Source organism: Schistocerca gregaria, chromosome X (genome assembly GCF_023897955.1).
Source record: "Schistocerca gregaria isolate iqSchGreg1 chromosome X, iqSchGreg1.2, whole genome shotgun sequence".
Taxonomy (NCBI): Eukaryota; Metazoa; Arthropoda; class Insecta; order Orthoptera; family Acrididae; genus Schistocerca; species Schistocerca gregaria.
Window position 1 is genome coordinate 204893422 of NC_064931.1, and position 144179 is coordinate 205037600.

Consider the following 144179-nt stretch of genomic DNA (forward strand, 5'->3'; position numbering starts at 1 on the left):
GCGATGGACGATTCAAATTACCGCATGGGCCATGAATCATGTTTACTGTGACAATATCAAGCAGCAATGGATCAGTGGACGGATCTGAAATTTCCGCAGAAATTATAAATGTTGAAATGTGTGTGAAATCTTATGGGGCTTAACTACTATGGTCATCAGTCCCTAAGATTACACACTACTTAACCTAAATTACCCTAAGTACAAACACACACACCCATGCCCGAGGGAGGACTCGAACCTTCGCCGTGATCAGCCGCACAGTCCATGCAGAAATTATGCTATCGATTTATTCTGGACGGATTTTGTCGATTAATCAAACAAAAATGTGTGCATGTGGTAATCCCCGCTTTTGCCATTCAGTCGTTCATCCAACAACGTGTGGGACCCAATACATGTAATTTTGTAATAAAACTTATTAAAGACTTTAATTGTTGTCTGAACACACGTGCTATAATGTCATGACGATGTATTGCATTTTGGCCAGGGAATAGCAAAGATGTAATCTCCGGCCATTTTGGATTGCACGTGAACGTGATAAATAAACACGGTCGTCCATAATTCGCGCACGAAAGTCAGAGCATCCTGTACATATTCTTGCATATGGCGTGGACTGCCTATGTACGACGACGGTAGAATGACAGAGTTACGGATTTCGACGGCGTCGGCGTTGTTGACGATAGCGTTTCGCAAGTGAATGTATTCTTCCGCACGCAGCTTTTGTTGATTAAATCGCAAGTATCGTAGTCGTTCGCTCTCTATCTTCACATACATGTCGACCATGAATTGCTGACAAAGCTCACGACATCGTAGAATGACGTTGTCCTGAACGCGTTTAAGCATCAACCGATACGCATAATAACCCTTCGAACTAACATTCTTGTCTGTTTCGACTGCTGCAATATATATTAATGGATATTAATTAACATTAATGGTTCAAATGGCTCTGAGCACTATGGGACTTAAAATCTATGGTCATCAGTCCCCTAGAACTTAGAACTACTTAAACCTAACTAACCTAAGGACATCACACACAGCCATACCCGAGGCAGGATTCAAACCTGCGACCGTAGTGTCAGCAACAGGTGCATTGAATCTACGAATGTGCTCTCCAGCATGTGTTTATCAGGATTGATAACAACAGCGTGATTATCGCTCTGTAATTTGTGCATTTTTGATTTGAATATTTTCAACAGTTCATTGTGCTCATTCAATAGAGCGTCCAACTAGCCGACGATGATTCTGGCAAAAAGTGAATTGAAGTTATTTTAGCCACAACGTGCATCCACGTGTCGATCCTCACCGCCCGTAAAGTAGATTTGTAAAAATTTACGTGGTACGTTTGGCATTGGCAGCAATGGGCCCACTTTGTGATAAATTTGGCCTTTGATTTTGGATGTTGAATTGAATTATTGACCATTTACTGCATTATTCTTAACTATTTTTGTTGCTCCGAACGATGTCATTTGGATACATGAATTGAATGTTCGAATTAACTTCAGGAACACGTTAGAATGTGGCTCCGTACCGATAAGTAAACCGTTCAATGGTTCAGATGGTGTATCAATTGCAGGTAGTTGCACCTTTCCTGACGCGCAACACATCCCGGATGGCTCACTTTTAAATTCAAGAGCATTACAATGCGGCCATTTCTTGTCCATAGCATCAATGACCACCTTTTTATGAGCATAATATTGAATATCGGGCTCATTCTCGAATTCTAGACGCAGTAATGAATCGGATGTAACTGTTGGCGTTGTTGTTCATTTGCTCTGCGTCGGTTTACTATGAAACGACGTGCTTGTCTTTGTTCTAATCTTCTTTGTTCATTCCGTTCAACTCGTGCATCTTCTGATTCTTCTTGAAGCAATTGAGCCATGCTCACACGGGCATTAGTATTACCTTGCTGGATTTGTTCTTCTGTCCTTGAAATTCACTGGCCTGCAGCTTTATGTGTTTGACGACCAAAGAAGCTCCTTTGCGTCTTCTTGGCATTGTTCACTGTACAAAACACACATGAGAAGAACAAATTGAATAACTAAATGACGAAAAACAGTATAGTAATAATGTATTTATTCTTTGAGTGTACATCGGTCACTATTAGTTCTAGCGTTTCTACGGTAGATCGCTCGGATTTAACAATATCAGGCGGCTCGTCCATGAGCATACAAACATACCGCCAATTTCATGTCGAAACGTGTTCGCCAGCGTTATGAATAAGGCCAAACGCACACGCATCGATTTTTATCGCATGTAAAAATATTGTAGGATTAAATTCTTTTAGAGGAACAAAGGAGATCATAGAAACTTCTTTATTCCACTAGAAGAATTTGATCGTACGATATATTTCCGTACCACAAAAACTGATGAGTGTGCGCTAGGCCTAAATGTCGGTTTGGCGAATGACGCGTGCTACCTAGTTAAACTTCTAGGTCTAGTTACGTCGATTCAAAAAGGGATATTCGAGTCGTTGCTTTTGATACGTTTTCTTCAATTATCTGTCTATCGAATAGTGAAAAACTATCACCGGTAGACACCTGGCGGGAATAACTGATCAAGTGATAACTGTTCAGTTATCGACCGGGGTTGAAAATCATTAAATTACTAAAATTTCTATTAACAAATAGGGGTTGGTGGTAGAAGGTTGAAAATTTAGGGTTGTGTGTATTTTTTAATGCCACATCATAAGAAAATAAAAAGTTCTGCCCAAAAAATAAGAAAATATGTTTTGGGGTGGACCACCCTCATCACTTAGGAGTATGAAAAATAGATTACGACCGATCCTAAGACCTACCGAATATACATGTAAAATTTCATCAGAATCGATTGAGCCGTTTCGGAGGAGTATGGAAACTATCACTGTGACACGAGAATTTTATGTATTAAAAAAAGACTAATTAACGTGTGTAGTTGGTACCAATTCACGGTTTCCACAAATCTGTTATTGTTAGTATAAGGTGTAAAACAGGATTTTTGTATATATTCTGTATATAACATAACACTGGAGACCTTATAATTGTGATTAATTAGTGCATGAAATATAAATAACGACTTCCTTTGAATAAAATATGGAGCAGAAAAAATTTACGATGATTTAGTGACAATATAACATTTTCTCCCCTATAGTGTTTTAGGGTTAAGACTAAATAGACCAAGAAAACAGAGTTTTAATTTATGCTGTGGTTTGATATCCCATTTGTTCATTTACCATTCTTCGTTTTGCTATAAAAACTCCGACAAAAATTCATTGTGTAATTTCTACTAAGTCTTGCTTCCGCTCCGCTCAAACACTTCACCTACTAATATACCACCCCGATTAACAACTGCACATTTCTTAGTTTATGAACTCTTATGCACATCCTGCTTATAAAATATCTTAGAGAAAGTTATTTATCCATCATTTTCGAAGCCTTGTACGGCTTCAACCTCATGCGCTTAGGCACAGTCATCTAAATGGCATACTCCCTCGAGTGTAGCATTTTGCTGTGCAACGTAGTTGTCAAAAAAAAAATGGTTGAAATGGCTCTGAGCACTATTGGACTTAACATCTGAGGTCATCAGTCCCCTAGAACTTAGAACTACTTAAACCTAACTAACCTAACGACATCACACACATCCATGCCCGAGGCAGGATTAGAACCTGCGACCGTAGCGTTTGCGCGGTTCCAGATTGAAGCGCCTAGAACCGCTCGGCCACACAGGCCGGCTGTAGTTGTCAGCATAAATATTTCTCGGTTTTCTCGTTACGTCATATTTGTGTGCACGCTCAAGCTGTCAACTTCTCTGTCGTCAGGAAGTCATTAAAACACTGAGTGTCGAAATAATCTGATGCACTGAGAAAAGTGGAAACATATATGTAAAACTGACTGGGTGTTGTGTGACGTCCTTAGGTTAGTTAGGTTTAAGTAGTTCTAAGTTCTAGGGGACTGATGACCATAGATGTTAAGTCCCATAGTGCTCAGCGCCATTTTTTTTTTAAATCTGTATAAACGCCACATTAGAGGGTTTACAGTACATCAACAAGATATACTAGCGGGTTTATTCCATTTCGACAGTTGTGTCTAAGTGCTCACGATGAAGCCGTAAATGGCTTCGAAGTCGACCGCAGATAAAGTAAACAACGAGTAGTGCCCAGAGTAAAATTAGTGTGACAGTTGCCTTTACGATCCGTAGCAAAATAATTCACAGCCTAAGTCTCCAATATCCAAGGTCACAGAAGCAGCATACGTAGTACAACAGAAAGTACCCTCTACCACTCACTTCACTGTCGTTTCGGGTTATAGGCATAAACTAAAATATTTGTGAGTCAGTGTGCAGCAGAACAGTGGTTGTTATTCGACGTTAGGAGGTACTCGCGTCAGCTGGGGATGCGGCGTAGCCGTGGCCGAGAGCGGGCCATGGTCTCTGGCGGTCAACTGAGGGCAGGCCGTGCCTCGGCCTTGATGGACCGTTGCACGAAGCGGAAAAGCTACCGGGGCAGGGTGAATGCCCGCTGATGCTATAAGCTGGCGAGCGCCGCGGCGCCGCCACACTCCACGATGGGACTGCCCGCAGGTAAGTCGTTCTGCCGCCAAGGAGCTCATACGCAAACATTACACTATATTCAGAGCATCGCAGAGTAAAATGTCGTATCATCATCATATTCAGTGTTTCTATTCGTAGCACAACTTATAGTGGAAAGTGGTGACATTTTTAACGTACATCCCGAAATATTAAGTGAACTCTGAAGTATTATTACGGTTTATGGACTGTGCAACTATTAACGAGTTATTTTGTTCAATATTTTTCTTCGGACACAGGGTCTACGTTACTGCAAGGAATATTTTTATTGAATTGCAGCACCAACTGCACAAAAACTTTTCACTGACGGCTTAGGCACGTAGGTCGTTTTATATGTTTACAGCCGAACAACGGAAGCCCCTCCGTCAGTTGGCGTGCAGTCAAAGTGATAGAAAACTTTTTGTTGTTAATTTGTCACCACTGTAAACAGCCGAACAGTCGAAACCGGTCGAGGTGAAATTTTGAGCAACTGGGGGTGAGATTCGGGAAAAATATTCACAAATAATAAGGCTCAAGTTACGTAGAGGTAGTTAATGGCCTATTTAAAGATTTTTTTCCTAACCAATAGCACAGGTACAAAGTTTACTTTTATCTGATGATTTCAGGTTTTACTATATTAATACTCGATCAGTTCATTGCAAATATGGTGTAGATCGTAGGTAGTGGAAGTTAATGACTCGTGTGGTCTGACGTATTTAAGCGGCATTTCCTGCCTGCCAGTGAGTCTCTCAGACTTCATTGTATATTAAAAGGAAGGATGGTAAAGCAGTTCAGACACTTGAAACAGTTTTTGTAATGTGGTACTATGAAATGATAAACGATAAATATTGAAGCATATTTATCACAACATTCAGATTAACCAAAGGGCTAGAGAGTCATACGGAACCCTTCTGAAATTTTGATTATGGTAACACTGATTTGTTGTGTAGGTCTTGGTTAGGCTGGAAGATAATTTAGCTGAGTCGGCAAAGTGAACGGATTTGAATGGCAAATAAAGATTGTGGTAACAGACTGAACTGTAGAGTAACCTAATGTTTACGTCTGCGCCTTATACATACTTTACGGTGTTTAATGAAATTTTCATCATAAAAACTAATATTGCAAGGTAAAGTCAGAATACCGATATTTTGAAAACAGACAAATGAGTATTTCGGTACATACTGTGTACTTAAATTGACTCACAAACTATGAAAAGTGCAAGGGAATCCAGTACGTAATTTTTACTAAACAAAATGAATATGTACGTCTGTGCATAATAATACTTCAGAAAGGCGAGAGTTGTCTAAACAGTACCTGCAATGAACGAAGCAATGTGACCCACTTTAAATGAAAGATTCAAATAATTATTTTTCTTTCATATCGTTCAGCACACAGAGACACTGTTGAAAATTTGAAAACTTAGCTCTTGTCAGATTGCTGTAGTGCAGAAGCATACGGCTTTTTTACTACTAGTTATTTCAGAAGAGTCCAAAATCTACAGTCCTTTGTTTCTGTAGGGTCGTTGCATCCCCAACCGGGGAACGCAGTGCCGCCTCAAGCACAGGTGAGAGTTTAAATGTGCCTTACCTGTGATACTGTTTCGAACGTCCTCAGTAGATGTTGGAACCTAATCAGTGTTCTTTCTGTTTATATTACTGGTGCATCTGTGGGGAGCGGGAATGGAGGGGAATGTTACCGTCCATATAGTTGTGAAGCCGAAGCCAGTTAAAATAGCTCTACTGTCTAAAGGCATGTGAGGCAGTGGTCATACACTTTAGAGTACGGGGGTTGGTGACTTAAATCCCAGTACGGTCATCCATATTTCGGTTTCCCTGATTTCCCTAAATCGCATACAGCGAATGCCGAAACGGTTCCTTCCCCACTCAGAGCTTGTACACGGTGTCAAATCACCTCATAGTCGGCGGGACGTAAGACATTCCTTTTCTTCCTTCTGAAATTGAAAAAAAAGCGCAGAACTCCTACTAGAAAGTAAACTTATACTGTTGACACTGTAATATTGCTTAGCGAAAATTTTGCACTGATGGTGTTTGTAGACTGATTACAGCCCCTGGATATTTAAAATTCACTGCTATCTGCCACAGGCTGTTCCGAAACATACGGCCATCAACATTCGTCTTAGGCCCCACTGGTTTTGAAGTTACAATTCAATGAAATGTATGTCACTACGTAGCACGCTCACAGCTGCACGTGCCTATTTAAAAAATGTCCTACGTCAATAGCTACGAAATAAGTATATATATGAGCTAAGGCCATCTGTGAGCTTAATACTGCACCAGACATGTTGTAGCCCTAAATACAGCGCCATCAGCGTATAGACAATTTCCGAATAAAAAAAAGTCGAAATGTGCGGTTGTGAAACGATGTTTTGCGTTACCTTACATAGTTACACATACGCTCGCAGTATGGGAAAAGGGAATCCCTTTACAATACTTCTCACCGGGCGAGGTGGCGCAGTGGTTAGCACACTGGACTCGCATTCGGGAGGACGACGGTTCAATCCCGTCTCCGGCCATCCTGATTTAGGTTTTTCCGTGATTTCCCTAAATCGATTCAGGCAAATGCCGGGATGGTTCCTTTGAAAGGGCACAGCCGATTTCCTTCCCAATCCTTCTCTAACCCGAACTTGCGCTCCGTCTCTAATGACCTCGTTGTCGACGGGACGTTAAACACTAACCACCACCACCTTTACAATACTTCTCATGAAGGAAGCCACTCACCAGAAGCAAAAGCTAGTGCGGTGTCCAGTCGAAGTCAAACTTTTGACAGCATTATGTTGCGCAAGCGAGTGTTGTCACTAGATGGCGGCAAGCTCGCATATCCACCTTGATATTTGGATATAAAATGGTAAAACCAACCGACTGTTGTCGCTTCTTGAATTTGAATTTCGGAAACCTCTCCAAGTCTCTTCCGGTGAATCGTTTTCAGTTACTTTGGGTTCAGAACTGAATTCTCCCGATCACCAGTCTTAAGAAGTAGCTTCTGCAGCAGACGATACCGCTTATACAAGCTTCGTAAAGCGCTCCCAACGTAGAGAAATAACTTCCGTTGATCAGAAGGCATCGCCGACATTGAGAAGAGGAAATCCGTTTACGTACCACTGACAACCGTCGCTAGTACTCTTCTTGAAAGCTATAGAAAAATTTCTAATCTGTAGACAGAAATCATGCTCTACTCTCAATATACCACATCCACGATCAACATTTGTTAACTCTCCATAAGCTATAGTACAGTTTCTCACTAGATCACTTCAGAATTTTCGTCTTAGTTTATTACTTATTCTCGACTACTTGCAAGAAAACTGTAATATTAACGAGAATATAGATTGGAATTTAAATAACAAAATGAAACCTTTACCAATCAAAAGGTAGCAGGTCTACGTGCATTATTGTTGTTAATGAAACATGTGAACAGCCATTAAGTTCAGAGATAAAGTACACGTAGTTAATATTGAATATCCCATAGTAAAGTTGGTTGCCGTTATGTCAGCTGGTGTAAAACTGTCTACTGCAACAACCACACTAGTCTGCATCCACCACAACCAGTAGCATTAAGTTGTAAAACTGAAGCACAGGAGGAGCTATGCCTTCGCCGAAGCTACGTTGAGGTCCGATGTTTTCACAGTAGTTGTTACTACAACGCCAACATGTGTGTAGGTATCTAATCCACAGCGCGTATTTTATCTTGCTACTAATGGCTTCTGGACGGCAGACGTAGAATCGTAGCGAGTCCTATTCCCGCTGTATGGAGTTTTTGACAACCTCTCTACGTAAGCAACACTTTGTCTCATGGGTGACAAGGATTTATAGTGACTGATTCGTGCAGCACACCAAGTTTTCATGTCACAACAACGTATCTAGTGATGGAATTGAACACATCTAACTCCTGTAAAATCTCTTACGAAAAGCCTGAGAATGGGGCCGCGTATTCCATATTCTCTGTTGTTATGGTAGACAACACAAATTTCTACATATCATAGTACAATCGATCGTTCTCTCGGTTACAGCAAAATAACATATTTTTGATGATGCATCAAAATCTTGAGCTCTTTTTGCTAGCTTGGCTAACTCCAGACAGAAGGTAATTTAAAGATTTCAGTAACTACTATGGATACTGCGTGGCAGTTTCAAATTTCCAATAAAATCATTAGTCAGATGCATGATATTTTAACAACTCCATGTCACAAAAGCAATGGTCGTTGGGCAGGACGCGGGCAGCAATCTTTATCGCGTAGCAGCCACTCTGAGGAAAGTATGACTCACGTTTCGCTGTTACATAGCAGGCGTTTACGTTTTTCTCTTCTATAAGGAGACGTTTTCGTTTTGTTTTCCCTCAATTTTGTAATTATTCCATAGCGACTAGGTAATCAACGCTCATTAAAAATACCTTCCAATCGAACAAATTCAGTGTAGTTACAAAGTTGTTGTGCAGGACATCACTGTAATTATTTCTCTGCCTTAGACCATTCATTAATGGTTCTCATTCAGTTGCTACGGAAGTCCTTGGACATTAGTGTTAGTTTTAGTATTACCATTAGTATTATACATTAATTACAAAGATGGGATTGGTCGTCGGCACACTCCTTTTGGGTGATAGTTTACAATCAGATGTCTTGTAATGTGTTACGTGGGTGAAGTATATGTTAGTACATTTAAGAATGTTAGTAAACGTGTTACAACATGAGCATTTATTTTTATAGTGACCGAAAAGCTCAGTGTACTTTCGTGGAGTGGAGATAACAATGTAGAGATTCAAAAAGTTGTTACCAGTGCCTTATTCAGAGACGGTGTATAAATTCGTAACAATAATTGAGGTGTTTCATAAGATCAGATGTACTTTTCGTCACTTATCTCCATAGGGAAGAGATGGTGGAGGATGTCAAAATAAGAGCATACAATATGTTTTTCCGAAGAAAGAAGAAATAAGCTAACATACCATCCACAATTTCGATGTGAAATGGTCGTCACGGAAGACTTTTTCTATTTCTTTTTTTTTTTTCTCTTTCAAAGGTAATAAGACTTGTCACAACATGGAAATGCACAACACACTGAGGTGTATATACACTTATTAGGTTATTGCAGACACGCATCATTATAGAGAAAAACAGTTTACAGTACTCATTGTCATTGATCACATTATTATCCTGAAGTAGTATAGAAGCCTCTTTTTAATTAACATTGATGCTATTAAAGATATAAGGGTGTTTCACAATTGCTACTACAGGCTTCCTGAGGTTGTAGAAATTACTTAGCAGGTAGTTTTGCTAAGTTCTGTTTTAGACTTTGATTCACTTGACAAAGTTGATTAGTCAAATATATTTGACGTACTGTAACAGGGAACCTTTATTAAATGTTGCCTTACCAGTACTTCTCTTGATCCCTAGATTCTATTCCAAAATAATGTTCGTAGGCTTTCTTCACAATGGGAGACATCGTCTTATGCCTAGTAACTGTGAACTCTCCGCAGATGCAGCAGGAACTGTCGGGCGTATTGCTACAGGTACTGAAAGGAAGCATTTTCTAGAAGAGAAATACATATTTCAAACAAAAATTTTACCAGTGTGCTACAATGTAGTGGTCTATAGCCTTTTGACTTAGTGTTAGTGATTGTTACTAAATTTAACATATTCATTTTACTTATAAAAATTCAACTGTTCAAACATACTTAAATCTTATTACTAATCGTCTAACACTGCGAGGAATCAAATAAAACTGAAAAAAAAAGAACCAGCTGGAATGGAACCAAAGTTGTCGAACTTAAGGTCCATGGTCTTACCCACCTTTTTAATATTTTATTTTACTTTTTAGGGCCTCAAAGCTTCCCTTAAATCCTTCCTTACTGTCACCAAAGGTGTCTTCATAGGCCAGATTCGAATGCCTTTGTTGAGTACATGCATGATCTCATAATGAAATAATGTTGATATCACGAAACATAATTTTGTCATTCTTCCGATTTCAGACTGCATTAAATTCCTGTTCCAAAGCAAAACAATTAACTAAATTCAGGCACATATTACTCAGTCTAGGCTGAATAAAACGTATTTCTTCTCACTTGAGAAGAAAAGGAACGTTTCTGCGGGCATAATGGAGGAAGGTTACTATATCTGCCGTAGAAAAAATCTTCTAATAAAGCAATCTTCTGTTATTAGTTATCATGACATAATATAATGTTCATCTTTCTTGTGGGTAAAAGTCAATCGTCCTTTTCTTCTTTTGAGAAATTTATATTTATCCATGAACTCGTTTCTTCTTTGTAACCAACTTCTGTTACTGCTCACACACATGTATAGCTTACATGTCATAGCCATAGCAATGCACGTCTCTTCTGTAGTTTGTTTGATCATTTCGTCGGTTATCTATTAACTGGAGTATTTCCTTGATCGTCATATACAAGAAGTTGCCAAATGTTTTCCGATGATTGTCATCCCATGCAATCCGAAAATATTCCCCGTAAATATAGGACAAATATTGTGAGAATGTGGAGTCTTGGTTTCCAGTGTAGCTGGCTGTATGTGCGATCAGCCATAGTGCTACATTTTGTATAGTAATAGGGTACCTCGTGCGGTCAGACTGCATCGGTTCTCTACGTTCAAATAGCGTGCGTTCGTCTCATCAATGATGGCTAGTCGGTGGCTCAGAAAATCCCACATGACCTGCGCTGCTCCGCAAACAAATCTGTGTGCAAGCGAGTCAAAGTTTCGGCCTTTGTGGCAGACGGCTGTTACATTGAGGGGGATTCTGTGTAGTAGGGATTTTGTCATTGATAGGTACCATCGTAAGCGAATGCTTAAAGGCCGAAACGGCTGGTAAATATTTAGCCACAGTACTGTCCAGTTCACCTGCAGTTCCCATTCTTCAATAGTGTTTCCACGTGCGGCCATTTCCGTGATTGTATATATCGTCTTGTTAAGAATATCAGCGTTTCTGGGATGCTCGAGTGCTCATAACTAAATTAAAGAAAATATCTGGATGTGTTGGTATTCTGGAGGAATCGTAGCGAGGTAGATCAGTGGCACTATGATCGTTGGTCTCATGCTGGTTTAGAGACTGTGCAGAAGGGATGCGCCCTAACGCTTAATTTTTTTTAAATATTAGGTTGATAAGAAGCGACACGCGTTTGTTTCTAACTCTGATGAGAAAAGACCACTCCGTGAGCGAGGCAGGATGAGTGCCACAAACTGTACTTGAAAGATGTAGGCACGGAGAAGAAAGCAGCTGAATGTAAGCTGAGTATTCGCCGCGAAAGCTTCAGAGAGCGGAAGTACTTGGGCAGTATGGTAAATTTTGTTTGCCATGGATACGTGAAGTTTTGTAGGAATTTCAGGTGTCTGTCGGTATGCAAATTCAGCGTGGTCCCGAAGCGGTTCAGAAGGTTCACCCAAGTCTCCGTTCACGTGCGGCGAGGTGTGGTCTCCCAATAGACGGTCAGAGAACGGTTAGTGCCGGCCGTAGTGGCCGAGCGGTTCCAGGCGCTTCAGTCTGGAGCCGCGCGACGCTAAGGTGCGATACGTACAATGTGCTATAGTATATTACCATGTGATAACCGGCCGCCATTGGAAACTTTATATCGATTGTACCAACAAAGAACTAATACTAAATGTAAACTGATATAAGCTACTCATATAATTTAACAAAGTCAGCATAACCACAAAATTCCACACACTCTTTTCGTTAGAATCTGTTTAATCTGAATCTTTGGTTGAAGATATTTCTTTGGAAGAGAAATATGAACAATGGTACCTTTTTTTTATATACTGCAGTTACATACGTAATATAGTCAAAATATCAACATTTACGCACAGAAGAAAGGCTTCCTCCAATTAAATAATAGTTAAGACTCAGTGTAACAATGACCTGCATATTGAGAAAATTATATTAAAAACCTAGATGGAAACATCCAAAAAATGAAACCGAAACACATTCACTGCCGACTGCTAAAAAGCAAATTTCAGCAACTTCAGTACCTAAAAAGTATCAGATTACACATACATATCCTTGAATAGCTATAAAACTATCTGATAGCGAATTTCTTGTTTCATATTTGAATTTCTCACATAAGACCTCTTTGCAAACGCATTTCCACAGGAGAAAAATGACCCTTATAGTTCTGAGTAGTAAAAAGGCAACGTGAAACATTCCCTACCCAGAAGAGAAACAGTCTTTTGCTCATAAATGCCCCCAGTCTTCGATGAACTCTCATTGCAGATCAATGTGCCGCTCCATAGCTTTATCGAATAAGTAGATCTCTTCCCTGAAGTGCAGTTTTGGGAGGTGGGCAAAATATCCATCACGGGACTACATACCCCTTCATGGACTCAAGTTTTCACGTCCACATTTTCCTTTCATACTGGAATGAAAGGAGGTTATATGATACAGCACGTGCTCGATATGGTTGATGTTACGATAATTCATTTCCCAAACCCATTCAGTTATCCTAATAGCGAGGTGCCTTTGTGGGGGAAGGTTCATTTTTTTCCTTTGCAGTATAGGCTTCTCCTTGCGTATTTTGTTATCTAATGGGTCCAGAAGAATCTGGTGATATTCATACATATTTTGCTCCTTTGAAAGATAAAAAGCAGCAGTTATCTCCTTCGTATCCTGGAAAGCCGTGTGGCCGAGCGCTTCTAGGCCCTTCAGTCCGGAATCGCGCTGCTGCTACGGTCGCAGGTTCGAATCCTGCCTCGGGCGTGGATGTGTGTGACGTCCTTAGGTTAGTTAGGTTTAAGTAGAAGTTTAGAAGTTAGGTTTAAGTTCTAAGACTCAGATGTGAAGTCCAATAGTGCTTAGAGCCGTTTGTACTATTTTGGAAAGCTGAATAGAACGTTCGTCACATGAAACTCTCTACACCTTTCCTGTTGAAGTGCCGTTGGCTCCGTCAAGTGACACAAACAGAATATTGTGATAACATTTAAACTTACACATGTACGAACAGAACGCAAACAAATGTCATCGAAATCAGAGGATCTAGGAAGAAAACTTTCCTTAATTAGTAGTTGCCTATAAATTCCTTCTTTGCACAGATATTTAGAAAAAATGTGTATTTCGTGTAAAAATTAGTGCTGCGTGATAGCTACAACTACGTTTATTTTTGCACGTTAGAATTACATTTTCATTTGTTACCTATTAGAGATTACTGAGGAGCTGTGTGAAGTGAAGCCTTCCATGTGATCGATTGGTGTCTCTCAGCACCAAACCATCCATTATTTGGAAACTATGGGCGGAAAACAGCTTACCAGCACCTAGACTAATCAACAAGTTTTATAGCTTCGCACAAAACGTAGATTCGGCTGCATTTCGTCGTGCACCACACCACAGACTTTAGCAGCGGGGAGCAGAGTCCTGCGCCAGCCGCCGCCCCTCTAGCTAATGAGCTCTTACCGTTCCATTAAGCGTAACGGCTCCCTTCCACAGCCACTTTTTAACAGTCACCTCGTTACTCACCAGGGTTACCGTCTTCGTTATGTCATTGCTAAGTCATAATTCCCGTGTCCTTACAAAATCCTTCCAATTAATCTACATTTTTCTCGCCATTTTTTATCAATTTCGGAAGAGGCGCCTGCTCTGTTAAAAAATGGTAGCGGTAACAGTCTTAAAATGGGTCCATTTAATGGACAGCTACTGAATTAAAGATGTTATCTGGACCCTTGCTTCTTTATAACCAAATCTACGTGCACTTTGCCTGCCTTAAGAGGTGCTTGATACAGTTGGCAGCTGAAGTTTCACTTTATTAGTCGGATAACCTTTAAAGTCATTATCTGTCTTATATTTCACGAAAAACTACATGACGAGCTGTGTACATGGCATGAAGTTATCGTTTCAACCATCGATGGCGCAAGCGTCCGTTTTTCTTTTTCTTTTCTTTTTCCTTGTTGAAACAGCAAGGAATGTTACCTGCGCACGTGACACCTTGCTACAAAGTTCATTTTTTTGTTTTTTGTTTTTTCGTCGGGGGATAGAAAATGAGGCCAAACGATGCCTCGCGAATATCTCTATTGGAGGGCAGAAATGGAGTTTGCGCTCAAAATATTCAGATCTACATCTACATGGATAGTCTGCAAATCACATATAAGTGCCTGGCAGAGCGTGCATCGAATCACCTTCACAATTCTCTATTACTCCAATCTCGCATAGCGCGCGGAAGGAACGAACACCTGTATCTTTCCGTACGAGCTCTTATTTTCCTTATTTTATCGTGGTGGTCGTTTCTCCCTGTGTAGGTCGGTGTCAACAAAATATTTTCGCATTCAGAGGAGAAAGTTGGTGATTGGAATTTCGTGAGAAGATTCCGTCACAACGAAAACACTTTTCTATTAATGATTTCCAGCCCCCCTATATCATTTCTATAACACTCTCCCATATTTAGTGATAATACGAAACGTACTGCCCTTCCTTGAACTTCTTCAATGTACTCTGTCAGTGCTGTCTGATAAGCTTCCCCACACAGCACTGCAGTATTCTAAAAGAGGACGCACAAGCGTGGTGTAGGTAGCCTCCTTCGTAGGTCTGCTAAATTTTCTAAATGTCCTGCCAATAAAACGCAGTCTTTGGTTAGTCTTCTCCACAACATTTTCTATGTTTTCCTTCCAATTTAAGTTGTTCGTGATTGTAATACCCAGGTATTTAGTTGAATTTAGGGCTTTTAGGTTAAACTGATTTATCGTGTAACCGAAGTTTAACGAATTCCCTTTAGCACTCATGTGGATGGCCTCACACTTTAAGTTATTTAGGGTCAACTGCCAATTTTCACCTCATTCAGATATCTTTTCTAAATCTTTTTGCAATTAGTTTTGATCTTCTGGTGACTCTATTAGTCGATATAAGACAGCGTCATCTGCAAAAAACCTAAGACGGCTGCTCAGATTGTCTCCCAAATCGTTTATATGAATAAGGAATAGCAAAGGGTCTGTAACACTACCTTGGAGAATGTCAGAAATCACTTCTGTTGTACTTTCTGAATCGGTGAGAACCGAGGAGCCGCCAGCACCAGCCATAGGGTTCCAAAAAATCAGAGGATCGCTTTAACATAAGTCGAAACCGATCATGACAAACAAATGTTATGGCGATCTCAATTGTTGTTTTAACCAAAAATACTGTAATTTTTTGTGCTCCGACAAAACAGAATTTTTTCCGATAGTCAACATCTTTTCACTGCTAAAGCAGAACACGTAACTCTTAAAAATGTATCCGTCAGTAAAATGTACATAGTTCTCTCATGTGAAATTGAAATAACGCGAAATTAAATTTACATCCCAGACCTGACTGTACGTCAAAAAATTTTGCATGTGCTTCAGTACTGAAACATGATAACGGTGAGACTTCACAGCGTATTTCTCCGTGCCTCGTTAGTTCATAAACTACGTTTTTACCTCGCACTGGATTTCACATAGCAATTTTACGTGTAAAAGTAGGGTAACTTTGAACCTCTTTACCTCTGAAACGGGTAAATATATGAAGAAAATTTTCAAGATTGTTAGAGAAAAGGATATCAGGAATACATCGTAAACATTTCAGCCATTTTCTGTGTATAGCCGTCTCGGATATTTTGGTACCCAAAAAAACTAATTCTTGAGGTGTTTCTCTATAATTTATAATGATTTTTGAAAACTGGGAGACAACTCCTCTAGATAAATTCCAGCCAATATACAGTTAAAATATGAGCAATTTGCCGCGATTATTTATTATTTAGATTTCTTCTCGTACAAGGTTTTACTTGTAGAAGTAGAATAAATTGAAACCTCTATTTTGGAAGCGTTTAAAATTTAAAAATTTTGTAGGCTATTTTAGATCAGGACCATGTGAATACAGGGTTGAAATTTGAGTCATTTCTGTGCATAACTGCTTGGAATCCTCAACCGATTTGCTCCATTTGCCTAAGCAGGACAAAGTGTGTAATAGTCACACTAAAAAGATCCTTCTGCTGGGTATGAATATGGTCCCTAGCCCAAGGGGTATCAAATTCACTTCACCTATCTTTTTATCGCCAATAGAAACTGAGGTATGAGAACCGTAAAATCCAGTTTTTATGCGCTGCGTTTTGGAACATGTTAGGTACGCATTACCGACGATGTATGTGTGCACTGACAAGAAGCCAGACATATCGTTCGCAGCCAAACTGTCGTGTTCCATCGTTTTTATCTTCAATGGGTTGCTTAACTGTAAAATGGGTTCCATGATACCATAAATCTCTATCGACGCTGATCTACGAATTAAAAATACCTGCCAAATTATCGTACTGTAGAAATGAGAGTTACAGTTCACCTTTGAATCCGAATCAACGGTAGTTACCGGCGCATTTTCAAATGGTTGAGAGGTGAAAACTAGCTTAAATCCAGACTAAAAAACTTCGTGCTACGATTGGGATTAGATTCCTCGACCTTTAGGTTTCTTATTTCGATCTGTTTATTCGTAATTTTTCGCCAGGGGTTCTTTGCCGATGTCGCTCGACATTTTTCAAATTCCATCGATAAGAAATTCATGCTTTTTTTATTTATTGTAGAATGTGATCAGTCCTCTCACCGAACCATCTTAACCACCGTGCTGGCTACTGACTACCAGGCCTGACATTGAGCTACTAAAAATCTTTGTATTCTCCAACTTACACAAATGCGTCAGATATACAGATATAATTTTGAAAAAAATGCCTATTAAGCTGTGGTATAATTATTTCTAAAGCGTCTTCCAGAACTAATAGTCACGTCGGTAATGAAATAAATATTTTAACCAAATTTATGTGACCAATAATGATCAGACTTGCTGCCTGCGTACGCCAGGCGCTCCCAGTTCAATGACAGTTCCTTGAAGTGACGTTTGTTTTTTGAAATTTCTAAAATTACTTCCTAATAGCGTACCGATTCCTCTCGTAATTGGTAATTTTCTTCTGCAGTATTTACTGTTACATTTTCGTGGACAAATAACTGCTGCACTTAAACGATCAAATACCTAAAACAGGAGGTAGTACAGTCTGGGTACCGTTAGAGGTACAGATACTGTATGAAATCTTACGGACAAAAAATAAATGTAATAAACCTCGCTACAAGAATGGGTTGAGAGTGAACTTTGTCATAGCCTTTCCGAGGTGTTAGAAATTGGCACCTGCATTCTATACCAAAGGGAAAAATAACAGTTGATGGTTCAAATGGCTCTAAGCACTATGAGACTTAATATCTGAAGTCATCAGTCCCCAAGACTTAGAACTACTTTAACCTAACTAACCTAAGGACATCACACACATCCATGCCCGAGGCAGGATTCGAACCTGCGACCGGAGCAGCAGCGCGATTCCAGACTGAAGCGCCTAGAACCGCTCGGCCACGACGGCCGGCTCGGGCTGCCGAAAATAAAGTTTTGGGCAATTGCGTGTTGCAATTCTAGGCATGCCAGTTTCTTTCACTGTCATCGACCGGATACTGTTCATTGCTTACTAAGACAGTTGCTATTGAATACCCAGTTACGTTGGGTTCAGAGACAATACGCGTTAATGTCCGAGTAAAAAGTAGCAGCTTTTAAACTCTAGGCAGTGAGATTTCAAACGGCAGAGTATAGGTTCCAGAAAGTCACTTTGCTCAGATTTTGTCCTGTAACACGGCACAAACCCTAAGGTGTGTGAAGAACATGAAATTGAAATGACGCAAATGACAGGGAATAATGGGACAGCTGAGAGGAACGCCGGTCACATGGTAGTATACAGCAGTTAACTGTTTTGGAGCTTCTTTGACATTGATACGTTGCTCTTCCACAAATATTTTTACTTTGTTCCAGGTTTGATTCTTCTGCTGCTACCCGCGTTTGGCCACTGCCTGCCGAGGCAGAGAACAGGTGCAGTTTCGGACAACTTCGTCGGCGATGGCACACAAGACATTGCTGTCTCCATCCTACAGGTAAATTTTAATGACCTTCTATCGAGATAGGGCTTCTAAAAGTAACGATTAAAACTGCAGGCCTATATTTATATAGTAAAGGAAATTCATTTCAGGTGGGCTAGTAATTCGCTTTGGGAACCAATGAGTTTTGCGCCCGATCGGTCTACCTTTCTACGACTGTATCAGGCGTTGATTCAGCCCCGTCTCGATTATGGGGGCCTGGCTTACGGTTCGGCATCGCCTTCCGCGTTGCGGCTGCTTGACCCCCATACTTCACTGCGGGATCCGACTCGCAACTGGAGCTCTCCGCACAAGCCCTGTAAACAGCCTACTTTTGGAGGCTAGTGACCCTCCATTGGGGATCCGGCGCCAACGACTACTGGCCGCTTATGCTGCACATGTTCGTAGCTTGCTCGGGCATCCAAACTACCGTATCCTGTTCCCCGACTCGGTCGCCCATCTTCCAGAATGGCGGCCCCGGTCAGGATGTACGATCGCGGTTCGCGTCCGGGCTTTTCTCTCTGGGTTTGAGTATTTCTACCTCTTTCTCCGGCCCATATACGTATACCACCGTGGTGTGTGCCCCACCGAAGCCTTCGGCTGGATTTGGCACAGGGCCCGGAGGACTCAGGGCCTCCGCCGCCGCTTTCTTTCCATCCTTTCCGCGTTTCACAGCTCTGATGTGGTCGATACTGACGGTTCGATGGTTGCTGGTCGAGTTGGTTATGCTATTACTCTCGGGTATCATTCTGAACAACGTTCATTGCTGTCTGGCTTCAGTGTTTTCACTGCTGAGCTGGTCGCCATCCCTTGCGCCCTAGAGTATATCTACTCCTGCTCAGCTAAGTCCTTCATTATCTGTAGTGACTCCCTGAGCGGTTTACGAGCTATCGACCAGTGTTTTCCTCGCTCTCGTCTGGTGATGGCTAACTAGGAGTCCATCCATACTCTTGCCCATTGCGACCGATCCGTGGTTTTTATGTGGACCCCGGGTCATGTCGGCATCCTGGGTAATGAATGTGTTGACACGCTGGCCAAACAGGCAGTCGGTGCACCGGCTTTGGAGATTGGCCTTTCGGAGTGTGATCTCCGTTCACTTTTGCGCAGAAGGTCCTTGGTACCTGCGATGATGAATGGCGCACCCTGCCTTCACCCAACAAACTTCGGATCGTAAAGGGGACTGCCGGTGTGTGGCGCTCCTCCTTGCGGGCCTCTCGCAAGGACTCTGTTGTATTCTGCCGGTTGCGCATTAGTTACACCTGGATGACGCAGGGTTATTATTGCACCGCGAGCACCCACCTCTCTGTCGCTGTGGTTCAGCATTGACAGTTGTCCACATTTTGTTGGACTGTCCACTTTTAACTGCGCTCAGGCACACGTTTGTGTTACATGATACGCTCCCTGCAATATAACGGATGACGCTGCCATTGCAGGCTTAGTTTTGAGTTTTATTCATGCAGTGGGTTTTTATCGCTCGATTTGAGTGTTTGCCTCTTTCTTTTGTGTTGAATCTGGCCTTTGGCCTACGGTTTTACATTGGGCTTTTTAGTGTAAATCTTGGTGGTTGGCTTTTCCGTTTTTTGTTTCCATGGTCGGCCAACCACTGTAACACTCTGTGTTATTAATTCCTCTTTTCTGGTCTTTGTCTATGTCTTTCTTGTTCTGTGCCATCCCTTGTCATCTCCGTTGCTTGTTTTTGTTCCTTGTGGGTGTTTCATGTTCGTGGAAAAAGGGACCGATGGCCTTTTTAGTCTGGTCCCTTCAACCCCCCACAAACAAACTAACCATTTTTGCGTCCATTGGTTGGAATTTTTCTACTCAAACCCATACGTTCAGGTATCTTACGGAAGAAAGACGGGAAATCAAGGTGCAGTCGAAGACGTAGTCATTAGACGTAGCACAAGCTCAGCGTTGAGAAAGATGGGGAAAGAATTCAGCCGCGCCCAATTGCACAGGAATCATACTGGTACTTGAGTTAAAGGATTCACAGAAACGATGAAAACCTAAATTTAGATCGTCGAATGGCATTTTAAAACGTCCAGCGGCTTAACAAATGGTTATTACACACGTTAAAAATCACAAAAATGCGGTACTGAAATTATTTAAATAAGAAATCAGTAAAAAAGATGCTGAGCACTAAAAATGCTTTCGCTCTTAAATGTCTGCTTGTAAAGTGTATTTTCCTCTTCCCTGTCTAGACTATCTTTATTCAGTCTTCCAATGTATTGTCTTACGCGAAGTTGGTCAAAATCACTTCCAGCATGTTTCCACTTTTGTTACCAAAACTTTTGGTTTCCTGGTAGACCATTTCTGTAGGTAATGAAGTAGGGAAAGTTAACATACCGTCTGATATTATTTTCATAATTGATACAATGTCCCAGTAACCAAATTACGGTGTTACTTTTTGTGGTGGGATACAGTTTGGATGCAGGCCGTTGTAGGTTGGTTTCGAAGCTCCATTTCAGCAGGACAAGTCTATCCCTGATAAGCCTCCGATTGTTCAAATGACCACATGAAGTGAAACTGTGAAAAAAAGGAATCAACTACTCTACATGAGGAGCATTTATTTATGGCACTAAGTACTATTCTGCTGAACTTTTAGTTTGTTGTTATGGTACTGTAAACAACACTGTACCATGTTGATATAACGTCACATGTATGCATTTTGAGGATGGTTTCCTCAGTCTTTCAGTCGCTGGGCAGTTACCTGTATGTTGTTGAACTTTCCCCCTGTTTCCGTTCACGCTGAAAATATCTCGTCTGTTGGTTCCTCTTTGGGGCACTAGAGTCTATGTCACGGGCTTGAAGGTAAAATTCACTAATATGTTGTAGCAGCTGTTAGCTTTGCTTATCTCGATCAGGATATACATACTTGGTCGTCAGTCTCCATCGATTTGGCTAGCGTATCATACGACAGCTTGAATATGTTTCCCTTTAATATGTATCTACTCGTTAGTCACATTATCCTTTGCCTTGCATTTTAGGAATTGGAAAAAAGCTGCGTGACATATGCGTAGTATTCGTTGCAGAATACATAAGTTTTTAAAATTCTAACTTTTTAAAGTTATGTTCACGACTCGCCATTTATTCTCCATAACTGCCCCTTTTATCTGCGACTTTTTGCCGCGCGGGATTAGCCGAGCGATCTAAAGGCCCTGCAGTCATGGACTGTGCGGCTGGTCCCGGCGTAGGTTCCAGTTCTCCCTCGGGTGTGTGTGTGTGTGTGTGTGTGTGTGTGTGTGTGTGTGTGTGTGTGTGTGTGTGTTTTTGTCCTTAGGATAATTTACGTTAAGTAGTGTGTAAGCTTAGGGACTGATGACCTTAGCAGTTAAGTCCCATAAGATTTCACAGATATTTCAACATTTTTTGAGACTTTTTGATGATACCTTCAGCGGACACCTATGTAAAATGACTCCTAGCGTTCTGCGGTTGTCTAGAACTCGTGCCCACGGTATATCTAGGTTGTCGAAATGCCTTACATTTACGATTTTACACTTACTCAGTTACGCCTGCTACGTGACGCTATATTCTTCAGTGGCTCGTTTCATTCCTTACGACAGCGAAGTCATCAGCATATTCCCTTAGGATTAACGTTTGATCAGTCATTGAAATACCTGATATATTTTCGTTGACATTGTAGCAACGGCTCAAACGACAGCACGAAAAGAAGCATAGAGGGCGGACGCCGATGTGGCATACCGCGTTGGATGTTAAAACATTTTGACCGTCGATAAATTTGTACTCTAGTGGATATGCCAGTGATCATATTTAGAATTTTATTACATACTCTTCTAGACCAACTTTCTCCATTATTCTCGTTACATATTGATGAAAGGCTTTATGGAAGTAGACGAAAAAAAGTCAAACAGCAGCAGCCAGCCGAGAGACACGCAGCAACAGGGAAGTAACCGATTTTGTGACTCTTATGAGTTCCTAACTAGGAGCGAATTTTATATCAACTGAGTGCTTTAATAGTTTCGTAAGTTTAATATCTAATGTCCACAGTTTTCGCGTTTTCGTTTGCGTCGGAAAGTAAACCGATTTTGTGACATATTAAGTTTCTAATCGGGCGAATTATTTAGTTTCGCCTTAGTGCTTCGGTGGTTAGGTTTTTGAATCTCTGTATTAATCTAATTTATTACACACATTTCCTCCGTTTTCGGCAGAGTCTACAGTAGTATTCCGCAGCACATGCCGATAGGCCGTTAATGTGAGTATTTTAGTTTTCCACGGTCTTCAGTATTGACAAGGACTGTGATTGTTGTGTGTGGATGTGAGCCTTGTTGGTGACACTTCGCTCTCAGCTCCAGGCTGTGATATCTTCAGTTTCACAGCTTGAGGATGCAGTGGATGGGCAACACTGTTGTGTGCCAGCCATGGGGATCCAACGAACGTCCAGCACGTCAGAGTCGTCCGATCAGTCCTCATCGGTAACCAGCCCAGTTACTGCTCACACTGAGGTTGACCTCTCACCTGTGGTCCAGTCGGAGGTTGCCCTGGAGCGTAGCAGACAGCGAAATACTTCCCAGGCGGCCGCATGTAAGGCCTCTCCATTTAGTCGGACAAACAGGTTCCAGGTGCTCTCTATGGCTGATACTGTCGCTGAGCCAGATGCCATCGCCTGTCCTGTATCAGAGGAAACCTCTCAGCCTGCAAGATGCAGACAATCACAGAGGGTGGGATTATTGAGAGCTGGGAGCTCCAACACTAGGGCCATTATGGGGCCCCTTTGGGACATGGCTTCATAGAAGGGGAAGAAAAGCAGTGTGCACTCCGTGTACATACCTGGTGGAGTCATTCCAGACGTGGAACGGGTCAACCCGGGTGCCATGAGAAGCACACAGTGCAGCCAACTGCAGGTGGTGGCTCACGTTGGTACCAATGATATATGTCACTTCGGATCAGATGAGGTTCTCTCTGGTTTCGAGTGCCTAACAGAACTGATAAGGCTGTCAGTCATGCTTGCGATATGAAAGCAGAGCTGACCATTTCTAGCATAATTGACAGGACCTATTGCGAGCCTCTGGTACAGAGCCGAGTGGAACGTCTGAATCAGAAGCTGATGGTTCTGCGACGGTGTAGGCTGCAGATTACTCAACTTGCGACAAAGGGTGGTTGGGTTTCGGGTTCCATTGAATAGGTCAGGAGTCCACTACCCGCAGGAGGTGGCTACTTGGGTAGCAGGGGCTGTGTGGCATGGAATGGACGGTTTTTGGGTTAGAGGCTCTCCGTAAAACACACAAATGGCTTCAGTCACAATGGGTGCAGGCTGAACACAGTAAGAACGTAAATACAGGAACCATTGGTATAACAGTTCTAAATCGTCACAGCTGTGTTCGAGAAGTACCAGAGCTCCAAGCGGTAATAGAAAGCACTGATGATCAAATCGTTATAAGCACTGAAAGCAAGCTAAAACCGGAGATAAGGTCAGCCGAAATTTTTGCGAAGAACCTAACGGTGTTCCGAAAGGATAGGCTAAACACGGTGCACCGAAGACCTAGGCAGTTTGGTCCCATAAGCTGCTAAACACGGTGGGCGGTAGCGTATTTGTTGCAGTTAGAAGTAGTTTATCTTGTCACGAAATTGAAGTAGATAATTCCTGTGACTTACGATGGGCGCAGGACATTGTTGGTAACCAGAATAAAATAATAATTGGATCCTTTTACCGACCTCCCGATACAGATGATACAGTTGCTGAAAGGTTCAAAGAAAACCTGAGTTCGATTATAAACACATATGCGACTCTCACGACTATAGTTGGTGACTTTAATTTACCCTCGATATGTTAGCGAAAATACATGTTTAATTTTAGAGGTACGCATAAAACATCATGCGAAATTATTCTAAACGCATTCTCTGAAAATTATTTCGAGCTGTTAGTTCATGAACCTACGTGAGAAGTAAATGGTTTTGAAAACACACTTGATCTCTTAGCAGCAAATAATCCCGAGTAAATAACGAGCATCAAAACGGATACAGGGATTAGTGAACACAGGGTAGTCGTAGCGAGATTGAATATTGTATCCCCCAAATCCTCTTGGCGTTCCCCAAGGTAGTGTTATAGTCCCATTGCTGTACCTTATCTATATAAACGATTTGGGGGACAACCTGAGCAGCCGTCTTAGGATGTTTGCACAGGACACTGTCATTTACATACCTATTCAAAAAAGCGGATAAAAATTCACTTGACGCCTTCCTGAGAGACAATCTTCACTCGATCCAAATTAATAATATAAGTGTAGACCAACTGTGGCTTGAATTGAAAGAAATGTTATCGGCAGCAATTTAGAGATTTATACCAAATAAATTAACAAACGATAGAGCTGATCCTCCTTTGTAAACAAACCGGGCCAGAACACTGTTGCAGAAACAACGAAACAAACATGCCAAATTTAAACAGACGCAAAATCCCCAACTTTGGTGATCCTTTACATATGCTCGAAATTTAGGGCAGACTTCAATGCGAGAAGCTTACAATAGTTTCCACAACGAAATATTGTCTCGAAACCTGGCAGAAAATCCTAAGAGTCTCCGGTCGTATGTGAAGTATGGCAGCGGCAAGACACAATCAATACCTTCTCTGCGCGGTAGCAGTGGAGGATACTATCGAAGACATTTCTGCCAACGCGGAGCTACTAAACACAGCCGTGAATTTTTATCTGCACAAAAGAAGACGAAGTAAATATCCCAGAATTCCAATCAAGAACAGCTGCCAACATGAGTAACGTAGAAGTAGATATCCTCGGAGTAGTGAAGCACCTTAAATCATTTAATAAAACTAAGTCTTCTGGCTCAGACTGTATACCAATTAGCTTCCTTTCAGAGTATGCTGATGCAATAGCTCCGTACTTACCATATACAGCTGTTTGCTCGACGGAAGTTCCACGCCCAAAGACTGGAAAGTTGCACAGGTCACACCAATATTCAAGAAAGGTACTAAGAGTAATGTACTACATTTCAGGCCCATAGTATTAACGTTAATATGCTGCAGGATTTTGGAACATATATTGTGTTCCTATATTCTGAATTACCTCGAACAAAACGGTCTATTGACACACAGTCAACATGGGGTTTAGAAAACATTGTTCTTGAGAAACACTACTAGCTCTTTATTCGCATGAAGTGTTCAATGCTATTGACAAGATATTTCAGATGGATTACGTATTTCTGGATTTCCGGAAGGCTTTTGACAGTGTACAAAAGAAGCGGCTTGTAGTGAAATTGCGTGTTTCTGGAATACCGTCTCAGTTACGTGACTGGATTCGTGACTTCCTGTCAGAGGGGTCACAGTTCGTAGTAATTGACGGAAAGTCATCGAGTAAAACAGAAGTGGTTTCTGGCGTTACCCAAGGTAAAGTTATAGGCCCATTTCTGTACCTTATCTATATAAACGATTTGGGGGACAATCTGAGCAGCCGTCTTAGGATTTTTGCAGATGACACTGTCATTCATCTACTAATAAAGTAATCAGAAGATCAAAACAAATTGCAAAACGATTTAGAAAAGATAACTGTATGGTGCAAAAATTAACAGTTGACCCTAAATAACGAAAATTGTGAAGTCATCCACATAAGTACCATAAGGAATACGTTAAACTTCGGTTACAAGATAAATCAGTCAAATCTAAAGGCCGTAAATTAAACTAAATAATTAGGAATTACAGTTACGAACCACTTATACTGGAAGGAACACAGAAAATGTTGTGGGGGGGAAGGCTAACCAAAGACTGCGTTTTATTGGCAGAATACTTAGAAAATGTAACAGATTTACTAAGGAGAACGCCTACACTACGCTTGTCCGTCCTCTTTTAGAATACTGCTGCGCGATGTGGGATCCTTACCAGATAGGACTGACGGAGTACATCGAAAAAGTTCAAAGAAGGGCAGCAAGTTTTGTGTTATCGCGGGGCAGAGAGTGTCACTGAAATGATACAGGATTTTGGGGGACGGAATCTTCTCACGAAATTACAATCACCAACGTTCTCCTCCGGATGCGAAAATATTTTCGTTGACACCGACGTACATAAGGAGAAACGATCATCATGATAAAATAAGGGAAATCAGAGTTCGTACGGAAAGATATGTGTTCGTTCTTTCAGCGCGCTACACGAGGTTGGAATAGTAGAGAATTGTGCAGGTGGTCCGATGAACCCTTTGCCAGGCATTTAAATGTGATTTGCAGAGTATCGGTGTAGACGTAAGGCCCATTTGATGCTGGACACGTCAGTTATTCAACTATCGTCTCTAAATTTCAGAAACAGCTGACATTATAGGCCTTCAGGGATGCAAACCTGATGGCTTTCAAGCAATTTTTAAGCAATGTCATTCCGTTGTTAATAGGCCTTGTGAAAGTTTTGTGGCCAAAACTGAGCTGTGTAATAGGACACAGATTTTCGAAGTTTTTCAGTACGTTTTTAGTTGGTACGAGAATAGTTTTGCAGTCTTTAATCTCGTCAGGTACAAATCCGCCAAGAATTATGTCCTTTAAAATGGCAATGAAAGTAATCCCGACGATATTCCAGAATTTCAGATGGTCCTGCAGCTTTATGAGCTGTTAATTTAATAAGAAATTCAAATACTTCATCCACGCTAAAATCAGCTAAACATTTTGCTGCCTTTAGTGGTTCCTTTTTGCCACTTGTATGGTTTCAGTTATTAAATGTTTATCCATGTGACACACGGAGTAGAGCTCTGGTTCAAAAATGGTTGAAATGGCTCTGAGCACTATGGGACTTAACATCTGTGGTCATCAGTCCCCTAGAACTTAGAACTACTTAAACCTAACTAACCTAAAGACATCACACACATCCATGTCCGAGGCAGGATTCGAACCTGCGACCGTAGCAGTCGCGCGGTTCCGGACTGCGCGCCTAGAACCGCTAGACCACCGCGGCCGGCTAGAGCTCTGGTAATGCCATTCTCTTTCATTCGCCATCTAGATTTGGTGGTATATTTCTATCCTTTGCATGCAGCTCGTGTAGAAAAGTGTCTGCTGTTGGTTTGAATTTTGATGGGGTGATACAGGGACGCTGTCTCGGTTCCTATTGTGAAGCTTGCTTCAAAATTAATCACAAAGCCATCTCTTCCGTTTTGTTTGAAATGAGTTTAATTTCCTTATGTGTGGTTTGTGTTCGTTTGTAAAGTTTGAGTTTTCGTACAGCTATCTATGGATGCTGAGGTAAAATTCCATACTCTACTTTGGTTTAATGTCTTCCATGAGGTACATGCTCGTAAACGTCTTTTATCTGTTGTGGTCCACTTCATCTTTTGACGTGAAACTATGAAGTGAACGTATGAAGTTAGTCCATGTTCTGACAACTCAAGTCAGTCTGTTATCTATATGGGAGACGTTTGACATCTATCGGCCTTGATGCCTTTTTGTGGGTTGTTTGTCTAAGTTTAACGTTAAGGACAACGCAGAGCGATCTGGAAATGGGAGTGGGGTGACACCTTTATTGAGTACTCGTTGACGAACGCTCTTTTTTTATCACTTTGGGTGGCCTATGTCGACCGTAGGAAAGTGTACTGCACAAATGTGGGGGATTTTAACTCGTGTGTATCTCTGAGACGCAAATTCTTCGCAAAGTCGCGCAGTTCTTTACAGCATTTTAAATTCTGTCGCTGGTCTTTCCGATGATTTACACAGTCGCCTGCACTAAGTAGATTAGGCGTCTTTTGTCTGACAAGGTAACTTTTCTTATTTAAACAAAGCTGTCGTTCCATCTTTGTTTCTGCCTGACGGGACGTAACCTTTCAGGGGGTGTCGTAGTAAATTTTGGTCGCGATTCCTCTCCTAGATTCTAGTTTCCAAACATCTCCGACTGGGATATCTTCATCCAGGATGATGACCGTGCCTGTGTTTGCTTAGAGTGCTCTCTTTAAGAGCATATTGTCGGCGTCAGTGTCGTATATTAATTGCTGCAGTGCAGCTATTTTTGAATCGGACGTGATTCTGTTAATGTTCAGAGTATGAACTGTGTGTGCCTGCAAAGTCATCTTTCTCGTTTTATATTCATTCGGATTCCTTCGTCTTCGGATCGCTCCATCAGAGTGACTTTTGCAGTGTCGGATACGTGACATTCACTACCTTTAGTTTTGTTTTAATAGTCATTCTTTTATAACGTTAGCGCTGGCTTGTACTTCCGTGCAAATCAGTGAACTAATGCGATCTCTATCTACAGGTAAAGGTGACGGAGCCGGCCGCGGTGGTCTAGCGGTTCTAGGCGCTCAGTCCGGAACCGCGCGACTGCTACGGTCGCAGGTTCGAATCCTGCCTCGGGCATGGATGTGTGTGATGTCCTTAGGTTAGTTAGGTTTAAGTAGTTCTAAGTCTAGGGGACTGATGACCACAGATGTTAAGTCCCATAGTGCTCAGAGCCATTTGAACCATTTGAAAGGTGACGGGACGGCCATACTGACAGCCTGTTGTTCCACGACTGAGACTTCGTGTGCATGGGAATCGGGTGTATTTTTTCAGCTCGTCTGGATTTACGTCATGACTACCACTTCCCTAGTTCTTGTGTACTCCAGCTGCCCTGATGGTAATGATGGCTATGGTAGGCTGGCACGAAGATGTTCACAGTAACTAGGTACCATAAGATGTTTGTTTTCCTTGCTCTTATTGCCTGCTTCTATTCGCTGGGGTACCTGGAAGGCGTGGCCATGACTTTATGATGTCGTTCGGGTAACTGATTGAATTCCTGTCTCATGGAATCAGTGGCGAACGTATTCTCTCATGTTGTCAGACGAGGGTTTTTGAATTTCTGTAGATAGGTCACGTTTCGGTAATGCTGTCAACGGAAACAACCTTTCTACGTTCCTCGTCTATTGTTGTAACTAGGTTAATAGGTATAGATTTTTCAGTAACTGGGTTGCTTTACAACGATATGAAATCTTCTTCACGTCATGTTCATTTTTTCTGAATGAGCTTGGTAGGATATAGGCAGGTGACGGACTTCCAGTTAAGAGATCTGCTAACGTTAATTTCGTTGCAGTAAAATTTTACAAAACGAAAACTCATTAACGACAGTTCTGATGAAGGTGACAGCTTTCCTTACCTATAAAACACTGACTTGAGTATGAAACCTGCACCCTATTTTCTACAGACATGATATCTGACGGAATATTAACTTTTATTTCCATTTCTACAGATCCCACGCCACTGGTAACTTCGCAACCTATATAGACTGTACTAGCGCTCTTTTCTGTTCTTAACTGTGGCAGACTTGAATAGTATTAATCGAGCACAATATGGTTGCACCTGGGTCCGTGGTCGCTTCGGTCGGCTTATCGTGAGTTTTTATCGTGATATTTCACGAGGGCAGGCTGAACCACATGATAGTATACGCACAGTGTACTTTCACAGAACTTCATTAAACAGAACCTCTAGACTTGTCGAATTCAAACTGCAGAGTATTTTTCCTTGGAAATTTGAAATTTTGCCAACTAACATGAAGAGTTACTAGCAAGTTAACATTAAATAACGCAGTTGACAGGGCAAGAACATCACACACAGATGAAGTGTTAACGTAGATAACTAGTTTTGTGTCAACTACGTTAGAAACTAGAGTACACAGAATGTCCACACGCTACTCGGTGTCAGAAGGAACTGACTGCATCCATAGATATGTAAAGCATTTCAGATTTCACTGTACATTATAGAAGTACTTCACATAGTTTTAAATTTCTCAGTATATTTTCAACCCAATAGGCCAAATTTAATGATCCGAATGGTTACATGATTCGCTGAGTAAGAGCGTTGTTAGTAGCCTGCGATAGAGACCCAGTTTGGGAGCAAATATCAGTATATGTCTCGATGTGCTACACAGTGGGAAACTGATTTTGGAAAACATGTTTGCAAATTTTCTCAGAAATAAAATTTCAGATTGCGTCTACCAGTTTGAATTCACCTTTCATTGAGGCTGGAAAACGTTCACCAGCTGGTAACACAGACTAAACGTCAGACATGTTAAATACGCAGCATTCTAGGTGAATGGACTGAGTGTAATAGTCTTGAATATGCGTTTCAGCGCATAAACGAGCGTGGCTCTGGGGCGACCCGGATGGAGCAGTTATGGGCTCTGCGACATGGCTGCTATAGCTAACGTTGAATGGTTCAAATGGCTCTGAGCACTATGGGACTTACCATCTGAGGTCATCAGTCCTCTAGAACTTAGAACTACTTAAACCTAACTAACCTAAGTACATCATACACATCCATGCCCAAGGCAGGATTCGAGCCTGCGACCGTAGCGGTCGCGCGGTTCCAGACTGAAGCGCCTAGAACCGCTCGGCCATAACGGCCGGCTAACGTTGAATGTGTGACACACAAAACAGCAGAACTAGCCAATTCTTATCAATAGCGCAATTGAATATAGCGTCAGTTTCGATAGATATGTCGGTGGACAGTGAATGCATTCTGAGATATGTTGAACTCAGAAATTCACTGTCGTGTTCACAGAACCAGTCCTAAACGATGCGAGCCGTGTGAATAGGGACCTTGTTGACGTTGAACATAGCACCACCAATTGGGCTACATATATTGTATCATGACACGGATCTCATCAGCCGTAACTGTCACTATCCTGTGCAGTAATGTGACCTTGCAGAGTAGTAATGGAGCCCATGGAATACAATAATGTGGCTGCCCAAATCACCGAACCCCCTCGACATTTCATTTCTGGTACGTAACTTCGGCAGGAAGTAGGAAACCACGCAAAAGAACTCATTCGACCAAAACACTTTCTTCCATTTCTCCATCGTCGAGATGTTTCTTTGTTACGGGGATATGCATCGTTAATGGGTAGTTCGGGAATTTCAGCTCGCCCTACAGTGACCTACTTATCGAGGTCTCTTCAATGACTTTCCGTCACGATCACTCGACACACTCTTTCGTTCGCGCTGTGACTGAGCGAATGACCTTTTTGCGTGTTCGCAGTGTGTATAAATCTTAGACGTGCTGCCTCTTGAAACACTTAACATTTCGGCTATCTCGTTTACGGAAGCCCCTACCATACGACCACCAATAATTTGCGGAAGTTCAAATTCACTTAGCTCCGACACAACGCACTTACAACCACATAGAACATTGTAGTGACCCTGAATGACATTCACAAGCTACGGAGGGCATTAGGCAGGTGCCGTTCGTGGCCAAACACTAAAACGCAAACAACCGGCTTAGCTAGCATCTGCTTTTACAGGGTGAGAGTTATTGGACTATATGAAATAAAAGCGTCATAACTTCTGAGCGGTTTACGTTAGGACGTTCAAACTGCACGGTTGGCCACCGGCATAATTGGAATTACTATGTGCATGCACACGCGCCTTGTTGTTGTCTGCTATTTGCACGTGAAAATGTCACGGTACAGCGCCCCTGAGCGTATAACGCTTGCGGAGGCCTACTATGCGAGCAACAGCAGCCCGACTGCGGCTCGAAGGAAGTTTGCGACAGAGTTAAAGCTGAAGGCAACTGTTCAAAGTGTGCTAACAACCAAGAATTTTTATTCGCAAGTTTGAGAGCATGGGTACTGTTCGTTATGACAGTGTTGGCAATGTCGGTCGTTCAAAAATGGTGAAAACGCCTGAAAACGTGGAGAACACAGTCGCCGTGGTGTAAACCAACCCCAAAAAAATCGATCAGACGGGCGGCACAGCAGATGGGAAACAACTGGGACACACTGCAACGAATTTTTGTTGAAGACCTGCACCTCTTCTCAAAAAAAATTCAGACCCATCAGCCATTAAGCCCCAGGGCCATGGAACAGCAGTTGTTTTTCCAACGCTATTGTCCACAGAATTGACTAACAGGCCTTTGATGTGTGCTTTAGCAAAGAGGGCCACTTTCATTTGGATGGGTTCGTCAATAAGCAAAATTATTGCATTTGGGGGACTGAGAATCAGCATTTCGCGATCGAGAAGCCTCTTCACCCTCAACGGGTGACTATGTTGCGTGCAGTGCTCTGCCACAGAATAGTCGGTGCGATATTCCTTGACGGCACGGTGACTACCGAAAGCTAAGTGAAGGTTTTGGAAGATAATTCCATCCTAATTATCCAAAATGACCCTGAATTCGATTAGCTGTGGTTCAAGGAAGGTCAACGGCCTTGCCGCAGTGGATACACCGGTTTCCGTGAGATCACCGAAGTTAAGCGCTGTCGGGGGTGGTCGGCACTTGGATGGGTGACCATCCAGGACGCCATGCGCTGTTGCCGTTTTTCGCCTGGTGATGCCAATTGCAGAGCTACTCGACCGAATAGTAGCGGCTTCGGTCAAGAATACCATCATAACGACCAGGAGAGCGGTGTGCTGACCCCACGCCCCTCCTATCCGCATCCTCCACTGAGGATGACACGGCGGTCGGTTGGTCCCGGTAGGCCACTCGTGGCCTGAAGACGGAGTGAGTGTGGTTCATGGAAGGCGGAGCTCGAACCCATCGAAACAGGTGTGTGTTTGATGTCCTGGAGCAGCACTTTGGGGACTGCATTCTGGCTCTGGGGTCACTGGCATGGACCTCGATTGGCTGCCATATTTTCCGTGTCGGAACACAATCGACTCCTTTTTATGGAGCTCTATTAAAGACAAGGTGTACAGCAAAAATCCCCAAAACCATAACTCAGCTGAAAGCAGCCATTCAGGAGGTCGCCGACAGCATCGATTTTCCGGCACTACAGCGGGTCATGCAGAACTTCATATACGTCTACGCAGTATCATTACCAATGAGGGCAGGCATATCGGACTCGTCATAACGTAAATCCGAATATCTGCAGTGACGTTTACATGTTGAATAAAATACGTGCAATCCGTAGTTTGGTTTGTAACTAATTTACGTTTGTTTCAATTAGTTCAATAGTTGTCACCCTACGTTCCAGCGTGCATATTCGAAGTGTTCAGATATTCATGTCAAAACTCTGTACTTACCATGTTAATTGTCACACTTGAGGCAACATCTCAACCACTTCCTCTAACAGGTTACTTGGCCGTGACAATGCCGTTGCCTGGTCACCAAAAATTGTTAAGCACTTTTTAATGAGATGGGATGAAGCTAGAAATGTCTACGAGAAATGTGGATATACGAGGTGAGCAAGTTAGTATCATGGGAACTGCTACCGTGGCCAAGGAACCGAAGAATATATTAAGACAAACACGACTAGCTCTTTATTCACATGAAGTGCTGAGTGCTATTGACAAAGGGCTTTCAGATAGATTCCGTATTCCTGGATTTCCGGGAGACTTTTGACACTGTACCACACAAGCGGCACGTGGTAAAATTGCGTGCTTATGGAGTAACGACTGTTATGTGACTGGATTCGTGACTTCCTGTCAGAGGGGTCACAGTTCGTAGTAATTGACGGAAAGTCATCGAGTAAAACAGAAGTGATTTCTGGCGTTCCCCAAGGTTTGTTACAGGTTCCTTATCTATATAAACGATTTGGGAGACAATCTGAGGAGCCGTCTTCCGTTGTTTGCATTTGACGCTGTCGTTCATCGACTAATAATGTCATCAGAAGATCAAAACAAACTGTTAAACGATTTAGAAAAAATATCCGAATTTTGCGAAAAGTGGAGTTGACCCTAAATAACGAAAAGTGTGAGGTCATTCACATGAGTACTAAAAGGAACTCGTTAAACTTCGGTTACATGATAAATCAGTCTAATCTAAAAGCTATACATTCAATTAATTACCTAGATATTACAATTACGAACAACTTAAATTGGAAGGAACACACAGAAAATGTTGTGGGGAAGGCTAACCAAAGGCTGCGTTTTATTGGCACGACACTTAGAAAATGTAACAGACCTAGCAAGGAGACTGCCTACGCTACGCTTGTCCGTCCTCTCTTAGGATACTCCTGCGCGGTGTGGCACCCTTAAAAGATAGGACTGACGGAGTACATCGAAAAAGTTCAAAGAAATGCAGCACGTTTTGTATTACCACGAAATGTGGGAGAGAGTGTCACAGAAATGGTACAGGATTTGTGAGGGAAATCATTAAAAGAAAGGCGTTTTTCGTAGCGACGGAATCTTCTCACGAAATTTCTCCTCCAAATGTGAAAATATTTTGTTGACACCGACCTACATAGGGCGAAACTATCACCACAATAAAATAAGGGAAATCAGAGATCGTACTGAAAGATATAGGTGTTCATTCTTTCCGCGCGCTATACGAGATTGGAATAATAGAAAATTGTGAAGGTGGTTCGATGAACGCTCTGCCAGGCACTTAAATGTAGGATATATGAAATTGTAACGCCAACAGTAGACTACAACAATACAGTGAAAAACAATTTAAAAAAATTTTCAGTGATAATAAGTCTAGACTAACGTCGGTGAACCCACATAAACCATTCTGCTTTCAATGACTTATCACCAATGCATCACCACGCGGGATTAGCCGAGCGGTCTACGGCGCTGCAGTCATGGACTGTGCGGCGGGTCCCGGCGGAGGTTCGAGTCCTCCCTCGTGTGTGTGTGTGTGTGTGTGTGTGTGTGTGTGTGTGTGTGTGTGTTTGTCCTTAGGATAATTTAGGTTAAGTAGTGTGTAAGCTTAGAGACTGATGACCTTAGTAGTTAAGTCCCATAAGATATCGCACACTTTTGAGCGTTCACCAACGCTTCCAAAACACTTAATTCCTTGTTGGTAAAAATGCCGTGTGATTAGGGCCTCCCGTTGGGAAGACCGTTCGCCGGGTGCAAGTCTTCCGATCTGACGCCACTTTGGGGACTTGAGTGTCGATGGGGATGAAATGGTGATGATTAAGACAACACAACACCCAGTCCCTGAGCGGAGAAAATCTCCGACCCCGCCGGGAATCGAACTCGGGCCCTTAGGATTGACATTCCGTCGCGCTGACCATTTTTTTTTATTAATCTCATTTTGTTAGTTTTCGTTCGTTGTATCAGCTCGGCGCGGACGTCGAAAGACATCCGTTTCAGTTCGTTGTTGATTCATTAACTCAGTTTTTTTATTACATCTACATTTACACTCCGCAAGCCACCCAACGGTGTGTGTCGGAGGGCACTTTACGTGCCACTGTCATTACCTCCCTTTCGTGTTCCAGTCGCGTATGGTTCGCGGGAAGAACGACTGTCTGAAAGCCTCCGTGCGCGCTCGAATCTCTCTAATTGTACATTCGTAATCTCCTTGGGAGGTGTAAGTAGGGGGAAGCAATATATTCGATACCTCATCCAGAAACGCATCCTTTCGAAACCTGGACAGCAAGCTACACTGCGATTCAGAGCGCCTCTCTTGCAGAGTTTGCCACTTGAGTTAGCTAAACATCTCCGTAACGCTATCACGGTTACCAAATAACCCTGTGACGAAACGCGCAGCTCTTCTTTGGATCTTCTCTATCTCCTTCGTCAACCCGATCTGGTACGAATCCCACACTGATGAGCAATACTCAAGTATAGGTCGAACGAGTGTTTTGTAAGCCACCTCCTTTGTTGATGGACTACATCTTCTAAGGACTCTCCCATTGAACCTCTACCTGGTACCAGTCTTACCAACAATTAATTTTATATGATCATTCCACTTAAAATCGTTCCGCACGCATACTACCAGATATTTTACAGAAGTAACTGCTACCAGTATTTGTTCTGCTATCATATAATCATTCAGTAAAGGATCCTTCTTTCTTTGTATTCGCAATACATTACATTTGTCTATGTTAAGGGTCAGTTGCCACTCCCTGGACCAAGTGCCTATCCGCTGCAGATCTTCCTGCATTTTGCTGCAATTTTCTAATGCTGCAACTTCTCTGTATACTACAGCATCATCCGCGAAAAGCCGCATGGAACTACAGACAGTATCTACTAGGTCATTTATATATATTGTGAAAAGCAATGGTCCCATAACACTCCCCTGTGGCAGAGGGTATCTAAAACTCTGACCGAACACGCTGAGCTACCGCGCCGGTGACCACTCAGCTATCGGGGGCTGACTCCTTGTTGCTACCCGCTCGGTCAGGCGCCTTGTCACGGCCCGCGCGGCTCTCCCCATCGGAGGTTCGAGTCCTCCCTCGGGCATGACTGTGTGTGTTGTCCTTAGTGTACGTTAAAGTTAGTGCGTAAGCTTAGGGCCCGATGACCTCAGCAGTTTGGTCCCATAAGACCTTTCCACAAATTTCCCTGTTGGTAGTTCTCTTCTGACATGCCTGAAATATCCCCTCATTAGCATAACACCCTCGTTCTGTACTGCTGTTGGGGGTTTCGGTGACGGTAGCGTGGTCTACGATGTTGACTGCGACATAATCTTTCACGCTGCTGTGCCGTAGGAGTACGCAGAGAGCGATCAGAACGTGGCTTTCTCGCCTCTGGGCTACGTGACTCTGCTGGCCGCTGCGGCGGAGGGTGCTTCCGGCATGACGCGTCGCCAACTGGAGTGGGCCCTGCGCCTACCTGACGACAGACAGCTGACGAGGAGCTCCTACCAGACCGCCCTGCGCGCCGTCGTAAGTATCGTAGTAGCGGTTATTCTTTAACTACTACTGTTTTATTTCGTAATCCCGAAGGCAAACTAGTATAACTTTGTCAAGACACTGAACACACACACAAACACCATGCCTCCAAATGGCTCAGTTGTTCGAGCACTACGCATTGGCATCTGATCTCCTTCATCCAAACATTAAAAATTTAACATTTTCTTAAAAAGAGAATGTGATTTATTTGGCCAGACAACCAAAAAGTAGGAATAGACTATAAAGATAAAAAAATGATATGGAACAGCAGTTATCCGTGGACGGACAAAACAAGAAGAGGTGCAGATACGGAAAGGTGTCCGACAAGGTTGCGCACTATTCCCTGTTATCTTTAACCTATACATTGAAGAGGCGCTGAAAAAAGTAAGGGAAAATTCACAGGCAGGTGTAGTAATTCATGGCCAACGAATAGATATGATATGCCGATGATATAGCTGTCCTGGCTGAAAGTGAAGATCATCTTGCAGTCCTTCTGAATAGAATGGATAAAGTTACGGGGGAAGAATATAATATGAGAATCAATAAAGCAAAAACAAAAGTAATGGCACGCGACAAAAAAGATCAGGTGAAAGTCAACGTTCATGTAGGCAATGAACTGCTTGAACAAGTTGATAAATTTACTTATCTGGGCAGTAATATTACCAGGGATGAAAGGAGCAAGGCAGAAGTGAGAAGTAGAATTGCTCAAGAAAAGGCTGCTTTTAACAAGAAGAAAAACATCTTAAGATCTAAGAACATCAGCCTTGAAATCAGGAAAAGATTTTTGAAATCATATATGTGGAGTGTGGCATGCTATGGGTGTGAAACATGGACTCTCGGGACAGAGGAAGACCAGAAGCTAAATTCTTTTGAAATGTGGTGCTATAGACGCATGCTCAAAATGAAATGTATCGACAAGGTCACAAACGAAGTGGTTCTAGAAAGAGCAGGCGAGAAGAGAAGCTTCTAGAGTTTCACTGTTAAAAGAAGAGTGCAATTTACAGGCCATCTATTGAGACATAAAGGACTCCTGAACACAATCATAGAGGGATATGTCGAGGGAAAAAGACTCAGAGGAAGACCACGACTGAGGTACGTGGATCAAATCGTGAAAGATGTGGGATGTAACACCTATAAAGAAATGAAGAGAAAAGCTGAAAGACGCACAGAATGGAGAAAAGCTGCCATTGTAGCTGTTGCAAACCAATCCTTCGATTGACCACTACAGAAGAAGAAGAAGAAGAAGAAGAAGAACCAAAATATATCGCCACATGCCACTGGTGAAGTAGACATTCAGATTAGTGAAGAAAAACTTTCTGTAATTTTCGTTAATACTTACCTTGGGTGCAGGATTGGGAAAACCCAACGCACTTCTCTTGCAGCTTCTGTTAGTCAGGTGCAAGAGTTAAAAATACCGTCACTGCGATAGTTAGAGGCAATCATTACACACTATACTGAACATGACAACAAATAATACTAATCGGTACCCGCCATCTACTTATTTATAAAAATTTAGTCAGTTAGTTTATTATGACATACTGTGATTTAGAGCAGGGCATCCCAACCTTTTCAGCTGGTGGACCCCTTCTTCAGTCGAAAATCCCCGCAAAGGATCAATAGTCTTTGATTTACAAATGAATGAAAACAATTTGAAGGCCAAAAATCGACTTACGAAATAGGAAGTGCACTGACAAAGCAAGTTTAACATTTAATGATATCTGGGGCCGCATACGTGCCAGTGAGCGTCGTGATTGATAGACAATGCTCGCTCCGCGCATGCGTAAAAGGTTTCAGCGCATCTACCGCCGTGAGCCGGCGCACAAACGACCCCCGTATTGTTGCTAAACAGTCGATCAGAGAAGCCGCATTTCCGGCACTAAACTGTGTATGCGTTCTCACTTAGGAACAGCCAAGGCTGCTTAGGAATACGACCTGAAGTAAAAGTACACATGTTTTTCACACCAAAAAATGGTGATGAATTTGATTTTCACATTTTTATTCAATAATTTTACTCATTATTTTACACGATTTGGTGAAGGGTGGCCGCGGACGCCCTAGAAAGAGCCGGCGGACCCCTAAGGGATCCGCGGACCACACGTTGGGAAGCCCTGATTTAGAGTAATTAAATTGATTCTTCTGTTTTAAAGCAGTTTTACGTTACTAGGGCATTCTGAAAAGTAATACCTCCGTTTTCTTTGTGAAAACTGTTGATGCTTTTAAAATAAGACATTAACATTCTACATCTTTATTCTTCACGTGTACATATTTATTCCTAAACAGTCACCCTGGCAACGAGCAAAATTACAGCCAACGAGAGATAAATTTGTTAATACCGTCACTGTAAAATGTTTGGCCGTGTTGACAGAGCAAAAGCCTCGCCTCCGCTTTCACCGCTGCAACACTATCCAAGTGACGTCATCGAAACTGATCTTTAAGTTCGGGAAACAGATGGAAAAATAGATGAGGCCAATTCGGAATTGCATGGAGGATTATCGATGAGAATGAGCGCGAGGTTTCGGACTGTTGGCAGCGCACGTGTGTTTTCTGTCTCTGTCATGCCGAGGAAGAGGGTGCCCGCATGTGGACCAACTTTTCGAAACTGTATTACAGTACGCTGTTTCTCGCGCACCGACGTAGTTAAATTGCAAACCGCCATGTTAGAGGCTACAATTCGGGGCCCTCTAGCGGCAAAGGATTGGAAACATGCTGACGTGAATAACGAGGATGCAGAAGTTATTAGCACTTGTTTGATTCAAAAAGCTTTTTCACGCAAGAAAAGTAGATGGCATCACTTTTCAGCACACCCTCATACTAGTTGCATCGTAGGACATTCAGCTGTAGAATTTTGAAATTCACTCAACGTCGACCATCCCCATACATCGATATTACGATAAGACATTATTTTAGCCAATTACTACTCTCAAATTTTAAATCGAGAAACATTCCCTGAAATATAATCCAAAATAAGAAATTTCTGTGTAAAATAAAGACATTGAAGAGGCTGAGGAAATGAATTAAAAACATGAAATATAGTGTATATCAGGATGTACATTAGTTTTGAATACTGAGTTACTTGACATTACTCTGGACAAGAATATGTGGTGGTCTTCAAAAGATGAAAATATTTGCATTTCGAGCAAATGATTGGGACTGACATAGGCACCTTACTTTCGTAATGTATATTGCATTTAATACCAATAAAACCTTCCATCTTGTCAGACATACAGTGAAATATCGTGTAGACGTCCGGTGCTAGACTACAGACACTTTGCTTCATACTCTGCCGAGAGAATCAACGTAGTCTGTGTCGCTTGAGGCGTATAAATCACTAAATGCGGTATTTTAACTGACTGCATTTCATATCGTGTAACATTGTGTAACTTGCCTTCTGTTTCAGACAAGTGTAGCAACGCTTTCAGGTTATGTGAAATCAAGCTTAAGACCCCATCGTTTGGAGGTCTTAATGTGTTGACGGAATGGCTGACTCACCCCTTTGCGTCCACTGATCAGCTAGCTACACGTATTACTTTTAGCTTCCCTTATCATAAGCAAAACTTTTAAAACTGGATTTTCTGTGAGAAAACTTTCATTATTGTCTGATTATGAAGTAAGACTAATGTGTTATGCAGACTAAATTATACCAAATGAAGTTAGTTATTACACATTATAATTAGACCGTTAACATATACTGTGAGATTTCTTTCAAACTGATCTTTAATGTAAGTGGTACAGCGTCAGCTAATTGTAGTAGACAGTAACAATCTTTGTCTTCTCCCATTTGCAGGTCACTTACCATCATTGATAATTATTACCTCTGAAACTAATTGAACGCAGTAACTTTTCAAAAATTGGTGGGATAGTTCTCATTTTCAATAGCGTTAAGAGCAGACACAGTAAAAATCTGCTTTCATACATATTACATTAATTCTTCTTTGGAGAGAAAGGTGCAGCTGATACCTCTATTCCTCGTGAACTATAACTTACAAACATTATCTAAGTGTAAAATGGAAGTCCCATTTTACGTTTATAACAAAACTTCAGTTGGTAACATTTTGTTACCACACTTAACTAAAACGCGCTCTTACATGACAAAAATGTCATATTATATACATTATACGTATACTTACTACGTCTCTGTATGTTTTTAATGTTATTTTTATTTCCTTTTTAGATGGACGATGGTGCAAAGAACCAAGGTCTCAGATCGTGGTTATATGTATACAGGAACTTCACAATAAACGAGGCGTACAGCCAGGTTTTAAAGAAATACTACTTGACCGAAGTAAAAAACGTAGAGAGAATTGCAGACCAACCAACCACAATGCCAAATGAAGACGTGATGGAAGTGGACAAGGGAAAAGGAGATGAAATGAAGAATCCCATGGAATCCGAAGAGAATATAGAAGGAAACAAGAAAAAAGAGAATACAGAGGCAAGCGCGGAAGACGCTAATCCACCCAAATCGCACGAAAAACCTATGATGGCGGTGGGAAATGCAGATTCAGTTAAAGAGGAAACTAAAAAAGATTCAATGATGTCACAAATGGATGTGACGGGGCCAGTTAAAAATGTGAACGAAAAGGACGAGGAAATGGAAACGCCGACAAAAGAAAAAATGCCCATGGCCAGTAATATGCCATCGAATCAGGATACTTCGTCGAAGGACAACATGTTAGCGCCAGAGCAGAGTGCTATGTCTGAAACAGCTATGTCGGACAAAATTGATACGATGATAAAGCGAGGGAGAGCAGCTGCAGATATGAAGCTAGGCTCCATGCTCGAAGACTCACTACGGCTCGATGCCATGGACGAGAAAAACCGCATTGAGCAAGCCATCGCGCAGGATGAGGCACGCTCTCCTTTAAAGGTCATCATGTCAGGACTGTCGGCTAACAACTTCGTCCGAAGGACTGCTCAAAGTAAGTGTCTTCGTTCAGAGCTCTATATCCTAATTACATTTGTGACGTATCGATCACTTATATACACTCCTGGAAATTGAAATAAGAACACCGTGAATTCATTGTCCCAGGAAGGGGAAACTTTATTGACACATTCCTGGGGTCAGATACATCACACTGACAGAAACACATACACATAGACACAGGCAACAGAGCATGCACAATATCGACACTAGTACAGTGTATATCCACCTTTCGCAGCAATGCAGGCTGCTATTCTCCCATGGAGACGATGGTAGAGATGCTGGATGTAGTCCTGTGGAACGGCTTGCCATGCCATTTCCACCTGGCGCCTCAGTTGGACCAGCGTTCGTGCTGGACGTGCAGACCGCTCGAGACGACGCTTCATCCACTCCGAAACATGCTCAATGGGGGACAGATCCGGAGATCTTGCTGGCCAGGGTAGTTGACTTACACCTTCTAGAGCACGTTGGGTGGCACGGGATACATGCGGACGTGCATTGTCCTGTTGGAACAGCAAGTTCCCTTGCCGGTCTAGGAATGGTAGAACGATGGGTTCGATGACGGTTTGGATGTACCGTGCACTATTCAGTGTCCCCTCGACGATCACCAGAGGTGTACGGCCAGTGTAGGAGATCGCTCCCCACACCATGATGCCGGGTGTTGGCCCTGTGTGCCTCGGTCGTATGCAGTCCTGATTGTGGCGCTCACCTGGACGGCGCCAAACACGCATACGACCATCATTGGCACCAAGGCAGAAGCGACTCTCATCGCTGAAGACGACACGTCTCCATTCGTCCCTCCATTCACGCCTGTCGCGACACCACTGGAGGCGGGCTGCACGATGTTGTGGCGTGAGCGGAAGACGGCCTAACGGTGTGCGGGACCGTAGCCCAGCTTCATGGAGACGGTTTCGAATGGTCCTCGACGATACCCCAGGAGCAACAGTGTCCCTAATTTGCTGGGAAGTGGCGGTGCGGTCCCCTACGGCACTGCGTAGGATCCTACGGTCTTGGCGTGCATCCGTGCGTCGCTGCGTTCCGGTCCCAGATCGACGGGCACGTGCACCTTCCGCCGACCACTGGCGACAACATCGATGTACTGTGGAGACCTCACGCCCCACGTGTTGAGCAATTCGGCGGTACGTCCACCCGGCCTCCCGCATGCCCACTATACGCCCTCGCTCAAAGTCCGTCAACTGCACATACGGTTCACGTCCACGCTGTCGCGGCATGCTACCAGTGTTAAAGACTGCGATGGAGCTCCGTATGCCACGGCAAACTGTCTGACACTGATGGCGGCGGTGCACAAATGCTGCGCAGCTAGCTCCATTCGACGGCCAACACCGCGGTTCCTGGTGTGTCCGCTGTGCCGTGCGTGTGATCATTGCTTGTACAGCCCTCTCGCAGTGTCCGGAGCAAGTATGGTGGGACTGACACACCGGTGTCAATGTGTTCTTTTTTCCATTTCCAGGAGTGTATATAGCCCGCCCCCTTACTTAAATAATTCCGTAAGCTTTGGGTCCATGTATCATCCTTTCCCCAGTAAGAGGAAGTTTTTTTTGTTTTGTTTTCTTGCTTTCCTTAGTCTGACCATTTCCCTGAGCAATATTTTATTAGTATATACATTGACGAGCCAAAACATTATGACCGCCTGCTTAATAGCTTGTTTGTCCGACTTTGGAACGAAATACATAATTGATTCTGCGTATCAGTAATCACCGTTTGTTACTAGGTTCCTGGAGGTATGTGGCATTAGATGTCTACGCACATGATACGTAATTCGTGTAAATAATGGGCCGCTGTCTTGCATACACGGTGATGGTGCCCAGTAGCGACCTAGATGCCTGCTATAGGATTTACATAAGAAGATTTCGGCGACAAAACATCAACATGAGTTCACTATAATGCTCGTCAAACCACTGCAACATGGTTCTGACCCAGAGACACGGACAGTTACGCTGCTGAAAGATGACATTGCCGTCGGAGTAAGACATCAAGCATGAAGGGATCCAGGTGGTTCGCACTAGCGCTGGAGAATGTGTCCCATTAGTATCATAGCATAATACTTCCACTACCCGCCTGTGCTCATGGCCTGCTGCACGTTTCTTGCCGCCACTCACGTCGACTATGACGTTTGTGGAGACGACCACCGACCTAGCGCATCAAAAATGTGATTCGCCTGAAGAGTCGAAACATTGCCATTGACCGCCTATCGAATTCCGATGGTCCCGTGCCCATTGCAATCGTAATAGGCGATGTCGTTGGGTCAACACGTGGACACCTAGGAATGGTCTGCTGCGGAGCTCCATGTTCTACAATGTACTATGAACGATGAGCTCCGAAAGACTTGAGTGTACCAACATCGTGTTCATTCGTCAGAGATACCACAGATTGCCGTCTATTCTACACAAGTGCTCATAAATTAAGGATAATTACAGAATGTGGTGCCACACAACTTGTCACTATACAAAACATATACATGTAGGGAATACACAAGACACAGATCTGCGTCTACGGTATTGGTGATAAGTTGAGAAAACCGTCCCGAAGCACATGTGCTACAAAATGCACTGTTTCCTGCCCATGTACCCCGACATCAGTATGGGACATGATCACCATGCACACCTACACAGGCTGCACAATGAGTTGGCATACTCTGGATTAGGTGGTCGAGCAGCTGCTGGGGTATAGCCTCCCATTCTTGCACCAGTGCCTGTTAGAGCTCCTGAAGTGTCCTAGGGGTTTGAAGACGTGCAGCGATAAGTTGACCCAGAGCAGACCAGACGTGCTCGATGGGGTTTAGATCTAAAGAACAGGCAAGCCACTCCATTCGCCTGATATCTACTGTTTCAAGGTACTCCTCCACGGTAGCAAGTCGGTGGAGCCGCGCGTCATCATCCATCAGGAGAAAGGTCCGACCCACTGCGTCCCTGAAAAGGCGGACATACTGGTGAAAATGACGTCCTGATACATCTGACCTGTTGCAGTTACTTTCTCAAAGGCATGCAGCGGTGTACGTGCACTAATCATAATCCCACCCCACACCATCAAACTACGACCTCCATACAGGTCCCTTTCAAGGCCATTAAGGGGTTGGTATATGGTTCCTGGTTCACGCCAGATGAAAACCCGGAAACAATCAACTGTTCTGACTATACCTGGACTCCTCCGTGAACATAACCAGGGACCACTGTTCCAATGACCATGTACAGTGTTCCTGACACGAGGCTTTACGAGCTCTCCTGTGACCAGGGCTCAGTGGAATGCACCTTGCAGATCGCTGCTCGAATAAACCATGTCTGTTCAGTCGTCTGTAGACACTGTGGATACAACTGTTCCAGTGGCTGCGGTAAGGTCCTGAGCAAGGCTACGTGCGGTACTCCGGGACTGTCTGCAGGCACTGACTGTGTGATATCGGTCTTCTTGTGGTGTTGTACACTGTAGACGTCCCGTACTGTAGCGCCTAGATACGTTTCCTGTCTGCTGGAATCGTTGCCCTAATCTTGATCACACTTTGTGGATCACGGAGGGCCCGTGCTACGACCTGCTGTGTTTGACCAGCCTCCAGTCGCCCTAGTATTCTACCCATCATAACATCATCAATATGTGTTCTTTGGGCCATTTTCAACACAGTCACCTTTAGCATGTCTGAAAACGTCTGCACACTTAATCTGCACTGTACTCTGACGTGGCCGGCCGCGGTGGTCTCGTGGTTCTAGGGGCGCAGTCCGGAACCGTGCGACTGCTACGGTCACAGGTTCGAGTCCTGCCTCGGGCATGGGTGTGTGTGATGTCCTTAGGTTAGTTAGGTTTAAGTAGTTCTAAGTTCTAGGGGTCTGATGACCACAGCTGTTATGTCCCATAGTGCTCAGAGCCATTTGAAACATTTTTACTCTGACATGCACCAACACACCTCTGCATATGTGAACTGCTGCCAGCGCCACCGTGCGACGACCTCAGGCCCAATGCACCGCATGGTCATACCCCGAGGTATATTTAAACCCACAAACCGCCCACGAGAGAGTATCCTTAATTTATGAGCACGAGTGTACTTTACAGAGGAACAAACCTCCCAACACCACATTCGGTGAAGAATCTTTGATGTCCAACCATTTAGCCCTTACTGGCAGTTCAACTGTCTTTCTACCTTTTTCTGTAGACGCTCACGACCGTATTACGTGAACATTCGACCAGCTTTGTCGTGTTAAAGATAATAGTTCACTGACTCTGCGTAGTAATTTGCCCTTTGTCAGATTCGATTATCTCAATCGATTTCCCCATTTGCAGCTCGTATATTAGCTAGGGTGAAGCTTCCATGCTGCTCTCCCATCTCCCCAATCTCCCACGCCTTGTTTGCTCCGCTTACGTAAATTTGTTAACGCATCACATGCCGCAACGCCACCAGACGGCATAAAAAGTTACGGTGGTCAGTGGTGGTAATATTTTGACCGATCAGCTGATTGGACATCAGTGTATATGAGGGTTCCCAAACTGAGTCTGCAGGAAGTGAATAAGTGCTCCACGAAAAATTGACAACATGGTTTCTTTCAGACATTTTGATAATACTAATTGCTGCTTAGTTTTATTATGGTTTCTGTGCTATCACTTAAGATTTAAAATTGAAGTAGGCCTAATCACTGAATAGAAAATGTTTGGTCATTTTTTACAAATTTTACTTACATTCAAAGTAAACAAGGTGTTCCATCAAAGTACCAGAATTATCATATAGATCCGTCAGAGGAAAAGTTTGTCTATACAACCCACAAAGTTTTTATTAGTACATTCTAATGAAATTATACAAAAAATAAACACTATCAGGCCAAACGTACTCAGGTAGCTCTATGTTACGCATATATGTCCACTAGAAGTCACGAGTGAGCGGACCCTCCAATATAAAAGGTGGGGGATGTTGTATTGTCAGTGTGGAAGCAGTCACTGCAGAATGGGGCTGTCAGGAGAGTTAATTGACTACGAACGTGGACTAGACATTGTCACCTGGGTAACAAACCTATCGGGACTTGCCAACACATCTAAAGCTGCCCAAGTCGACTGTTGCTAATGTCGATGTGAAGTGGAAACGAGCACTTAAATTGTTCTGTGCGAGTCCTGACCTCTCTTATTTTATAGTGATGATAATTTCCCTTTATGTAGGTGGATGCCAACAGAATGTTTCCGTAATCGGAGGAGAATACTGCTGATTGAAATTTCATGAGAAAATGCCGTCGCAACGAAAAAGTTTTAATGATTGGCAATCCAATTCACGTATCTTGCCTGTGATACTAACTCCGCTACATTGAACATTTTCGATGTCATCCGTTAGTCCCACGTGAATCGGATCCCACACCGCACAGAAATACTCCAGAATAGGGCCGACAAATGAGGTGTAAGCAGTCTCTTTAGTAGATCTGTTGCACCTTCTAAGTGTTCTGCCATTGAATTGCAGTCTTTGGTTTTCTCTACCCACAACATTATCTATGTGATAGTTCCAATTTAGGTTATTTGTAATTGTAATCCCAAGTATTTAGCCTTCGGATCTGTGTGACTTAATCGAGATTCAGCGTATTTCTTTTAGTACTCATATGAATAACTTCACACTATTCTTTATTCAGGGTCCATTGCCACTTTTCGCACAATACCGATATCTAAATCATTTTGCAATTAGTTTTGTTCATCTGATGATGACTTTACAAGACGGTAAATGACAGCATCATCTACAAATTATCTATGAGGTTTACTCAGATTGTCTCCTTTGTCGTTAATATAGATGAGGAACAATAGAGAGACTATAACACCTCCTTTGGGAACGCCGGATATTACTTCTGTTTTACTCGATGACTTTCCGTCTATTACTACGAACTGTGGCCATTTTGACAGGAAATCGCGAATCCAGTCGTAGAACTCAGGCGATATTCCATATTCCACGCTTGTGAGGAACGGTGTCAAAAGCTTTCTGGAAACCTAAAAATATGGAATCAATTTGACATCCCCTGTCGATAGCACTCATTACTTCATGAGTATAAAGAGCTAGTTGCTTTCTTAGAGGTAATTGATAATGTTCGAACAAAGTATATGTTCCAAAACCCTACTGCAAATCGACGTTAGTGATATGGGCCTGTAATTCAGCGGATTACTCCTATTTCCCTTTTTGGGTATTGGTGTAACTTGAGTCTTTAGGTACGGAACTTTCTGTGAGCGAGCAGCTGTATACAATTGGTAAATATGAAGCTATTGCGTCAACATAATGTGAGAGGAACCTGACTGGTATACAATCTGGACCGGAGGCCTTGCCTTAATTAAAGATTTAAGCTGCTTTGCTACACCGAGGATGTCTACTTCTATATTTCTCATCTTGGCAGTTGGTCTCCATTAGAATTTAGGAATATTTACTTATTCTTCTTTGGTGAAGAAGTTTCATAAAACCATGTTTAATAACTCTGCTTTAGTGACACTTCATAAGTGACTTCACCGTTGTCATAGCGCAGTGAAGGTATGGACTGCGTCTTGTCACTGATGTGATTTACGTATGACCAGAATCTCTTTGGGTTTTCAGCCAGAGTCCGAGACACAGTTTCGTCATGGAATTTATTAAAAGCATCTCGCATTGAAAAACTCGCTTTATTTCGAACTTCTGCAAAACTTTGCCAATCTTGGGGATTTTGCGTTCTTTTAAATTTGGCATGGTTCTTTTGTTGCTTCTGCAACAGCGATCTGACCCGTTTTGTGTACCATGGGGATCAGTACCATCACTTATTAATTCATGTGGTAAATATCTCTCAATTGCCATCGATACTACCTCTTTGAAATTATTCCACATCTTTTTTACGCTTACGTGACCAGATCGGAAGGAATGGAGACTCTTAGAAAGGCGTTAAAAGCATTTTTAATCAGCTTTTTGAAGTAGATGTACTTCACTTTTTTTATGGTTGTGAGTGTTACGATATTCAGCCTAGCAGCAACTCCCTTGAGGTCGCTAATCCTATTAAGATTTCATCTTTTAAGGGAGATAGAGCTGCCACTCCTCCGGACTTCCACACCTCATTGAAAGTGTCCCCAGTAGTGTTAAAGACAGTATAAAGGAAACGGTCGTTACACTCCATTTTACTGTCCTGATGCTTATGATCAGATAGTGTACTTGAATTGTTCATTAACTGTCTCAGTACATTGGCTATTCTGTCACTAGTAGCCTTAACGCAGATGACCCTCGATCATGGTAATGTCAAACATGAGCAACTGTATGCTATGGCTCTCGTTACAATGACTTCTTAATTTACTGACCACTCCTGTAAACATCTCTTTACCAGATGGAAACACCAGGGTCCAGTTCCTGAAGACACTGCGGATTAGACAATGTAATTAAGAATGAATCTGCAGGGAAAACCAAATCAAAGACAAGATTCTTGTTTTTTTAAAAAAATACTTTGTATTCAGATTCGCTAAAACCGTTCGCGTCGCTAATGTTAAAGACAATATGGTACACTGTGCAATAGCATCCGTTGAATACGGGTACTGCAGTAAGTTTATGGATTATTCCTAATTATTCTCGGCCATAGTGGCAATGTTTGTGAGCCGTGACTGTGTGGGATAATTATTTGTAATTTCTGTTTCCAGTCACTTTTTTATTTTTATTTTTGTTTTATGTGTAATCCAACAAAATACAACGAATTTCGAAAATGTTCTTTTCATCTTCAGGCGTTTATACATACATACACAGAAATATTACTTAAAAATAATCGGTCGTAAACTAGTTTAATGTAGAACTCTTTTTCCATTGTGCGTTACTGTAGCGGCTGGTGTGGCATTTGGGGGAGAGGAGGGGACAGTGGATGGCCAGAAATCGAAGTCATTGATGTCGTGTGCTAGTTTTCTTCCTTGTAGTTGAATATGTATTTATAGGTTGCAGATAGTTTTGCATCAGTTGTGAGTTACGAAACTAGCGTGAAAGGTTTTGTGTTACAGTTGATCACTTACGATTTCATCAAAATTCAAATGGTTCAAATGGCTCTGAGCACTAAGGGACTCAACTGCTGTGGTCATCAGTCCCCTAGAACTTAGAACTACTTAAACCTAACTAACCTAAGGACATCACACACATCCATGCCAGAGACAGGATTCGAACCTGCGACCGTAGCAGTCGCACGGTTCCAGACTGCGCGCCTAGAACCGCGAGACCACCGCGGCCGGCTACGATTTCATCACCTTGTACCTTCATTTGCATCACTGGTGTAATGGTGGACCTGTTGGTTAACATTACACTATTGCGCATTGTATTTTCTCAGATTTCCAAAGTAATTCACTGCAGAAATTGCTTCGACATACATGTAAACATTATGCACGTAACACAAGATGGCGGCCTTGTAGCATGAGAGTCAGTGTCGATTATCGAGGTTTTGTATCGAATTCTTGGTACTGACAGATTTGTAGTAATTTATTTACACATCTTGAATCTGTTGTTGGAAATGGCTTAAGACTGTTGAAGAACTTGAGTCTTTGAATTCGGTTATCTCATTAAGAATGTTACATCCATGCTTTGTATTATTTATGAAAATTTCCATTTCTTATATGATATCCTTTCTTTTACATTTCCTATTTTGTGTAAAATTTCGAGGTCGTCTTCGATTTTCAAAGGGTGGCCTATGTCTTTAATATGAGTGGCTATTGCTAATTTATTTATCAAGCCTGTAGCAGTCTAAATATCCATTGAATCGCGTTCTGAAATTTGTCTGTTTGGCAGATATAATATTTATTACTTCAGCTGCAGGTAATTTTCTAAATGACAGATGCATCAAGGATTGTATCTGGTGGTTTTATATTGTCAATAAGCTTCCTACTTAGGTTGTTGTTGGCGCTGAAGCTGATTTTTACTTCTGTGTTTTTGAATAGGCTTGCTCATTTGTCAAATACTACTCCAAGATATGGCATTTTTACGTATTTGACTGCTGGGGTACTGTCAGTTGTGAGTAGTTTGATGAAGTTTGTTCAGTTTATTTTTTATCTGTTGTGACATGGTATTAAGAGAAGGATCATACCCATTGTTTGTTGCGGTATATGTTATGGTTTCTATTTCTTGTTGGAGTTCTGTACTACTAAATTTATGTGCTCTGTATAGCATTGATCTACAAGCAGCTTTTTTGTGGGAAGAGGGATATGTAGAAGAGTTCGTTATAATGGTGTCGGTGCCAGTAGGTTTTGTATAAACATTGAAAGCTTCCTTTTGGTTCTGTTTCGATATGTGCATGGGTGAATTGAATATTTTTATTTAGGCTATTAAATTTGTTAAAAAGGTTTGTCACTTCAACCTCTATGCCATCAAATAGAATGAGGGTGTCATCTACATATCTCTTATAGAATTTAACTTTACTTGTGATGTTATCGTTTAGTGTCAATATTTTATTTTCTATGTGGTTGATAAATATTTCAGCTATTATGCCACTGAGAGGGCTTCCCATTGCTAGTCCTTGGTCCTGCTTGTAAATTTTATTGTTAAAAGAGAAGTAATTATGTGAGAGTACTAAATTAAGTACATCTATAAGTTCTATGATTTCTGGTTTGCTCATTGTCTTGTTTCTCAATAGGTTAATACGTATTATCTCAACTGTTCCAGCTAAAGGTATACTGCAGTAAAGGTTTAAAATATCTAGGGGCAGAAGCTTAGCTTAAGATGGTACTGTCAAATCTTTCAAACTGATAATAAATTCATAGCTGTTCTTTACGGAATATAATTTTTCAAATGTGTGTTTTTCTACAAGTATGTCATTAAGTTCTTAGGCTGAGCTAGTTCCTTCTTGCTTCCTTATCTGACGTTCAGTAGAAGACACCTCGCTTCTGCAGCTTCGACAATGTTTGGTGATTAATATGAAGTCTTGCTGTACAACCTGTAGCGTCGAGAAATTTCTTTTCGAGCCTTATTCACCGAATTTACTTACACGGAAACTTTCACTGTCGATTGTGTTGTCGTCAGCAATAGTCCTTGTAGTGTTGATTAGTGTTTCACCTTTAGTTACAGCCAAACCCACACAGACTGTACTCCATCGTCCCATCTGCCTGAAAATATCAGTTTCTCAGCGGATTTCTTAAAGCATTGCCACCCAACTAACTGTGTTACTTTTCGTCCTCTTATTTCGGATTATGATAGAGCGTGAAGTCTATTAATCATAAAACTAAATTTTGTGGACTTTTATTGCTGAGATTTCGCATCAAGCGATAAACTCGAAAGAAATTAATTAGTATCCCTCTGTTCCTATTCTTCTTCTTTCACCCTTTAGTTTCATCCTGGTAATATTCCGTACTTCCTTCCAAAATCTGAAGATGTATTATCGCTACCACAAACCTCTGGAATACATAGTTCAAAAATCTCTCAAATAATGTGTAGTAAAGACTTGCAAGGAAAACTCGTTTCTCAGAAATCATGTGTTCCACAATCAAAATTTAATCTGTTAATTACTTGCTACTACTACTACTACTACTACTACTACACAGTGTTCATCACAGACATTCTGAGATCATTTATGTTACAACAGGTGGCACATCTACATAACTACCCTGAAATTCAGAGTTTCGTGCTTGGCAAAGTGTTCATCGAACTACCTTCAGTGTGTTTATCTATCGTGCCAATCTCGCATAGCACGCGGGAGAAACGAACACTTAGTTTTTCGTGCGAGGTCTAATTTCTCTTACTTTATTGCCACAATCATTTTACCCTTTTTAGGTGGACCAACAAATAAATTTTAACATACGGAAGAGAAAGTTGGTGATAGACATTTCGAGGAAACATCTCTCAGCAATTAAAGACCCTTGTTTTAGTGACTGCCACCACAACAGGCGTACCGTATCCGTGACCCTATCCCCTATTTCGCGATGATGAAATGCGAGCGCCCTTCTTTGAACATTTTCGATGTTAACCGTCAGCACTGTCTGGTATGGATCGCATATCGTACGGCAGTACTCCAGAACAGGACGGACGGGCGTAGTGTACGCAGTCCGTTTGGTAGATCTGTTAAATCTTCCAAGTCTTCTGTCACTAAAACGCAGTCTGATTTGCCTTCCCAACATCATTTTCTGTCTGATTGTTTCAGTTTAAGTTGCGGGTTATCGTAATCCCTAGGCATTTACTTGACAGACAATAATTTTTTTGTGATCTATCGTGTAGCCTGATTTCACTGTCTTCTTTTAGTACTCATGTGGATGACGTCACACTTTTTGTAGTGTGTCCCACTGACCCTAAACCACAGCCATTTGCGACTTCAATGCTGTCAAGTTAGATGTCACTGGAGAGCACGGTCGAGGGCTGCTGTATTTTCTGATGACAGCTATTTCTTCTTTGATGTCGGTTGTGGCCGTATCTTAGTTAAGAGTAGGCCAGTTATTTTTCAATCTACTGGCTTTCGGGTCATACCCATGCAGCAATCTCAACAGTTAAGTCAATTACGACGATTGGAATGCAGGGGCAACAAAATATCCAGTTCGCGAGTGGAGAAAATCTCCGGCTAGATCAGGAATCAAACCAGGGCCTCTTCGCTCACCAATCTGAAGCGCTGACCATGCGTCTACGGAGACGGACAAGTAAGTCACCAGCGCGCTAGACACACTGGACGTACACTCTAAGTTATGGTTTGGAATGCGATTTCGTATGACAGCGGAAGCACTCTGGTTATATCCCACGTCATCGGAATGAAAATTTGTACACCACTCTGATGATTCGAGCTGCTGTGCTTCCGTTCATAAACAACCTTCCAGGACGTGTTTACCAACAGGATAACACTCCTTCACATACCGCTCTTGTAACCCAACATGCTCTACAGTTTGTCGGCATGTTGCCTGGGCTTCCTCGATCACCAGATACGTCTCCAGTCGAGCATATATGGGACTTCATCGGACGTCTTTAGCGTTATCCATAAACTGCATTAAAGGGCCCTGTATTGAACAAGTGCAATAGGCATTTAAATCAGTCGCACAAATTGACATTTATACGCTGTTGTTATAAAGCCCATGTATGAGTGTTATTAAAAGTTCCAACGGAACACTGACTCCTTTTGCCGTTCATAGAATGTTTTGTTCACCAAATTCTCCACCATGATATGATTAACTTATACTCTTCTCCCCCCCCCCCTTCCCCACCCCTTAACCTCCTTTAGAAATAAAAGTCGTGTCATAGATTGCAGATTGGTGTGGACAGTTTCATTCACGTAAATGTTGTCGTAGGCGAAGCAAACTATTCGTTCGCCGAGGACGATGGAGGAAGTGAAATGTTGCCTGTTAAACCATACGAATCTTTCTTTCCCACACACATGCCTCAGACGTGGAAAGTCAGATGCACATTTTAATTACTAACAAAAAATGGCTCTGAGCACTGAGACTTAACATCGTAGGCTATCAGTCCCCTAGACTTCGAAATACTTAAACCTAACTAACCTAAGGACATCACACACATCCGTGCCCGAGGCAGGATTCGAACCTGCGACCGTAACGGTCGCGCGGCTCCAGATTGAAGCGCCTAGAACTGCTCGGCCACACGGGCCGGCTAATTGCAAACATGAGTTACAATAAAATCCAAAACATCTTAAAGAATCCATGACCTACTCCTGTATGGAATTTTTTTCCTACATATTTCTTGAACTGCTAAACTTCACTGTACTACCAAGAAGACATTTAATATCCAGTAAAGTTGTTGAACACGTGTGCATATGCATCTGAATCCTTTGCGATACTGCAAAGCCAGTGCATTTTAAGAGTCTTTACTTTTTGCATTTATCATAGTGTTTCTGAAAAGTGTGTATATTGCATTAAAAATGTCAACACTCTGTGAAACGGCTACAGCTGACTTCCTTCTTTTTGTTGTCACTACCCAAATTGGTGCTCAGTCCAAAAACACTTTGTCCAAAGGATGTTAAAACCCTAAATCTGGTTCCGGTGTCGGACGTAAGATATTAACTTCCCGTTGGAGATAGCTATATGTATTAGTATGTGAAACGCAAAAGCTGACAGCTAAATTAGGTATTTCATTGTTCCCGCTAGGCGGCCGAATGAATTTAGGAAAATTACAGGGACCCTGAATCAGGATATTTGAATGTTCTGCAAAGCAGGACATTAGGTGTGTAAATATTTACATTAAGTTAGTGCCTATATAGCGTGGTTTCCTGGAATAGCTATTAATTTTAAAGAATAACTTCAAAGCTGGCCGAAGTGGCCGAACAGTTCTGGCGCTTCAGTCTGGAACCACGCGACCGCTACCGTCGCAGGTTAGAATCATGCCTCGGGCATGGATGTGTGTGATGTCCTTAGGTTGGTTAGGTTTAAGTAGTTCTAAGTCTAGGGGACTGATGACCTCAGATGTTAAGTCCCATAGTACTTACAGCCATTGAACATACACTGATCAGTCAGAACATTATGACCACCGACCTATTATCGATATAAACCCGTCCTGGCGATAGCAGCGTCACCTGGCGACGAATGACTGCTAGTCAGACACAGGCATGGCACATGTACACTACTGGCGATTAAAATTGCTACACCAAGAAGAAATGCAGATGATAAACGGGTATTCATTGGACAAATATATTATACTAGAACTGACATTTGATTAAATTTTCACGCAATTTGGCTGCATAGATCCAGAGAAATCAGTACCCAGAACAACGACCTCTTACCGTAATAACGGCCTTGATCACGCCTAGGCATTGCGTCACACAGAGCTTGGATGGCGTGTACAAATACAGCTGCCCATGCAGCTTCAACACGATACCACAGTTCATCAAGAGCAGTGACTGGCGTATTGTGACGAGCCAGTTGCTCGGCCACCATTGACCAGAAGTTTTCAGTTGGTGAGAGATCTAGAGAATGTGCTGCCCAGGGCAGCAGTCGAACATTTTCTGTATCGAGAAAGGCCCGTACAGGATCTGCAACATGCGGTCGTGCATTTCCTGCTGAAATGCCCCGGGTTGTAACACATCTGAAATGTAACGTCCCCTGTTCAAAGTGCCGTCAGTACGAACAAGAGGTAACGATCCGTTACAGCCATGCGGATAAGATGCCTGTCATCTCGACTGCTAGTGATACGTGGCCATTGGGATCCAGCACAGCGTTCCGTAAAACCCTCCTGAACCCACCGATTCCATATTCTGCTAACAGTCTGTGGCTCTCGACCACCGTGAGCAGCAATGTCGCGATACGATAAACCGCTCTCGCGATAGGCTACAATCCGGCCTTTATCAAAGTCGGAAACGTGATGGTGCGCATTTCTCCTCCTTAAACGAGATCACAACGACGATTCACCAGGCAACGCTGGTCAACTGCTGTTTGTGTATGAAAAATCGATTGGAAACTTTCCCCATGTCAGCACGTTGTAGGTGTCGGCACCGGCGCCAACCTTGTGTGAATACTCTGAAAAGCTAATCATTTGCATATTTTAGAATATTTTCTCCTGTCCGTTATATTTCGCGTCTGTATCACGTCATCTTCGTGGTGTAGCAATTTTAATGGCCAGTATTGTGTAAGTGAGCGTGCTATCCGTGTGTAGGATGGGGAAGGCGCGAGATCTGAGTTCGACCGGGGGCAATTTGTGACGGCTCGGAGACTCGGCACGAGCCTTTCGGAGACTGCATGACTTCTCGGGTGTTACAGAAGCGTTGTGGTAGGCGTCTTCAACACGTGGCGAAACAAAGGTGATACCACGTCCCAGCATCGTGGGGTTGGTCGGCCGCCGTTCATTACAGATTTCGGACGTCGTAGTTTGGGCAGACTGGTAAAGCAGGACAGGCGGTGAATTGTGGTGGAACTAACATCAGACTTCAGTGCTGGGCAGAGTACGTGTGTGTCTGAACATACAATGCACCAACACTCCTAACGACGAGCCTCCACAGCCGACGACCCATGCATACACCAATGTTAACACTACGACATCGGCAACGATGACTGAAATGGAAAAGTAACCATCGGCAATGGAGACCGCAGCTCTGGTCTAGTGGCTAGCGGTGCTGCCTCTGGATCACGGGGTCCCAGGTTCGATGCCTGGTTGGGTTGGAAATTTTTCTCTGCCCGGGGACTGGGTGTTCTTGTTGTCCTCATCATTTCATCATCATTATTCTTCACAGTGGCTAGATTGGACTGTGAAAAAAAATTAGACTGTGTAAAAACTGGGGCATTGTACGGGCGCTTATGACCGCGCAGTTGAGCGCCCCACAAACCACATATAATCATCACTGGTAGTGGACGTTGCTGCAGTGGCAGAGCGTTGCATGGTCTAATGAATCCCAATATCTTCATCATCCCGATGGGACGGAAAGAATCCGTCATCAGGGGGAAAAAGCTCCTTGATACCTCTACTGCAGGAAGCAGACAAGCAGGCGGCGGCTCCGTTATGCTGTGGGGAACATTCACGTGTTCTCCATGGAGCCAGTGGAGCTTGCACAAGGCACAGTTACGGCCATGGAGTATCATACACTGTTGGCAGACCACGTACCCCATTTCACGATGATCATTTTTCCCGGCGTCAGTGGCATTGTTCAACAAGGTAATGCGCCATGTCAGGGGGACAGTGTGATAGTGTTTCGAGGAACACAGTGGCGAGTTCCTATTGACGTTCTGGCTCCCAACTCGCCAGATCTGAACCCGATCACACATATGTTGGATGCGATTGTAAGTGGTGTCAGAGCTTATCGCCCCCGTCCCCGCAATTTATGGGAATTAGGTGATTTGCGGGGGCAGATGTGGTGCAATCTCCCTCCAGCGACCTGCCAATGTCTCATTGTTTCCATGTCACAATGCGTCGCCGCTGTTATCTGTGCCAAAGGTGGACGTACAGGTTATTAGGTAGACGGTCACAATCTTCTGGCTGATTAGTGTATTAGTCCGGTATTATGGATAATCTATCCATGAATGTAGAGCGGTCGATTTGACAGTGGAATGGAAAAGAAAATTAGCAATGGTGCAAGTGTCTCCCGTCATGCACCAATTGGTAACTTGCGAAGTATGTATGTAGATGTATATTAGACCACTTAACTGCAACTGTAGTAATACTTTTTTGAATGCCTTAATATTTCTTCGGCCTCAGGCGACAAGGATCCGAAACACTTACCGAAGGAGTTGGTAGCACGGATGTTTTAGATCTGATCCCCGTTGTAGAGGCGCTACACGTACTACAAAATTCCGTCATCAGCTCAGTCTTAAATTTCTTTCCCATCTCAAACATTTGCTTTGTTGTTGCTAATAAGTATGGCTTCAAACCGTTGCCAGTAGGCGCAGGAGGCAAAGTTTACTCGTCATTAATTCTGAAAATAAATTTACGCGAATTTTTCACAATTTACAAGAGTTAAATTGTTTTTAACTATACCAATTTTGTAAAATTCATACCAGGTTTCCTTGTTAAGTGATGTTTTTCTGTAGAAGGCAACCTCGCAGCGAACGATCTAAATGTGGTGAACATTCTTTCCTGTTTAGAGTTGAAACTTATTGAGAAAAAGATCACTGTGGCTTGGTTCAAATGGCTCTGAGCACTATGGGACTTAACATGTGAGGTCATCAGTCCCCTAGAACTTAGAACTAATTAAACCTAACTAACCAAAGGACATCACACACATCCATGCCCGACGCAGGATTCGAACCTGCGACCGTAGTCATTGTGGCTTGCCAGCCACCTAATGTTACTAATGCAGTCGACATCTAGGCTTACGGGCTGCGTTAGGTCTCTCACGCTAGTCACATGTCTCAAGACAAGTAGTAGCTTGGTCAGCTGTACCATTTGGTGTCCAACATGTTTAGTATCTCTTAGAAGACTAAACCTACCATTTTGCTTCATTCTTATTTGTAAGTAATCGCGCAACTTGAACTTTTTACGCATGGATTTTTTATTTTAATTTCCATTCGTAATTCTAAAGCAATAGCATTCAGAAGTTCCGTTATTTGTTGAAAATTATGGTTACAATAGCTGTCGTTTAGCGAGGCGGGTGATTTCTTAAGTCTTCCGTGACATTTTACAGAGCTGATAGAGACCTGCCGTCTACCTCCAACTACACGAACACGTGGAACACTATTTTTCTTTCTTATTTATTCCGATTTTCATGCGAATAAAGCTCTTTTGCGACAGCCACACGTAGGGATTCTTGGACCGTAGTTCTTGTAAGATTCCGTCGGCACGTGCGCGGTGGCATTGATTGGACGAAATTGAATACAGGCGCAGACGGCTGCTTCTCGGCAAGAACGACGCCGAGAGATGCCTTTGTGCTTGACCTTAGGAAGCATCGAGCTTCCACGTGTTGCTTCCCACAAAGGCTGTCAACGAGATAAAAATCAAAACGGCGAGAGGAAACTACGCCAGAAAACTTCTGAATTATACAGTCCTCCTTATAGCGAGCATAGTATCCACATTTACGTGAAAGTTCTAATGGCAAATATTTCGTGGAGTATATTCAATTAAAGTTTCAATGTTCTCTTCAAGCAAAACTATTTTTTTTCTTTTGTGTTTACTTTCACTGACATTCACAGATCTAGCAACTTCGGTCAAAAGTTTCGTAATCCGATTTGTGGCTTATGATGCATTAAACATACAAACACTATGATAAAAATGGCTCAAGTGGCTTTGAGCACTATGGGACTTAACATCTGAGGTCATCAGTCCCCTAGAACTTAGAACTACTTAAACCTAACTGACCTAAGGACATCACACACATCCATGCCCGAGGCAGGATTCGAACCTGCGACCGTAGCGGTCGCGCGGTTCCAGATTAAAGCGCCTAGAACCGCTTGGCCACAGCCGCGGGCAAACACTAAAATAACGTGAAGTATTAGCATGCTGGTAATTCACTAGTATTGTATGCATTACTACTTAATCGACATTAAGGACACAAATTGCAACGTACTGGTAGAAGAGAGCAAAATTAACAGATAGTTGTACTCTGTGCTGATAAAGGGGGGAGTATGACATACTCCAATTACCTTTAAAGCGTTTCCAAAATTTCCGCACTTTTTACGGGGCGAGCTCTGGCATTCGATCCAAGAGGAAGGTAAAAATCACGTAACCGACTACAGTACACACTGTGTGCGTGTTTTCTCAACTGAAGCAAAGACACGCTGCTGTCCTAAGGTACTTCACAGATGTGAAGATGTTTCTCCTCTTGGAAGAAAGCAATTATGTTGTAATTTGGAAACGTAAGGACAAACAACCTGTCGAGCACGTTTACTTAGTTACAGAAAATTATACGAAAGACCACCTACTTGGTAATGGTACGGAAAACGTTCATACCATTCATTTCACGTGTTATGGTGGGGAGTGATAAAAACTTTATTCGATCGTTTTGTAGGTCTTACGACAATTTAGTACCAACGGTACGTAAAAACTTATGACAAAATGGTAAAATGGCTCTGAGCACTATGGGACTTAACATCTGAGGTCATCAGTCCCCCAGAACTTAGAACTACTTAAAACTAACCAACCTAAGGACATCACACGCATCCATGCCCGAGGTAGGATTCGAACCTGCGACCGTAGCGGTCGTGCGGTTCCAGACTGAAGCGCCTAGAACAGCTCGGCCACAGCGGCAGGCAGATTTGTGACACAGGTGGTGTGGCAGTGGTATATGTTCGAGAACTTGGCCTTCAACCACAAACACACAGATGTATAACTGCTGTCAGTCAGTTCTCAGAGAAAATAACATCTCCCTAACAAAGAGTGTAATGCTGGGTCTAATGCTCCCTGAGCAGTATCGTCTCGCAGGTAGCGTATCCGTTTTAAACTCGCGACATACCAAATAAACTGAATAAGATGTGCACTTGTCTCTGTCGACATGGGACTACCTCTTTCTCATACGCCGCGCGCGTCTATTGTACTTCCCCCACCATTTGCGATTATGGGCATACGAAATAGATTCTAACCCCCACCTAGGGCGATCTCAAATCGTTCATGTGTTGAGGTCCTTCCTACACGCATATCTGTAGAAAAAATTTTCTACGTTTCAAAGCACTTTTATAAGTTTCAAAGCTCTCTTTCTAAGACCATGGCGACCTGAACTCATTTGAATTCACGGAATAATGGGTAATGGCGCTGGATTTCAGAGTACCAAAAAATAAAAATCAAAAATTTCGTATGGAGTAAGACTTCCTATTCCAGAAGTGCTGTAAATATAATAAAAATAAGAACAAGGTAAACTGGTTCACAGTCGATATAGGGTGCTTAATATCATTTCTCAGTACTGTCATACGGCCTCCAGCAGGACGATTCGTGCGAAGGCAATGTGCTGGTCAAACGAATCTTTAGATTGACAGCTTATATTTTATACCTACAAAAAATGTGAGAAAATGATCACAAAATGGAGAAATATGCCTTCATTATTTGCCACTCGAAGGTGCATCATCAAATGAAGCGACGAACTGAGTTACCTACACCATGTTTCCTAACGGCACGAACATAATCCGGGAAATTTACTTTGTTCGCAACGAATGTGACGATTTCTTGCTGAAACCAGTTGCATAAAATTAGATAACTGGAACTATAGAAAGGTTTGTACTCATTAGTTTAGATCTTGCAGAATATTTTGTGCCCTCCTGTGAATCACATATCGCGAACATTCACTCTGCCATTCGTATGTCTTCACTCTCCGCTGTCAGCCTATACTTCAGTATATTGGCATCAGCTGTACAAGGGTTTCTCTAATCGCTCTTTGATTGAGGAACTGCAGTGCCAATTGTTGTAATTACCGAAATATAAAATTCATTTTAATATCACCTGAGAGTAGAGGATCGTTCAGCTTCGCTGCATCTTTGACCCATTAATCGTGCAATCAACGAGAAAGTTCTCAGTTTCTTGAACTGACTGTATTTAGCTAAGAGCTATCTGACTACTACAGCAGCAAAATTTTCACGGTAGCGCATATTTAAGAATTTTAAATTGAATAGTGAATAGCGCTGTGTCGTGGAGCAACTTAGAGTTTGAATTAGTTTTGAGTAATTTTCTATTTGGAGAAGTATGGTTTCTGCTTAGTTCTGCGGTGTAATCGAAAACAATTGATTTAATATTTACGGCCGTTGAATACGGCGCACCGCTGTCGCGGGGCAGTCTGGTCTGCTCCGAGTACATTTGCAGTTGTATGGTTGGTTTAGCTTTCAAGTGGACTTCAAATGTCCGTCCGCCGGCCCCCTGCCCCCGTTCATTATATGACCAAAAAAAAATGGCTCTAAGCACTATCGGACTTAACATCTGAGATCATCAGTCCCCTATACTTCGACCTACTTAAACCTAACTAACCTAAGGACACCACACACATCAATGCCCGAGGCAGGATTCGAACCTGTGTCCGTTCCAGACTGGAGCGCCTAGCACCGCTTGGCCACACGTCCGGCTAATACACTCCTGGAAATGGAAAAAAGAACACATTGACACCGGTGTGTCAGACACCATACTAGCTCCGGACACTGCGAGAGGGCTGTACAAGCAATGATCACACGCACGGCACAGCGGACAAACCAGGAACCGCGGTGTTGGCCGTCGAATGGCGCTAGCTGCGCAGCATTTGTGCACCGCCGCCGTCAGTGTCAGCCAGTTTCCGTAGCATACGGAACTCCATCGCAGTCTTTAACACTGGTAGCATGCCGCGACAGCGTGGACGTGAACCGTATGTGCAGTTGACGGACTTTGAGCGAGGGCGTATAGTGGGCATGCGGGAGGCCGGGTGGACGTACCGCCGAATTGCTCAACACGTGGGGCGTGAGGTCTCCACAGTACATCGATGTTGTCGCCAGTGGTCGGCGGAAGGTGCACGTTCCCGTCGACCGGACCGCAGCGACGCACGGATGCACGCCAAGACCGTAGGATCCTACGCAGTGCCGTAGGGGACCGCACCGCCACTTTCCAGCAAATTAGGGACACTGTTGCTCCTGGGGTATCGGCGAGGACCATTCGCAACCGTCTCCATGAAGCTGGGCTACGGTCCCGCACCCCGTTAGGCCGTTTTCCGCTCACGCCCCAACATCGTGCAGCCCGCCTCCAGTGGTGTCGCGACAGGCGTGAATGGAGGGACGAATGGAGACGTGTCGTCTTCAGCAATGAGAGTCGCTTCTGCCTTGGTGCCAATGATGGTCGTATGCGTGTTTGGCGCCGTGCAGGTGAGCGCCACAATCAGGACTGCATACGACCGAGGCACACAGGGCCAACACCCGGCATCATGGTGTGGGGAGCGATCTCCTACACTGGCCATACACCTCTGGTGATCGTCGAGGGGACACTGAATAGTGCACGGTACATCCAAATCGTCATCGAACCCATCGTTCTACCATTTTTAGACCGGCAAGGGAACTTGCTGTTCCAACAGGACAATGCACGTCCGCATGTATCCCGTGCCACCCAACGTGCTCTAGAAGGTGTAAGTCAACTACCCTGGCCAGCAAGATCTCCCGATCTGTCCCCCATTGAGCATGTTTGGGACTGGATGAAGCGTCGTCTCACGCGGTTTGCACGTCCAGCACGAACGCTAGTCCAACTGAGGCGCCAGGTGGAAATGGCATGGCAAGCCGTTCCACAGGACTACATCCAGCATCTCTACGATCGTCTCCATGGGAGAATAGCAGCCTGCATTGCTGCGAAATGTGGATATACACTGTACTAGTGCCGACATTGTGCATGCTCTGTTGCCTGTGTCTATGTGCCTGTGGTTCTGTCAGTGTGATCATGTGATGTATCTGACCCCAGGAATGTGTCAATAAAGTTTCCCCTTCCTGGGACAATGAATTCATGGTGTTCTTATTTCAATTTCCAGGAGTGTAGTTCAAATCCGCAATAGCTGTTCATTGTTTTTTTCCCAAAATTCTTAATTTAATATGTGAAATCTTATGGGACTCAACTGCTAAGCTCATCAGTCCCTACACACTGCTTAACCTATATTATCCTAAGGACAAACGCACACACCCATGCCCGAGGGAGGACTCGAACCTCCGCCGGCACCAGCCGCACAGTCCATGACTGCAGCTCCACAGACCGCTCGGCTAAACACGCGCGGCAAAGTTCTTAATTAGGTAAAAGTTCTTTAGCTATGGTTGCCCGACCTATAAGGTAATTTGTGTTTCATGGAATAGTTAACATCTAGCTTAAAACATCTCCCAGTTCATTCTTTTCATCATTTTCGTGGCGCTCTCCCGTGATTTAAACTTGTCTATTCGAGCAGTTATTCCTTGTATACGTTCAGCATCCGCGGTTATCTATTGGTACGGGTCTCGTGCACTGGAACAATATTCAGAGAGGAGCCGCAGTAACACTTTGATGACAATGTCCTTATTTAACTTGCAATATTTTTTCCAGTATCATACGAACGAAAAAAATTCTGCCGCATGATTTCATACTGTTGAGTGTATCCGATCAACCCAGTTCATATCTCCTCAAATTTATACCAAGAAGAGACTTACTGGGAGTTTAAAACTGTGTGCCGGACCCGGGCTGGAACTCATTACACCAACGTATCTGCAAGACTGACAAATGATACTGTAGCTTTTCCGTTTTGTGTAGTGCAGAATTTTATATTTCTGAACATTTAAAACAAATCGCCAATCCCAGTATAACTTTGAAATATTATAAAGAGCTGTATAATTTGTGAAAGATATGAGGTGAGTATTGTCTGCTAGGTCATTAATATAAGATATTAACAGTAAGCATCCCAAAATACACTACTGGCCATTAAGATTGCTACACCACGAAGATGACATGCTACAGACGCGATATTTAACCGACTGGAAGAAGATGCTGTCATACGTAAATGATTAGCTTTTCAGAGCATTCACACAAGGTTGGCGCCGGTGGCGACACCTACAACGTGCTGACACGAGGAAAGTTTCCAACCGATTTCTCATACACAAACAGCAGTTGACCGGCGTTGCCTGGTGAAACGTTGTTTTGATGCCTCGTGTAAGCAGGAGAAATGCGTACCATCACGTTTCCGACGTTGATAAAGGTCGGGTTGTAGCCTACCGCGATTTCGGTTTATCGTATCGCAACATTGCTGCTCGCGTTGGTCGAGATCCAACGACTGCTAGAATAATATGGAATCGGTGGCTTCAGGAGGGTAATACGGAACGCCGTGCTGGATCCCAACGGCCTCGTATCACTAGCAGTCGAAATGACAGGCATCTTATCCGCATGGCTGTAACGGATCGTACAGCCACGTCTTGATTCCTGAGTCAACAGGTGGGGACGTTTGCAAGGCAACCATCTGCACGAACAGTTAGACGACGTTTGCAGCCGCTCGGAGACCATGGCTGCGGTTACCCTTGACGCTGCATCACAGACAGGAGCGCCTGCGATGGTGTACTCAACGACGAACCTGGGTGCACGAATGGCAAAACGTCATTTTTTCAGATGAATCCAGGTTCTTTTTACAGAATCATGATGGTCGCATCCGTGTTTGGCGACGTAGCGGTGAACGCACATTGGAAACGTGTATTCGTCATCGCCATACTGGCGTATCACCCGTCGTGATGGTATGGGGTGCCATTGGTTACACATGTCACCTCTTGTTCGTACTGACGGCACATTGAACAGTGGACGTCACATTTCAGATGTGGTAGGGCCAGTGGCTCTACCCTTCATTCAATCCCTGCGAAACCCCACATTTCAGCAGGATAATGCACGACCGCATGTTGCAGGTCCTGTACGGGCCTTTCTAGATACAGAGAATGTTCGACTTCTATCCTGGCCAGCACATTCTCCCAGATCTTTCACGAATTGAAAACGCCTGGTCAATGGTGGCCGAGCAACTGGCTCGTCATAATACCCCAGTCACTACTCTTGATGAACTGTGGTATCGTGTTGAAGCTGCATGAGCAGCTGTACCTGTACACGCCATCCATGCTCTCTTTGGCTCAATGCCCAGGCGTATCAAGACCGTTATTACGGCCAGAGGTGGTTGTTCTTGGTACTAATTTCTCAGGATCTATGCACCAAAATTGCGTGAAAATTTAATCAAATGTCAGTTCTAGTATAATATATTTGTCCAATGAATACCCGTTTATCATCTGTATTTCTTCTTGGTGTAGCAATTTTAATGGCCAATATTGTACTTCCCTGGCGCATGACTGAAGTTACTTACTCATCTTTCTATGATTCTCCATCAAAGATGTGCTACGTACTCGCTACTAAGAAATTCTTATGTCACAACTTCAACTTGATCCCACTGACGAACATACTTCAGTTAATAAGCGTTCGTCTGGTACAATTTCTGAGTAACAAAAAGCGCTATATGACCAAATATTTGTGGGGTGTCTTTGCAACGACAGGTTGATGTGTTGCAGACACGACGTCGCCGTCACAGATGCTGCTATTCAACGGACTGTACGTCTGGGGCCGCTGGGCTGTGCCCTTCAGCCGCGTGGCCGAGCCGCAGCCGTTCCACAAGAAAGGCTCTGCTGAGGTGTCTGCTACTATGGTCAGCGCTGCCGGCTCCATACGGGTAGCCAACCTGACGGATCTCGACGCCGTTGCGGTGGAGTTTCCATATGAGGTACTGTACGTCGGCACCGAATATGCACTCGTTAGAGATGTCAGCAGTCATGAATCTTCACACCTGTTACACATTCACAACTTCACTGTTTAATCTTATTCACTGACCGAAAAAAAAATCACAAAACCAAGGAGGAGCGGCGCGACACAAACGAAAGTTGAAAGGCTTGTCTCTAAATCTGAAAGATGTGTGTTAAAATTTTGCTCCAGCCGCGGAAGAGTGGAGCTACTAGCGTTACTATGAGGATCAAATCAGGTTTCCTTTAAATTTACTCTGTAACGGTAGTGGGAGTTAATTTAATTTGAGATTGGACACGGTGAGTTGACATTGTATTGTATTGCATTGTATGTTAACCGGAGACCTCGAAACGACGGAGAGGCTCCATCCCCGCCGCAGCCGTAGTTATCCACAACCCCACGACGACTACCGCAGTCCACTTCACCCCTCCGCCGCCCCACACCGAACCCAGGGTTATTGTGCGGTTCGGCTCCCGGTGGACCCCCCCCCCCCCCCTCCAGGGAACGTCTCATACCAGACAAGTGTAACCCCTATGTTTGCATGGTAGAGTAATGATGGTGTGCGCGTAGGTGGAGAACTTGTATGCGCAGCAATCGCCGACATAGCGTAACTGAGGCGGAATAAGGGGAACCAGCCCGCATTCACCGAGGCAGATGGAAAACCGCCTAAAAACCATCCACAGACTGACCGGTTCACCGGACTTCGACACAAATCCGCCGGACGGATTCGTGCCGGGGACCGGCGCTTCTTCCCGCCCGGAAAGCCGTGCGTTAGACCGCACTGCCAACCGGGCGGGCGAGTTGGCATTAGTCAAGAAAAAGCGACAATGACGCAATTATCATACTGAGTTTGAACTACGTCATGATATAGGGCGACTACAAGCAGGATGTTTGTAGCAAAGTGCTGCTGCGTCAACTAGAGCAGGATTTCACACGGCCAGCATTTGCATCAGCACTTTTCTGAATAATGAACAGATTTACTGTGGCAAAGGGCTGAATGTCATCAGTATGTGAAACCACGGGGAACCGTGGTGCAGCTCGGAGGGTCTCTGAATCTTTAGCCTCATTCCATTTACCTTTCGTAGCCATTGACTGTGAATCCCCATGATTTCCAGCGTCTCTGACGGCGCTCCTTCCAAATGGGGGCCCCCTTCAGAAAGGGGTGCACGCGCCTTAGGTGACTGTTCATACCTCCGGTCACACCTCCCGAACACCTGACAGAGGGACCAATCGGCAATTTGGGAAGATAGCAGCTCAGACTTCGCAAGAATGCAGCCACTGCACAAAACTGCTGTCAGAGACGGTCACGAGAATGTAGGGTCGCAAGATCGGACTCGGCCGGCCACGTGGTACTACAGAGAGGGAAGACCTCAGTGTTCGACGTATGGGTCTCGCGCATTTCACTGCATCTGCAGCAGCAATTTTCATCAGCCCCCCGCCCCCCTCTCCGCTGGGGCTCACTGCTCTTTGGCGGGTTCGTGCTTGGCCACCACAAGGCCTCTGCTTTTGTAGCATCTTTTCCCTTCCATGCTGCATGTCTGTCCTCTTCCTGTTCTGTTTCCGCTGCCTTGGGGAACACGCCTGGGTTGTTTCTGGAAACGAATTCCTCATTTTAGGTAGTCAGTATCAGAATACTCTCTACTGTTTTTTATTCTTTTCATCTTTCTCCTCCACCTCCACCTTCTCCTGTCCTTCCTCCGTTTGAGGTTCCACTTTTTCTTCGTCTTCACTGTGCGCTCCTGAAGGCCAGCCCACGCGTCTGACGTGTAAAAGGTGACTGGGTAACGCGTAATTCCCAGGCCTGGGTCGACAGGTAGAGCTCTCATGCACCCCCTGGTATAGATCAGGCCCAGGGAAGGGTGACTGCCTGAGGTGCTACCTTCCCAAGTTGCCGACTGGTCCCTCTGTCAGGTGTTCGGGAGGTGTGACCTGAGCTGTTAACAATCGCCTAAGGCAAGCCTTTCTGAAGGGGGGGGGGGGGGGGGGGCGCAGTTGGAAGGAGCGCCATCAGAGTCGCTGGCAATCATGAGGATTTTCTCACAATGAGCCAATCTTCTTTTCTCTGTCAGCGGCTACGAAACGTAAATGGAATGAGGCTAACGATTCAAAGACCCTCCCAGCTATACCACAGTTCCTCGTGGTTTCACATACTGATATGTCAGCCCTTTGTCACGGTAAATCCATTTATTATTCAGAAAAGTGTTGATGCAGTTGCTGGCCCTGTGAAATCCTGCTCTGGTTTACGCCGTAGCACTTTGCTTTTGGAAACTACTTCTGATTCTAAAGCACAATTTCATGCAGCTTCGCTCCTCCGTGCCTATCCTGTTCGTGTCGAGGCCCATCAAAGGCTGAATTCTTCATGTAGTGTTATCTACGCTAGGCTGATCGATGGTCTGACCGAGGTAGAAATCTAAACGTACCTCTCTGATTAGGGTGTCATTGCAGTACATTGGGTGTCACCTTAGTGCCCACAAACGCTCTCTCACTTTTGATAGTGTGGTTCTTCCATCAAAGATCAAAGCATGTTATGAAGTTAACGCATTCAGACCGTTTATACTGAATCCGATGCACTGCTACCAGTGTCATCGTTACAGCCAGTCGAGCCAACTGCAATGGCGACCCTGCCGCCTCCTCCCGCAACTGTCCAGTGTATCTCGATGAGCGGGCTGTCCAGGATATCCGGATGAAGGAAAAAGTGCCTTACCCGGTCGCTCGCAAGTTGTTGGCTAGTCGGAAACTTTGCATTCTACCGTCTGGCTCCTACAGTACTGTCCTTGCTACATTTCGCTCCATGAAGGATATGACCACGCAGACATGCGACCTCAAATTTAGCACCGTGGTTGTGAAACCGTCCAACGTCACGGTAGTGTCCCCATCTCCTACTCCAGCTGTGTAACGCGCTACAAAACTTTCGCCTCTAGGGACAAAGTCGCCAGCTACACAATTGGTAGGCGGAAAGAACAGAGGGAATAGTCCGGTGAAGACTTCTACGTCCCTCCAGGCAGGCAGCCAGCCAGCCAGCCAACCAACCAACATCTGTGTCTTCCTCTGCAAACCAGAAAAGCTCGAAGTAGTCAAAGGCAAACGGTCTTTTCCTGCGCAGAGTCGAAGATCCTCTTCGATGGTGTCTCTAAGTGATACCCTCGTTTGGCCGACCTCCATGTCTGGTGCCCACCGTTACCAGGTTTTCTGCCCTCGACTCCGCTGGCCGACAGAAGGAGAATGTCGACGCTTCTGTAGATATAATGGAGCAGTATCCTCCTCCATCTGTGCTCTGTAGCAGCGGGTATTCGAAGGGTGGCACTCGGCAGCAGCCAAGGTTACACCCCTTCATTTTTTCCTCGTCATGACTCTCCTCCAATGGAACGTTTGCGGTCTTCGATCCAACAAAAAGGATTTACGGCTACTCTTAAAATCGCAGCGTCCACGTGCTGCCTCCCTTCAGGGAGCTCTCGCATTTCTTCCCAGTCCGTTTTGGCCTTCCCCTGAGGACGGCTTCCTTCTTATGGGGAAGTTATGCTGCTCATACTGTATGACATTCTTAGTCCTCTTACCTCGGCCCGCTAGTGCTTACATTCCCTCCCATGATCTCTGTGTTGCCGTCTGTCGGTAAGTGGTGTCACTTTGGGACCACCACTGGTCCTCCCTTCATGAAATAATCTCCGGGTTATTAAGCCTCTCCCATCAGTCTGGTAGACCTCTTCTCGGCCCTCTCGCCTTGAGATCATTTTAGCTGGGTTGCGCAACGCGCGGGCTGTCGACCGCGTTTTACTTTTTGTCTGTCCTAGCAGTATGGCGAAGGCCATTTAATTTTTAGTACATGACCTCAGTTTCTCTATGGCGTGTTTTATAGACCTTTTTCTGCGTCGCTGTTTTTAGTTGTCTTCTCTTCCGTCGATTAGGATAATCGTTTTTAACTCCTTTGTCGTAGTGTTCTACAGTCCTGATGTAGGCGCGTATGACCCTAGTTGTTTTTGCTCCCTAAAACAAAACAATGACAGCTCAGTCAGACGCCTCGTAACGTGCATTTCACTAACCCCAAACCACTTCCATTTGCGATTTAAGTGATGCCAAGCGGGAGCTCATTGGATGGTAGGGAGGAAGTATTTTGCGTTTTCTCATGACAGCTGATTCCCCTGTGCCAGTGACGGCCGTTTGTTGGTTAGGAGGTGGCCAGTTCAGATCCTGCAACCATCGTGTCTGCATGCCTGAGCCCCCATCTCGTGGTCGTGCGGTAGCGTTCTCGCTTCCCACGCCCGGGTTCCCGGGTTCGATTCCCGGCGGGGTCAGGGATTTTCTCAGCCTCGTGACGGCTGGGTGTTGTGTGATGTCCTTAGGTTAGTTAGGTTTAAGTAGTTCTAAGTTCTAGGGGACTGATGAACTAAGATGTTAAGTCCCATAGTGCTCAGAGCCATTTTGCATGCCTGACACTGTGGACCAACACCTAGAGTTAGGGTGTGGGGTGCAATTTCGTATGGCAGCAGGAACACTCTCGTAGTTATCCCATTTGTTCGTCCGTCTAGTGGTTTCATCTGTTGTACTGCCGTTCACGAACGGCATTTTGGAAATTCGTGGTAAGGTCTTATGGGCCAAACTGCTGAGGTCATCGGTCCCTAAGCTTACACACTACTTAATCTAACTTAAACTAACTTACGCTAAGGACGACACCCATGCCGACGCCCGAGGGAGGACTCGAACCTCCGACGGGGAAAGCCGTGACAAGACTCCCTAAGACCGCTCGGCTACCCCGTGACGAACGGAATTCCAGAAGGTGTTATCCAACAGGATAATGCTCACACACGTACCGCTGTTGTGACCAAACATGATATACAGTGTGTCGACATGTTGCCGCCTTGGCTTGCTCGATCACCAGATCAGTCTCCAATCGAGCACATATGGGACATAATCAGACTCCCGTGTCATCCACAACCAGCATTGACCGGCCAAGGCGTGGAACCCCCTCCCACAAATTGACATCCGGCACCTGTACAACGCAACACGTGTGCGCCTGCATGTTCACATTCAACGTTCTGGTGATTAAACCGGTTATTAATGTACCAATATTTCATATTTTCAATTACTTTTGACGTGCTAACAGTAACCTGTTGTCTTGCAATGTTAATCACTTACATATGTTGCTTAGATAAATGTATTCTCGAAATTTCATTACAGCACATTTTTTGGAATTTCGATTTTTTTCCCGCTCGTGTGTTACAAAGGTCACCAATAATAGTTCGCTAGATAATGTACGAGGGCTGATCAACAAAGATTAAGACTGATTTTCTTCTGTAGCCGCTGTAATAGTTTCCTAACTGCACCATGAATATTGGAAAAGATCGGGTTTTTATGTATGTCCATAGGCCGCAGCATCCTCGTATCGATAGGTTGGTAGTAATGCTTTATTTTGCAGGCACTCTTTGAATTTCGCATGTAAGGCTAGGGAGGTGACGCTAGAGGAACAGTACGACCCAAAAACTGTGTTCGTTTAAACTATGCAGCCACTGAAACTTACGAAAATCTAAAGCAAGCGTACGGTTAAGTAGTACTACCCCGTGCAATAGTTTTTCGGTAGTTCAAGGACTTCAAAGAAAGCTGGCCTGTCGTCGTTAAGCAAGGTGAACCTGGTGTTTCGGCTTCTGCTCTGACAGAAATCACTATCATGCCGTGATTGTCTTTAAGGATCGGTGGATAACATTACGTAACCTCAATGATGTGTTAAGAATTCATATGGCTGTGTCTTTACGATTATGTCTTATCTCCATATGACCCATGTTCGTGTTAGTTGGGTGCCACGTCTGTGGACTCCCGAACAAAAAGATGAGCGAATGGAGAAAAGCCCTGAGGTGCTGCGTCTCTCTCTGGAAACGGTTATCATTGATGACGTGTCATAGTTGCGTCATTATGATCCTGATGGGAAACGAGCGCAGTAAGGAAATCGCCAGGTTCTCAATCACTAAGAAAGGTGAGAGTTGTTCCGCCTGAATGGAAAACGATGATCACCTTTTTTGACTGTCACGGAATGATGTATCATCATGCAGTTCCCTCTCATACTAGGTATCAGTATTGGCTAGACTGATGGACCACATTGCAAGAAAAGGATCAGAGCTCTCTCGGACTGGAAGGCGACTTCATGTTGACAATGCGCGGTCGGGTGTAGTTAGTTTTTGGCTCAATACGTTATTACCTGAGTACCGCATCCGCCTTATAGATCCGATCTAGAGCCCTGTGATTTTTTTATTCTTATCACTAAAGGCAAAGCTTCGGGGCTTCCGATCTGAAAACTCAGCAGTGCTAAAGAAAAGTGAGGCGATTCTCTAGGACCTGTAGTCGAGGAGTGGCAGAGACTTTTTATAAAGTGCGTTCAAATCACTCTTTGTTGATCAGCCTTTGTAAAACATTCTATGTAAACTGATTCTTCGGTCGCTTCTAGGTAGAACCAAATCCAAATTATTTCTCCAGTATTGATTTATTTTAATCGGTTATCAGCTTACAAGGCTATCATCATAATTAGACCATCGTGAAAATAAGTTAAAATATTCGTGAAAAAATATGGAAGAAAGGTTACATAGCAAGAGAGAGATACGAAGACAAGAGTAAATGTCTTGGACAGTGAAATGCCAATCTAATTACAAATGTTGAACATTAAATAACTATAAAGGGAATAAACCAGTAGACATTCACACTGAAGTCGAAAAACAATGCCTGTAATTTAAAGTAAATTGACAATCCCAATAAAATATTAGTACGTGACAAGACCACTGACAAACAGGTAGAAGAGAGCTCACTTACGTAATGTGACGCAGAAACAGAGTAAAAGATAGAATAGACGACTGTAACAATATACGGAGTGCACAATCAATCAGAATAAATACATATAGGGGAAAAAACCGAGAAAGTGGATGGAACATTTAGTGTGGAAAGTACTGCAAAAACGTGAAAATCAACTGAAGGTTAGAAAAGGGGAAGTATTCAGCGGTGTTGGGTCTTTTAATATTAAATCTGGATTGTGGGGCTGCTGTTTATTGAATCTGTGGTGTCACGTGTTGGCAGCTATTTTTCAGTAGACTTGACACGTACTAATTTTATTTTATTGATACCGTTAATTTAAATTTTTAATAGATACTGTTTTTCGAGTTTAGTGATTTTCTATGTTGCGTTACCTTTATGTTTATGTAATGTTCAACTTAATATTTTTAATTACATTTCCGCTTCACTGTCGGACATTTACTGTGTTCGTGGTTCACTGTTGACGTGTAACATCTTTGTCGGTGTTGTTCACGAGTATCACACCATCTCAGACGCGAACAGTTAGTCTGATGATAATCTTGTAAGCCGAAAAACAGTTAATAAAATAAATTCATACTGTAGAACAGCGACAATATTACGATTTTCATTTAAGATTTTACGGTTAGTATTTGTACAAGGACCGAATATCACATCTGCCAAACATCACAGTGAATATGTTCAGTTTCTTTCGTGACCGTGGCAATTACAAGAGTCCACTGATAACTGCGTTTTGAGAATACAATTTCGTATTTTTAGAAGTGTGCTATAATACATGCACATTTAAGAACTACGAACGTGGTTGCAAGTAGTTGAGGCACCAAACCTAGTAAGTGGCCCTCCACATTTGCCAGTTGAAACACCTCTACTGAGTGACAAAGTGAAGCCTCCAGAGTATCTGGGTCGAACTGGGGGACTGGAAATATTTTACTTGTGGGAAATGTTTGCCCATTGTATTCATTTGCGTGTTGCTGTAAGTGGATAAACTGGCTGCGAGACAGTCATGTCTGTATTACCAGCAAATCAGATATTGAGGCTGTGTTACACAGCGTAGTCTTCAGTTATTTTGTCGTTTACGATAGACAATAATTCGTCTCTCCCATGTTGTATTCTTTCTGAAAATAATAGGCAGTAGTTGTGTATGGTATTGAGCGTACAGTTTCGTCTCAAATACGAATCTGCGGCTAAAATGTGCTGCAAGCAGTGCGACACGTGGAAAAAATTAAATCTACGTCGATTAAATATCCACTACTGATTAAATGTGTTCTAACAGGCGTATGTAATGCGAAATTGACGACTGGATGGTAAGATAAGTGAACTCTCCAGTATAAAAGGAGGCGGCGAGTACCGAGAATGTTCGTCTTCCGAACTTGGCCCCGAGGCAACGGTCAAGTAGCTACGAGCTTTAAGGCTACCTGAGAGCTCACTAATTAACCACTTTGAACAGCTCGGAAGACGGAAGCTGTCAAGTTATATTTAGCGACAATCGAGTTTCTCTGAAGAAAAGATCATCGAAATTTCGCCGAAAATATTTCGAGAAAGGTCAACGAGGTGTTCGGGAAATTTGTGAAAACAAGGTGTTTTATAGCAGGGAAATAATCAGCGTTATTATTGTTGGATTTAACGTTTCGTGCTTCCCACTCAATCTATACAGTAAGAGTCACCGATCTTCGAGGTGTTCACAGATAGTAGGAAAACAATATGGCTGGTTTAATCTAAATCCCCGTTGAGGTAGTGGTCCTCAGTGTAGCAGCATTAGCTCAATTTCACATTAAGAACGGGAAAAGCTGTTGCGACTTTCTTGAAGGAGCATTTCAAATGTTCAAATGTGTGTGAAATCTTATGGGACGTAACTGCTAAGGTCATCAGTCTCTAAGCTTACATACTACTTAACCTAAATTAGCCTAAGGACAAACACACACACACCCATGCCCGAGGGAGGACACGAACCTCCACCGGGACCAGCCGCACAGTCCATGACTGCAGCGCCACAGACCGCTCGGCTAATCCCGCGCGGCGGAGGAGGATTCCAAACAGTCATCTGAAATCATTTAGGGAACCACTGAAAACTTCAATCGAAATGACCAGACAAGAATTTGAACTCAATTTCGAACTTACGCTACATATCATAAAGTTGTGCTTTAATGGTACAGTAGGCAGTATGGGTATGTAAGTTACATCAAGTGGGCTGTTGGAAACTTCTGGGTAAAAGTGACAGTTATAAGTAATCACACAGGGAAATATTCATCTTCTAAAATCGTCCGCAGTGGCTATATGTGCTTAGCTTAGCTCCGAAATGACTGATTCACTTTATAATATGCCAAGGTAGTGCGTTTTCTCCTCAGTTTTCCGTTCTGTGTTTCGAAACAGACACGTCACCATAATAGATAAGAACCAGTGTCCAAATGAATAAAGTAAATCACATTTGCAACGAAGACATCGAACAAAAAGTTTTCACGTAACGTAAAAGGAAATAGGGTGGGTCACAAATTATTCTCGCTAGAATTAGTGTGCAGTACTTAAAATTGTAGTGTGATACGTTTCAAACACTAAATAATATGCTAAAAGGAAAAATATTTAAAATTATCATGCTGATAAAACCACGAAGTTTACAGCGATTGTATGAGAGCGTGCTGGAAAGTAACGCCTCAGGATTTTTTTATGTGGTAACTCTTTATGCTTTATAAATAACGCAAACGTTATTAACGTTCTACAAATTTATCCTTCAGTCTACATATTTATTTCTTAAGTCACCCTGGCTACGAACATCTTGCTTCCAATAAGATACAATTTAGTTGATACCGTCACTGTAAAAGTTCTGAATGCGTTGATGGGGCCATAACCTCACCTACTTGGACTACATCATCATCATCATCTGAGTGAAGTCTTCGAAGATATTCTGGAAACAGATGAAAGTCTGATGGAGCTGTATGGAGGGTGATCCGTCACATTGAACCCAAGACGTCAGACTGTTGCAGATGCCGCAGAGCTCGTATGTGACCTGGCATTGTAATGCTGTAGGAGATGCTGCCCTTTCTGTGGACGAACTCTTCAAATTCGAAACTCGAATACAGCACGATGTTTCTCGCGCACAGACATAAATTACTGACCATTAAAATTGCTACACCAAAAAGAAAAGCAGATGAAAAACGGGTATTCATTGGACAAATATATTATACTAGAACTGACATGCGATTACATTTTTACGCAATTTTGATGCATAGATCCTGAGAAATCAGTAACCAGAACAACCACCTCTGCCCGCATCTCGTGGTCGTGCGGTAGCGTTCTCGCTTCCCACGCCCGGGTTCCAGGGGGTTCGATTCCCTGCAGGGTCAGGGATTTTCTCTGCCTCGTGTTGGCTGGGTGTTGTGTGTTGTCCTTAGGTTAGTTAGGTTTAAGTAGTTCTAAGTCCTAGGGGACTGATGACCATAGATGTTAAGTCCCATAGTGCTCAGAGCCGTTTGAACCAGCCAAACACCTCTGGCCGTAATAACGGCCTTGATACACCTGGGCATTGGGTCAAACAGAGCTTGGATGGCGTGTACAGGTGCAGCTGCCCATACACCTTCAACACGATACCACACTTCATCAAGAGTAGTGACTGGCGTATTGTGACGAGCCAGTTGCTTGGCCACCATTGATCAGGCGATTTCAATTGGTGAGAGATCTGGAGAATGTGCTGGACAGGGCAGCAGTCGAACATTTTCTGTATCCAGAAAGGTCCGTACAGGAAACCATGCGGTCGTGCATTATCCTCCTGAAATGTAGGGTTTCGCAGGGATCGAATGAAGGGTAGAGCCACGGGTCGTAACACTTCTGAAATGTAACGTCCACTGTTCAAAGTGCCGTCAATGCGAACAAGAAGTGACAGAGACGTGTAACCAATGGCACCCTACACCATCCCGCCGGGTGATAAGCCAGTATGGCGTCAAGGGTTACCGCAGCCATGGTCTCCGAGCTGATCGCCCATGATACTGCAAACGTCTTCGAACTGTTCGTGCACATGGTTGTTGTCTTGCAAACGTCCCCACCTGTTGACTCAGGGATCGAGACGTGGCTGCACGATCCGTTACATCCATGCGGATGAGATGCTTGTTATCTTGACTGCTGGAGACAGGAGGCCGTCGGGATCCAGCGCGGCGTTCCGTATTACCCTCCTGAACCCACCGATTCCATATTGTGCTAACAGTCATTGGATCTCGACCACAGTGAGCAGCAATGACGCGATACGATAAAGCGCAATCGCGATAGGCAACAATCCGACCTCTATCAAAGTCGGAAACGTGATGGTACGCATTTCTCCTCCTTACACGAGGCATGACAACAACGTTTCACCAGGCGACGCCGGTCAGCTGCTGCTTGTGTATGAGAAATTGGTTGGAAACTTTCCTCGTGTCAGCACTTTGTAGGTGCCGCCACCGGCGCCACCCTTGTGTGAATGCTCTAAAAAGCTAATCACTTGCATATCACAGCATCGTCTTCCTGTCGGTTAAATTTCGCGTCTGTAGCACGTTGTCTTCGTAGTGTAGCAATTTTAATGGTCAGTGGTGTAGTTAGGTTGCACACCGCCATGTTACACGATAGAATTCTGTGTCGTCTAGCGGCAGAGGGCTGCAAATATGTAGACACGAAGACTATCTTACATACACTCGGAGGCATTATTTTCAGCCGCCTTCGTAAGTGTTTCTCACAATGACGTGCTTTAAAAGTGGAAAAAAAATATTTTCCATTCTGGCAAAATATGACGCACCATGAATGTTTTATGCAAATTGGTCACGAACAGATATTCATATAGGTATAGACGAAAAATACAAAATTGTAAACTCGGCGCCCGATGGATGAATGTGTGACGCTGCAGCGCATTTTCACCGCGCAGCTATCGACGGTAGCAAACAGGCGGTATGCCGATGTCAGGGCATAAAGTCTGTGCAAAATTTCATTCCGTGTACTCAGTTGTTCAGTAACAATCCCTCGCAGACAGGTGTGTGAACAGTATACCCAGAAGTCAACGCGTGAAAGACGACCTGTACAGGTGCTCAAAGAAGCTGATTGGAATAATCGGCGAGTCGCTCGACGTTTGGATACCACGTTGGTGGGTGAATATGGCAGAACACAGCTTCAAGAAGGAAGCGGTCGACCTAGAGACACGACAGAATGTGGGTACTGAGCAAACATCAGAGACTCTCTGGGATTGATTATTATCGATCCGACGTGCAACTGGTGCTTCAGTGACAGAACGGAGACCGATCTCACGCCGCCCCTTGCAGCAACTACCATTGTCTTCTTTACACCAACAAGACCGTTTGCCGATGTGTCGGGCACATTCGGCCTCGAATCTCACCGACTGGAGTCGAATCGTCTTCAGTGATGAGGCCTGCTTCGAACTGGACCCGATTACAAGCGAAGACGTGGCTAGAGGCACAACGGACAACGGTGGGATACCAACGTGGCTGTCGCCCAATATACGACCTGACAAACAGGAGTGATGGTCTAGAGTGCCATTTGCTTTCATAGCAGGGCTCCTTTGGTTGTCAACCTAGACACTGTTGCAGTACAGCGTTACAACGACGAAATTCTACGTCCCACTGTGTTGCCCTTCATGGCAGGCCATTCTGGATTTCCATTTAAGCAAGATAATGCCCGCTCGCACATGACTTTCTACTGTTTGTCTTCGTGCTTGCCAAACCCTACTTAGGCCAGCCAGATCGCCGGACTTATTCCAATTGGGAACGTTTGGAGCACTATGTGCAGGGTCCTCCAACCAGCTCAAGCTTTTGACGATCTGACGCCCCAATTGCACAGAAGTTTATATAATATCCCCTACGACATCCAACAACTCCACCAATCAACGTCATGTCGAATAAGTGCTTGCGTTATGTCCAAAGATAGTGGGTTATTCACTTTCTCAGTTCATGATCATCCATATTTTCTGAAATCATAATCACTTGTTTGTCTGTATATGTACATCACACCTTGGTGACCGATCGGTTCTAGGCGCTTCAGTCCGGAACCGCGCGACTGCTACGGTCGCAAGTTCGAATCCTGCCTCAGGCATGGATGTGTGTGATGCCCTTAGGTTAGTTAGGTTTAAGTAGTTCTAAGTTCGAGGGGACTGATGACCTCAGATGTAAAGTCCCATAGTGCTCAGAGCCATTTTTTCAACAGATTTCTGTCCCATTAGGCTAATATCTTCATGTGCTTGTAGAGATGATGTTCAGATGTCTCAATGTACCAACGCCGTTGGGATTGCAGTTGTTGGCTGCTTGGGCTCGTAAAATGCTATAATGTACATTAGAGAGAACTGAAATTTCTGTGCTTCTTACTCCCATCGCCGGCGATCCTCATTACTTAAACAGGGGACATTCTCTGCAGAGAGAACGGAAACGTTATAAATTTCATAAAATTTTCAAAAATCGTGTAGGTTCTTTTTGTTAGGTGCCAATAACCACTTTCAACAAATAGGACCATGGCTTGTTTTGACTTCTTGATGTTCTGTGTTTATTCAGTATCAACTGGATTCCGTTATGTCTGCAGAGTAGGGGAAAAATCGTGGGCTGTAAAGGTAACGGGCTGTTTCAGGGTGGGCAGTACTCGCTGCTCGTGTTGGTGCCCAACGCGAAGGGCGGCCTGGCCAGCATGCTGTCCGACCTGTCAGTGTTCTCCCTGGCCGAGGTGGTGGAGCGGCTGACTGCCCGAGACGTCGAGGTGGTGCTGCCAGCCTTCAGCATCCAGACCGTCACCAAGCCACAGCGAGCCCTCTCCCGGGTATGTCCACATCCCATTTCTCCTCTTTTTATACGGCACTGGAGTCAATGTACAGAGGGAAACTGAAACAGTGCATCCAGTACGTATGCCATTAGACTAAAATGAGAAAAGCTTGGCCCTCTCATTGTTTACAGTAGCAAACTTAATGTGGTGTAGTGTAGCGCACGTCGCATAGGTTGAACTGTAATCCACAAGTGTTTTTGAGAAAGGTCTGTCGTCTATTCACTACATACACACGTCAAAAAACTTTTGTTCCTCACGGTAGACGTTGACTGTGGATATTGTATCACAGACACATTCAGTTTGAATGTTCAGAGATTTCACTAAACCCGTCAAAAGATGTAAACAAACATGCATGAGCTGCGCCTGTTAGACGGATGGGGTCCGACAGCCGATCACTTAGTCATTCCACCAGGAATGAGTTGCACAGCTCGTGTTGTCTGCAGTTCAACCATGCCTAGACTGTCAATACCGCGGTTCGATCACGTCCGCATTGTTATTTTCTGCCAGAAAGGGCTCTCAGCAAGGCAGGTGTCCAGGCATCTGAGAGTGAACAAAAGCGATGTTGTTGAGACATGGAGGAGATGCAGATAGACAGGAACTGTCGATGACATGCCTCGCTCAGGCCGCCAAGGGGCTACTACTGCAGTGGATGACCGCTGCCTACGGATTATGGATCGGAGGAACAACGCCAACCATGTTGAATAATGCTTTTCGTGCAGCCACACAACGTCGTGCTACGACTCAAACTGTGCGCAGTAGGCTGCATAATGCGAAACTTCAGTCCCGTCATCCATGGCGAGGTCCATTTTTGCTACCACGACACTCTGCAGCATGTTACTGGTGGGCCCAACAAAAAGCCGAAGGGACCGCTCAGGATTGGCATCACATTCTCTTCACCGATGAGTGTCACATATGCCTTCAACCAGACAATCGTCGGAGATGTGTTTGGAGGCAAATCGTTCAGGCTGAACGCCTTAGACACGGTGTCCAGCGAGTGCAGCAAGGTGGAGGTTCCCAGCTGTTTTGGAGTGACATTATGTGGGACCTACGTACGCAGTTGGTGGTCATGAAAGGCGTTGTAACGGCTGTACGATACGTGAATGCCATCCTCCGACCAACAGTGCAACCATATCGGCAGCATATTGGCGAGGCATTCGTCTTCATGGACAATTCGCGCTCACATCGTGCACGTCTTGTGAATGACATCCTTCAGGAAAACGACATCGCTCGACTAGAGGCCAGCATGTTCTCCAGACATGAACCCTATCGACAACACTGGGATAGATTGAAAAGTGCTGTTTATGGACAACGAATACCGGCATGCATCAGTGAATTAGGACGTACTACCGTGTATTAGAGGTACTGGTGTGTACAGCAATCTGGAATACCACCTCTGAAGGTCTCGCTGTATGGTAGTACAAAATTCAATGTGTGGTTTTCCTGAGCTATAAAAAGAGCGGAAATGATGTTTGTGTTGATCTCTATTCCAATTTTCTGTAGAGGTTCCGGAACTCTACTAACTGAGATGATGCAAAGCTTTTTTTGATGCGGGTATATGATGTACTGCTTTCCTTCTTCCCATCTTCCTTACACTCCTCTATTTCAGTTTATTCTCTGTTTCTTTTTTGTCTGTTTCTTTTTTGTCTGTTTCTTTTTTGTCTGTTTCTTTTTTGTCTGTTTCTTTTTTGTCTGTTTCTTTTTTGTCTGTTTCTTTTTTGTCTGTTTCTTTTTTGTCTGTTTCTTTTTTGTCTGTTTCTTTTTTGTCTGTTTCTTTTTTGTCTGTTTCTTTTTTGTCTGTTTCTTTTTTGTCTGTTTCTTTTTTGTCTGTTTCTTTTTTGTCTGTTTCTTTTTTGTCTGTTTCTTTTTTGTCTGTTTCTTTTTTGTCTGTTTCTTTTTTGTCTGTTTCTTTTTTGTCTGTTTCTTTTTTGTCTGTTTCTTTTTTGTCTGTTTCTTTTTTGTCTGTTTCTTTTTTGTCTGTTTCTTTTTTGTCTGTTTCTTTTTTGTCTGTTTCTTTTTTGTCTGTTTCTTTTTTGTCTGTTTCTTTTTTGTCTGTTTCTTTTTTGTCTGTTTCTTTTTTGTCTGTTTCTTTTTTGTCTGTTTCTTTTTTGTCTGTTTCTTTTTTGTCTGTTTCTTTTTTGTCTGTTTCTTTTTTGTCTGTTTCTTTTTTGTCTGTTTCTTTTTTGTCTGTTTCTTTTTTGTCTGTTTCTTTTTTGTCTGTTTCTTTTTTGTCTGTTTCTTTTTTGTCTGTTTCTTTTTTGTCTGTTTCTTTTTTGTCTGTTTCTTTTTTGTCTGTTTCTTTTTTCTGTGTTTCTATTTTTCTCCTCCTCTGTGTTTCTGTTTTTCTCCTCCTCTGTGTTTCTGTTTTTCTCCTCCTCTGTGTTTCTGTTTTTCTCCTCCTCTGTGTTTCTGTTTTTCTCCTCCTCTGTGTTTCTGTTTTTCTCCTCCTCTGTGTTTCTATTTTTCTCCTCCTCTGTGTTTCTATTTTTCTCCTCCTCTGTGTTTCTATTTTTCTCCTCCTCTGTGTTTCTATTTTTCTCCTCCTCTGTGTTTCTATTTTTCTCCTCCTCTGTGTTTCTATTTTTCTCCTCCTCTGTGTTTCTTTTTTTCTCCTCCTCTGTGTTTCTTTTTTTCTCCTCCTCTGTGTTTCTTTTTTTCTCCTCCTCTGTGTTTCTTTTTTTCTCCTCCTCTGTGTTTCTTTTTTTCTCCTCCTCTGTGTTTCTTTTTTTCTCCTCCTCTGTGTTTCTTTTTTTCTCCTCCTCTGTGTTTCTTTTTTTCTCCTCCTCTGTGTTTCTTTTTTTCTCCTCCTCTGTGTTTCTTTTTTTCTCCTCCTCTGTGTTTCTTGTTTTTTTCTCCTTTCTGTGTCTCTGCTCTCCTCGCCTCGCTGTTTTTCTGTCTGCTTATTCCATGTGTGCATCTCTCTCTCTCTCTCTCTCTCTCTCTCTCTCTCTCTCTCTCTCTCTCATATACGAGTATATACTGATGGAGCAATAAAATGATAGTAGCTGTCATGTGGTATTACTTTGCTACAGCTTGGTGTTACGCATCTGTTCAACCGTGATAGGGCCGACTTGAGCGGCATCGCCCAGGAGGCTGAGCTGTTCGTGGAGGACCTGGCACAGGTCACTAACTTCGACGTGGAAGAGAGCAACAGCCAGTCCACAGGTAAGCGGCTGTTGGCTGCTAACACCACTGCGTTTTGTTATGTCTTAGTGGTATCAGCGAGTGGAAAAATCTATTCAGACTGTTCAGTCGAAAGATATTACGTTTATATACCCTCCAGTAAAGGGCAGCATCCGTCCGGATAAACGTGCACGCTAAAGCATTTGTTACGATTCGGGGAGGTAGGCCGGACCCATATCGAAATCGCTCGGTGGATTAACGAGGAGGGTCCCTGTACCGGTCAGCCAGGACGTGGTTTTTGCGGATGGTTCCTACATCCGGCTAGATAAACACTGGGCTAGTATCCAGTTCAAGCCTCAGTTCAAAAATGGTTCAAATGGCTCTGAGCACTACGGGACTTAACTGCTGTGGTCACGAGTCCCCTAGAACTTAGAACTACTTAAAGCTAACTAACCTAAGGACATCACACACATCCATGCCCGAGGCAGGATTAGAACCTCTGACCGTAGCGGTCACACGGTTGCAAACTGCAGCGCCTAGAACCGCTTGGCTACTTTGGCCGGCAAAGCCTCAGTTACACAATTCGAAAACATTTGAAACAATTTTGCATACTTTTACATCAAGAACAGTACACACAAACCGTTCCGATACACACATTCCTTCCGGGAGGTAACGAGCATCCATACATTTAACTAAATGCCAAATAGGTTAATAACCATGCCGACTCTGCGCACATTCGGGACAAGGGCACACGGGAAACGACAAAGATACTCCATTAAAATCTTAGAATGATCAATACTGGTTCTTAATTACATTCAGGGTTGCTAAAGATTAAATTTCAAATGTGTAGTGGCCATGAATGCTGTACTGGATGGTTGTAATTAATGTGCAGCTAGTCACAGAGGTCCATTGTGGGCTGTAATTATCGTATGACAATGAAACTTGGTAGATATTCCAATGCGTCGATGCGGAACCGATTTACACACAATAATGTTCAAATTTTGGCCACCAAGGGTGAATCTGGCGCTGTGAATGCAAGAAAGACATATAGAAATATTTCTATATGTGATGGATTAGGAAGTGGACGTGGGCATAAAACAGCAAACAAGTTAGGAAACAATAACTCTGATTTTATAATTAAACGCCACTTACATAACTTGTTCGGTTTGTGCACCGGAGGCGTCGAAAAGATTCTGTACAGCACCCAATTTTCACCTGGTGGCAAAATCTGGAAATAATTTTTTGACAGCGTAAGTTAGTTCCGCATCAACGCATTGACATATCTACAAAGTTTTGCTGCCATGCGATAATTGTAACCTACACTGTACATCCTTGAGTAGCTGCATAGTCATTACAACCACCCGTTATCAACGTATAATAACGTTAGTGATGAATGAGGATGTAGTGAAACGGATAATCGGGAGAATTGAAGTACTGATATTGCTAGCATTTTTGAAACTGCACCTCTTGTCAAATTTGGTACTTGCTGACAGTTCCAGTAAATAAAATCTTGTTGCAGTCTTGACATACGGCCTTATCCCAAGGATAGTTATGTCTTAAAGCTTCTGTTCCTATGTTATTCAATTAACTAGTGTTGAACAATTCCTACAACGAGTTCAGTGTTTTTCACGTAATCAAACACTTTTCCATATCAAAACCAAACATAAAAATAGCTTAGATTTCCTATTCTGCGCATTAGCTATGTTAAGACACACAAATCTCTCACTGGCATAGTTCGTCTATGGAGCACTGAGTTAGTTCAGCTAAGGATGATACGAGAATGGGTCGTGACATTGTTGCGTGCATACACCCTAGCACACGTACGGCATATGCCTGAAATTCCCGCGCTGCCATTCGGAGCAGTTTTCTTTGGTTTCCCTAAATCTAAGTATATTGTGAATGTATGTTTACTTGTTCTGTATGGAACCATCATTGTGTCTGAGACTAATAGTTAAATCTAGATATTAATGAAATTGAGGACACTCATCGTTCCTAATAAATAAGGGTTGCAAAAGCAGTGAAGGATTTGCTACTTTTGCTCCCAATAGCTGTGAATTCATGTGGTCTCTACAGTCTCCATGCTACCATCGGAGATGGGTCTTTCTTAGTTACTAATCAACAGTGTCCTGTACATTGGGTTGCCTTTTTTACAAAAAACCTTTTTCCGACAAGAGAATTCCTAATTGTACGTTTCAAGGGGTGAATCTCGCACCCTTTTCCAACCATCCAGACAAGTTTCCCCGAAGCATTTAAAATGCTCGACTGTTGTCCTCAACATGGCAGCTTATTTAAACTTGTTCGTGTAGCAACTAGAAGAAATATACTATTGTCACTATTTACAAAGTCAAAAGTTCCCGTTCCGAGGAGCGCCTATCAAATCGGCAATTATCCAATATGGCTATGACAGGTTTTTTTGGCAGTACATGACACTCCAACTAAATAGAACTTAAGTTCATCATGGATTTAAGTCCACATCAATAACGCAGGGTTCGCATTAAAACCTGTCTCGAAGGGAAAGAAAAAGAAAAAAAAACTGACAGGAATGAAACTGAGAAGACAGGCGACAGTAAAGAAAATGCTGTAAATGCCAACCTCATACAGCCTCTAACTCGCTGTCCGCAGGTCGTGGTCTAGTAGCTAGCGTTGCTGCCTCTAGATCACGGGGTTCTGGGTTCGATTCCCGGCCGGGTTGGGGGCGTTCTCTGCCTGGGGACTGGGTGTTTTGTGTTGTCCTCATTATTTCATCATCATCCTCATAATCTGCGACAGTGACTAGATTGAACTGTGACAAAATTGGATTGTGTAACAATTGGGACTTTGTACGGGCGCTGATGACCGCCTGTTGAGCGCCCCACAAACCAGTCACCAACATCTAACTCGCTGTTACCACGCGTTACACGTACACGGAAAGGAGAAAAGTTGAACGAACGTCCGCGCTTGCTCAACTATAGCTGGTCTTCTACTTCCACCAGCCTAGGATTTTTCTAGGTGATTGCCCGTAATCGGCTTAACGAATAAATGGCTCCCAGTTTCCTCTTCTATCAACAGAACTTTTTTCAGAATGCTGAACGCAGGCAGCTACAGGAGAAACAAGACAGCTGGGCAGGAACATGTAATATAAAAAGCACAAAAAAGCAGTGTCAATAAACATTTTTCCAAGATACAAATTGAACGAAACCCATCACTTGGACTCTGGGTGTAGTGCCTTAGTGAAACGCAGTGATAGAGACGAAAATTTATTATGTATTAAGGCCTCAGTCCATCTAAGGCTATAGAATATAATAAAAAATCCGACTGTCTCTTTAGGCCACAAAGAAAACGTTAACTGAATTAATTATATTAACATCGGTAGGTTACTGAACTTTGGGTTACTTAACTTAAATTGCATAATCATTAGTCCTACTACTTTTTGAAGGAAATCAGTAAATACATAAATACATACATACATACATGCACACATACGTACATCCTACAGTTATTTTCTGTTTACCCATTATTACTTCGAATACATTATGTGGCAGCATTACACTAATAAAATTTCCTTGCATTTACGTGTGCGCGTACTGACAAAAACTGAAGCACACAAAAGACGGTCCGATGTCAGAGTAACTTCATACGCTTACACAAATTTGGGGGTACATAAATGATCAAATCTGGAATTCTCTGCGACAGCTAGAACAGTCACGAGAGTGCATTACTGTTACTAACGTTCAGTGTTCTTGCCAGGTTTTGTAGCGTACATCAGGGACGCGAACAGCGTCAGATGCCAACTGATAGCTGTGCAAGACAAGGAGATGCCACGTATTCGTGAGACAGTGGTATCGACACCAGACAGTTTAGAAAGAGCCGCATTTTGGGTCTCCATTCGGACGGACGATCGAATCATGCAGTCGCCCTATGTTGGACGGTATGGGAAAGAAAGTGCAGCATACGCGCCGCGGTTCCGGTCGGCGTCGTCTGACCACCACAGAGGAGGACAGTCGGAGACTTGCAACAGCCGAACTAGAGAATTACCTTCACTTGCGTAAACTGCCGTTAACACCATCCAACACAGATGTCTTGTGGCGTGGTGCAGTCACTGGGAAGCACCTACTGCTGGTGAATGACAATGCACTGTGTTTAGCAGTGGATAGCGTTTCTGCACTTCCCGGATGACGGTCGACGACGAGTGTGGTGGTGACTTGGGGAAATTGCCTGTTCTTGCAATGGGAGAGGGACGGTGGTGTTACTCCCAACGTCATGGTGTGGGGAGGCATCGGGTATGAATACCTGTAACGGCTGGTAGATATTTAGGTAACTGCGATTGCATAATGGTTCGTCACGGACATCTTGCGACCTATGACACTATCGTAGAACCATTTTTCAACACGACGCTCTCACATATATACAACGTGTCCATATGAACTGCCTGCGTGATCGTATGGTACTCTTGTGGCCAACTAGTTCTAAGAGATCTGTCCCCGATGAAACATCCTTAAGACCAGTTCGGATGCAAACTCTGTCCCAATGCCAGTATTCAGGATATCAAAGACCAGTTAAACCAGTTGTGACGTAGCTTACCGACAAGCTACAACGGCTTTCACACCCTTCCCAACCGAATAATTCCTTGCATCCAGGCCAGAGTGGGTGCTGCGTCGTACTGATGACTGGGCACATACAGTAATGTTCTTCGTAAATTTTACTCAATTCTGTAATCACTGCTGTAACATCAGATACCCTCTCAAACACGAAGATCGGTTTTGTTTCACCCCCTCCTTCCACCCCGCCCTCCCCCATCTGGATGCTTCACTTCGGTGTTATGTAGTGTGTATGTGGTTATTATAAAGTCAATGAAAAGTTTCAGAAAATCGGTACAGATAAATAGCGCCGGCTTCTAGGCGCTTCAGTCCGGAACCGCGAGACTGCTACGGTCGCAGGTTCGAATCCTGCTTCGGGCATGGATGTGTGTGATGTCCTTAGGTTAGTTAGGTTTAATTAGTTCTAAGTTCTAGGGCAGTGATGACCTCTGATGTTACGTCCCATAGTGCTTAGAGCCATTTGAACCATTTTTTGATAAATAGCGAATAACAAAGTAATAAATGGTATAATATATGAAAGGGACTCAGTTTAACAATATCTATAAGTGTTCTGTGTGTCCGCGCCACACATCTACTCGGTAATCAGATTCTTCCCATAACCGACTCAGCCTATCAGGAGTGACGGCAAAAACAGCTGCCGGGAGGCGGTGTCGCAAGCCTTCGACGTTCTGTGGCAGAGGTGAAACATAAACGCTATTTTTGATCTAACAGGAAAAGAAAGAAATCGCAAAGCGTTTCCTCTGACGACCATACTGATCACTAGGTAGTTCCAGATCGGTGACCACAACGCGACCCATCCAGTGAAATGCCAGTGTGTCATTATGATAATGTACACAATTGTGGAAATCTAGATGAGCGCCAACTCTTAAAATATGAAATACCTGCTATCACTTCAAAGCTAAGGTACGAAATTTTTTTCAGCAACTACAGACGGTGCCGGTCTTGCCAGTGTTTATCCAAACTTGACGCCACCGCGTTCAAAAAATTCATGAGCTTTCACTTACTGTACCATTTGTTGCATTATGTTTCACCATTTATCTATACCTGTTCCCTAAAACTTTTTCATGGACTGGCATAGTTGTGAATTAACACGATGAACAACTTCAACTTGGTGTATGTGAAGAGGGCTCAGACTGTGTTTTGTTCGCAGGTGGTACTCAGAAGATGCAGCGTTTAGTGATCGACCGACCATTCGCTTTCTTCGTGCGGGAGAACAAACAAGACTTGCTGCTGGTAGCTGGAAAGTTGGAGGATCCTCTGCAGCCGACCTACTGATTCTACAACTTCGTTTTCTTAATTTATTCCTAATTTATTATCCCACGGAAGAGACATTAAGACTGTTACAACAAGCGCATATCTGTGTCTTGTTCTTACTGACTCTCCTGCGGACTGATTTTATCACGGAATATGAAAGAAAGGTCTAACAACCTAGCGTCTTAATTTATACAGAGTACTATCGGATGATAACCATACATCAATTGCAGAACGAAGTCCAGAAGTGACAGCGATTATAGCCACAAATTAACAAGTTGGTTACTATACGAAACTTCATTTTGCTTCCTTTAATTATTTTTAGGTGCATTTGGAGGAAGCAGGTTCCATGTCTCGACAGTTTTATTCTGAAGACGATACGTTACATGAATAAGATCGCAGAAGGACGACGTACGCTTTACTACTGACATAGGTTTTATTGCCCGAAAAGTCTTGGTTTGGTGTTAATGAGTTAAGTTGCTCAAGTTGACTTAATTCATGATACTGCTTCATAGACGGTAAACTGTGCCTTCCTACTAAGATTACGACATGTGCATGTAGTACTGTGTTAATTTTGAATGCGAAAATGTTGCTTTACTTGCAAATTTCTCGTACAAACAATTACTGTTTTCTACCGAGCACAGTGTCTACACAGTGCGAATTGCTTGCATTGTATCAGTATCTGGTTTTTTTTGCGTCTCGTTCATATGTTCTGACGCCTTCTTAGATTTGCGTATGAACATTCTTTTAAGGTGCCACATGGTTCTAGTCTTACAAGCGGTCATTAATGCGAAAAGTATGTACTTGCCTGGTGATTTGTGGTTCTGTGTCTATATATGAAACGGAAAAATTGTCTACTGTGCCCGTTCTAATTGCCTATTGGTGTAATGTGCTGTAATTTAATGTACTTATTTTTTCCTTATTCAGACATACAGCAGTTTTCCTCCAGACCTGATATTTCAGGAGTTGTATCTGATGACACTCTAAATAAAAGAGTACAATCTACATTCCGTGTTTTCATTGTCGCTGTCACACCAGTTACAGGTTACTTTCACGCCTGCTGCAAGGGACTGTAACGCATTATAGTAAAAAAGGTCAGTACACAATTTAACTGGAAAAACTTGTCCACTTCCTGAGAACATACAGTCGAGTGCTTCGAGGGACAGTTACTCATACCAGCTCTTTCGAACGTTTTCCGTGTAGCATTAACATTGTAAGACTCGGGTCGCTTCAAGCGACAAAGGAAACACCTTTCGATGAATCTTTGTAAGATAGGGCAACAGTGACGATACCGTCAAACTATGAGGTTCACCGTAGATTTTCTGCATTGCTTATGGCGAATGGCGCAATGAGTTCTCTGAAACTATCAGATTTACTCTCTCATCATTTAGTTTGAGGTTGTAGCCTGTCTCTAATGATTTCGTCGTCGGTGGTAATTTAAGCCTTATCCTTCTTTCTTCTATTTTTTATTCATTTAAGAACAATAAATATAAGAGACAGAAGATACAGTGAGATGGCAAGTCATGAGCTAGCGATATGCACATATACAGCCTACGCAAGGTATAAAATGGCAGAGCATTGACGGAGCTGTCGTTTTCTCAGGTGATTCATATGAAAAGGTGTCAGACATGATTACCGCTGCATGATGGAAATTAGACTTTGAACGCGGAATGGTAGTTTGGGCTACACGCATGGGATATACCATCGTTAGGAAATTTAATATTCAGAGATACACAGGGTCAAGAATGTGCTGAGAATACAAAATTTTAGGCATTATCTCTCACCAGGAACAGCGCAGTAGGCGATGGCCACCGACGTTCGTGTCAAGTTGTCAGTGCTAACAACCAAGTAACATTGCGTGAAATGGGGCTTCAGACGAACGTATCCGTTAGGACAGTACGGCGAAATTTGACGTTAATGGGCTATGCCATCAGACGACCAACGCGCATGCCTTTGTTAACAGCACATCATCGCCTGCAGCGCTTCTCCTGGGCTCGAGACTATTCTATTGGACCCAACAGCGTAGACTATCGGCAAACCGTCGCCTGGTCAGATGAATTCCTCTTTCAGTTCGTAAGATTTCATTGTAGGGTTGCAGTGTGGTACGGAGCCATGGATCCAAGTTGTCAACAGGTACTGTGCAACCTAGGTGTGGTTCCTTGTTGTTTGGGCTGTGTATTCATGGAATGGAGTGGGCACTCTGAATGTTCGCCTACTTAAAGAACATTTGCAGTCATTCATGAATTTCATGTTTGCAAACTACTTTTATGGATGACAATGCGCCATTCCACTAGGCCACAATTTTTCGCAATTTCTTTGAACAACATTCTGGATAATTCGAGCGAATAATGTGGCCACCCAGATCGCCCGACACGGATCCCGTCGAACATTTATAAGGCATAATCGAGATGTCAGTTTGTGCACAAAATGTGCACAGGCAACACTTTCGCGATTATGTACTGTTATATAGGTAGCATGGCTCAATATTTGTGTGGGTGGACTTCCTGGACTTCCATCGACTTGTTGAGTCCATGCCACGCCGAGTTCCTGCACCATGCCGGGCAAAATCTACATCTACATCTGCATCTAGATGATTACTCTGCAATTCACATTTAAGTGCTTGGCAGAGGGTTCATCGAACCACAATCATACTGTCTCTCTACCATTCCACTTCCGAACAGCGCGCGGGAAAAACGAACACCTAAACCTTTCTGTTCGAGCTCTGATTTCTCATATTTTATTGTGATCATTCCTACCTATGTAGTTCGGGCTCAACAAAATATTTTCGCATTCGGAAGAGAAAGTTGGTGACTGAAATTTCGTAAATAGATCTCTCCGCGACGAAAAACGTCTTTGCTTTAATGACTTCCATCCCAACTCGCGTATCATATCTGCCACATTCTCTCCCCTATTAAATGATAATACAAAACGAGCTGCCCGTTTTTGCAGCCTTTCGATGTCCTCCGTCAATCCCACCTGGTAAGGATTCCACACCGCGCAGCAATATTCTAACAGAGGACGAACGAGTGTAGTGTAAGCTCTCTCTATAGTGGACTTGTTGCATCTTCTAAGCGTCCTGCTAATGAAACGCAACCTTTGGCTCGCCTTCCCCACAATATTATCTATGTGGTCTTTCCAACTGAAGTTGTTCGTGATTTTAACACACACTTACTTAGTTTAATTGAAAGCCTTGAGAATTGTACTATTTATCGAGTAATCGAATTCCAACGGTTTCCTTTTGGAACTCATGTGGATCACCTCACACTTTTCGTTATTTAGCCTCAACTGCCACCTGACACACCATACAGCAATCTTTTCTAAATCGATTTGCAACTGATACTGGTCTTCGGATGACCTTACTAGACGGTAAATTACAGCATCATCTGCGAACAACCTAAGAGAACTGCTCAGATTGTCAACCAGGTCATTTATATAGATCAGGAACAGCAGAGGTCCCAGGACGCTTCCCTGGGGAACACCTAATATCACTTCAGTTTTACTCGGTGATTTGCCGTCTATTACTACGAACTGCGACCTTCCTGACAGGAAATCACGAATCCAGTCGCACAACTGAGACGATACCCTGTAGGCCCGCAGATTGATTGGAAGTCGCTTGTGAGGAACGGTGTCAAAAGCTGTCCGGAAATCTAGAAATACGAAATCAACTTAAAATCCCCTGTCGATAGCGGCCATTACTTCGTGCGAATAAAGAGCTAGCTGCGTTGCACAAGAACGATGTTTTCTGAAACCATGCTGATTACGTATTAATAGATTGTTCCCTTCGAGGTGATTCATAATGTTTGAATACAGTATATGCTCCAAAACCCTACTGCAAACCGACGTCAATGATATAGGTCTGTAGTTAAATGGATTACTCCTACTATCCTTCTTGAACACTGGTGCGACCTGCGCAATTTTCCAATCTGTAGGTACAGATCTATCGGTGAGCGAGCGGTTGTATATGATTGCTAAGTAGGGAGCTAATGTATCAGCGTAATCTGAAAGGAACCTAATCGGTCCAACACGATATTACGAGGTATTCAATGACTTTCGTCACAAGTTACATAAAAATATCCGGATATAAGTGCTTGGAAGCTTACAGAGTGGACGACCAAAGGCGTGCAGCTTCAAGAGCGTGTGGAGCTGCCGGAAGAGCATCTTAGTCGGTGCACGACATGGGAAAGAGCCTGCACCACACCAAGTAATCCATCGCTTACATTTCTCTTCGGTCGTAGCTGACAGTGAAGGGTGAAAATCAAAATTTGTGATAAATATATCTTCAGACACCAGAATGTAAGTGACGGGGAGCACGCCACACTTCTCTTCGTGACCAGGAAGGAGACTTTCAGATGGTTGAAGCCAATGATGATAGTTTGCAGCTTGTGCTCACCATATTTCCATTCGAGCTTTGGAGTCATTTACAAGAAGTTATTAGTTATCATGGAACTTTCCCTGGACCTCAACCTCTGGATGCCTGATTATATATTATCTGTAAATAGGGGGCTAATCTTGACCAGATTTGTTCTTTAGACTGGAGCAACAGCAAGAAGAATGGCATTTGAGACGAACTGGTTAGTGGTGTAGGCCAGAAGCGTCCATTAATAAGCCTTCGCCTTTCGTTGGGTGCCTTGTCGAAATCTATGGAATAGCCACACGCGTGAAATACGGGGAATGTGTCTTCTGCCACGGAGTAGCAGGATTTTAATATCACTGGCTTCAAAGTTTGCGACTGAGAGCCGCAATTGTTATGTGTTTTCTTCCTTAGGATATTATTTCTGGCTTTCACTTACAGCCTTGTTACGGAAATGGTGCTTGTATGCGGAGGTTCGCTCCAATGTGACAGTAAAAAAAATTTGATATGATTCATATACAATTGTCCTATCTGCCTTTTTCTCGAAGTGCTTGTCTGTGTGTAATGCATACAGCTGGGTCTTAACTTGGTTTGGAAGATTTCATTGCAATACTCTCTCGAGGTTGTAGAAAACAGTATGTGAAATACTTATTAAATTCTGGGAAACTACTTATGGACATTCTGAACTGTTACAAAAATAAAAAACCTTTTTGATGAAACATTATAAACTAGAGAAACTCCTAATTGTCATTATCTAAAGAGAAACTAGACGCGTAGGAAAAATTGGTGTAAGAAACGGATCTGCGCATGAATGACTTGGAAGTCAGAAGGATTCTGAAGGGATCTGGTAGAGAATTAAGTATTATGACATGCAGATTTTATTGCCTATCAGACAAACCATTAGCTTTTTTCCTTAATATAGCAAAAGAATCTCGAATCTGACCTACCTCAGCCTGGAGCATCTGTTACCATTTGTGTGCAACGTTGCTTCAGTATCGGACAGGGAAACGTTCTCAAATACTAGTGGTCACTTATAGGCAGTAGGGGTTAAGTGGGTTGAGTCCTTTAAGTTTTAAACACGGAAAGTGGTTACAAAGCACTTGCCTACATTATCAATGAAATTGTAGCATATCTAATGGATTGTGAACTAGGTTGGTCCATTCCATTGGATTTAAGGTAGTTCACACTGCTCACAGTCTTTAACTGGAACATTGAGCAGTACGAGGTATGTACAAATGGTTGTCTGCATTCTACTACATGGAGGTATGCATAAGTTGAATCAGGCTAATTTTGAACCCAAGTATTCCAATATACTGACGAGGCTTGTTTATCCTATGATTAAAGAGGGGGATGAAATGTTAAATCACACGCGTTTTCTTTCCATTAAATGTAATTAAGAAACTCAAATAAGATACTTCCATGTACCCAAACATCATGTAACTCCTTTACGAGCGTTGCGTAATTAATTTCTAAAATGCTAACAGCCTACAACGCTCTGACTCAAGGACGAGATTTTATTTTCTTACTTTTAATGACAGATTTGCTGAGTAATCTCAATTTTTAACAAACTTAACTTTAATGGAATTTTGATTAGGTTTAATACAAGAAAGTAGTGTGTACACTATTTATGCGGAAGTATACTGATATCATATTAGTGGGTATTAATATGGGATGTGCCTGCGTTGTGCCGGCTTGAACTCAGTAGGGAACATTTTAAACACTGTTTCTGAATGTTTGTGGAGGGATGGCAGTCAGTTCTTTTCAAGAACTGAAACCAAGGAATGTAGTGATGTTAGACGCAGGGATCTGGAGCCAAGTCGACACTGTTTCGTCGCAAAGATTTTCATGTCGGGACTCTGGCAGACCACTCCATTACCGGAATGTTACTGTCCACAAACCATTGCCTCACAGATGTTGCTTCATGACAGTGTGCAATGTCGTGCTGACACAATCGTCTCATAATTCTTCCTCTATTGTATGCTGTATGTACTGCCATAAAATTGATATCCTTCCCCATTTTGCTGCTTCTTACGCACAATAAGGGATCACACTCACACACCTTAATAACTCCTGTTTGGCTCTACCCAAAAAGGCAGGTAACATGCGTCAAAAACAAACCCTTCCATCGGACTGTCACAGAACATAGCGTGCACTCCCACTTACTCGTTTCTGGTCATACACTGACCAATGACGTCACTCTTCACACCACCTCAAGCACTGATTAACATGTGTGGCTTATGAGGAGCTGTTCGACCAATGTACCCCATCCTGTGTAACTCCGTACGGACAGTCAGTGTGCTTACTCGAATACTTTCAGTACTTGAGAACTCCAGTGATTCCGTCTGCTGATTTCGTGCGATTTTGTACAACCATGCTTGGCAATGCTCCACAGTCAGTGTCCATCAGTAAATGAGATTGGTCTGGTCTTAGTTCAGCTGTGGTTATTCTTCCGCGTCTCCACTTCGCAATCAAATTACCGAAAGCCGACTTCAACGGCTTTATGAGGGTTGTAAGTCCCCGATGGATCTGTTACTCAGGTGACTTCGTATAGCTAATCCAGGTTCGAAGTCAGCGAATTACTACGACTAACCCAGTCTGTTGTTAAAGCTTCTCCGCTAGCAGCAGAATACTCCTAGCCTCCTTTTATACTTGCGGGTTCACCTCTCGTGACATCAAGTGGTCAATTGCGCATGACCAGTCCGCGCTCGTGGCAAAGTGGTTAGCAGTGCTGCCTCTGGATCAAGGGGTCCCGGACTCTATTACCCGGCTGGGTCGGGGGTTTCCTCCACCCAGTGTTCTCCCATCAATTCATCATTATTCGGGAAAGTGGCGAGACTGGACAATGCAAAGATTGGGAATTTGTATGGACAGTGATAAACGTTGCGGGCTTTCAAAAAAATTGACGACCCACAACTACGTACCCTCAGCCTCAGAGTTGAAATATTAAAAGTTTTAGCTGGTTTCGTTGTCTAGGGGCTGGGATACACAGTTACCGCATTGCAAGCCAAATACTGCTGAGTCTACGGTACACAATATGAATATACACATGAATGAAATGGTCGAAGGTTCCTATCACTCGGCAACTGCAAATTTTGAATGTAACATAGATATGTATAAATGAAATAAATGATAATTAATTGAATCCCTCAGCTGTCGACAGGTGTTGTTGTTATACCTCGATGGGGACAGCTGAAAATGTGTGCCCCCACCGGGACTCAAACCCCTGATTTCCTACATATGAGCTCGAGTAATGAGTGGATGGGCAAATATCTATTAGGAATATTACGTATGTAGAGTGTGGACAGTTGGGAATGTGGGTCTCACGGCAAGCGTGCAAGCGGTAAGTCTCTGCAGTCGCGCTATTCATCTGTGTCCTCGGAGGCTCAGATGGATGGAGCGTCTGCCATGTAAGCAGGTGGTCCCGGGTTCGAGTTCCGGTCGGGGCACACATTTTCAGCTGTCCCCATCGCGGTATATCAACAACACCTGTCGGCAGCTGAGGGTTTCAATCAATCATCATTTATTCTAGAGAAGCTGAACGGTCTTCAATGGTATCTGTTCTTTCGAGAACTGTTACTATATTCATATTTATTAATGGAAGATTGCAATTGAACAAAATCTGCAGGTACGACTTTAAATGATGAGTACGATAGCAGAAGTACTTTTAAGAATGCCATTTATTACTGTAAAACAGTTATTGGTGTCGATGGTCCAGCAATTAAATAAAATATAAGTTGAATAACAGAGAAACATTAGATCCCTACTTCACGTAATTAGTTATGAGCAACAACATAGCTCACGAGGTATTCACTTCTCAATGCATACTACGTCTTCACTGCAGAAGCCACGGAAATCTCACAAATACACAAGTTGGCACTACGAAATATTTCAGTCTCCCATGAACACGCGCAAACTTCTTAACACTCTCCAAGTATTTCCTGCGACCGTCCGTCGCGCCTTCCCGTCCAACACTCCCCTGTGTCCTGTGTGACCCGATGCTCGTCCCCCTACTTCCATACAGTCTCTCCATTGACTTCAGTCGTCGTCTACAGTAGTAACGAGCGCTGTGATTGGCTAGAGCGCTCCCGGCATGTCTCCAAGCCAACGCACTCTCACAAACACATTGAAACACATACTAAATAATGGATTTACGTTTAAATAACTTGAAATTAAATACACTCCTGGAAATGGAAAAAAGACCACATTGACACCGGTGTGTCAGACCCACCATACTTGCTCCGGACACTGCGAGAGGGCTGTACAAGCAATGATCACACGCACGGCACAGCGGACACACCAGGAACCGCGGTGTTGGCCGTCGAATGGCGCTAGCTGCGCAGCATTTGTGCACCGCCGCCGTCAGTGTCAGCCAGTTTGCCGTGGCATACGGAGCTCCATCGCAGTCTTTAACACTGGTAGCATGCCGCGACAGCATGGACGTGAACCGTATGTGCAGTTGACGGACTTTGAGCGAGGACGTATAGTGGGCATGCGGGAGGCCGGGTGGACGTACCGCCGAATTGCTCAACACGTGGGGCGTGAGGTCTCCACAGTACATCGATGTTGTCGCCAGTGGTCGGCGGAAGGTGCACGTGCCCGTCGACCTGGGACCGGACCGCAGCGACGCACGGATACACGCCAAGACCGTAGGATCCTACGCAGTGCCGTAGGGGACCGCACCGCCACTTCCCAGCAAATTAGGGACACTGTTGCTCCTGGGGTATCGGCGAGGACCATTCGCAACTGTCTCCATGAAGCTGGGCTACGGTCCCGCACACCGTTAGGCCGTCTTCCGCTCACGCCACAACATCGTGCAGCCCGCCTCCAGCGGTGTCGCGACAGGCGTGAATGGAGGGACGAATGGAGACGTGTCGTCTTCAGCGATGAGAGTCGCTTCTGCCTTGGTGCCGATGATGGTCGTATGCGTGTTTGGCGCCGTGCAGGTGAGCGCCACAATCAGGACTGCATACGACCGAGGCACACAGGGCCAACACCCGGCATCATGGTGTGGGGAGCGATCTCCTACACTGGCCGTACACCTCTGGTGATCGTCGAGGGGACACTGAATAGTGCACGGTACATCCAAACCGTCATCGAACCCATCGTTCTACCATTCCTAGACCGGCAAGGGAACTTGCTGTTCCATCAGGACAATGCACGTCCGCATGTATCCCGTGCCACCCAACGTGCTCTAGAAGGTGTAAGTCAACTACCCTGGCCAACAAGATCTCCGGATCTGTCCCCCATTGAGCATGTTTGGGACTGGATGAAGCGTCGTCTCACGCGGTCTGCACGTCCAGCACGAACGCTGGTCCAACTGAGGCGCCAGGTGGAAATGGCATGGCAAGCCGTTCCACAGGACTGCATCCAGCATCTCTACGATCGTCTCCATAGGAGAATAGCAGCCTGCATTGCTGCAAAAGGTGGATATACACTGTACTAGTGCCGACATTGTGCATGCTCTGTTGCCTGTGTCTATGTGCCTGTGGTTCTGTCAGTGTGATCATGTGATGTATCTGACTCCAGGAATGTGTCAATAAAGTTTCCCCTTCCTGGGACAATGAATTCACGGTGTTCTTATTTCAATTTCCAGGAGTGTAAATATTCCTGCGATTGGACCACAAACACGCTCTAACACACATTAGTAAATGCATAAACAGATTAAATAAGCATTTATCAAAGGAATAGAAGAAAAAGTAGGCCAATAACCCAGTGCCGCTGTGCTTCATAAAACACAGTAAATATTTGACCAATTTCTTCATGAATAGTATACTTCGGATATAAACAAAGACATAGAAGAGTAAATATATTTATAAGCATGCTGCTACCGTGTTTTCGTGTAACTGTGGAGTACTTATGGCCTGACGCGATCGATAGTAATCAGCGACTTTGACCTCCAATAACTCATGTACTATTCAAGTTACATGCCTGTAATTCATACCAATTTAGGTTTACACTAATAGCAGTCTAAAGACATGTCGATTGACAAAATCGGATGAACCGTTTAGATTTAGGAAATTCGTTGCTGGGTATTACTTGTATAATTTACAGTCAGATACTAAACTTTAAACTAATAACGATATTGAAAATCTGATTACACTATCATAATCAGCGTACAAATAATGGTAATGCACATGTTTCTGTTTGAGGTATCATGAGTCCTCTGGGTACTATTAATTCCTACATGAACTGTGAACATTATGGTTTCACAAAGTTCGCCATCTTTGGCAATCCTGGGATATCAATCTCCTTCATCGACACAAAGCACAGTCGTCGACACAGCGTCAACATGGAATTCCCAGCCACGCGGTCGGCCTGGACCACACGCTGGGGCTGCCCCTCTTGCTCCGGCTAACGTTCGGCACCCCGAGGTTGCTGACGAGTTCCGGCTTGCCGAGCGGCCAGTGCGGCCACTGAAACTCTGAACTTAGAATATTTTCAGGGAGCCACAACTCGCCTGAAACTCTGAACTTAGAGCCGGCCCTAGTGGTCGAGCGGTTCTAAGCACTACAGTCTGGAACCGCGCGACCGCTACGGTCGCAGGTTCGAATCCTGCCTCGGGCATGGATGTGTGTGATGTCCTTAGGTTAGTTAGGGTTAAGTAGTTCTAAGTGTTAGGGGACTGATGTATGGAATGTCTCTTTTCCAGTCGTCCCAGGGCAACAAAACCGTTTGGGATTCGTGCCAAGCATTTGCTTGAGTCCCTTGGTGTGGAGCGTGTGGCCCCCCAACGACAAGGTTTTACTCGCCTGCCTCCCTGGTTGCTCCAGAGGCCCAGCATCCTTTTAGACTTGTCGGAGAACCGGAGGAACTGCACTCCTGCGTTTGTTTTTACCTCCTTATTTTACGATATTTTAAACCAGCATCCGGACCATGTACCTGTATTCACAGATGGCTCTAAACAGGGGGACACTGTTGGTTGTGCTGTTGTTTTCCCTGATCGAGTCGTCAAGTTACGGCTTCCTGCGGCGTTTACCATCCTCGATGCCGAATTGTTTGCAATCTTGCGGGCATTGGAGCAGATGAGATGTGTTACCAGTCTTAAGTTCCTCATCTTTTCTGACTCCCTGAGTGCCCTTCAGACCATGCATCCATGATGCCCTACTCCACCTGCAACGGCAGGGGAAGGAGGTTTCTTTCTGCTGGGTGCCGGGGCACGTGGGTATTAGGGGCAACGAACTGGCGGATGTGGCTGCCAAAGATGCATGTTCCCTCCCTCACGTTGTTGAATGTGCCGTCCCCCTCCATGCTGTAACCTCCCTTTTGCGTTTTCGTGTTATGCATCAATGGGAAGAGGAGTGGTTGGCAGTTTCTGACAATAAGCTGCGTCTGGTAAAGGCCACTACGCGACCATGGCGTACGTCCTACCAGTCATACAGGCGGGATGAGGTTCTCCTCACTCGCCTCCGCATTGGACACAGTCCCTTCACGCATGGTTTTTTACTCCGGCGGGAGGACCCCCCAATCTGCAGTGCTTGTGGCGTCCAGATTACTGTCCGCCACATTTTACTTGACTGTCTTTTATTCTCTGACCAGAGGGCGGTGGTTTCCTTGCCACCAGATTTGCCCTCTATTTTGCAAGACGACGCAGCGACTGTGGTTAAGGTCTTACGGTTTTGTGTCCTGTCCAATCTGTTGCCTCGGATTTTAGGGAGAAGGTTTTAATGTGCTGCTGGGTGACTGGCTCACCCAGGTTTTAGGTAAGAGGTCCGCCAGTCACGATTACCTCCTTGTTTCCCTTCGGTATCTGTTCTCTTTTCCTTGTGTTTCCTTTCCTTTTTTAGTGTGTTTCTTCTCCTCTTGTTTTGCCTCTGTATGTGCGTATTTGGAACTGCGTCAGGCCTGTGTCTTTTAGCCGTTCTCCTTGTTCGGCGTCCGTCTTCGTCCCTTCGCCGCTTGTGTTCCTGTTTCTATGCGTTTGGGCGCTGATGACCACGCTGTTTAGCGCCCGTAAACCTCAAACACACACACACACACACACACACTCTGAACTTAGAATATTTCCAGGGCGCCACAACTCGCCCATTACCTCACACCGTGCAGTTGAGCGCATCACCAAAAAATGGCGTCGTCATCCGCATGATACAAGGATCTCCGGATACTTCGATCAGTTTATGGAGATTACAGGAGACTTGAAATGCGTGGAAATGTACTTAGTACTAAAATGCATAGAGTAATGATAATTTTGTAGGTGGTATGTATTCCTCGAAGACTGTAGCCATAATTTCGGGATAAAGTTTTTTTTTTTTTTTTTTTCTTGTGGGCTACATGCTCCCGAGAATTAAAAAGTATTCGCAAACAAAACGCATATTCTTTGTAGGTGAAATGTCGAGTCGTTGATCTGCACGATAATCGCCGGGAAAATGCATGAACTCAGCTCAGAGATTCCAATAGAAGGTAAGGAAGGCTCCCTCACTCCACTACGAGGAATAGTCATAAAACTTTATTACCACGAAATATCTAGCTCCGATCATGAAACTTTGATTGTATAAATTGTTTACATAGGTAACCTTCAGAGCGACTCATTTTCCAAAACGGTGGATGACTCAAAAGATATCTTTGTCGTAGTCTATCCTTCGGTTGTTCAGGAAGCGTTGCACACCGAAAATTACAACGTTGTCATTCTGTGAAGGCCCTAGGTGCCACCTCAGAACGTATGGTGGGCGTATGCACAAAGAGCTGAGACTTGTCATGAAGCAAAAACGCCCACTGGACAGATTCGCGTAAACTCGTCAGGAGATTTCGGTAGTACGCTCCTGGAACGGATTGTTCGCTTCGAGCAAAATCGCGCTCCTTAAAAGCGTAATGGTCTTCATCGGAGGTGTTTGCTTTGCTCACTTGTCTCGAAGATTTAGTAATGCGCCCAACACATCTCTACGGTGACTAAAGAATTCATCTGGATTGAGCTGACACAGCGGCAACACTTTCGCTGCCGCATCGAGTCTACGGACTTTTTGAATGGCTGTGAATATTCACAGAAACCAGCGGGCGACGATTTTTGCCATGTTCAAAATGTCTTGTCTTATAAGATGTTGAAAACCGAGGGACGTTTCTTTACGATACTTCAATGTTACCAATTTGCATATAATTTATCCTCTTAGTTCAAAAAAATGGCTCTGAGCACTATGCGACTTAACTTCTGAGGTCATCAGTCGCCTAGAACTTAGAAGTAATTAATCCTAACTAACCTAAGGACATCACACACATCCATGCCCGAGACAGGAGTCGAACCTGCGACCGTAGCGGTGACGCGGTTCCAGACTGAAGCGCCTAGAACGGCACGGCCACACCGGCCGGTTATCCTCTTAGTGTTAACTGATAGGTGGCTGTTGATATGAATGAGTGTTCCGAATAACAAAATCCCATATAGAATATACGGTATGTAACAGGACGGTAAAAATCAGAGACGCTTGAACAATGGTCTTCGTGCAGTTGGCGTACTGAGGCTTCACATCTGTTTAACCGCCCATTTTTTTGGGCTAAAAATGTTTTCAGTGATTGCACAGCTCACCAAAATATGATGCAGGCACTACAGTTGATTCACTCAGCGTGGTTTGTTGCACCGTTGTTCAACTGCAGATGTAAAACCGAAATAGTGCACGCTGCTTTCCTTAATTAATGAGCTGTACCATTACATTTTGGCTCTTCTAATGGTGTACTGTAGTGTGTGGCGCAGGAATTTAAATGTAACACGACTACGGACATGTGCTTTCAAACAAAAATTAAAACGTCCCCTTGGAAAAATTATAAATGACTGTGCTTAAACTGACACACAATATTTGTAGCGCAACGCAATCTGACTTTGAAAAATCCCTACAAAGAATGGCCCTGACTAACAATAACCTATACCTTTCATGAATCACTTACCTCACAAAAATCTTCGTTACTCGAACTACTGCAATACAGCGAGCGCCACTACTGCCAGCTAAGTAAAAGATTCAAACTACTGATTGTAGTAACTACTGATAGGCATAGTTAGCAAATGAAAGATTTTGATAGAGAACAAACAATGTATTTACCTTAATAGTGCTCAAAAGTATATATATATATATATATATATATATATATATATATATATATATATATATATATATATATAAACTTACTCTTTCTGATGGACACACGTCCAGATCGTCCGCTCTTAAAATTCTGCCATCTCTTTCCCCCCATCCACGACTGCTTGCGGCTCACCTCCAACTGCCCAACACTACAATAGCGAATGTTCCAGCAATGCCTACCAGCCACAGACTGCACACAGCACAGCCAGTGATTTTCATATAGAGCGCTACGTGGCGGTACCAGCATAAAAACCTAAACAGCCTACTTACAAAATCATTGCGTACAATTTTTTTTGTTTTCCGAGTTAATGATGAAAACTTCGAATACCCCTCGTAATGCCACAGCTTTGACCAATGCCGGCCTGTAGAAGCACTGGGAGCCTACAGTTCAATCGGCCGCCCCCTTACGGTGTTGCTGCATACGTTCCTAGCGTTTTTCCACAAGTTTAATAAACATAACAGATGCACATAAGACACTTTACTCATCAATAATACAGTTTTCTCCGATATTTGCAATAATTTTCCAACTGTGTGGTAACTTTTTGATTCTGCGACTGTAGAAATCACGTGGTTTTGAAGTGAAGAACTCGGCAAACCGTATTCGGAGCGCATTTTCATCGAGAAGGAAGTTCCTAAAAGGTTTTTCGATAGAGAGCGGAAAACGTGAAAATTTGAGCGTGCAAGATCGACTAAACATGGTGTGTGTGTGTGTGTGTGTGTGTGTGTGTGTGTGTGTGTGTGTGTGTGTCACTTCCAACCCATCTCCTGTACAGCTGTACAGTCTCTGTTGTCAGTCTAGCAGAATGCGGGCGGCTGTTACCGTGGAGTAGCATCACTTCCCGCAGTCTACCTGGTCGTTGTTCTTGGACTGCATCTGCAAGACGTCGCCGTTGTTCACGCTAAATGTTAGAAGTAATGATTACACCTCGGGCAAGCATTTCGTAGTACATCACACCATCGTTGCATCGCATTATCGTTTGTACGGTAAGTTGCTGCTTTGTTTGGGCTGAACCATTCCTTTCTTATGGGGTTGTAGAAAAATATCCGGTACCAGTCCCAATAAAAGGTTGTTTACTCGTCACACGACCGGTTTCGGGCTTGCGCCCATCTTCAGGTGTTTATACATTCAAGTACATGTTTGTACTGTTGAGGATCACTGTATAAATACAAAAAATTATTTGCTAGTTGCTACACCGATAAAAGTGGGACAATTGTAAGTGGTAAGGCAGCATCTGACGAAAAAATATCTGTACTCACAAAACGATGAAGCACCATTATTACAGTTACGCTGTGGTGATAGTTTTGCCACTTAGTTACATACTTATGGTCATTTGCGCGTCCATATATCAGTTTTACCAAGTATAGCTCCATATTACATTATAATGATGTGCACTCGTGAAATACGCTACGTTTACATACAAACATGTGAGCTGTGATCAAAGAACTTAGATGTAGCAGTTGCAAAGATGTTGCTCACACAGAAACTTGTAGGTTCTGGTCAAGGAACTTAACCACAGGAAGTGCAAAGGTGTTTGCAAATATAGAAATTTAAAACGCTATTATAGACTGCGACGTTTCTTGACACACATTATGAAATTTTATTGATTGACATTTTTGACGGAAAACTTAAATCTAGAAAGTACAATGTTGTTATATATACGAAATTACTCAAAGCTATTACAAATTTAAAAAAAATAACAGCTAGAACTGTTTTGAGCCACACTGTTCTCAGAGAACTTAGATCTAGTAGGTACAATAATGTTACACATATGAAATTTTTGAAAGCTATTACACATTATAGAATGCCAGTTACAGCTTGTGTTTACAATATGACTATTACAAATTATGATAATGACCCTTGGACTGTTGTATGGCTGCTACATAGAATTTCCATAGAATATTACTTTGTTATAATATGAGAGGATAATTATTTTCTATTTTTGATTATTTCATGAAATATGTGAAGATAGGATTTGTTGGCAAGTTCCAGTTGTTCGTTCAGAACAAGGTCTGGTGAGTTAGAGCTGTGGATATAAATTTCTAGCTCTTCAAGCAGATTCATTTTCTTTCCTTTGTTCATAGTGTCTAGTATTTGTAGGTTTTCTGTAATGGCTGTGGCTGAGTGACCATGGTGTTTTAGGTGCATTGCAAAGGTGGTTTTATAAAAATTATTTAGCTGGGAGGCATCCATATGCTCACGGTATTTTATAGTGAAACTCCTTCCAGTTTGGCCTGTGTAGACCTGTGGGCAATGGACGTGAAAATGACCATAAGAGTGTAACTAAGTGGCAAACTATCACCACAGCATAACTGTAATATTGGTGCTTCATCGTTTTGTAAGTACAGATATATTTTCGTCAAATGCTGCCTTACCACTTGCAATTGTCCCACTGGTATCTGTGTAGTCACTAGTAAATAATTTTTTGTATTTATACAGTGATCTCCCACAGTACAAACATGTATTTGAATGTATAAACACCTGAAGATGGGCACAAGCCCGAAACCGGTTGTGTGACGAATAAACAACCTTTTATTGGGACTGGTAGCGGATATTTTTCTACAACCCTATAAAGGAACAATCACGGAGTTCAACAGCATCCACTATGGATAAATTTAATTCCTTTCTTATCCTTTTCTTAGCATAAAGACACCATTTCTCGTCACCAGGAACAATACAGGATAGGAGTGATCGCTGGTACTCGCTGCCGGCAAACATACACATATGGCCATCCGCAGATTTTTGTGATTTTTGAATAGAGCATGTGGTACCCATAAATCCGGTTTTTGAATCTTTCCTATTGCATGCAAATGTCGCACGACCGTGGAATGACGGCATTTCATCACATTTTCCAGTTCTCGAGCACAAGGACGTGGGTCACTTTGGATCCGAGCGTTTGCACAATCTTCACCAAACCCCCGGAGGTCTTACTGAACATAGAGTCACTGTTGTTGGTGTTGTTGTTGTCTTCAGTCCTGAGACTGGTTTGATGCAGCTCTCCATGCTACTCTATCCTGTGCAAGCTTCTTCATCTCCCAGTACCTACTGCAACCTACATCCTTCTGAATCTGTTTAGTGTATTCATCTCTTGGTCTCCCTCTACGATTTTTACCCTCCACGCTGCCCTCCAATACTAAATTGGTGATCCCTTGATGCCTCAGAACATGTCCCACCAACCGATCCCTTCTTCTAGTCAAGTTGTGCCACAAACTTCTCTTCTCCCCAATCCTATTCAATACTTCCTCATTAGTTATATGATCTACCCATCAAATCTTCAGCATTCTTCTGTAGCACCACATTTCGAAAGCTTCTATACTCTTCTTGTCAAAATTAGTTATCGTCCATGTTTCACTTCCATACATGGCTGCACTCCATACAAATACTTTCAGAAAAGACTTCTTGACACTTAAATCTATACTCGATGTTAACAAATTTCTCGTCTTCAGAAATACTTTCCTTTTCATTGTCAGTATACATTTTATATCCTCCCTACTGCGACCATCATCAGTTATTTTTCTCCCCAAATAGCAAAACTCCTTTACCACTTTAAGTGTTTCGTTTCCTAATCTAATTCCCTCAGCATCACCCGACTTAATTCGACTACATTCCATTATCCTCGTTTTGCTTTTGTAAGGAGTCACTAATGTCAAAATTATTCTTCTTAAAACGAGGAAACCGTTTTCTTACCGTGCTCTGTCCAACAACATTATCCACATACACGGAGAAAAAGTTTCCGGTTGCCTCCCCTGCTGTCATCACTCTACTGATCTCAAACAGGAGATTATGTCGGAATTGTTAACATTTCTTCACTTGAACTTCATTTTCTAGCGTCCACAGCTCCACACACTATCTCCAAATAACAAAATGGAAGTATGAAAACTCAAACAGCAACAGTAAATCACAAATACATATCGACAATCGATAAATAAAACCATAACAACCGGAGTACCTCATCTACGTCTATATCTACATGGATACTCTGCAAATCACTTTTAAGTGCCTGGCAGAGGGTTCATCGAACCACCTTCACAATTCTCTACTATTCCAATCTCGCATAGCGCGCGGAAAGAATGAACACCTATATCTTTCCATACGCTTTCCCTACGAGCTCTGATTTCCCTTGATTTATCGTGGTGATCGTTCCTCCCTATGCAGGCAGGTGTCAACAAAATATTTTCGTATTCGGAGGAGAAATTTGGTGATTGGGATTTCGTGAGAAGATTCCGTCGCAACGAAAAACGCCTTTCTTTTAACGATTTCCAGCCCAAATCCTGTATCATTTCGGTGATACTCTCTCCCATATTTCACGATAATACAAAACGTGCTGCCTTACTTTGAACTTCTTCGATGTAGTCCGTCAGTCCTATCTGGTAAGGATCCCACACCGCGCAGCAGTATTCTTAAAGAGGACGCACAAGCGTAGTGTAGGCAGTCTCCTTAGTAAAGCTGTTACATTTTCTAAGTGTTCAATGGCTCTGAGCACTATAGGACTTAACATCTATGGTCACCAGTCCCCTAGAACTTAGAACTACTTAAACCTAACTATCCTGAGGACATCACACAACACCCAGCCATCACGAGGCATTTCTAAGTGTCCTGCCAATAAAACGCAGTCTATGGTTAGCCTTCCGCACAACATTTTATATGTGTTCCTTCCAATTTAAGTTGTTCATAATTGTAATACCTAGGTGTTTAGCTGAATTTACGGCTTTTAGATTAGACTGGTTTATCGTGTAACCGAAGTTTAACGAGTTCCTTTTAGCACTCATGTGGATGACCTCACACTTTTCGTTATTCAGGGTCAACTGCCACTTTTATCACCATTCAGATATTTTTGCTAAATCGTTTTGGAGTTTGTTTTGATCTTCTGTTGACTTCATTAGTCGATAAACGACAGCGCCATCTGGAAACAACCGAAACAGCTGATTAGATTGTCTCCCAGATCGTTTAAATATATAATGAACAGCAAAGGGCCTATAACACTACCTTGGGGAACGCCAGAAATCACTTCTGTTTTATTTGATGACTTTCCGTCAATTACTACGAACTGTGACCTCTTTGACAGGAAATCGCAAATCCAGTCACATAACTGGGACGATATTCCATAAGCACGCAATTTCACTACGAGCCGCTTGTGTGGTACAGTGTAAAAATGAAAAACTGATGCACCAACCTAACACAAACTTTCGTCTCGTGTCTCGACCTAGGCAGTAAACTAGAGTATAAGTTTTCGGACACTTGTCTTGCGTATTTGTTGTGGGCGCATTCGGTCAACGTTTTTCAAGAGAATGTTGAGACTGCCGTAAGCTTAGAGTATTCTCGTTGCATTAACGTAATTGGAAACTGCGATATCACTGAAGTTAGGTAAAGTCGTGTCCTTTTTCCCCGTTAATTTTACGTGTATACTTGCCGCAGAATACGTGTGGATCGGTATTGGCCACATGGTTAAGTTCCAAGTGCCTTACAGACATATTCTCTCACTCGTTAGTCTATTTCTAAACAGTTCGTAGAATTAGTATTGTATTAGTTTATGCCGTTGTAGGGGAAAGGGTTCTTAAATGATGCTTCTCGATGTTAGTCATTAACAAAAAAGGTTGACTTTGTATGCCAGATATCATACACGATTTTTCAAACATCTTGGCGTCACCAATTCGGCATCTTACACCTTTCTCTTGTTCACAAATTCAACCAAGTGTACGGAGAACCGTTGTAAGGCCCAAGTGACAAAAGCTGCCGCTTGGGGTGCCAAGCTGTGAGGCGCGCCAGGGGATCTAAAGTGGAAGATATTTAAACATTACTGGTCACAATTAGCAACGAAAACTGACATGGGTGAAAGTGTACGACAGTAAATGGAGGGCACCAAATCATAATTTGCTTCTCTGGAAAAACGTTATCCAACCGACCTTGCGCACACCTTATCTCTGTTTGAATGCCTAGTTTTTGTTTCATACAAAACTACCTCGATTCAGTTCCGCTGTAATTTTCTCAGGGGTTATGCCACTCATGCTTGCAGTGCTTGCATATGTTTTCCTTAATATGTTTTCAGAAATGCAGGAAAGGCAACTTCGGTGCGGTTCTTAGAACAATACGTCTGGGGGAAAAAATCTTCACAGTAAATCGTAGTTTTCACCAAACAAGCTCTATATTTTCATGTTATTTGGTAGCGTGGAAATTTTTCTTTCACACTGTCTACCATACGAGATCCGATATTGATATGCTTGGTGAAAGTGTACTATGAGATTTGTAATTAATGTTGCGGCTCGGTACGTTACATATGAGTAAACCTCCTTTCGTTGCGCAGTGGATGAAATTTACCATCTTTGAACTAAACCTTAGAAGTCAGATTGCGATATTAATGGGTAACATTATGTGTCTGGGGGTATTTTTCAGAACATAAATTGGTTCATAATCTTTTATGAACACTCTGGTATAGTTTCAGGAGTAGTGACAGGGAATGGCACACTCTTTCATAAAAACTGTTGCAGTGGTAACAACTACCTGAGTTCCAGTGATAGCAATGTTTAAATGTAGTTAGTTTATGTTTGCTACGCTAAAAATATTTGAAAAGCATAGTAGTGAAATCCGGCTGTTTCCCTGGCAGCCAGCCGGCCGCTGTGGCAGAGCGGTTCTAGGCGCTTCAGTCCGGAACCGCGATGCTGCTACGGTCGCAGGTTCGAATCCTGCCTCGGGCATGGATGTGTGTGATATCCTTAGGTTAGTTAGGTTTAAGTTGTTCTAAATCTAGGGGACTGATGACCTCAGATGTTAAGTCCCATAGTGCTTAGAGCCATTTTAACCTGGCGGCCGTATTCCCTCGGAATTAATCGTTTAAACACTTGCGCGATATAATGTAGCAACAGTTCTGAGTTCAGTTACCTAGTATCTCATGGAGACCTGTGCGTGGACATACAGTGAGGCCGTACGTAACAAGGACGTATTGAATACACGGCACGAATCATAGCACTTGTTCTTCATTCCAAAGGTGCACCAACGTGGTTGTTGTTGTTGTAGTCTTCAGTCCTGAAACTGGTTTGATGCAGCTCTCCATGCTTCTCTATCCTCTGCAAGCCTCTTCATCTCCAAGTACCCACTGAAACCTACATCCTTCTGAATCTGCGTAGTGTAGTCATCTCTTGGTCTCCCTCTACGATTTTTACCCTCCACGCTGTCCACCAGTACTAAATTAGTGATCCCTTGATGCCTCAGAACATGTCCCACCAACCGATCCCTTCTTCTGGTCAAGTTGTGCCACAAACTTCTCTTCTCCCCAATCCTATTCAATACTTCCTTATTAGTTATATGATCTACCCATCTAATCTTCAGCATTCCTCTGTAGCACCACACCTCGAAAGCTTCTATTCTCTTCCTGTCCAAACTATTCATCGTCCATGTTTCACTTCCATACATGGCTACACTCCATACAAATACTTTCAGAAATGCCTTCCTAACACTTAAATCTATACTCGATGTTAACAAATTTCTCTTCTTCAGAAACATTTTCCTTGCCATTGCCAGTCTACATTTTATATGCTCTCTACTTCGACCATCATCAGTTATTTTGCTCCCCAAATAGCAAAACTCCTTTACTACTTTAAGTGTCTCATTTCCTAATCTAATACCCTCAACATCATCCGACTTAATTCGACTACATTCCATTATCCTCGTTTTGCTTTTGTTGATGTTCATCTTATATCCTCCTTTCAAGACACTATCCATTCCGTTCAACTGCTCTTCCAAGTCCTTATCTGTCTCTGACAGAATTACAATGTCATCGGCGAACCTCAAAGTTTTTATTTCTTCTCCATGGATTTTAATACCTACTCCGAACTTTTCTTTTATTTTCTTCACTGCTTGCTCAGTATACAGATTGAATAACATCGGGGAGAGGCTACAACCCTGTCTCACTCCCTTTCCAACCACTGTTTCCCTTTCATGTCCCTCGACTCTTATAACTGCCATCTGGTTTCTGTACAAATTGTAAATAGCCTTTCGCTCCCTGTATTTTACCCCTGTCACCTTCAGAATTTGAAAGAGAGTATTCCAGTCAACATTGTCAAAAGCTTTCTCTAAGTCTACTAATGCTAGAAACGTAGGATTTCCCTTCCTTAATCTAGCTTTTAAGATAAGTCGTAGGGTCAGTATTGCCTCACCAATGTGGTATAGTTCAAATTTTCATAATTTTCAGACTGATATCCACTAAATTCAGTTCGTAACATTGCACGGAGGTGTGTTTAACATGCCTGTTCCCCAACAGAGGGAGTTTTACGCTACAGTCAACAGTCCCTTTATAAACTAATGCATCAAGAATACTAAATCATTGCATATTACTCCACTACCCGGCAACAAAGCATTATTTGATGTGTAAATGCGCCTTATGAATGTGGATCAGATGATTTTCCGTTGAGTGAGATACGGTGAAAACCTGATTTAAAGTTAGTAGCGGCTTCGCTGGCGGTAACATATCCTTGTCATGGTTGACGTCCAAATGGCTGACACACGGAAACGTATGTTTCCAGATAAGCTCTCAAATCCCCAACCGGCCATCCAAATTTAAGTTTCACTAAACTGTTTTAAGCAAGTACAAAAGTGATGCCTTCGGTAAGACCGTGAAATAGTCTCTTTTCCGGCTGAACATGTACTTAGTTTCTGACTTTTCTTTTCCTTATTTATTGGCAGAACCATAACTTTCGTCTGACATTTCGCCAGAGTGCATAGAAGCAATCAGCCACAGAAAACGGCACTGGATAGTGCTGACTTAATAAAGGCCTCTTCAGTCTCTTTCAAATAATATCAACCTCAGTTTCAAGCTTTTTCCCCACCTCATTTATTTTTGTATAATTTGGTAGGAATAAATGTACTATCATGCTCGAAATTATTCGAAAGACCTGTATTGTGTTCCACCTGATTTGCATGCAGCCCACATAACGTGTCTGTCTTGCAGGTTTAATTTCTTTGGGGTATAGTCGTTTGACCATACAAAATGGATACCACAAGAGACCAGTCGAGAATACTGTTCTTTGTGGCAATCGATCCAAATATTAACACCACGGTATTGTAAATACTAGCGAACAATAAGAAGACGATAACTTTTGAAAGTAAGTACTTGCACATTATTATTATTGCCGCTGTTATTATGAGTAGTCATATACTTCAGTTATTGTGTTACTATTGTTGCGGATCTGCGTCACTCCGTACGCCATCGAAGCCGGTGGTAGCGTCACTCTGCATTTGAGCTCCAAGATTTGCTGGAGTTCGATCGACCCCAGCTAGCAGCAGCAGCAGCAGTAGAAATAGTACCATCGAAACTGCAGTCGAATGCTACTACTACAACTAATACTACCAGAATACTGCCACTACTCTTCGCTAATACGTATAATTTAACAGTAAGTGATTCAAAGCGAGTGAATCTGGGTTTAGTGCCTGACAGGGATATTGAGGTTGCATTGATTTAGAGCATGTGCAGCGGAGTGGTACTAAAGTGCGCTACACGTGGTTAGAACCAGACTACTTGTGTGGTATGATCGAATACATAGAAAGAAAAATAAGAAGTAGGGTTCTCTATTAAATCCTATTAATGTTCTAATTTTAAAGCGCTGAAATAGTAAAAGTAGACACATGTGGAGAGGAAATGGTCGAGTTGCAAACCGCATGAAACGTTCAAGTGTAGCGAATTTCTGAGAACTTTATTGTTGACTAATGATTGCGTCAGCTGCAGCGGAGTGGTACTAAAGTGCGCTACACGTGGTTAGAGCCAGACTACTTGTGTGGTACGATCGAATACATGGAAAGAAAAATGACAAGTAGAGTTCGATTTTTAATCGTATTCATGTTCTAATTTTAAAGCGCTGAAGCAGTAAAAGTAGACACACGTGGAGAGGAAATGGCCCAGTTACGAACTGCATGAAACATGCAAGTGTAGCGAATTTCTGAAAACTGTATTATGCACTAATTATTGCGTCAGCTGCAGCGGAGTGGTACTAAAGTGCGCTACACGTGGTTAGAACCAGACTACTTGTGTGGTATGATCGAATACATAAAAAAAATGACGAGTATAGTCCTCTATTTAATTCTATTAACGTTCTAATTTTAAAGCGCTGAAGCAGTAATAGTAGCTACACGTGGAGAGGCAATGGTCGAGTTACGAACCGCATGAAACATTCAAGTGCAGCGAATTTCTGAGAACTATATTGTGCACTTATGATTGCTTCAGATAGACTTTGTTGCTGGCTACAGTTTGTTAGAGTGGCACTCCATTAATGTAATACCTATTTTTAGTGCCAACAAAGAGAAGCTAGACCAACTAGGGCAATATATAAATACGTATTTTCCATATATGACGCATTCTGTAATACACTCCTGGAAATGGAAAAAAGAACACATTGACACCGGTGTGTCAGACCCACCATACTTGCTCCGGACACTGCGAGAGGGCTGTACAAGCAATGATCCCACGCACGGCACAGCGGACACACCAGGAACAGCGGTGTTGGCCGTCGAATGGCGCTAGCTGCGCAGCATTTGTGCACCGCCGCCGTCAGTGTCAGCCAGTTTGCCGTGGCATACGGAGCTTCATCGCAGTCTTTAGCACTGGTAGCATGCCGCGACAGCGTGGACGTGAACCGTATGTGCAGTTGACGGACTTTGAGCGAGGGCGTATAGTGGGCATGCGGGAGGCCGGGTGGACGTTCCGCCGAATTGCTCAACACGTGAGGCGTGAGGTCTCCACAGTACATCGATGTTGTCGCCAGTGGTCGGCGGAAGGTGCACGTGCCCGTCGACCTGGGACCGGACCGCAGCGACGCACGGATGCACGCCAAGAACGTAGGATCCTACGCAGTGCCGTAGGGGACCGCACCGCCACTTCCCAGCAAATTAGGGACACTGTTGCTCCTGGGGTATCGGCGAGGACCATTCGCAACCGTCTCCATGAAGCTGGGCTACGGTCCCGCACACCGTTAGGCCGTCTTCCGCTCACGCTCCAACATCGTGCAGCCCGCCTCCAGTGGTGTCGCGACAGGCGTGAATGGAGGAACGAATGGAGACGTGACGTCTTCAGCGATGAGAGTCGCTTCTGCCTTGGTGCCAATGATGGTCGTATGTGCGTTTGGCGCCGTGCAGGTGAGCGCCACAATCAGGACTGCATACGACCGAGGCACACGGGGCCAACACCCGGCATCATGGTGCGGGGAGCGATCTCCTACACTGGCCGTACACCTCTGGTGATCGTCAAGGGGACACTGAATAGTGCACGGTACATCCAAACCGTCATAGAACCCATCGCTCTACCATTCCTAGACCGGCAAGGGAACTTGCTGTTCCAACAGGACAATGCACGTCCGCATGTATCCCGTGCCACCCAACGTGCTCTAGAAGGTGTAAGTCAACTACCCTGGCCAGCAAGATCTCCGGATCTGTCCCCAATTGAGCATGTTTGGGACTGGATGAAGCGTCGTCTCACGCGGTCTGCACGTCCAGCACGAACGCTGGTCCAACTGAGGCGCCAGGTGGAAATGGCATGGCAAGCCGTTCCACAGGACTACATCCAGCGTTTTACGATCGTCTCTATGGGAGAATAGCAGCCTGCATTGCTGCGAAAGGTGGATATACACTGTACTAGTGCCGACATTGTGCATGCTCTGTTACCTCTGTCTATGTGCCTGTGGTCTGTCAGTGTGATCATGTGATGTATCTGACCCCAGGAATGTGTCAATAAAGTTTCCCCTTCCTGGGACAATGAATTCACGGTGTTCTTATTTCAATTTCCAGGAGTGTAGTTGAACCTATATGTGGGAACTCTGAGGACCCTGAATATACTGATGGGGTAGAAATGTAAGTGCCCAGAGAGCATTAAATGAAATAGAGGCCGAATTTATGGCATATAAACATTAATTGTTAGGGCAATAATCTGCAAGAATGTTTGTATGTATATAAAAATTTTAATAAAGTAAAATATTATTTTTTCCTCTCAGATATCGTTATCAATACATACTGAATCGCCAAAGGAACTGGTACAGGCATGTGTATTCAAATACAAAGATACGTAAACACGAGAACACGGCGCTGCGGTCGGCATCGCCTACATAAGACAACAAGTGTCTAGCGCAGTTGTTAGATCGGTTACTGCTGCTACAATGGCAAGTTATCAAGATTTAACTGAGTGTGATCGTGGTGTTACAGTATGCGAACGAGTGATAAGACACAGCATCTTCGAGGTAGAGATGAAGTGGGGATTTTCCCGTACGACCATTTCACGAGTGTACCGTAAATATTAGGAATCCGGTAAAACATTAGATCTCCGACATCGCTGCGGCTGGAAAAAGATCCTGCAAGAATGGGGCCAACGACGACTGAAGAGAATCGTTCAACGTGACAAAACTGCAACCCTACCGCAAATTGCTGCAGATTACAATGCTGGGTCATCAACAAGTATCAGCGTTCGAACTGTTCAACGAAACATCATCGATATGGGTTTCGGAGCCAAAGGCTCAGTCGTGTACCCTTGATGACTACATGACACAAAGCTTTACGCCTCGCCTGAGTCCGCCAAAATCGACATTGGACTGTTGATGACAGAAAACATGTTGCCTGGTCGGACGAGTCTAGTTTCAAATTGTATCGAGCGGATGGACGTGTACGGGTATGGAGACAACCTCAAGAATCCATGGACCCTGCATGTCAGCAGGGGACTGTTCAAGCTGATGGAGGCTCTGTAATGGTATGGGGCTTCTGCTGTTTGAGTGATATGGGACCCCTGATACGTCTAGATACGACTCTGACAGGTGACACGTACGTAAGCATCCTGTCTGATCACCTGCATCCATTCATGTCCATTGTGTATTCCGACGGAGTTAGGCAGTTCCAGCAGGACAATGCGACAGCCCAAACGTCCAGAATTGCTACAGAGTGGCTTCAGAAACACTTCCGTTGGCCACCAAACTCCCCAGACGTGAATATTATTGAGCATATCGGAGATGCCTTGCAAAATGTTATTCAAAAGAGATCTCCACCCCCTCATAGTCTTACGAATTCATGGTGTCACTTACCTCCAGCACGACTTGAAACATTAGTCAAGTCCATGCCATGTCGTGTTGCGGCACTTCTGCGTGTTCGCGGGGGCCCTATGCGATATTAGGCAGGTGTAACATTTTCTTTGGCTGTTCACTGTATTAATATAAGGAACATACAGCCTTACAGGGGGTATTTCATTAAATGAAGAAGAACAATACTGTCCAAAAAACTCTGTTTTATTATTATCTGTTTCATATTTAAAATTGGTGTTTTAAGATAAAAAAAAGGCTCATCAGAAGGAGTAGTCCGAATGGAGCAGAAATCGGTAGATGTGTCGTACGTGTACAGACGAACGAATGGTTACAATTCAGAAGAATTGGATTATTTATTCCAGAGACGGAGATGCACAAATTGAACAAGTCGTTCCACCTCTGGCCCTTATGCAAGCAGTTTTTCTGCTTGGAATTGACTCATAGTTGCTGTGTGTCCTCCCGAAGAATATCTTGCTAAATTCTATGCGATTTACACCTTAGATCGTCAAAATCACGAGCTGGTTAGAAGGCCTTCCGCTTAAAGCTGGTATCCAACAGCCGTCTAGGACGTCTTCACACACATCTTCAGTGGTCAGTAGGTCCTGGAATCTCGTTGGGTGGCCTAGATGTGGTGACGGTCCTCACGACTCCTGAGTGTACCACACCACAGTCGACAAGCCGCGCTCGAAACATTCGTAACGCAGCAGCTGTATGGGTTGGCATTACGAAATATACCGAGGTCCGCCAGGGCCGCAGCAGCCACCCCATGGGCATCACGTGTGTGGAGAGCGATTGGTCGATGCCTCGTTAGATATCGGAGCATTGAGCTACGGCTACAGTTTCCTTCAGTGCACCGAGTCGTGTTCAGTCTCCAGTTACAGCCGAGTCTACAAGCTGCAGTGTCCGTCCATCGTGTCCGAGACATACTCCGTAGGCATCATAGGACAGCTCCCGATTCTACGTAGGCATCACTCGGAAGCACAGTGACAGAACTTTAATACTGTAGAGGACTTGTAATAATATCTGCTGGACAATTCACAAGAAGAAGCAATGATTAAGTAGAGTATTTCTTCACATTTAATAAATATCATTTTATTACTAATTGATGGGAAATTTTCTGATTGATGATAACCTACGCCAACCTCCAGCATTCCCACCAGTAAAATTGTCTTCAGTGATGAGTCGCACTCTTAACTGAGCCCCGATGATTAGCGACGTGTCTGGAGACGCCCTGGGGGATACGAACCCGGTGCGAAAGCCAGGAGTGATGGTCTGGAGAGCTATTTCACTTCATAGCAGGACACCTCCGGTTGCCGCGGCACCCTCATAGCACGCACTGCGCTATGTCTACGATATTCTATCCCACATTGTGACTCGCTTCATGGAAAACCGCCCTCGGCTCACATTTCAGGAAGATATTCCCCTTCCTCACATGGTGAGAGTTCCTACTGCTTGCCTTCGTGCTGGATTCCTTCCTTTAGCAGCAAGGTCGCCTGCATGTTTACGGTGTGCGCACATCGTAGATCTGAGCCCCACAAACTCCAATACCTGCAATCCATTCGCCTCGTCCTCCACCAAATCGACAGCCTTTTCGTTTTGAGCCGTTGTTCCAAAAGGACTATCGACTCCAAATCCAGATGTGTCGAATTTTTCCTGCTTTTATGTAATTACTTCATACAGATCGCAGCCTTTCACCCAGCAGAGGAAACCATCTGTAAGCATATGAAGTACACTACTGACCATTAAAATTGCTACACCACGAAGATGACGTGCTACAGACGCGAAATTTAACCGACAGGAAGAAGATGCTGTGATATGTAAATGATAAGCTTTTCAGAGCTTTCACACAAGGTTGGCGCCGGTGGCGACACCTACAACGTGCTGACATGAGGAAAGTTTCCAACCGATTTCTCATACACAAACAGCAGTTGACCGGCGTTCCTGGTGAAACGTTATTGTGATGCCTCGTGTAAGGAGGAGAAATGCGTACCATCACGTTTCTGACTTTGATAAAGGTCCGACTGTAGCCTATCGCGATTGCGGTTTATCGTATCGCGACACTGCTGCTCGCGTTGGTCGAGATCCAATGACTGTTAGCAGAATATGGAATCGGTGGGTTCAGGAGGGTAATACGGAACGCCGTCGAGATAACAGGCATCTTATGCGCATGGCTGTAACGAATCGTGCAGCTACGTCTCGATCCCTGAGACAACAGATGGGGACGTTCGCAAGACAGCAACCATCTGCACGAACAGGTCGACGACGTTTGCAGCAGCGTGGACTATCAGCTCGGAGACCATGGCTGCGGTTACCCTTGACGCTGCATCACAGACAGGAGCGCCTGCGATGGTGTACTCAACGACGAACCTGGGTGCACGAATGGCAAAACGTCATTTTTTCGGATGAATCCAGGTTCTGTTTACAGTATCATGATGATGGCATCTGTGTTTCGGGACATCGCGGTGAACGCACATTGGAAGCGTGTATTCGTCATCGCCATACTGGCGTTTCACCCGTCATGATGGTATTGGGTGCCATTGGTTACACGTCTCGGTCACCTCTTGCTCGCACTGACGGCACTTTGAACAGTGGACGTTACATTTCAGATGCGTTACGACCCGTGGCTCTAGCCTTCATTCGATCCCTGCGAAACCCTACATTCTAGCAGGATAATGCACGACCGCATGTTGCAGGTCCTGTATGGGTCTTTCTGGATACAGAAAATGTTAGACTGCTGCCCTGGCCAGCACATTCTCCAGATATCTCGCCAATTGAAAACGTTTGGTCAATGGTGGCCGAGCAACTGGGTCGTCACAATACGCCGGTCACTACTCTTGATGAATTGTGGTATCGTGTTGAAGCTGCGTGGGCAGCTGTACCTGCACACGCCATCCAAGCTCAGTTTGACTCAATGCCCAGACGTATCAAGGCCGTTATTGCGGCCAGAGGTGTTTGTTCTGGGTGCTGATTTCTCAGGATCTATGCACCCAAATTGCGTGAAAATGTAATCACATGTCAGTTCTAGTATAATATATCTGTCCAATGAATACCCGTTTATCACCTGCATTTCTTCTTGGTGTAGCAATTTTTATGGCCAGTAGTGTAACTTGGGAGCAGCGAATTTTGGCTTTTGAAAGTCATAGTGACGTCGGTACACTTGAAGCTCGGAGAGGCGCAGAACATACACACCCATATAGACAAGTTACGTGAACTGAAACCTTACTCAAGTCGTTCACTGAAGGTACTGACCCAGTTGACGTTTGGTCTGGCGATGTAATATCTTGCGCCATAAAACCTCGTCTAGCGTAAACTAAATGAGCTTAGTCATATTTTGTAACACTGTCCACGGTTTTGCCGAAAATTAAATTGCTCAATATGTTGTAAAAGTCCTTTTTTCAAAATCTCACATCGCGGGAGCACTCTGTTCTGAGTATAAATCAATGTACACTTTCAACTAGGGACACTGGCAGAAGGAAATTCTGTGGGTACTAACAGCAAGTTTCATAACAAATAGAGACATCAGTGGAAGTTTTTATAGTTAACTGTATAATGATGTTTGTTCCCTAGCGATGTCATCAGCTTCGGAGTGGAACCTTTTCGCAGGACTAGGGGCTCCAGGCAGAGCCAAGTCACTGCGTTCGTTGTGGAAATCTTTGGGGTGTTCCGGCTCCGCCTCTAAGGCATATTCCTTACCAGCATCCGCAGCCAGATATTTGACCTTTCTCCTCAGTCTGTCGATTTTCCCCTTGGACACCCATCGGAACTCTCTAAATGTAACTTAAATCGTCAGACAACCTATACTCGTCCTCACTCATAGGAGGATTATTCGCCTTAGTGCATCTATGCACGTAACAGCAAAGTCCCCTGTAAATCCTACGTTCTAAGAAGAGCTATTGGTCGATTTCGATGCTGAAATGAGTCTTCCTTAACTCTAGACCTATCGCGTGGGGTCTTCCGAAGCCTATCTTCTACATAAATGCCAATTACGTACTATTAAAATTTTTCTAGCTATCTGTTACTCTTTGTAGCTTCTTAAAAGGGACAATACTTACCGACTGCGCTGACAAGAATCAGTTTGCGCGTGTGCGCCGTTAGGTACAGACGTGTTTCTGCACGAGGCTTCGAGGGATCCCACGCAACGACTGGTGTAAGTGAAATTCTACAGGTTCCTTTTTATTTTGTTTTTGATTTTTTTATGTTTCTTTTGTTACAGTTTTTATATTAATGACGCGTTTTGTTGTAGACAAGTTCAAGTGAAATAAACATGTATGAACGACAGCGTGAACGAATTATGAGATGGCTGGAAGAGGAAAACGACGAAATTATTGGTGGTGAAGAAGATGAAGCGGAGAATGTCTATTTTCCGGAGGACGTTAGTGATCATGACTCAGAGTCAGAGCAAAACTGCAAATATGACAATCCCCAGAACATCTTCAACCACCAGAATCCTCAAATAGTGACGAAGATGTCTTTTCATTGTCGAATTTACGGTCGCATAATTTCTATTCCGCCAAAAAAAGACAAAGACGGAACCTGCACTGTTATTTCCAAATGGAGAAAAACTCCCTACCATCAGGCTGTTAGAAGACGACTTCATAATATTGTCACAGAACAACCAGGTCCCCAAGCAGCAGCAAGTGAGGTTAGTAACCCTTTAGAATCTTGGTTATCGTGTATTGACTTAGAAATGTTGCAGCACATAGTAGACTGCACAACTATAAAAATAACATCAGTGTGGATAAATTATGACAGAGAGCGAGACTGTGGGCTTACAAATTTGACTGAATTGAAAGCTTTGTTTGGCGTCATGTGCATCACAGGGCTACTTAAGTCGTCACAGACTTCAATTGATGACATTTGGATTACTGATGGAACTGGCCTTGATTTCTGTAGTGCTGTTATGTCTGAACAGCGATTTTAGTTTTTACTTAAAGTAAACAGATTTGTTGACATTCACACATGGAGAACGAAATCTAACAGACAAGTTGTCACCGATCAGGTGGTTATACAACGTCTTTGTCAACAATTGGGAGAAACATTATAGAAACAATGAGTACGTTACAGTGAATGAGATGCTAAAGAATTTCAGAGGATTGTGCCAATTTCGTCAATACGCGCCCAGCAAACCTGCAAAATATGTAATCAAGGTGTTTTCTTTAGGAGATGCTGTCGCATTTTATACCAGAAAAGTAGAAATTTATGTTTGTATACAGCCGGAAGGACTTTTTTATCAAGACACTTCGACCAACGCACTTTTCAAGCGACTAACTGCTCCCATATCAGGTACTGGGCGAAATGTGACCATTAACAGTTTGTTCATAAAAGTTCCTTTGGCAGAAGAACTACCTAAAGATCACAGATTGACAGTGGTAGGTACACTTCGAAAAAATAAACCAGAAATTCCAAGTGAATTCAAGCAGAAGGGTACCCAAGAACGTTCAACTATTTTTGACTATCAACCAACAATCACTTTGCTATCTTTATTGCCCTGGGAAGAACAAAAAAGTAATATTTCTTTCAACAGTACATCACTCTGGCGTCATAGAGGATAGTGCCCACAAAAAAACTTCCTGAAATTATAAGCGTTTACAGTAAAATAAAAGGGGGCGTTGATGTAGTGGATCAACTTACCCGCAGCTACTCTGTTGCGCGAGTTTGCCACCGATGGCCAATGTGGCTGCTCTTTACTTTTCTGGACGTTGGGGTACTGAATGGTCACACAGTCAATCACGAACACAAAATGAAACGTATAGTTTTCTTGAAAATTTTAGAATTAAAACTGTGTCGCCCTCATGCATTTAGGAGCAACTTAACGACTTTTGCTCTTGAGTTTAAAGAATGTATAACGCGATTCATACCTACTGTTCAGGACGTATCACCTGATGATAAAGAGTTCGCACCAACGAGAAAGCGTTGCATTCACTTTCCAAGAAGAGCAGATATAGAATTCAAATATATTTGCCATTTTTGCAAGGGTAATATATGCCCACCTCATACCAAAGCAGTATGCACAGACTGTATCCGAAACGAAAACTAGGCCCACTTAGACGAGTGAAAGTTTATACATTTTTATCAGTTCATGTTATTTTATATTTTTTATTAGTTTTATTTCTGTATTGAACTCAAACAATTGTAAGATTTAAAGAAATTGCTTGGTTTTCATAAAGAAATAAATATCATTATAAACTTCTTCCAAAGAGACAATTTTTACATAGAGTAAATAAATAACGTACAGTTACTCCTTTATTTCATTACGGTCCTATTACGTAACTAAATCCTATAAAATAATACCCAAAATACGTGTGTTTTATGTAATCGTGTCAGAAACGCAAACTATAGCTTACAAGTTATACAAAATGTTCCACAACATGCTACTATAAGCGTTCCAATTACAATTAAATGTGGAGTGACCAGTGTGCAGCAACTTCATATGCTTCCTTGGTGGCATCGATGACATTCTGTGGCGAGCATGACGTTGGGCATAGGCTGCAGACAAGAAGATGACTTATTGTCAGTTCTTCACCACATTCACAAGCTATGGAGTCGCATGCAAATCCCCACTTTTTCAAGTTGGTCTTCGTTCTTTCAACTACAGAACGCAACCTGTTGAGGGTCTTCCATATTGACCAGCTTTCTTCGTGACCTGGTGGGAGCCTTTCGTTCAGGATAATCCATACTGCAAGGTGGCTGGATCTGGAAAGCCATGAATTGACTCTGAAGTTCGAAGGCGGTCAGTGAGACTTTCAGTTGAATGGAGAAAGCTTTTCCTTGACTTGAGCCTTAGTACTGCTGGCTGATAACCGTGTAATGCGTATATCTTCAGATACAATGCCTTAGACTTTTCCAGTCTGGATGCACATTCACGACGGTTATCCGGAAGTGGGATGCCCGCTAGACAGTAAACTTTATCAAGTGGTGTAGATCTCAAACATCCCGTAATGAGTCTACAGGTTTCATTCAAGGCGATATCCACTTGTGTAGCATGACTAGATCTGCACCAGACAGGGCTAGCATATTCTGCAGCTGGATAACAAAGAGCTACAGCAGAAGTTCTTAAGATGCGAGGATGCGTCCCCAGGTTGTCCCCGATGATTTCCGGAGAATGTTGTTCCTTGCAGATACCTTCCGTTTAGTGTTCAAGCAATGTATTCTGTAGATACGTGCTTGATGAAGACTCCAAGATATTTTGGAGTGAAGCAGTGTTCTAATTGCTTACCTTCCCAGAACACCTGCAACTTCCTTGCTGCAGGACTGAACAAAGTATGAAAATATATGTTATGACAGCAATACGATGAGGTTTATCCCTTAGGGGCCTCTCGTGACGGCACGCGACGCCTCACGTTAAAAGAAAGGCGCGACGGGTCGAGGGTTAACACAGCAGCTACTGCCGCTTCCTCCTGAGATAACGTGTCTTCTCTCTGGTTCTATACTTCATTTAAGTTTTCCTGAGTCTCTTTTAATCTCATGAGTTCATGTACCCATCTGAGACAGCTGCTGGAAGAGGAGAGGTCCTATCCGGTGTGATATGCCTTTTGCATTTCTTACTTTTATGTTTTCATCCTCTTTAAAAGCAAAGAGAAAAGATGAGGTGGTAGTAGCCCAGCGTACAGCCTGTGCCTACCGTCAGGTATTTTTTGACTTTCAGATGTTAAAAGACAGAGCAGTTTTTGTTCTTGTACGAGTGGTTGGAAGGAAGGTTTTCGCTCAGTGAGTGAACGAGTGAGGACCGCCATTTTTAGCGAGTAATTGCAGACCGCCATTGTGTGTATTTTCTATGTGCATCGAACAGAAATATAGTAGTGTTTTATTAACAGAATATTTGTGAGAGTTATTATTATTTCAAGTAGTAATGCAATAAGAAGAACGGAAGCCCACCTGTGTACTTCGGAAAATTTACGAAGATCCGAATATAACAACACGGCCACAGTCAAGGAGACGGCGATCGGACATAATATTAATAATTGTTACGCATAAAATACTCTGAAGACGATTTATTTATATAAATATAAACTAAAATGATTCCTTTCCCGTTACAGGCAATGCCTAGCTTATTGTGTTTGTCCTTCATGCCAAAGAATTAATCTCTTTAATTCATCCATTATAAAAAAGCCACACATTCGAACATTTTATTATCATTCATTCCCTATCCTATTATATTATCATTTTATTATATTATAAAGTGGCGACAAGTGACAGGCACGATACGTAGTGGGCAAAACTGTGAGTACTAGTATTGTTAGGAAAATGAATATACCTGTATGTTAACAATTTCTTTATGTTCCATGTACGCTGATGATGTGACGGAGACGGTAATGTGATACTGAAAGGAAATAATAAATAAATTAGAAGGAAGAGGACGACAATACCAAGAACGTACAACAAAGCACAATAGAGGACGTAACAGTTACAAGACAACAATCAGGTAGGACCGCGCAATGCATATAGAAAATGCGTTCCCAGTAAGCATATTAGAAAACCCAAGCACCTATTTCCTAAAATCCAGAACCTAAAGCTTCAGAAATTAAAGTTATTGTATTCGAGTAGAGACAATGACATTTCTTTATTAGTAGTGAAAATATATTGACCGAACAACAACTGAGATTACAATTACATACAGGTGTATATGCATTTTTAGCGTGAGAAGTACCAGGAAAGTGAAATCTAAAGAGAGAAAATACTGATTTTGATAACTGCAGTGCCTTAAGAGTTTCTATAATGGAGAGTCAAAACAATAAGGAAATGTCATTCGAAAATCAAAATGCCAATGTAGTGGATGTGCATTTACAAAACGCAACAATGAGTGGTTTAGAACCGTTAAGCGGTGATTATTTGGATGCTGGGCGCAACATGCCATTGTTGCATTCGACGCCCGTGAATACAGAACATTTCATTACCAGCAATACTTTGATTACAATAGACGAAATTAATGACAACTCAAGGCAGGAGAATATTTTAAATGAACGTAGTACGCGTAGTACAGACGCAGATGCTGACAGGCGTAGGCCGGAAATGAATACAGAAGATATGCAAGCATTATTTCGAGCTTTAACAGAAACTATACAAACTAACATGAACACAATTAATTCAAAGATGTCGAGTTTAGACATAATACAAGCAGACATGACTAACATGAAAGCAGACATGACTAACATGAAAGCAGACATGACTAACATGAAAGCAGACATGACCACAGTAAAGTCCGAGATCGCGAAGGAAAATACAAACATGACGCACATTTCAGGCGAGGTACAAAGTTTGCGCACAGAACTCAATAACATGGATACGAAGTTCACACAGCAGATTTCGCAAATCTCCACGGAGGTGGATAGGAAAATTAATGAACAAGTGCAAATTTCAGTTCATGATATGGGTGTGAAATTAAAAGGCATAATGAGAGAAAATTTTGAGACACTAACACACACATATCGACAGGAGCTATCAGGTATTAGAGAAACCCAAGAGAATTTACAGGTAATGCAAAAGAATACCCAGGTTAACTTAGACAATGTACAATCAGAAGTAGCGAAACTACATTCTTTCTGTGACGACTTGCCAGAAAAGTAGAGAAAATCACAGTGGAGAGAGGGTTACTCAAGTTAGAACACAAGAGAATCAACTCAGACATTGTGCAGCTTTACGAAACGGTAAAGGGTAATACAAAGGACGAAAACACAACGTTCGCAGAAAAATGCGTAAGTGAACAGCGCACTTATGTGGAAGCGGTAAAGGAAGTAATGGGGGAAAAGGAAAAAGAAATCTTAAAACGCATAGAACAGGATATCAGACAGGTAGAACAAAGGTTAAGGGACGAAATAGTTAGCAAACAAAGTACGGTAATATCATCGCCGGGGGCGGTAAGCGGAGCGCTAAACAGCCATCCGCCAGTGGGAGGAATCAGTGGCGCGGACAACAATGCCCAACCCACGCCGCGCGACCGCATGTCGACGCACGACGCGAGCAACGGGCAAAATTTTTGTGAAACAAATATACCGTCACTGCAGGGAAATGCTGTTCCGCCCTCCTGGACAGCGTTGTTAATGGATGAGAGCTTAATAAAACATCGACATTTTCCCGTATTATCAAATGAGAAAAAGCGAACGCACCCGGTAGTGTTTATCCGAGCCTTCAGAAATGTACTGCCGAGGACTTGGACAGAAGCTCAAAAGATCAAATATGTAGTATGACATACCGAAGGTGATGCCCTTTTGTGGGCTACGGAGATGTCAGAACTTTGCGAGACATATGATCAGTTTGAGAATGCATTTTTAGATAAATACTGGTCTACAGCTATCCAGGAGAGGTTAAGACGAGAGGTATTTAACCCAGTACCATATCATTCAAAATTCGGGGGGCTAAGAAACTATTTTGAAACATATCTAAACAAGACCCGTTACTGGAATAATCCGATCTCTCATGTAGATGTATTGAAAATCTTAAAGAACAAGTTACCTGCAAATGTTAGGGAAAAATTAGTAACTAATCCCGAATGTGACCTTGAGTATTTTCTTTCAGTGCTCGACTCAATAGATCTGATTCATGAGGATGGGCAAGCCATGCCTAGTTATCGTAACGGTAATGAACACTACCCAAACGGAAAGAACAACTATGGTAACGGCAATGGATTTGGAAACTATAGTGGTCGTGTGCGTATGAATGAATGGCATCCGTATGCACCGCCGCGTCACAACGGCAATCCGTACAATCGGCCTACCCACCAGCCACAGGGTGACCGAGGGTACGAAAATAAATATCAGCCCCCTAGGTACGGCAATGGCCGAGACATTAGGAATCCGAGGGGAAACTTTGACAACAGGCGACAAGGAAATGCAAATTACCAGGATCGGAATATGCAACACAGGGATCCGAGAGAGAACAGGCAGCCAGTACAATCAAATCGAAACAACCGGGACACGAACTGGCGAGCACGCGAACATACAGTGAACATAGTAGAAATGACGGCAGAGAATGAATCCATACCTTTACCACCCCCAAGCAATAGTAATCGAGCGTGACTAGAGGAAGAAGGTAATGAACTGTCAATGTGCCGCAGTACTAATATGAGCGACATAAACACTAACACGAACAGGGACGGAAAGGAGGAAGTAGAAACTGAAACAAACCTACACATACAGCACATCCGGAATCTATTTTTAAGGTATGATAAGGACACAGAAATGAAAGAAGACCTGTTTACTGAGGAGAAAGGAACAACACCCAAGGTAAGTGAAATTATTCAAGCAATAATAAAGGTAAAAGTTCGAAACATAGGTGTACCCGTTGTTTTGGATACGGGCGCGCCGACAAGCCTCATGTCTACTAGCTTGTTCAAAGAGATAGCGAGGGAAGTAAGTGTACCCACGCTACCCGTGGAGAACTGTAAGATCGTAACGGCAATGGGAAGTAAATCTAAGGTTATAAAATTACAGGCCAGCATACCCATTAGCATATGTGGTGTAACTTTGCAGTGTACTTTCTTGTTGATAGACAAACTGATAGTGAACTGTATACTTGGTATGGAGGTGTTCAGAAGGTATGGGGTAAAAATAGATATCGGCAGCGGGGAATGTCAATTTCATGTAGGAGAGCGCACACTGACAGTGGACTTAATAAAAACTACAACGACGAATCAGGGTAGGCAGATACCCGATATTGATGTTAAACTTAGCTACCCTCAAGTCTTAATAGCAAGGGAGACGGAATTTGATGACCCTGGCGGTAAGATCCTAGATGAGCAAACAGTAGATAGTAAAATAAGTAAATCCACTTGTCTTAACAATGAACAGCGAAGTGAACTGGCAAAATTACTCTTCAAATATCATAACATTTTTCGTAAACAACCCAGTGTTATTAGGGGATATGAATATAAAATGGAAGTGTGCCCGCATGAAACCTGTTGTAGAACGTCATATGGCATTCCTTGGGCAAAGAAAGACGCAGTAAGACAAGAAATAGAGCGTATGATTAGGTGGAAGGTGATTGAAACATCGCACTCGCCTTACTGCAGTCCGATTCTCGCAGTTGGTAAAACTGACGGAACGGTGCGGCTGGTGTTAGACGCGAGAGAAATAAACAAAATCATCGTTCCTATAAGAACAAGGCCAGAGAATCTAGAAGAGCAGTTATTAAAGTTTCATGGCGTTAAGTATTTAACATCCCTCGATTTGAAAGCTTCGTACTGGCAAATTTTGTTGCATGAAGAGAGTAGAAAGTATACAGCTTTCATAAATGCCGGGAGGAGTTACCAATTTAGGGTGCTGCCTTTCGGATTAAACGTGAGCGCTGGTGTATTTATTGAAGCATTAGACAAAGTACTTGGACCGGAGTTGCTTAGCCAGGTTACACTCTACGTTGACGATTTATTAATTGCAACTCAAACATGGGATGAACATGTAAGTATTCTGAAAAAGGTTTTTCAAAAATTCGATGAATACAATGTCACAGTTAACTTTAGAAAGTCTGAATTCGGAAAGGACAAAATAAAATTTTTAGGGCATATTATTTCACCAGAAGGGATCTTACCTGACCCCGGTAAATTAGATGCGATACGAAATTTCCCAACACCCTATAATAAGAGACAATTAAAAGGTTTTCTAGGAATGGCCTCGTTTTTCAGGAAATTTCTGCCACAACAATTGTTGAACAGTAGCTCACTGTTAAACCTACTGCGTAAAAATCACAGTTGGCTGTGGACTAAAGAGTGTGAAAGTGATTTTCAACGCATTAAGCAGGCACTGATTAATGCGCCTATCCTTAAACACCCGGATATGGAGTTGGACTTTTGTTTAAGCACTGATGCTTGTTATCAGGGGCTTGGCGCGTGTCTGTTTCAAATAATAACAAAAGATGGTAAGGAAGAAATCAATGTAATAAGTTTTGCGAGTAGAACTCTTACAGAATGTGAAAGATCGTATTCTGTAACTGAACTGGAATTGTTGGCAGTTATTTGGTCCTTTCGTAAATTTCAATATTACCTTTGGGGAAAACATACTAAAGTTTACTGTGATCATCAAGCTTTGTCCTTTCTTCTGACATGTAAGTTGTTACATAAGAGAATAGCGAGGTGGTGCATGTACCTACAGGAGTTTGATTTTGAGGTTGTGTACGTAAAAGGGGAACAGAATGTTTTGGCAGATGCACTATCACGATTACCACAAGGCCTCACCGATTATCACGACTTAGAGGAACAAACATCTGATTTCAAAGTACTTTTAATAAATGATGGAACTTTTAAACCATATTATATCAAAAACGTGCAAAAACATGGAACGTCTGCAGGAAGAAGACCCGAGATGGAGCAAGGTAATAAGATATTTGCAGTCCGGAACACACGAACAGTTAAAGCAGTATTACATTATACGAGTACATAATAGCGTCCTCTTTCATAGAAGAGATCGGCGAATGGATAAGTGGTGTGTGTGCATATCTCAGGAATATGTGGACAACTTAATTCAACACACGCACCGCACGTGGGGACATTATGGAGTGCTAAAGTGTGCTGCAAAAATTGCAACGTATTGTTATTTCCCTAACATGAGGCGACGTATAGAGCAAGTAATCAGACGATGTGCGGTGTGTCAGAAGGTCAAACATCAAAATAGGACATGTCTTAATGTACTACACCCAATAATACCAAAGCAACCAAGGGACCTTGTATCTACTGACGCCGCAGGACCTTATCCCCAAGCCCGCGGCGGGGTTAAATACATCGTAGCCTTGTATGACGTTTTTAGTAAGTATCTCCAGCTGTACGCAGTCAAAACGGTTAGGTCTGGACCAATTATAAGACGGATTCTGGAAGACTACATACCACGTATTGGGAAACCGCAAGCGGTTCTAGCTGATAATGCTTCAAATTTTACAGGTGACCAATGGAAATCATTTTTAAAATCACAAAACATAAGTCATATTTTAGTATCCAAGTTCCACCCGGAAGCAAGTCCTGTCGAACGGTGCTTCCGTGAATTTAACAGGTTTATCCGGACATATATACCGCAGAACCAAAAGAAATGGATAGAATACGTGGGTCCGTTTCAGCACATAGTAAATCACCTACCACACACATCAACAGGGTACACACCGGCCGAACTTATGTTTGAAAAGGTGGAACTAGATGAATGGGCAAAACCGATACCTAAATTAGGGCACAAAGACATAGCCTTAGATGACAAATTACGGCAAGCGCTAGTAACACTGGAAGGGCAAGCTCAAATAAGGAAAGGCATTTACGACAAGAAATTGAAAAACGTAATAGAATTCCAGATTGGACAGGAGGTACTACTAAGAACTCATCCGAAATCATCGAAATTAAAGGCATTGAACAAAAAATGGCAATTGTTATATGTTGGTCCGTATATCATTGTTGACAAGCCACATCCTGGGTGCTACTTGATAGGAAATATAAAAAAATGGTAAAATAAAGGGCATGTATGCACCTAAAGATTTGCGGAAATTTATTAAATGAAAGTGCAAGTCCAATTCTTTCCTTATTTGTTGCGTTAATAAAACCCAAGTAGGTAGGAGGTTTGTCACTCTATGACGAATAAACCGATTGGCGCTCGGTTCCTCTCCAGCTAGGGGGTACAATATTTATATTTTCGTTACCCTCTCCCTCTTCTACTGTCCTGTTTAGTCAATAAGGAATGTTCGATTTTCTTCTACTATCTAAAATGCAGAGATGAGAATGCAACCTAGTCGTTAGAGATTTTTCTTGTAATTTTGGTATTGAGCTTTCTTAAGACTTAAATATCTATAGAAACACAAGAAACTTTTTCATATTCCTTAAGAGAACACTAAATATATGGGAAGAAATAAAACAATTGCACACAATAGTGGACGAGTGAAAATCATTAGATTACGTAGTTACAATACATAAAAATAATTAAACAAGAGCGATGGAAAAGAAAGGAATTCACAGCGCGCGAGCTTTGAGCTAGCTGCACGAGCGATGAAGAGTACTGAGACGCGCAGCCGCGCTTGAAGCGGAGTGTACTTATAACAATTACATACGAAGCGGCTAACAGCTGATCGTAGGGGTCGAGTAGGCAAAAAGCACGGTTGAGTTCAGTGTCCTCAGCTAGATGCGCAAAGACACACTGCGCATCGCGACGGAAACCATTCTAGAATTTAAGCGAATCGGCATTCACGCTGCGCTGCCAACTGGACAAAACAGAAGCGACACGAAATGAAGTACCTATCAGCTCATTACTCTAACGTAAATCAGTTACACAAACAAAACGAACACAGACATTTATCCCCAAGATGGAGACTATACTGTAAAGAGCACTAATTTTAAGAGTATATCATTAAGTTAAGCATACGTAGTTTTAAGAAAAGGACCGCATCGGTGCAAGTAAAGTATACGGAGAGTAGAATACGCTAAAATTGTGAACTTAACATAGGCTATTGAATGTACATAGTTAGAAATAAGTATGAGTATTCAAAGGAGAAGAAAATATACACAGATATTCCTATCAGACTATATACAACAGTATTAAGACAAGTTTAAAAGAAAAGTAACAGCATGTACACTTAAAAGAACACGATTAGCACTGAACTTTATTGAGAACGAAGCGGCTTACATACAGCACGCAAGTCAGCGACGATGGGAAACGTAGAATGAAATATACACATAGAAAAGTGCGTGTGACGGAGACGTAAACTACAAAATAACATATCGTACGAGATTTAGCGAGAGGAGCAATTGTGCACTTATAAGACTACACTTCTTTACAGACAACATTAGAATTAGCGAGCGTGACGTATAGGGAGAATACATACCCACAAATTTGCTATTACAGAACTCACTTATGTTAGTTGCTATTAATTACATGGTACCTTATACGAAAAGCATAAGCAGCTGAGTAAAACTGTCAACATGAATCGTACAACTTGCGGGAGATAAGCTAAGTAAATACGAAAACCAACCAATACGCACACAACGTAATTATACGAACTAAAACAAAATAACTGAGGTAAGTACTGTATGTTTAAAAAAGCAATATACAGAAACAAATTAATTTCACTGCTGGATAATACTTGGAAGTAGAGAGAGTGTGAAAGTTTTAGATTCGATTGGAGGTATTAATTAGTTAATCTACGTTTGTGGTGACATAACATGCATGAATGAATCTAGGAAGAGAATGAAAGTGTATTAGAGTAATATGAGTTTATTTATATTTGTGAGAAGAAATAAATAGGGTGGTGGTTCTAGTGTAAGAACCCTGTAGGTAATACATGAGTATAAATGGCGATTTATGTGGAAGATTTTTTAATGAATAATTACATGGATATACGGCGATGAATATGAAGATTAATTTTGCAGTGGTACCTAGGAAACGGCCACGAAGGCGACGTAAGAAAGAATAGATTATATAGTTTTAAGTCTTAGAATGAATGGTTGTATGAGTGTGGAAAGCAAAGTATGATGATGTATGTACGGTAAGTAATTATGAAAACGACCATCTTGAAGAAGCAGTGAAGAATAAAGAAGAAACAGTGGAGTCCATAGTAACAAAAGTACACGCTACATTTGAAGTACACTACAATACAGTGATCTGCTACACAGGCGTCAGAAAGTAAAACAAATTAGTATGAAAAATATTTCTTTAGCGACTAACTGTTACAGCTTGAGCAACTATAAGATGAATATTAATGAAAATATGATATACGATTCGTATGAGGAACGAGCACAAAATGCAGTGAAACAATATTTTCTACACGGAGTTCTTGACACACGCAGAAGCGAAAACAGTACTTTAACATAAGCACGTTCTTCTTTCGCGGGAATGAATTATGAGTGGAATTACACATGGCAAAAATACAGTAAAAGTATCAGCCACACGTTACAAAGGGTAAACACGTACATGTCGTCGCATCAATAAGGCAGAAATATGACTTGAAATATGTGTACATGAATGTGTAATATTACGACGATTAACAAGCAGTGGTGAAGTCAGGATTGTCAAAGGAAAAAACATCCTACACACTCGCTCACAAACGAGCACTTGTAAATATTGTACGTAGTATGGTGTCTATCAAATGCCAAGGATAGAATAAGTACACTAATGACGCACTACAAGTAGCAATCTTAGAAGTAGCTTGATCTCTGAAGCAGACCTTAGCAAATCTTCTTTTTCCATGTAGTGAGTAGTGCTGGAACGTATTTTCTATGTGTTTTTGTGAAGGTATAAACGCGCAGCAGGTCGGGCCTGCAAGTCAAGAGAAGAAAATGCAAATATTCAGAACAAATGAAAGATTCCTTCTAATTTACTTATTAGTGTGTAAAACGATACCAAACATGGAATCCATAAATGCAAACTGAAGGTGAATTGTACATTTAGTTGTCAACTATATTATTGTCAGTGTCGAAGTCTATGTAAAATGTATGTATGTACTGCTTTCTGTGTGTATCTGTGAACGTAAAAATGCGCAAGTCGGTCCTGCAAGACAAGAACGAAAAAGGTGTCAACATTCTGAACAAATGCAAGATTCCATCTAATTTACTTATTGGTGTGTAAGATGCTGTTTAACATGAAGTCCATATACGAAGTGTAAATGTGGACTGTACATTTATTTGCCAACTATATTATTGTCAATGTCGAAGTCTATGTAAAATGTATGTATGTACTGTTTTCTATGTGTAGTTGTGAACGTAAATACGCGCAGGAGGTCGGTCCTGCAAGAAAGGAACAGGAAACCCAAATATTCACAATAAATTAAAGATTCCTTCTGATTTGCATATTAGTGTGTAAGAGGGTGCATGTCATGGAGTCCATATATGAAACGAGTATGAATTGTAAATTTGTATGTCGACTTTATTATTGTCAACGTTTTTGTCTATGTAAAATGTATGTACTATTGTCAATTTTATGTGAAATTTTATTCTTGAAAAGGAACCATTTATGTACGTATGTGAAGTGCAACGCGACGGACGAGTAAAACACTCGCACCTGTGAAGTAATACAAAAATGTTAAGGCCTAATAATAGTGAAAATAACGGCTGAGCCGTAGTAAGAGTAAACGCTACAATGTGGCGAAGTGAATACAGTGAGTGTGATGCGTGTGCGACGGAAAAATGAGAGGAAATCCGTATAACCACGAGTTGTGGTGTGAGGACCGCTGAACTACAATGAACAACGGAAGACAATGCCGAGTTCTGCAGTGCGACCCTTACCTCACCTTGCTGTGCGAAAACCTCGTCCAGGCGCGAGATGATGTATTGGTGTTCTTCGGGTTGAGCGTTGGAGCTGAATCCGTCGTATCCAGTCTCCGGACTGGAGGGCATATACAACACCGACTTCATGAGCCTGGAGCGACATTACGATGGATGCGCGGGCAGTGCTGCTGCTCACGTGGCGCTCGCGTCACTGCGACGGGCGCGGTAAACAATGAGCTGCTGCTAGCCATAAGCGCAGCGAACAATGAGATAGCGTGTGCTGAAAAGACACCTTCTCAGAACGGCCAATGAATCAAAAGCCAGTGAGAAAAACAATTTTTAAAACATGGTGAGGACAATTTACGAAATGTAAAATTTTTCCCCTGTCCATACAGCTTAACAAGTATAATGAAAAATCACAGACTAAGACGTTAGCACGACATCTACGTACGATTATGTAATATAAATATATGTTAATGTCGTTATGTGATATAAGTGTATGTGAATGTATTTATATGTATGAATTTGTAATGAACAAGGAAATGAATTTCGTAGACTTACTTGTAGTAGCTTAAGGGTATTAAAACTCCATTGACTTGCACCAAATGACTCAACATGAGCCCCAAGGTAAATAAGGCTACTGTATACTGTCTCACTAAATAAAAAGACTTATTCCCGACAGTATACAGTAGGGGGGCAATTGTGATATACCTTTTGCATTTCTTACTTTTATGTTTCCAAACTTCTTTGAAAGCAAAGAGAAAAGATGAGGTGGTAGTAGCCCAGCGTACAGCCTGTGCCTACCGTCAGGTATTTTTTGACTTTCAGATGTTAAAAGACAGAGCAGTTTTTGTTCTTCTACGAGTGGTTGGAAGGAAGGTTTTCGCTCAGTGAGTGAACGAGTGAGGACCGCCATTTTTTAGCGAGTAATTGCAGACCGCCATTGTGTGTATTTTCTATGTGCATAGAACAGAAATATAGTAGTGTTTTATTAACAGAATATTTGTGAGAGTTATTATTATTTCAAGTAGTAATGCTAATAAGAAGAACGGAAGCCCACCTGTGTACTTCGGAAAATTTACGAAGATCCCAATATAACAACACGGCCACAGTCAAGGAGACGGCGATCGGACATAATATTAATAATTGGTACGCATAAAATACTATGAAGACGATTTATTTATATAAATATAAACTAAAATGATTCCTTTCCCGTTACAGGCAATGCCTAGCTTATTGTGCTTGTCCTTCATGCCAAAGAATTAATCTCTTTAATTCATCCATTTTAAAAAAGCCACACATTCCAACATTTTATTATCATTCATTCCGTATCGTATTATATTATCATTTTATTATATTATACCGTTCTAACGTCCGCATTAGGCACTGCTTCTGCAACTCACCTTTCTATTTCTGTGGGAGTACACACGAGCACACGATTACCTTCTCTCTCTCTCTTTTAAATGTCAGTCGTGGCTAAGCAATGGCGCCGAACTTGTTTATTTGTTTCCGACTGGTTGCTTTGAAACCTATGCATTGTTTTCATGCATATGCAAAAAACCTATCCTACCATTGCACCTGTCGCAGGTGTGACAACACTTGCTGCTTGCTCCATTTGCGCTGCTGCAATCTGTGCGGCTTGTTCCAACTCATCAACCATTTCCTCCTGATTGACATCTACTGAAGCTAGTTGTTCTGCTACTGTGCACAATGGGGTAACTTAAATGGACTCGTTCTCTTCCCCCTGAAATTGTTCATTTTGAAAGTCCACTCAATTTTCCTCAATAGCCGCTTCTGCTTCCGTATGCACCAATGCTACAGTTTCCATTTTTTCCCCATCTGTCTCGTTTGACTCCTAGTTATCATTGTCAAAGGTCACACTTGCCTAATACTACGTTGTTCCATGTACTGAATACACACACGTCCTATTTACCAATAACGTTGAAAATATTTGAGCAAAAATTAATTTACATATGGACAAGATTCATAGATTGCAAACAAATTCCAAATAAGTACGGCGCGACATTATAGCTAACCCGTCGTGTACTTCAGTTAACTATTACAGGGGAAAGAAATAAAGCTGACTGTTAAACAAAAGAAAGCAAGTTCGTATCTGTAGCCTGATGAAAAAGGAATGGCCGAGAAGACAAATGCAGACGAGTACTCGAATTCTTTGCACTGAGAACTGGTAGTACCTGCAAATGTATCAGAGGTAGGGCGTATTCGGAAATACATCTGGCAACTTACTACAAACCACCGTGGAGAGGCAAACAAATTCATTTGCCAATACTACTGTCGCACACCAGAAAGCGGTAGCATATACGCATGAAACACTAAGATTGATCATCAATATTACTGTGTAGCTAGCAGGAAACGTTAATTTAAATCCTGATTCCATCAAAGGGCCTCAATTAAGTACTTGTGGTTGGAGGTCGCGGGCAATTTAATTATTACAGTGGAATAAGTAGTTGAATCATAGAGTTTGATCTGCTAATAGCATTTATTAGCTCATGAAAAACACATAGAAAATATATTTTTAATTCTGATTTTACAACACAATGAAACAGCAAGTTATCCAGAAATATAGACTAGTGTCGACAACAGGGTATTGCTGGATATACTGGCTAAAGACACCGAGCGAGGTGGCGCAGTGGTTAGACACTGGACTCACATTCGGGAGGACGACGGCTCAATCCCGCGTCCGACCATCCTGATTTAGGTTTTCCGTGATTTCCCTAAATCACTCCAGGCAAATGCTGGGATGGTTCCTCTGAAAGGGTACGGCCGACTTCCTTCCCCATCCTTCCCTAATCCGATGAGACCGATGACCACGCTGTCTGGTCTCCTTCCCCAACCAACCAACCAACTGGCTAAAGCTAAATTAATGTTGAACTACTGGAATTACTGTCAGAGCTAGCAAACTGAGTCCACCATGGTTTCATTCAATTTGGTTTTTCTTCTTTTTTTAAAAAAAATAAAAGGGGGCGAGATCCTGAACTGAGTACACTACATCTCCATGATCGTAAGAAGTATGAAATAATCGTACCAGCGTGATCTCAGCGATAGTATTCATCATTTCATAAGTGATACATGAGTGGAGCTTAGTTGAACATTTTCCAAGAATTTGACATAACAGGAAAAGAGAGAAGTATGCTAACAGTTGCTTGAAGTACATGTTACAGTAATAGATTAGCGGAGGATAAAGCATATATATACAAGCGTCTCTCCTCAAACAGCTGAAATTAGTGCCGTCGGTTAACGCATTGTGCTGCGGGCTTACTGCGTCTGCAATGAATCTGCGTGCTGTCGCTCTGCGTATTGCTGTTGCAAGCACTAGCGTTAGTTGACGCAGGGCAAGCTGTTGAGGCTGCGGTCACCGAATACAGTAATCTTCTCAGAACTGCTAAATCAAACTCCAGCGACTTGTCGTAACAGTCCTGAGAGCAGCGTCCAGGGAAAAGTCTCCATGAGTCTCCCCTGGAACACCTCTAGCTTCCCGTCAAGCCGCCTGCCGAAGTGACCGAGCGGTTGTAGGAGCTTCTGTCTGGAACCACGCGACCGCTACGGTCGCAGGTTGGAATCGTGCCTCGGGCATGGATATGTGTGATGTCCTTAGGTTAGGTTCAAGTAGTTCTAAGTTCTAGGGGACTGATGACCTCAGATGTTAAGTCCCATAGTGCTCAGAGCCATTTGAACCCGTTAAGCCTCGGTTTTGACGGCCGGAGCATTTTGTTCAGCCAATCACCAAAGTGAATAACTGACCCTCCAATAAGGTTAGTAGAATCGAGCCCACTGTCTCCCACCAACAATTTAGCTGTCAGAGCGACAGTCAGAAACGTGCTTTCGCGCCCGGGAAAGGCCCAAAACAACGTTCCCACACAAGGCAAGTATTTTGGGACCTTTTGTGAATTTAGATGTTTTTGGGACTACCTTCCCTCGGCAAAGTGAAGTAGCTGTGACAGTATATCATAATTTTGTTAGCTGTCCAGAAACAGGACGAAACAGTAGTTTCAACATGTGGTGACCCAGTCCGCCGGTGGCAGCTTAGGCACTTACGACGTTCCTGCCTCTCGGTATTCCCACGTTTTACGTCCCATATTTGCTGAAATGGACTCTCAGCTGTTTATAAAATCACTCAACGTCATGTCTCTACGTACATGAACCTCGTAAATATGCTTTAAATTCGTATTGTCCTGTTTGAAAGCAATCATGAAGTTTGCATTATCACGAACTAACTGCTTTGCGATCCAGGAATTTGTCTGGCTCGAATAAAAAATGTCAACTTTTACATGTCGGACGAAACAGAAATATCTGCGTATGTGATCCTGACTTCCCACAGTGACATCGTTAAAAATAAAAACGGCGTTGGGATTTAGCTTTTCTAGTGGAGGGATATTACTGCTCTTGCCGAATGTCTGGTACGTAATGCTATCGATACCGCAGAAAATCTGCTGTAATAGGTGGTATTTTGGTTGAAATAGTATTTTTCAGTATACATATATACTCAGATCAAACCCCCTCGATATGCGTTAATAGTGACAGAATTAGATTAGTTTTTCTGCAACCTTAAGCTCCCACAGTTTGAAGAGCAGATGCCAATGGGAAGTAATAATCCATTCTTCTTCTTCGTCAGGTTTTCCTCACTGGAGGAACAGTCTGTTACCATAAGCTCTTTAGGAGAGTGGTGATTCGTCCAAGCACCGGCAGTGACTATGCATTTATAGTAGTGTTAGGATTGTTATTGGTACATAATAATACACATGCGTCTTACTTCCTACCCTTTTTTTAACAGACCCTTACATATTGCCGGATACATAAATGTACTGAACTATGAAAGTAACTCCATGCTAATATCTTGCACAGTTGCATCATGTATAATTCCAGCCACTAAAAACGAGCAGGTATCACACTTTTGAGCAGCCGTTTCCTCCAGTAGGGGGTAGGGCCGCACTAGCTCCAGTAAATTGATCCATAATTACTCGTAGAAACTGTAGACAGTTGGCTGCCAGCTATGTTTGGCGTCGCATAAGTAGCACATACCAAATTTCTGAAGAGATATTCCTGCAAATACATGCACTTACTCGCGCTATAATTTTTTAATGTTCAGAAGTATCCCGTTCTAACGGTACGGTTGCCCATCTCTACCGATGGGGACTTTGCACTTCCATGGAACATTGATGCGATCTGTAGATGTCAATTGAATAATCACACAGAAAGTTCCACTCGTCTCTTCAAAGTATTACTTTGACGACTGCACTGAATTTGGGGTTTTCGAACACCATTATTGAAAGAACTCAGAACAGTCCGAAGACCTCCAGACATCGACGTGCTAACATGTACTGATGTTTAGATTTTACCTAACGAGTGTATAGTATGACATGACTTCCTGAAGTTCACTCATTCACGTAGCAGAGATAGAACTGTCGGTAGATGCTTATAAATTGTGCGATGAGCATAGCAGTCCGTGCATTGCTACAGTAGCAGCAAGGAACGCCGTCGAGTTTCTTGGTGCTAAGACCAGGGAACTGACTCCCACAGCTAACTTGTGTAAACGTATTATTGGGTTATGAGTGCGGATACACCTCCCCGTGAGCTGAAATAGCTGCTGCTGCTGCTGCTGCTGTCGCCGCCGCAGGCTGAATACAGGATTCTTGTATATTCGTGGAATCATGTTAGCACTGACGTGTTAACTATTCTCCAGGAAATTATTGCTCTGGAACGGTACACACTGATTCAACTTGAAGATTATACATTTACTAATCAAGAGGAGTGCTTCTGCACGTTTTATGTTTACTCCTGTCTAAAATCAAAAAACGTGTTTACGTTGCTCACAGATGTATACGAAAATCTTGCAAAAACACGACAGTGTCTGAATGCTGTTGACTATTACCTATTTTCAACGCAATCTACATCACAGTTGTGTGAAATCTCACATGAATTTCATTTCCTACCTCTGGTGTTTAAAATTATGCTTTTCTTTCTAAATATGAAGTTTGATATAATGACCATGATGAGAATGGGCGATAGGAAATTGATGGACTGACACTTATTGCAATAAAATTGTTGTTATATGTTATAATTAAATGTGTCCTTTGAGACTCCCGTCTCGTTATTATCTCTCGATAATGTTTGATTTTTTTTTTAAAGTCTGTGCTTAGCATAGGTCAAATCGGTCTTAGAGCCACTGCTGCACCTGCGTATGAATCTAACACTATACCAACTGAACTATACTGAACACACGCAAAATTCCCTTACGCGTTCAGTACATATATAGCTACAACAGCAAGAAGGCTGGTTTTTGAGGAAGGTGGATTAGCCTACTGCCTATCTCGAGACGGCAGCAAGTGTTCCATCTGGAATCTCATATCATAGGAAGCGCTTGGGGAAAAATTATTGTGGGACGCCCTCCCAAGAAGCTATCTCTAACCCGAGTCAGACATAAACAGGCTTTCGTCCTTGTCCGAAATCTAAGCATTAAATTGAAGCTCAATTGGTTCACAATTATTATTCTTATTCTTCTTCTTATTACTATTATTATTGTTACAGTCTAAGGAGGATTGCACGCTGGTCTGAAGTCTGTGCATTAAACTGAGGCTTAGTTCCTTGACGGATTTTATTATGGCCTTAACAGCTGCCTTAGCCCGCTCGTACTAAAAGATAAAGGGACCGAGTTATGTACAAGCACTTATAACTATCTGGAGAGCAGCACCTTAATCTCAAGAACCCATGCTGCAATCATAGGCGAAATGGAGTCTGTGACATGAACTGTGTTTCACATTAAGAAAGGAAAATGGTGTTCTTTGCACATTATTTTCTTTAATTTTTTTACACTCATACATCATAAAATCACACTGGTTCACATCTGGAAGTGTAGAGCAGCCCGCAATATTACACACGCGACTCAGTCATTGTCAACTGCTGACAGCTCCCACAAGCACAGTCAGTGTTTTTCTTTTCTTATATAATAATTCCAGAAAATGTTCTTATCACAATTTTTCGAATGCTGTTCACCCAATCGATACTATGAGCAATCACTTCGCACAGAGTCCTGTGAGCCATTGAAGCTCAAGCATTCATTGGCCAAATAGTCCAATACTCAAACGCAATTGGTCACCAGACACTAGATGGGGGGAATGTCAGGGAGGGGAAAGAGAGGGAGGGGGAGGAACTGAGTGACTGAGAACGCACTACACAGACAGTATAGTTATGTAAGAGTCCAGCTACATAAGAGATAAATTAGCAGAGACAATGTGCTTGCTATCAAGGTCACGGGTCAAGTCATAAATTAGATCGTTATCTTAGCAAAAACCCTCCCTGTCATACTACTTTCAATGTCTCAACCTGAAATGAAATAAAATAAGAGACCTGGGACCTTAAATGATAATTTGTTTAAGTAAAATAAAATTACTAACACAAGAAAGCCTGCTGGTGAAAGAGTTTCTGTTCGTAGTGACTCCCGCCTCTGTCAAGTGCCAGCCTAAACCGCCTCTGCCCCACTTAGTAGTGAAAGGATATCACGTTTAAAGCGGTTTATGAACTACGGTGCAACCCGACGGTCTTCACTTGGCGTTACAAGATGAGGAGATCTGTTCATGCCTGAAAAAATTGATGCCTCAAGTGGTAATCGAATCCATATCCGACACATATCAAACTGTGTTGAATCCATCAGACGTTCTGCAGCCATGTTATCACCTTCTGAGGGGAGAAGTGCTATACTGTACGAGAGGTATGACTCTATGGAAGTGGATTCCAGCCTGTTTATTTCCAAGCTTTGTTGCAATTTTTTTTTCGACTGCGTTAACATTCAACAGCTGCATCAGATACTCAATCCGTACTTTCGATACACTCAGTACTTAAACAGATCCCACAAATCAGTAGTTGAAATGCTACCAAACGGCCGAGCGGTTCTAGGCGCTTCAGTCCGGAACCGCGTGACCGCCACGGTCGCAGGTTCCAATCCTGCTTCGGGCCTGGATGTGTGTGATACCCTTAGGTTAGTTAGGTTTAAGTAGTTCTAAGTTCTAGGGGACTGATGACCTCCGATGTTGAGTCCCATAGTGCTCAGAGCCATTTGAACCACTGGGTTATAGGTAACTGACGTGATGAACCTTTGTACATCCGGAAATTTTTTTGAAACTTGTCGTAAGGTCTTATGGGACCAAACTGCTCAGGTCATCGGTCCCTAAGCGTACACACTACTTAATCTAACTTAAACTAACTTACGCTATGCACAAAACACAAACCCATGCCGGAGGGAGGACTGGAGCCTCCGACGGAGAGAGCCGCACGGACCGTGACAAGGTGCACATCCGACGTGATGTGTTTATGATCACTGACCAAGAATCTCAGACGCAGTCGTGATGATGTAAATCCAATTATAACAGATAACAGTAATAATAATAAAAACAGACTACTGAATCTGAATCCTGCGTGCTTACAGTAACTCTCGTAATTTTCTTCGAGTGTTCAGAGACTTAGCCCGACATCTTAGATACGATATAATAACCAGTATTATGTAGTTGGTCAACAAAGTGTAGCAGGTCTGACACATTGTTAACGCAAATTTCTACCAGGAGATATAAAACTTTTGCCAGCGAATAATATGAAGTGCTGATAAAATAAACTAAACAGAAAAAAAGATGATATTGTGAAATTTGGGAGTCTCCAAAGAACAAAAGGTTATTTCACTCGCAACTCTTCGGAATAAAACTTGTCTCACGGCGTGTGACAAAATTTACATTTTTTAGGATTCTGTGTCTTACGACATTTAGGATGGACGATTGGGTTATACATCTTGTTTGAGAAATGAGACGAATAGTTACTGGGCACAAGCTTAGACTGAATGAGAATGGGGAGGAAATCGCAGTTCCTTTTCAAAGAATTGGCAACCAGCAGATCACTTAGTAAAAATTATTGTAGCAAGGAAATGGTTCAAATGGCTCTGAGCACTATGGGACTCAATATCTGAGCTCATCGGTCCCCTAGAACTTAGAACTACTTGAACCTAACTAACCTAAGGACCTCACACACATCCATGCCCGAAGTCGGATTCGAACCTGCGACCGTAACGGTCTCGCGGTTCCAGACTGAAGCGCCTAGAACGGCTCGGCCACACTGGTCGGTCACTGTTGCAGACAGCAGTCATATTATTTAGCAATTAATTTAATATGCTGTCAGTAGATAAACAAACTGACGTCAGCGTCTCCGACTAAGCACTTCTTTAGATAGCAGGACGATTTCACGCTAACGACGACCTTCAGACATAACAACTGAGAATCATTAGTTCAAAATTTGTAAGGCGGCCGTTGAATGAGCATGTCAAATCGTAGTACGCTCAAGCCGTAAGAATATAATTGTATCACTGCCGTACAAAAATCCTCCTGTTCCTAATTTGTGGTGTAGGTTGCCACAGTGGTCGAGAGCGATATTCATGTCTGCAGTTTAGCCTCTCCGGATAGTTACAGAAATGGAAATAAATCTCAGTGGGAACGTGTGCAGCTACTTTACATTCTCTCGGCGCGTGACCATCCATCAAATTAATTTAGGACTGTGCTTACTCTCCAGTACGCGGGGTTCTCGCAGCCCCTCGAGCACTTTAGCTGCGGAATCTAGTGCAGATGGAATTGACAACATTGCATTGGGAATGCTGTGGTCCTCCACTTACTTCCGATGACTGTCGTGACCATATGCAGAATTTACATTTAAGCTGTGACGATGAATGTGCTAAATTCATTGTCTGAGCGCAGGAGGGATGTTCTGCGCATAAGCTATGACTGCTCCGTTCTTTCTAGTTCCAAAGAATATA

General features: G+C 43.1%; 1 protein-coding gene and 1 non-coding gene across 3 annotated transcripts; both read left to right on the top strand.

Annotated features, from left to right (window-relative positions):
• The first annotated feature begins 4330 nt into the window (after positions 1–4330).
• Positions 4331–89778, top strand: LOC126298901 (uncharacterized). Of its 2 annotated transcripts, none has more exons than XM_049990440.1 (8): positions 4331–4551; positions 18312–18430; positions 36684–36860; positions 41038–41785; positions 66046–66254; positions 79637–79822; positions 82855–82987; positions 88673–89778. In XM_049990440.1, the coding sequence occupies exons 1-8, from the start codon at positions 4536–4538 to the stop codon at positions 88795–88797; spliced, it is 1713 nt and encodes a 570-aa protein (XP_049846397.1). In that variant the 5' UTR covers positions 4331–4535; the 3' UTR covers positions 88798–89778. The 2 variants fall into 2 exon arrangements, with proteins under 2 accessions (XP_049846397.1, XP_049846396.1); XM_049990439.1 differs by lacking the exon at positions 4331–4551 and adding an exon at positions 9965–10053.
• Positions 6997–7069, top strand: Trnaa-cgc (transfer RNA alanine (anticodon CGC)). The gene has a single exon. It is a non-coding gene; the product is annotated as a tRNA-Ala (tRNA).
• Positions 89779–144179: the final 54401 nt, after the last annotated feature.

Excerpts from the sequence above, each read along its gene's own strand:
- LOC126298901 (XM_049990439.1), top strand. The coding sequence starts at position 9,993 with ATGCCTAGTAACTGTGAACTCTCCGCAGATGCAGCAGGAACTGTCGGG. Across the intron at positions 79,823-82,854 it reads CACAGCGAGCCCTCTCCCGG|CTTGGTGTTACGCATCTGTT; the intron begins GTATGTCCACAT and ends ACTTTGCTACAG. Across the intron at positions 82,988-88,672 it reads GAGCAACAGCCAGTCCACAG|GTGGTACTCAGAAGATGCAG; the intron begins GTAAGCGGCTGT and ends TTTTGTTCGCAG.